This window comes from Eleutherodactylus coqui, chromosome 4 (genome assembly GCF_035609145.1).
Source record: "Eleutherodactylus coqui strain aEleCoq1 chromosome 4, aEleCoq1.hap1, whole genome shotgun sequence".
In the NCBI taxonomy this organism is placed as follows: Eukaryota; Metazoa; Chordata; class Amphibia; order Anura; family Eleutherodactylidae; genus Eleutherodactylus; species Eleutherodactylus coqui.
The window spans coordinates 147,007,273-147,151,451 of NC_089840.1; the positions used below are offsets into that span (position 1 = coordinate 147,007,273).

Sequence of the window (144,179 nt, forward strand, 5' to 3'; positions counted from 1 at the left end):
TTTTCCTAATGGCTATGAGACACATCATCCCCAGAAGATGGAAATCAGTAACTCCCCCATCACGATTGATGTGGCTGGAAACGATGGATAACTTAAAACAGATGGAGGAACTCTGTGCCAAAGACGAAATGAGATGCGCTAAATTCTACAACACATGGGCAGTTTGGCTACAGTTTCGGGGCTCATCTAGGTTTGACGCATGGCTAAGCGGCGGATCCGCTGCTCTTTAAAATACCCACAGAACACCCACCAATGTAGACGACGAATCCTAATGCATGGACGAGTCCAACCACACGCGTTCTTAGACTGGACAGACCCCTTCCCCTCTCCCCCCCTCCCTCTTTTTTTTCACACTCCTCTACTATCCTTGCCCCTTCTCCTTAACTCTCTAACTCCTAAAACGCTCCCCCCCCCCTCTTTCTCTACCAGGGTTCTCTTTACTCTGGTCCACAACACTGGTATTCTTATAGCCCCCCTTTAACTCCCCCAGAAAAGTGATATGTAGCAATATAAAACAGGGGATCCCGGGCTATTCTGTTTTTCAATGTTTTACTCGTTATAGATAAAAAACAGCTGAGGACTCTGGGTGGCGGGGGACCTGGCGAGGAAAAGGAAGGGTGGCTAGGTTCTAACTGCTGCATAACTAATTTTGCAATGATATTTTATTGTATTGTCCGAACAGCAAATAATATACTTTTGAACCATAAAAAAAGGGGGCACTCTGGGGCGTGACCGGCGCATGGAGGAGTGAGACGCTGCTCAGAAAGCTCCCGCGGCGCTCACCTACTCAGAGGACCCGGGCACCGGCAGATCCAAGCGGAACCCTCTGAAAACACTCCCTGAGAGAGATGGGGAGGCGCGGGACCGAAAGGTCAGAAGCTACAGCGGAGGAAAGTAGCGGCGGCACCATAGAGCGCTTCCTCCACACTCCGCGCTCAGCTCCCGGCGGAATCAAGATGGCGCCGGAGCGCCACGTGCAGGACACCCCAGTGGCTCCCACACAAGCAGCGCGCACCGCTACAGAGACCGGAGGCTTCACAGAAGCAGAGGGATCCCCACCACAGAGACCCTCCACCCCCTATCACAGCGGCAGCAGCAACAGCAGCAGCCCAAAGGACCCCCCCAGCGCCCATGGCAGGGCAACAGTGAGTACTCAGGGCAGCAGCCCTACAGCACAGCAGCCTCACACAGCCCCTCTCCCCACTACACAGCAGGGACAGACATGCTGGGGGTAGTAGTCCTCCCTGGGACATTCAACAATCTCCCACAGATTATATAATGGAGTCCTCCAAGAAAGCAAGGAGGATGCTGCCAACAATGTCCCCACATGATACAGGGGAAGACACCTGGAAAACCCACATTATGGCTATACCCACAAGAGACGATTTAAGTGCTCTGTTTGCCAAGTTTGAAGCCTCTAACAAACAAGCCCTGGAGTCCATACATGCCGAGGTACATCAGATTGGCCATAGGCTGCATCAGGTTGAGGAAGTTCAGAGTGAAACGGCAGCAATTTTGGAATCACATAAACAAGCGATACAGGCCCAAGCGGATCAGATCGCTAATCTTACTATGCACATAGACAACTTAGAAAACAGAAATAGGAGAAATAATCTGCGTATTAGAGGCCTCCCTGAGGAAGTCGAAGGGGACCAACTTGAACCGTGGGCACAATCGCTCTTTATGCGCATATTGGACAGACCACCCGATCGCCCTGTCGAAATTGACAGAATCCACAGAGCGCTGGGCCCTAGAGCAGCTGACCCTAACCGTCCCAGGGACATTATATGCAGGATCCATTACTTTCGCGACAAAGATGCAATAATGCGCAAAGCAAGAGATCTACCAGACCTCCTGACCCACGGCGGTAAAACCATCATCATACTGCAGGACCTGGCCCGCCACACACTACAGCTACGAAAAGCCTTACATCCCCTCCTGTCAGCCCTCAAAGATCAAGAAATCCAATATCGCTGGGGATTCCCGTTCTCGCTGTCAGCCAGGAAAAACGGCAAATCTGCCGTTTTCCGCTCGCTGGGGGACCTGCCCAAATTCCTAGGCACATTTGAACTGCCTCAAATAGCACTCCCGGATTGGCCTGTTCCCCCCAGCCTGCTTGCGCAATCCACCAGAGAGCAGTGGCAGACAGTCCAACCAAGGAGACAACGGGAGAGCGGCAGGGGAAGAGACCATGCCACTTAAAGAATGACTCTCAGGTCCTAATGGACCAACGGCACTCACCCCACGAGATGCGAGCCTTGGAGAGCAGGACTATTGATGGACGCCTGCGCGTGTTGTTTCGCGGGGTCCTGCACAGGGGCTTGCGGTTCTTTACCACTAACGCACGCGGGAGGTTCGGACCCGATAGTGCCTGCCGCCTTAAAGTTTTCTGCCCGGGGTTTACCTTTACTATTACTGTTACCTTCACCGGAGACCTCAGTGAGGTCACCTAGCTATATGTCATTAAAGGGGGGCGCGGCGGGAGGGAGCTCCTGTACCCTTGATGCGCTTCCACTCTCCCCACTGGGTGACAAGCCGCCCGACTAAGGGCGACACCTGGCGATTCGCCAGAATCTCAGATTCACCACGACACGGTTGTTTCATACCGTTTACTACTCTTAATTCCCCTCCACATTTCCGCTCTCCTTCTTACCCCTCAACTATATCCTACTCCCCAATCCTTGTCCACCCGGTCCCTGAAAAACCTCGCACAGCGATCACATGATGATGGCCAACCTCACATTCGGCACCTACAACGTGAGGGGCCTAAACAAGCCGGCCAAAAGAAGACAGATACTAGACTACCTCCACAGGCAACACGTAATGATCGCCCTATTCCAAGAGACCCACTTTCAAATAGGAAGTACCCCTAGCTGCAAGCACCGCCATTACGCAACCTGGTATCACAGCCCACACCCACAGAAAAAAGCCGGAGGCACATCTATTGCCATCCACAAGCAACTCCCTCACAAACTTCTCTCATCGGAGGCCGACCCCGAGGGACGATATCTGTTTGTGAAGATTCAACTGCGCTCGGAAGTGGTTACCATGGCTAACGCTTATTTCCCTAATCAGACACAGGTCCGCTTCGGGATCCGGATGCTGGGGGCCCTAGCCGCCTTCGCAGATGGCTCCGCCATAATCCTGGGGGGAGATTTTAACCTGGGATTGAATCCAGATCTCGACTCAACGGGGGGTAAGTCCAAAATTGCACACACAGCAACACGCAGGCTTATAAGAGAGCTGACAAGTTTAAGGTTAGTAGACATGTGGCGGGTACTCCACCCTAGAGATAGGGACTACAGCTACCACTCTCCAGTACACAAAAGCTATCACAGAATAGACTACCTATTTATCTCACACAGACTCCTAGACAGAAACCCTAAATGCTCCATTGGACCTTTCTTATGGTCGGACCACGCTCCGGTTTGGGGATCCTTAGATGGGGGTCAAAAAAACAGGCTAAACAAAAACTGGAGGCTAAACGACAATTTGCTAGGCGATAGGGCATGTTTACAAGAGATCCAGCTAGCAATAGAACATTTCAAAGCCAACCACATGACAGATGAAACCCCGGCCCCAATCAAATGGGAAGCGCTCAAATGCGTACTAAGGGGCATCTTCATCTCTCACGGGTCACGACTAAAAAAGGAGAGAGACAGGGCCTTAGAGGGATTAGTCGCTAAACTGGGCACCCTAGAGTCATCTAACAAAACATCACCCTCCGACCAGAGAGCAGCAGAAATCTCAGAGGTTCGCGGTCAGATCCTACAGCTCTTAGACCAAACCTCACTTTGCCAGAGAGACAGGGCAAAAGGGTACTTCTATGAGTACGGGAACAAATGCAGCAGAGGGTTAGCTAGGGCCCTCAACCCAAGGGCACCACTAACATATGTCTTCTCCATTCAGACACGAAAAGGAGTACAGGTTCATACCAATAGGGAGATCCTAGACAGTTTCCACTCCTACTATCACGACCTCTATAATCTGCAGAGAGAAAGGACAGAGACACCGGAAGAAACAGACTTAGCGCAGGGTGCCTATCTAAAAGAAAACAGCCCTAAAAGTATCCCTGTAGCTGAGCGGAATGCCCTGGAAGAGGACTTCTCCCTGTCAGAGATATCCGATACAATTCGGGCTCTCAAGATCGGTAAAAGCCCTGGACCGGAAGCTTCACCCCATGCTTCTTTAAAGTGTGCGGCGAGGAACTGGCCCCTTTAATGCTAGACGCCTTCAACGACTTATCACGCGAACATCCATTCCCCCCCCCAGGCTCTCGGGGCCAATATAACAGTCATACCAAAACCTGGAAAGGACCCCTCGGCGTGTGGCAGCTACAGGCCCATTTCACTACTGAATGTCGACACCAAAATCTACGCCAGCATGCTAGCGGCCCGCATGAGACCCCTTATACCATCATTAATAGACAGAGACCAGGTCGGATTCGTCCCGGGGAGGGAGGCAGGGGACAACACGATTAGAACACTGGCCATAGTGTCAAGGGCGCAACGTTCAAAGGACCCGCTTTGCCTGCTATCTGTGGATGCCGAAAAGGCATTCAACAGGGTGAACTGGAGGTTTCTTGAGGCTGTCCTGCAGACGATAGGCCTAGGCCCGCGCTTCTTAAGCAAAATAATGGCCCTGTACAATGGCCCGGTGGCCAGAGTGCGGGTTAATGGAGAACTGTCTGAGCCAATTAAGATCAACAATGGCACCAGACAAGGGTGTCCCCTGTCTCCCTTCCTCTACATATTGGTAATGGAAACCCTAGCGAACGCACTGCGAGCTAACAAAAATATTTGGGGGGTTCAGACGGGCCAGACGGAGCATAAAGTCGCCTTATATGCAGACGACCTACTAATATACGTCACTAACCCCAGAGTGGCCCTCCCGTGCATAATGAAAGAGTTTGAGTCTTTTAGCAGGGGGTCAAACTTTAAAGTCAATCTCAGCAAATCAGAAATACTAAACGTAACACTGCCCGAGAAAGACATAGAGGCAATGCAGACAAAGTTCCCGTTTGTTTGGAAAAGGGATGGATTCAGGTACCTGGGGACGGTCAGCACAACGGACCCTGAGAAACTTTTTGAAAAAAACTACACCCCGCTAATTACAGCCCTTGAGAAGGACTTAACCAGATGGAAAACCCTCCCACTATCATGGTTCGGGAGAATAAACACAATTAAAAGGAACTCCCTACCCAGGTTCCTATACATCTTCGAAACAGTCCCTATAAAACTAACGGGAACATTCCTTGCAAGAATTAGATGTCTAGTCATGAGATTCATCTGGGGCAACCATAGACCCAGGAGGAACTGGAGCGCCCTCACTAGCCCCAAAACGAGTGGAGGAATGGGAGTCCCCAACTTCGCACTTTACCACAAGGCCTCCCTGACCAAATGCATACTAGACCTATTTCACAGCAGGGACCGAAAAAGATGGGTGGAAGCAGAACAGGACTCCACACAACACAGGGGACAGGGTTACATTTTGATCCCAGGAAGGGACAGATTCAGGGACATGGGGCTTTCCCCCTTTATAGAAAAACCTGCTCAGCGCCTGGGTCGGTCCTGCCGTAAGGTCGGGACCGATCACATCCCCAGGCCCACTCACTCCCTTACTGGGCAACCCGGACGCGCCAGACCTCCCAAAAGGTACCCCACTACTAACAGGGACAGTGGAATCAGTCCCCAGAATTAGGGATATTATGATAGGTGTGAGGCTGAAGACCCTACAGGAGATACTAGACGGAAGGGATCCCCCGACCAGAGCGTGGTACCAATACCTACAGTTGTGCCATTACATCAGATCTACGGGTAGCTTACAACAACTAGGAGGGGCACTCACAGCTTTTGAAAAGATCTGTATTTCTAACCCAGACCCCCCAATTACCATCTCATCAATGTACAAGCTACTACTAGAGAGGGACACGGCCGATAGGAACAGACCTCTGGAGATGACCTGGGAAAGGGAGCTAGGAATAGAAATAACAGCAGAGGCCTGGGAGAAGGCATATACCCTGACTCACAAATCAAATGTCTCCAGCAAGCTTCAGGAGCTTAACTACAAGATCCTGACCAGATGGTACAGGACCCCAGTGGGATTGGCGAGAGCCTACCCCCAGTATCCGGATCTCTGCTGGGGTGTCTTAAAGAACAGGGAACCTTTGTCCACCTCTGGTGGTCTTGCCCCCAGATACAACCATTGTGGAGAGAGGTTGAGGACTTATACATAGCTACCTGCAAGAGCGCGGTTGACTTTTCCCCTGAGAGATGGCCTTATTATCGATAATACCGGGACCATTGTCAAATATCAAAAACTCTCTCCTACGCTTTTTCCTAATGGCAACAAGACAAATTATCCCCAGAAAATGGAAATCTGTGTCCCCCCCCCAACACGTCTGATGTGGCTGGAAGCCATGGATAACCTGAAACAGATGGAGGAGTTGTGCGCCAAAGATGAGATGAGGCATTCTAAATTTTATAACACCTGGGCAGTTTGGCTACAGTTTCGGGCTTCACCCGAACTAGAAGCATGGTTGCGTGATGGCTCTGCTGCACTTTAATCAGTTAAGATAGCCACAACGTGAAAGTTAAAATAACGAGACACGCCGGCATAAATGAAACGAAGAACAAGACGATTTCAGATTATGGACAAGACGGACCTACTCTATGCTTTTCTAATCCTTAACACCCTACCCTATTTTACCCTTCTTCCCCCTATCTGACAACTTTTTCCTCCTCCCCTCATATCCGCCCCCCCTCCCCAAAATCCCTCCATCCTCTCCCTCTCCTTTCCATTCTCTTAGGCCATCAAGGCCTTCCACACATATCAAAACTTACCTATAATTTCATTGACTCGATTTTGCTTTATCAAGCTTTAATTCTCCCGCAAAGAAAAGAGTTGTTCAGTGTTTAAGACGCGGGGAATGCAAATGTTATACTTTGAATTGTTATGTTACACTTGTATTATTTGTTTCTTAAAATTCCGCACGGGATATCAGGGAAAAGCCAAAATCGTCAGGCGACGTGACAGTGACTCGTCCCTGACAGATATGTAAACTGTATTGTTGCTGTACTGTATCTCCCAATGCGGGCAATAAAATACTTTTGAATCATAAAAAGGGGCACTCTAATAATTATATATAGATATATCAGGAGTCAGTACAGAAATCTCGCCCATCATCTATTATACTCAGGACTGTAACAAGGGGGCGATCTAATAACTATGTATAGATATATCAGGGGTCAGTAGAGAAATTCTCCCATTATCTATTTATACTCAGGAGTTTAACAAGGGGGTACTCTAATAATCATGTATGGATATGTCAGGGGACAATACAGAGATCTATCCCATCATCTGTTTATAAACACGACTGTAACAAGGAAGTGTTGTAATAACTATGTATAGTTATTAGGGGTCAGTACAGAGATCTCTCCCATTATCTATTCGTACCCAGGACTGTAACAAGGGGGTACTCAAATAACTATGTAAAAACATATCAGCAGACAATACAAAGATCTCTCCCATCATCTATTTATACCCAGGACTGTGACTAGAGTAAAGAAGGTTTCTACACTGACATAGAAAGGGGTTCTTTACTGTAAGAGCAGTGAGACTGTGGAACTCTGTGCCTGAGGAAATAGCGATGGCGAATACATTAAGAGTATAAGAGGGGCCTGGACGCCTTTCTTCAGTATGACAATATTACATGTTATATCACTGAGGGTCAGTGATCCTGGGAATATTTCGATTTCCAGATTGGAGACAGGAAGGAATTTTTTTCCCCCTAAATGGGGAATATTGGCTTCTACTTCATTGGGTTTTTTTTGCTTTCCTCTAGATCAACATTGGGTGGTAATAAGCAGCACTTTATGGATATGTCTTTTCTCAGCCTTACACACTATGTTACTATCGTTTACTAAAAACGCATCACCCGTTACAACTTTCAATGTTTGACACCATAGATATCATTTGTCATCGGCAGCGCCACTAATTCTGCTTTTTCTTTCACATAACGTTGGTTGAACTTATTTGCAGCCCCATGCGGATAGATTATGTTTATGTTCATATATCTTTTTTTGCTACTGCCTCAGGGCTCCCCTAGGTCTTGTATCATGTGACTAGTACAGAGGCTGAGAGAGCCACAGGTAAGAGCAAATGATCGCCGAGTCCTGCTGTGTTAGGGTGCCTACCCATTTCCCGTTACGTTTTTACTGCGAAATTTGCAGCGTTTCTTTTCTTTAGGTGTCTATGGGACTTGTTAATGTTAAAATCGCAATTTACTGCAAAATCGCGATTTCGCCGCGTCGCGATTTTAACATTAACTTGTCCCATAGACACCTGGAGAAAAAACCGCTGCGAATTTCGCAGTGAAAAAAAACTGTAGTGGATAGGCACCCTAAGTGTGTACCTAGAGGAGAGAACTGGAGGGTAAGAGCTGCCCCCTATGGGTGGAGCCTACACAAATATTCATATAACAGAAATATATATCACACATACATATACTGGCGAAGGGATACAATATATACAGGGGGTTGAAGGGGCGACATATACTGGGGGTAGAGGAAAATCCTGGTAGGAAGGATATATACAGAGGAGAGATACAGACTGATTATTATATAACATGGGTAAGAAGAGAAAGCGGTGTCAAGGGATTTACATATTTAGGGGGGACCTATAGTGTGAGATGAGATATACACTGTTCCAGGCAAAATAAATTGTTCACAGCTATTCAATTAATTGTATGGATCTCAGAATCCCATTAAAAACATACAGTCTGTCCCGCAGGAAATAGTACATTATAGAATATTAAATGGTGACATGCGCCGTACATACACAGTGCATTCCGGGTGTCTCATTATCGAGTTTTTGCATCCATAAGTGTTACTTCAGTGTGTTGGGGTAGACCTCTGAGGGCAAGGGACTTTTTATTATTATTCATTTTGATTTCCTTGATTTTTGTCTGATACCTTCACGGCTCCTCGGGGGTTTTCCCTGCATCTGCTCTCCCACCCGGATGTCCTTTAGAGAGAATGTCCCCAATGATTTCCTTGTCTGTTACCTTCCTGGACCCAAGGAGTGGCAGCTGACCCTTGCAGTGTCCGAGGAGCGGGCCCTCAGCCTAGGAGACAGCGGGGTAGATTTTGGGCCTTGTCACAAGGCTCTACCACCTTCCACCCTGAGGGTAGCAAAGGACCTGTCCAAGTAACTCAAGGCAGGCCGTCAAAAGGGTAACCCACTGTGCAGTTTACCTTGGCAAACTGTTGTCACGGGTGACGCCACCGTTCCTTCATCTGCGGTGAATCCGGATGATGAAAGAACTGGTCCACGCTCACATAGCAGATTTAAATAGCAAATCCGGGAATGGTCGGCAGTGCTCCTTTACTTGCGAAACTTATTTATATTCCAAGTGTAATACAATTCACATCAGAAGGACAATTGGTGTAGAAATCACAAAGTGGTGTGACAGGGAGTAAATCACAGGTCCACCGGAAAATCTTCAGTCCCAGTTATCTGTAGGGCTCCGTGCCCGGCACAAACACCTTTTCTACTCTCCAGCTCTCTACTGGCCTGCCCTCACATTTAGCATACACTCCACACTGCGATGGTGGTTCACTCTCTCTTTCTGTCAGTTCCTCAGTGGGTTAGCACCACTGGCATCTCCTGGGTGTAACGGACCCAGGGATGGCTGGGGTTGTCTCTCAGCTTCCTCCATTTCAGCCCACGCAGACTGAAGGAGTCTGTGTGAGTGGCTAGCACTGGAACCAGAGACCTCACACTCAGGCCTCACAACCACATATATATCGCATGGCTACATGGCAGACAACAAAATATATTTCTCAGACATTCTCACATACCAGACAGTTAACTCATTCAGTGCTGTGGAGGTGCAATACACATCATATTCATGCAAAATGAATGACACTAACAAAACATAGGCACGAGACAAATGCACTCATACATCATTGAGGGGCCCTGATATTCTGGGTCACCCCACCCTTCCATAGGGTGAGCTACAAACGCCAGATGAGTCCATTTTTGCATTATATTCACGTTTTACGTTTTCTCCAAGACGCTGTCCATAAACATCTTGTATCTCGGTCAGAGAAAAAATGCAATTCTAAATTTGTGCTTTTTTAAAAGCTAAAAGTCACCTTGCAAAAAATGAACCCTTGCACAACCCTATCGACAGAAAAATAAAAAAGTTATGGGGGTCAAAGGATGGCGACAAAATAATTTTTAAAGGTATTTTATTTTTCAAGCAGTACTACATTTAAAAAAATCTATACATATTTGTCATCGCCGTAATCATATTGACCCACATAATAAAGATAAAATGTCATTTTTACTGCATCATGAATGTCGTAAGAGCAGAACCCCAAAATGGCACAATTGTGTTTTTTTCCATTTCCCTCCACTTAGAAATTTTTCAAACACATTATACGGTATTACAAATGGTATCATTGCAAAATACAACTTGTCCCACAAAGAGAAAGCCCTCATGCAGCTATTTTGCCAGAAAAATAAAAGATTTACAATTTTTTGAAAGTGGGGAGAAAAAAAATGAAAAACGGCTGCAGTCCCACAAAAAACAAGCCCTCATATTACTAAAAAATAAAAAAAGTTAAGCTATGTTCAAACAAGACAGACTTGTAGCAGGCTTTCTGTGCAAACTCTCCGCATAGCAAGTTCACAGCATTTACAGTAACAGACGTGAATGAGACTTTAAAAATCTCATCCATATACTGCAGAAAAATATCGACTGTGGAAAGTGACCAGCAAAATGGATTTTGGATGTGCAACCTAATAATTATAGCACCGGATTCCTGATGCAGATTCCACCTCTTCAAATGAGGAAGTGAGTTTTGCACCAAAATCCACATTAAAATCTGCATCAAACTCCACAACAAATGGGGCAGTTTGTTTGTTTGGAGCCTTATGGTTCTTAGAAGGCGTGAAGAAATAAGCTGGCTGCAATATCATATGGTCAAAACAGAAACAAATAAATTCCCTATGGCTGGTTTCACATGAGTGTATTACCTGTGCCTGAAATAAGTTTGTGTAAAACTCGCATAAAATACAGTAAATATCCTGTATCCTTTTAAATAGTTTGTGAAAGTTCTCTCCAGCGTTCTAACTAGTGTTTTTTTTTGTTATGATGGGGAAGTGCCAATAAAAAAACTTTCAAATATGCAAATGGAAAGATAGAACAATACCATTATAGCCACTTATTGGAAGGCAGCTTTCCTGCAAGTCAATGTCAGACTTTTTAAAGAAGCCTTATAACAATGACTTGGAAATGTGAGCCAAAGCCAGAATAACCATACACAGACAGCTGTTTCATGGTAATTGCCTCTCATCAGTGTGCAGCAGGTTTCTGGCTTGGGTAGCAAGAGGCCTATAGATGTTGGTCAGGAAGGGTATTGTTTCTCCTTAACGGAAGCACCTAGAAGCTGTGTGAGGAGACTTATAAGGAATGAAAACTTTTGCACATAGCACCATCTAACTTGAGGCCGGCCCCGATTCTGCATCATTTGCTTTGGATGACAAACCGCACTCTCTTTCTCGTTCACGTTACCTTTTTATATTGTATTTCTGGGTGTGGAGGATCAGCTGACCAAAATCAGAGAAGCCCTAAATGACCTCTACTAATGAGGCAGATGTGCAGCCCTTCATACAGCTTCCCAAATGCTGACTATACTAGCCTACCTGTAGAAAGAATCCACCAATTCCCAAAGAAAAGAATAAAAATGGATTTCAAAAGCTATCCTTGGCAATGCAGTCTAAAGACTAACAACACTTTGTTGGGTATTTGTAAGCCTGCAATGTTTTTTTTCCTCTATTGTCTGATAGAGTATTACAGAGCAAACAGCCGCATACAGACGTCTAGATAGTGCAAGCAGTTCCCAGCAGGAAGACCCATTTTCATATTTAGATGTATTCATTCATTTATACATGCGCATACATATTCCGTACAGAAACCGTCATCACTTGCGTTGGGCCTGCTCCCAATGGGGCTCACAATCTAAATAATCAAACAACCTAAAATTGTAGTTAAATGTTTTCAGGTGAAGCTTGATATGTTGCAGAAACGTGTCTAGATTTACAGACTGTAAAAGCAAATTTTGATTTTACTTTCGTGCACTGTAAATTATAAATGCACATAATTACATTCTGCCTTTTTGTAGTTCCCAAGTCAACACAGAAGACCTCTTGTGGCCCAAGAAGAGCCTTTTCATTTTAACTCCAAAGCCCTTGTAGCTGCTGTGCATTAAAAGCAGTCACTGTGGGACCAATTCGACCCTCAACAAGCTGGTGCTCAACAGACGTCTGCAGGAACGTATCTACTATAAATTAATACTAAGCTATAGTGACCTTCCAAGAGCAGAAAAAGGATAGTTGGTATGTGTAAACTTGTTTTTTGGTATCATTCACTTTTCATGGCAACGTTTTGGGTTTTTTTTTTCTATCTCCATGTAGTAAAGGAAATCCAGACGAGACAGATTATTGCAGAACCATTTCAAAAGAGACCTCAATAAGAAGTCCCAAAGCGCACCTTGTACAGATTCTGGCTCTTCTACACTCAGAAGGTAATTCTGCTGAATTGGAAGCACCCCAAGACGCCAACTAGAGCTGTCTGGAAACAGGTAGATAATAGTGTGGCACCATTGTACAAGCAGACGTATGTAGCCAGGGTCAGCCCTGCAAATTTTGAAAAGAATCTGGGGCTGCTGGACAAATTATTTTGCAACAGGGGTGGAGGTTTCTGCCTAACTGGTATAAGTTGAACTAATGAATAGGTGTGCCCACTTGATAGATTCCCATTTCCTTGATCTTCTTTCTATGTCACGCTGAGGGGATTTGTTGCATTTTTCCCTTGTTAGGTCTAGACTCCTCTCTCTTTGACACCATTGGCACTCCTCAATGTAATCGTGGGGGAAGGGAGAGAGAGGAGGGGTTGCCATGGCAACCTGACACCATACACTAGTGTCCAGGCCTGCCATGGCCTAGTATCGCTATTGTGAGCAATAATACATTGCAGAACATAAAGTACTGCAGTGTATTATCATATCGATCAGAGATTTTATAGTTCAAACCACCTACTGGGACATAAGAACATTAAAAAAAATTAAAATGGTTTAAAATAAAAAAACCTTTTATTTGCTCACTTTCCTGCTCGTATAAAAATAATCTAAAAAAAACACATTCCGAATCAATGCATTCATAACAATCTGTATAATAAATTGAACACAGTATTTATCCTGCACGGCAAAAAACATTAAGAAAAAAAAAACTAAAAATGGAGGCAAAATGTTTATTTCCAGGTTGTCAACAGATCTCAGTGTTGCAAGCTGCGCATTTAGATCCAGAATATGGGCTTCCAAAATGCATATATCTTGTACAGAAGTATGCTCCTTCGAATGGCTGTTTAACCCTTTGCAATCCAATTTTGGATTCAAGGTTTCCTAGCGGGTTTTCTCTTTCTGCCATTAAACAATGGCGCCATCTGCTGGCTAGAGCCAGTATTGCTTTATGGGACATGCTGGAGAGGCCCCCCCCCCCCCCCCCCCCAACAACGGAGCGGCCAGTAATATACAGTAAGATTACCCTGCCGGATGTCTTCCGACATCGAAGCTGTACAGCCTTCAATCAAAATGTCTTCAGATATCAGACAGTGGATTGGAAAGGGTTAAGGACTGCATAGATTTGTGCTGAATTTTCCATATACATGCTTATATTTGACCAGAACCTACGTCAGATTTTCACATAAATCCTAAAAGTAAATAAATAGAGCCAAATCTGACAAATGAGTCAAAAATATCAGAATTGGTCATTTATTTCAGTAAAATTATCCAATAATCACGTCTGCAAGTTGCAAAAGTAGGTGAGCCTTTGGGATTAATGCATAAATTGAAGGTGAAATTGACAGACGTTTTCAGTCAATGGGATGACAACCAGGTGAGAGTGGGCGACCTGCTTTATTAAGAAACGGAAATAAACGGATTCATTTTTCCCTCTATTGATTTCATATGTTTAAAAAAACAAACAAACAAAAACTAAGCAAATGAGAACCGCACAAAAGGGAGTGTATTTATTAAAATAATTTAATTTGATAACAGAAGATTCAGAGACCATAAAAACATAATAAATATTAAGTACCAGTGACAGACAGAAGAGCATCTGAGCAGGACATGCACCTGAGTTTATAAAGAAAGACACCCGACAACAAGTCTTTGAATTTAACATCACAATAAAAGAGCATAAAACATAAGAAAAGGACACACTGAACACATAGAAGTGCAAATCATTACATGTTAGTTTCATACAATGGGGCAATCTACAGTATTTACTAATACTGTCTAATAGTCTTCAAATGTGTTGGATTTATCACAGTGACTGCTTGTTGATAGACTGTCTAGTAGTCCAACGTATACCTCATATGATGGTAGCATAACTGTATATATATGTGGTGTCTCCATGGTTAAGGAGTGTCATCCAGTAAGGTCTTTCATCTGGTTTTACTGCAGGAAAGAGCTGTGAAGAGTCATCATACCTTGGAGAGGAGTGGTACAGTATGCGTCACCTCAAGTCCAATGGACAAGTTTCAAAAGGGAAAAGCAGATGGACATCTGTCCAGAGAAATGGAGCTTCCTGCCATCATCTAATAGGGAAGAGGGAATATAGGAAGATGGACTGTTGAATATTCTCCATTCTGTTCTAAACCAGAGATTCACGATGAACGAATGGCAAGTTCTGAAACCTGAGTCAGGTGACTGGCATCCACAAGTGTTGGACATTAGAAATGTGTAGATATGTCAAGGGACTAGCCAGCACTGCAATATGTTCCATTGTTCATCCCAGGCTCTCGAAAGAAGACTTTAAAGAAATACTGTCCCTCACCTTTGAGCCCCATAAAACTATGTTATAGCTCCCCCATTTCAGCATTGTACCCCCAAGAAATCAGCATGTGCACACAGTGTGACTCCGCAGGAGGTTGTGTGCGTGAACTGCTCCATAGAGATCAAGGAGGCACAGGCGCACAGAGCATTCTAAGGCTGGGTTCTCACACGCCGGAAATCTTGCGGTTTGGCTGCAGAGAAAAACCGCGAGATTTCCGCCGGGAAAGCGATGCTGCAAAACCCGCGGCACTTAGCTACGGGTTTTGAAGCGGCTTGGCTGCACACTTTTCTGCTGCGGCCGGCGCTCCCATAGAGGAGAACATGGCCGCAACAGAGAAAAGAAAAATGAACATGCATTGCCGAGACATATTCGCCGTCTTGTGTGGATGAGATTTCTGAGAAATCTCGTCCACATGGCTGGCTAAACCTGAGATTAGCGGCCGCAGGCGGATTCGCCGTGGCAACACCGCCCTGCGTGAACCCAACTTAAAAGGAGTCATGCTGTGCGCACGCATATTTCTCAGGGGCACAGTGCTGGAATGGAGGATATGGCCTGGACTTCCCCTGTAGCTTGTGGGACTCAAAGATGATGACAAATGCCCTTTAAAACTTTGTTGTACATTTAAATTCTTTGTGTTTTCTCCCTTTATTTTAGAGCTGTTTGGCTTCCATTGTACCTTTTATAAGCATCTTTTTGCATTAAAGCTTACAATTTTGATAGGTGTAGTCCTTGTGGCTTAGCACCTGTAGCCTTTAATAGTATTAACCCTTTGACACCAAGAAAGTACTGTGTATGCAGGTCTCCTGGTGGCAGTGAGCATCTGAGGGTATGCACTGTGTGACGGTGTGATCTGTGCTTAATTTCTAACTTGAGTGGAAGGTGAGTGAAATAGATTAACCCCTTGCAATCTGACCTACAGCTGGTGCTGGGAAAGTGCATACCATATAACCACATATTGGTTGGCTCAGTTTAGAACAAAAATTGCGCCAACATTAGAAGCAATTTTTGGAGCATAATGTCGGATTTAAGCCATGCATCCATTTCACAAAGCCACACCACTGTGTTGGAAAAATCATAAAAAGTGTCTAAAAAACACATAATAAAATGTGAATTTTCAGTAGTAAATCCGCCCCTGTACACATACATTCACACAATTAGCAGAGATGTGTGCTTTTCCTGCTCAAATTTGCATAGATGCCATATATTATATACTGCAATATATAAAAAAAAGTTAAATACATACATTCTATGCATTGAGAACATACATAGACACAATCAAATATTTTATCAAATCAGTAAGACTCAAAGAATACCCACTATTTGAAAGGTATTAAATCGTACATAATCTGTCATGTGTCTGTTCAGAATAATCTGTCATGTGACTGCACATGAGGAACAGCACTATTTCTGACCATTCTATAACTTACATTCTGCATTAGCAGTTTTGCCCATTGACCTGAGCTGGTGGGTGGAGACTAGCTGCAACAATGTCTCCCATACATTGCACACACAGAGGAGATACTGCTCCCCACCATCATTTCTGACAAACAGAGAAGCTGCATCAGTAGCAACATGGAGGAGCTGTAAAGGTCCATTTAGACGCAACGATTATCACTCAAAATTCGTTTAGGCGATCAAAAGTGAGCGATGGTTTTGCCTTTAAAGACGACCGTTTAAACGTAATGATCATCGTTGGAAAATGGACGATAAACAATAATTGAGGAATACGTTGTTTGAAAGGCGTGTGCATTAGGGAAGGTAAAAAAATGAGGTAAAAATTGTTACACGACTGAACGATTTGCATTTAAACCAAACGATAAATGAACTACCAAACGATGGATTTTAAGTGAAGTGAAAGACAACGATGAATGAATTATTAACGAAAAGTGCACGATGGGAGGGCGTTTACACGTAACGATTATCGCTCACTTTAGAAACTTTTAACGAATTTTGAGCGATAATTGTTGCGTCTAAATGAGGCTTTAGTCAACAAAACACAAAATGAAATAAAACAATGGTATCTGTGCTAATGTAAAGTGAGCGATAAATCCCTGATGGTGCCGACACATCAATGGCATCTACCAAGCCATTACATGTGAGCATCAATTAGTGTACACTAAAATCAGACCTATGAAACAGAATGGGTCCAAAGGTAACAGACAGGCCCAATAACATCAATACCCAGATCATATAATACTTGTAAAAGTACAGTGACAGCTTCCTCAAATAAATCCATCAAAAACAATGTAATGTAAATTGAATCACGCTTACATTGAATACATTGCTTGCAAGATAATAGCGGGAGTAGTGCAAAGCACAGGAGTGATAGTCAGGCGGCAGCCCGTGCGACAGCTGTCAGGGACCTTAATGCATAGTTTTTCACAAACATCACAAATTCTACAAAGAGTAAATCCTATAGTCTAGTGCCTTCCATTGTTATCTGTGCACACAATTTCCTTAAAGTGCTACAAAGATTTATTAATGACAGATTTATATGGAGGGCGATTGAGGCATTACTTACAGTAGGGAAACACATTAGTAATAGGTTAAAAAAAAACTTTTTGGGACACCCACTTTCTAAGCATTATATGGAAAAACATGAGGAATGTTTGAAAAGGACTCAAGCGTTTGCAATAAAAAAGTACAAGAAGAACGTGGGCAAGTGACATCACAAAGATGCGGATTCCAGGTGGATTTATAATTTGGACACATTAGTAGTCCTCAAAGGATTAAATTGGGAATTGAGTTATTTGCTTTTAATATAATTAATCATGGACAAAAAGAATATTCTAGGGACCTAATGAAGAATGCTATTTGTTTTACGTCTCTTTTTTACTTCTATTTCTATTAATAAGAGGAACATATGTATGATGGATGGCTGAATTTGCATCTTGCCTAAGGCAATATATTAACAGGGCAGATATAAGTAATGGAATGTCTGGTAGGAAGTGTTAACTGGGATGTGGAAGAGATCTATTATCATTTCTGGTGGGATACATGAGGAGGTCAGGGTCCCAGAAGTGTGTTCATTCCAAAAAGTGTAGTATATTTTTGGTTACTGGTGGCTTCTGTAGCTGCTGGGTGACGTCACCAGATGACCCACGTGGAGCTGGTAAATGAGAGTACACTACTGGCCAAAGCGTTTCTCAGTATTTGGCCCCCCACTCTCTAAGCTCTACGTTTACATCTCTGCTGCGCAGCATTCTCGTGGAGGTGCAGTCAACACATTGCCAGGCCATATACCGCACTACTCCTACTACTATCTTGCTAGCAATGCTATACAATGTAAGTGTAATTCAAGTTCCATAACATCATTTTTGATTGATCTACATTTACAAGCATTATACAATCTGGGTATTGATGTTATTGGAGCAGACTGTTGCACTTGGACCCATTCTATTTCATAGACAATAAAACATGCAGCAGTCTTTGTGCTTCTATGCTTTGTTCTCACTTGGCCAACCATTTCCATAGACTTCTATGGCCAGCATGTAATCCGATCTATCGATGAGCTGTTAGGGCCCTTTTACACGGGACGATAAATCATTCAGATTCCCACATCCAGCGGGAATCGGAACGATTGGCATTCGGTGTAAATGCTGTGACTGAACGATGAACGAGAATGCAATTGCTTCTGGTTCTTCATTCAATTTCAGCAGGCAAAGAACTTAAGGACAGATCAGCCGTGTAAACAGGTAGTATCACTTATGAACAACTGCCCATTTACTGCGCATGGGAGCGAAGGGCTAAAACGATCCCTGGCTGCTTCGCCTCCATTCACTGAGCTCTGCTCATCCTGTGTAAGAGCACAGGAATGATTGGTAGGACGATGTGTTGGGTATCTGCGCCTCACAGGTCATCCCGTGTAATTGGGTCCTTAGTCTGTCTTGTCAGCCAAGATGGATTTAATCAGTTTGTCGGAGTTTTGTGAACAGTTTAGGGGAAAAGAGGAGCCGGATACATGTAGAAAGAAACATTCTCATTTATATTTGCCTGTCCTATTGATTTATACAGTTTGCTGGAAGCTCAGTGACAATTTAAATAGAACCAACATAATTAAGGGCGCTGCTCACAAATGTACAAGACACCTAAACTGGTGCTGTCATTAGCCACGCTGGTACTTTTCACGGCAAAAGCACGATCAGTAGTGATATTCTTGCCAACAAAAATACTTAAGCCATGAGAAGCCCCGTCAGTGACCCCACAGAATCAGTGGATAATTAATTTACAACCTTATAAATGGACGTCAAGATGCCAGTGTGAACAAATGTAATTGCATATGGAATCCATTATTTAGGGGTAGCGCACGTCTTCTAGTTCAATGTAATGTGGATTTTTGGCATTCTATTATATTTAAGCAAACTAGACTTCTATGTAGAATCACACAGACATCTTCAATGAGGAAAAACGTATATAAAAATAAAATCACAATTTTCTATAGGAGTTCCTAAAACTGCTTCTTTAAATTAAAAATAACAACATTTTTTGCTGAGTGTTGTACGGTACATCACTGAGCCTGCTGCTATACATGAATGTTCTGAAAACAGAGAGGCCCAAAATAAATAATTCCTGCTGTTTGGTGTCATATATACAAAGACCAAGGTTCTCGTCTTACCCCGGCTAAACGTCTGGTAAACAATTTAATGAGAAGTTGGAATTTCAGGTCGGCTGAGTTAAAAGAGAAGTTACAAAGGTTTCTGTAATAGAAAAACACCCCGGAAAACCCTGAGTTCCATGTCCTCCCATACAGACTATACCCCTAGAAAACTAGGTTCAAGTGCAGCAAAGTTTTGAGAACAGTGAGTAAAAACGTGACAAAAGAAGACCCGGCCGCCAAAGGCGGATACTGTCAGAGCTGATACTGGCATGGATATCACACAACTGACAAAAGCAGTCCAAAACCGAAAAACATGGAGAGAGCTCACCTTTATCGTCGCCGAGGGTCGTGAACGACTAAACGGCTAACAACAACAAAAAACGTGACAGATTATATAAACTTGACAACTTCTTTCACAATCTCAATTTTGTACATAAAGTTCTATACAAGATGCAGTTAAATACATAATTATTAGACCTTTTTTGTGATCATCTATCAGTTATTACAGTCTATATGAGGACAGAAGTAAATGTAGCTTTAGCGGTAAGTGCAGTACAGGCTCATACCCTGCTTTGGAAGCAATTGTACCCGTATTTAAGATCCGTAATATTAAGTGCTTTTAAGTGATGAAAGACTCATAGGATGAAATCAAAAGTTCGCTCAGCTGTTTAAGGAGAAGGAACGCTCTTGAAGAATGTTAGTGCTGGAGCTACTAGAGAAGCCAGACCTCAGACGGTGCGGAGATCTTACCGTAATGTAACAGACACGCATTACTGTTTAGTTTGTACTAGAAAGCACCAACTAAATCCTCAAGGACTGCGCAGGCATCCTCAGAGAGCCGAGGCTTCAAACTCAAGGATACAACAAAGAACACAACACAAATCTCACACAGCAGCACTTAACATGAAGTACTCTACGAGTGTTCATACATCAACTCCAAATGCATATACAGTCATATGAAAAACTAAGTTCACCCTCTTTGAATTCAATGGTTTTGTCTATCAGGACATAAAAAACATCTGGTCCTCAGAAGGTCGTAGAATTAGGTAAATACAACCTCAGATGAACAACACCACCATGTCATCTAACAAAAACTAGGCCAACATGCAGAAGCAATGTTTGAAAAATTAAGTACACCCCATGAATTAATAGCTTGTAGAATCACCTTTATCAGCAATAACTAGAAGTAATAGTTTTCTGTATGACCATCAGTCTCTCACATCACTCTGGAGTAATTTCGGCCAAATCTTCTTTACAACGTTGCTTCAGTTCATTGAGGTATGTGGGTATTTATTTATGCACAGCTCTCTTAAAGGAGGTGTCCAAGTTAAGGAACCCCCTGACAATGGGTCGACCCCCCCCCAAGGAATAAAATAAAAAAAATCAGCAGTTACTCACCTCCCTCCGATCCCCCGCTGTGTTTACAGGCAGCTGCGACGTCCCGTAAACCTGCTGTTACAGTCAATGACAAGGCTCAGCCATGTTCGCTGTCACTGGCTGCTGCACCTTGTTTGTTGACTGGCTCAGTATGCAAATTGAGGAAACAGGGAGACTGGAGCCAGCAGCGGGGAGCGAACAAGGGAATGGAGAGAGGTAACTGCTGATTTTTTATTTTAATACAAGGATCCATTGACAGGGGGTTCCTTAAGTCAGACAATCTCTTTAAGGTCCCACCACAGCTTCTAAATTGTGTTGAGGTCCAAACTTTGACTGGGCCATTGCAACACGTTGATTACTTTCTTTTTCAGCCATTCTAAGGTAGATTTGCTGGTGTTCTTGGGATCATTATCCTGTTGCATGAGCCAATTTCGGCCAAGTTTTGGCTTTTGGATAAATTGCCTCACATTTGACTCTAGAATACATTAGTATACAGAGGAGAGCACGGTCAACTCAATGATTGCAAGGTGCCCAGGTCCTGTGGCAACAAAGCAATCTCAAATAATCACCCCTCCAACACCAGGCTTGACAGTTTTCTATGAGTTGTTTGTGCTGATATGCAGTGCTTGGTTTTCACCAAATGTGGCGCTAGGCAAACATCTCCACTCTTGATCTTGTCAGTCTAAGGCCACATTCACAGAGGGCGACAGTGATATCACTGCAATGTACACGTGATTTTGTTGTGTCAGTGATGCTTTTTTCTTGGAAATTGTGCGATTTTGTAGCGAGAAGGTTAATAGGACTTTGTAATGTTAAAATTGCATTGCATGAAAATCGCAAGTTCGTGCTATCCAATGCGATAAACAAGAAGGTTCCATAGAGAAACATGGGCTACAAAACTGCGATATCACTGCGATTTTCTCGCGGCGATGCCGTGTCGCCCGTGTGAATGAGGCCTAAAGGACATTATTCCAGAAGTCTTGCGGTTTGTTCTAATATAGCTTTGCAAACTTTAGTCATGATGCCATGTTCGTTTTAGAAAAAGGAGACTTTTTCCTTCAGAACAAGCCATACCTGTTCAGTCTTTTTATAATTGTACTGTCATGAACTTGAAAATTTCACATGTTGAGGCCTTTACATCGGCGATGTAGCTCTTGGGTTTTTTTTGTACTTTTCTCACTTTTCTCTGAGCATGCCATGGTCTGACCTTGGGGTGAATTTGCTGCGACATCCACCTCTTGGAAGATTGTAAACTGTCCTGAATGTTTTCCACTTGTGAATAATCTCTCTTACAGTAGAATGATGGACTCCAAATGATTTGGAAAATACCTTATAACAACAGCTTTACTAAGATCTTTGCTGATGTCTTTTCTGGTTGACATTGTGTTAACACAAGCCTGAATGCTCCAAACCAGCAAACTGCCCAAACCTTTTTTTTCTACAGGTGGTTACACTTGATTAACATTTGAAAATCAGCACCTAGCTGCTACTTACTATAAAATTCCTATGGAAGCTGTAAGGGTGTATTTAATTTTATTAAACAATGCTTCTGCATTTTAGTCTAGCTTTCGCTAACTAAATAATGACAGTGCAAGTTGTCATGTGGTGGTGTTCATCCCAGGTTCTATTTACACGATTTTAATACATTCTAAGGTACTGTTTAACTCCAGTCGTCCGGGCACCCCAACAGGTCATATTTTCAGGTTTTTTTTTTAGTATTACACAGGTGATGGAATTATTGTTGGTGCCTTAGACATTGCCATTGTTCTTACTATAGGATATCCTGAAACATGACTTGTTGGGGTGCCTTGAGGACTGGAGTTGGGAAAAATTGTTCTAAGCACCCAATTTTTTTATTGTGTCATGACATGTAAAACCATAAAATACAAAATCAGTGTACTTCATTTTTCTCATGTTTGTAGCTGTAAACTTTGGTGCAAGCCTTATTTGTGCAAAAATGTGTAACTTTTCAAAATTTTCACAGCTAATGCCAGTTTTAAGAGGGAAGTGGCTTGTTAGGAGGGGGTGTGGCCACCCTGACCTGACAGTTTGCCAGAAACTGATGAAACTTATACCAGAAATCTATTCCAGCTTATATCTGGTGCAGATTTCTTCTTAGGTGCATGGATGGCCCGAGATGCACCTAATGTATAAAGAAGCCTGTGCATCCAGTACCCAAGGAATTATAGAAGACCGGCGTTTGAAAGGTCAGTCTTGCTAAACTCCCCCTGCAATTCTCATGACCACACAGGCAGTATAAGGTGAAGGTACAATTTAGACTTGATCACAGTAATGTAATTTAAAAACAAGTAAACCAGTGCAAGTAAAACCCCGTAAAGCAATAAGATTAGTGTATCTTATGGGCCATCTTAATTTACCCTGCTGTCACAAGGGAAATATATGATGGTTGAACTCTATCTGTAATTCACATTTGACCCTTCTTCCTTGGTAGATAAATATCCAGTACTTGATTCATAATTACCAGTGCAGGATATAAAGGTAGGGCAATGCAAATATACCATAGAGGTCCCTTAATCTGTGCTTGAAACCAGTCAGAACACATTCCTAGGAGAACGGTGGATGTAGAAATAAGGTAAACTAGAAGACCACATGTGGCATGATACATCTTGAGTCGTGAAACTGCAGTGACTCGTGCCAGACGTGGAAAAAGCAATGCAAAGCCACAAATAGCCTGACAGCATGTAGCTACTAAGGTGAGCACCCCTAGCATGCCATGCCAGGAAGTGAGATGGGCATGCTCACTGCGGTTCTTGCTGCATATAATAGAGGCAATACCTATTCCAGCAAAAACTGGTACACAGAGTTGTATAAGCCAGTGCAAGCGGGTCTTGGACTTGTGGGAAAGCGGGCAGAATGGGGAGGTTTCTGGAGACAATAGAAGAACAGCTTCTGTCATACATAAGCAATACTGCAAAGAAAAGAAGGACACTATTTCAGAAGATATAAGGCTAAACATACTTTAAATGGTTAACTCATAATTTGATATAAAAACAAAAAAAATATTATTAAAATTTTTCATTTGGTGGACTGGAAAATTTCCCATTCTTAAAGGGGTTGAAGAATTGCCCTCTTCGGAAAATGAGGCCAGCTGGTTAAATGCACAACACCATTACAGAGAGCATTGCATACAATGTGCATATAACAAAAGAGTTTTTGTTAAACAGAAACTTTTTGAGGAAAGTGAAAGTGCTTGTAACTTATTGGCTTCTGTCATTGGAACTCAGGAGGTCTTGTCCCATGTAATGGTGTTTTAGGATACGTTCACACATAATGAAACACTGCGGAATTTCCACAGCAATACCACATAAAAAAGAACCATTGGCTACAGCAGTCCCCCTCAGCTCTCAGTACATCACGCCCCGTCATATGTCATCCAGCAGCCTCTAGTGAGTCTGTCAGGCTTCCTTAAACAGTTCTCACTGTAAGTTGGAAGGAAATGGGAATTAGATCTAAGGCGTATGTCTGCGATTTAACCCCTTGAGTGGCGTGTTTCTTACCACCCTGTCGTGCCCACCAGGGCAGGTTATTTAATGGGCCAATCATTTAATTTCAACTAATTTTGCAGTCGTGTTCCAAGAGCCATAACTTTTTCATTTTTGCATTTTGCCATATGAGGGCTTGTTTTTTGCAGGACAAGTTGTACTTTTTGATGGCATCATTTTTGGGTGTATATAATGTATTGCATAACTTTAATGTAAAACAATTTGTAGAGAGATTGGGGGAAAAAAAAGAAATTCTGCCATTTGTTTTTTGGATTTCATTTTACGGCGTTCAGCGCACAGAATAAATAATGTGATAACATTATTCTCTGAGTCAACACGATTTCGGCGATACCAAGTTTATACAGTTTTTTTATGTTTTGCTATTTTTGTGCATTTAAAACATTTTTTTTCTTAAAGGTTTGCTTTTGTGTCGCCACATTCCAAGAGCCGTATTATTTTATTTTTTCATTGCCAGAGCTCTAGAAGCCCTTGTTTTTTGGGATGAACTCTAGTCTTCATTTATCTAATTTTTAGGAACATGTAAAATTTTGATCACTTTTTATTCCATTTTGTCTAGTGGCAAGATTAACAAAATCTGTAATTCTGGCATGTTTTTTATTTTCATTTTTCACCGCATTCTCTGAGCAGTATAAATAATACATTAAAGTAATTCTACAGGCGAATATGATTATGCCAATACCAAATTTTAATAGCTTTTTTCTTTTTTGCAACTTTTTCTCAGTTTAAAAAAAAAAAAAAAAGGGAAAAGTTTAAATCACCCTCCTTTTGCCATATCTATAATAAAAAAATCTACCGTATATACCGGCGTATAAGACGACTTTTGAACCCCGAAAAATCTGCTCTGCAGTCGGGGGTCATCTTATGCGCCGGTAATACAAAAAAAAAAAAGTGTAAAAAAAAAAAATCATTACTCACCTCCCCCGGCGTTCTGTCGCGCTCCGGCAGGATGTCGCTCGCTCCTCGTCCCCGGCGCAGCATTGCTTTCTGAATGCGGGGCTTGAAATCCCCGCTTCCAGAAAGCTAATACACACGCCGTCAGCCGGTACAGCTATTCAATGACAGCATTGAATGGCTGTGATTGGCTGAAGGCGCACGTTGCTTCAGCCAATCACACCCATTCAATGATGTCATTGAATAGTGTGATTGGTTGAAGCCACGTGCGCCTTCAGCCAATCACAGCCATTCTGTAACTGGCTGACGGCGTGTGTATTAGCTTTCTGGAGGCGGGGATTTCAAGCCCCGCATTCAGAAAGCAATGCTGCGCTGGGGACGACGAGCGAGCGACATCCTGCCGGAGCGCGACAGAACGCCGGGGGAGGTGAGTACAGATTTTTTTTTTCTCCACTGTAATACCGGCGTATAAGGTGACAGTTGGGGGGTCGTCTTATACGCCCCGTCGCCTTATACGCCGGTATATACGGTAAATGATAAAAGAAAGATACATATTTGGTATTACCGCGTCTGTAAAAGTCCGATCTATCAAAGTTGTGCATTATTTACCCCGCACGGTGAACATAGTCCAAAAAGAAAAAATAAAGAACGCCAGAAATGCACTTTTTTTTAGTTACCCTGTCTCCCAGAAAAAAATGCAATTAAAAGCGATCAAAAAGTCGTATGTATCCCGAATTAGTACTAATGTAAAGTACAGTACATCCCGCAAAAAATGAGCCCTTCCTCAAGTACGTCGACGGAAAAATAAAAAGTTAATGTGCGCAGAAGATGCAGCAGAAAATAATTTAAAAAAATTTAATGTCTTTGAAAAAAAAATACAAGTACTACAGCAAAAAAAAAAAAAAAACTATACAAGTTTGGTATCGTAGGAATCATACTGACCCATAAAATAAAGTTATCAAAAAAAAGGGTCCGCGTCATTAAGGGGTTAAATCTACTATCTTCCTTCTCTGGGTCATTACCATGCCAGGGATAGCACATGTGCAATTTTGTTTTTAATTTTTTACGAAGTAAAGGGAGAAACTAATTTATTTTTAAATTTTTGTCCCTTTAGGGGACTTCCAACGAGACCCATCAGGACCCCCTGATCACATTCCGGGGGTCGAATGGTGAGAGCCCTTTACATGCTGCAGTCGCAAGTTTTTCTCCATTCTCTGCCGTGTAAGAGCTGGTGCCCGGCTATCCTCTGACAGGGAGCCCCCTCCCTCTGTCAGCCCTTTACATGCTGTGGTCGCATAGACCGCGGCATGTAAAGAGTTAACACAGCTGAGATCAGAGGTTTTCTCCATTCTCTGCTGTGTAAGAGCTGGTGCCTGGCTATCCTCTAACAGCCAAGCACCAGCTCTCCTTGCCACAGAGACCATCCGCTGGCTTTTGACAACCCGATAGTCTCCATGGCAACCTGTAAACAGAGCAGTGCAGGACTTTGAAAATAGAGTCGGGAGGTTGCCGGCAGATCGGTAATATCTTCCTGCTTCTATTTTCAAAGTCCTGCACTGCTCTGTGTGGGTCTGTGCAGGCAGAGCACAATGCCACAGCTTATGGCAATGTGCTCTGCAGGTCCAATAGTGAAACATAGCCCGGAAATCTTCTGCGCTATATTGCTATGGGCAGTGGAGCTCGTCCCAGAAAATTTTCAGGCGTGCCGCTCAAGGGGTTAAGGGGATAATCTTGGAAATGATTCTCGCGCTGTCCTTATGCGAGGCTCAGCAATTCTCTCAATTGCATTTTATATAGAGTATATAGAACTCCCCTGTGCCTGTGTAAAATAAGTGTAAGAGCTGATCCTAAGGCTGGGTTCACACTGGGCGGATTTGCCACGGAAATTCCGTCCGGAATTTCGCCGCCGCAAATCCGCCTGCGGCCGTCAATCCTGTACTTAGCCAGCCATGTGGACGAGATTTCTAAGAAATCTCGTCTACACAGGACAGCAAATCCGCCGTGGCAAAGCCGGAGCTGTGGCGCGGAGTCGCCAGCCGCAGCATGTGCTTTTTTTTTTTCCTTCCGCTGCGGCCGTGCTCTCCTCTACGGGAGCTCCGGTTGCAGTTGAAGAACATGTGGCCAAGCCGCGTCAAAACCCGTGGCTAGGTGCCGCGGGTTTTGAAGCAGCAGATTCCTGGCGGAAATCTCACGTTTTTCCCTGTGGCCAAACCGTGGGATTTCCGCCCGGAATCCGCCCAGTGTGAACCCAGCCTAATACCTTAGACATGGCAGACTGGAGGCCTACCTAATGCCCCTGGTGTGGGAATGTTCAGCACTGACAGCAGTCCCGGGCACTATAAAGAGGGGAAATACTACAGGTATTCTTGGGCTACTACATTCAAATATGGATGGTTTTATGACCCTGGAGGTACACAGGATATTATATCAGGCAAGAAAGCCTATCGCAGCCCATTGGATACAACCTAACCATCCAAGTGTACAGGAATGTGTTTCTAGAATGAATGCTGTAATTAGACTACTGAGGCTGGTTTCACACAACCGGATTTGAATTGTGGAATCCACAATCATCTCCCACGCAGACGATCCGCGGTATTCCGCATTCATTCAAAAAATAGAACATGTGCATGTCCGCTCACATGAGTGGACAGCGATTGCGATTTCGACTCGCAGAAATTCAATCACAGCATGTTCTATTTCCTTGCGGATTCCGCACGGTCGGACGTCCGACCCACGGCCTGTCAGCCACAGCCATCTGCAATACAGATTAGACAGGTACGCACAGACGCCGGCTGGGGGCAAGGCTGTATTCCACTGTGGGCTCCCGCATGCGGAATCCGACCCGTCCGTGTGACACTGGCCTAAGGGGGATGCATGTGTAGACAAATTGTATTCTCACATTTGAATCCACATGTGGGCAATGGATAGACACCTCGGGGCTTCCTAGTAGAGCTGAGAAACATAGTTTACTTGTGCTGAGTATTAGACTTCGTTCACATGCAATAGAAATGGTGGCACCAAAATTCGCATTATTTCTGTGTCAAAGGTCACATTGGTGCAGCCTATTACGCAGATGTTGGTGCAGATCTGCAGCACACTTTCACCCTTGTATTGAAATGGTGCAATTTGCTGTGGATCATTATGGACAGTTGCTCTCCTGACATGTAACTTGGTGTTGTGTGCGGAGTGCTGACTGTACATCTAACACTACGGTCTCTTCTTGTGTATCTTAAAACCAAGTTGAAAATATTAATAAAAAGTATCCAAATTAAAAAAGGAGAAATTGAAAAACACAACACTCCTTGTTCACATAGCTGATTAGAGCATATGGACATCATAAAGTGGGGTCCTCTCAAATGGTAACCCCCTCCATGACCCAACACATCCTAGTAGACTTTATTACAAATGGACCAGCAAAATCAGTGGTTGCTGAGGATGCTGGGAAGCAGGACCCTGGGACAATTAGCTGATCGCTCTGGGTGCCACATTGTGAATGTGGTTGAGTCTAATGGCACAACCACTTTGAAGGACATCTGTCAACATCCCAGCAGGTATTAAAAAAGTAGCCTGGCAGGAATGGTGACACGGAGTACAGGCTGTACATACTCCCCCTAGGAACCCTTAAATCTGCCGCACATAGTATTTAAATGATCCAGGACAAGGACAAGTCACTGCTGGACAGTCCCCTGAGTCTCTTGCAGGGAGCCATCAGCTGCTTCCCTGGCTCTTGGCTGACGGCTTAATCACTGCAAACTAGGCAGCATGGGGGAGGCTGGGACCGTAATGGACCACCAGATGACAGAATAATCTAAGAGATAACTGGAAGAAACGAGGACGTCATAGTGTCTCACTGCTCGAGGGAGCTTGGCTCTCAGACTGAGAGGTATTTAGGGAATTGGAGACGAATAAATAGACAAGTATAGGAATAGGCAGTATTCTTCTATACTTACAGCAGCCGCCATGAACACAGGATGCCAGGAGAAGAGACCTGCGCAAAGGAATAAAGACAGAAGATTACCGGATGCTTATTTTTGTATTTTCATAAAAAAGAAACATTTAGCAAGAAGAATAAAATAATTAGGCCACTCTCACACATGCGCTAATCGCAGTACAATGCTCCCATTGAATTCAATGGGGTCTTGTAGACCTGCACTCGAATGCGTCTTTTTCTAACACTGCAATTTTCGAGTGCTGTCTGCTCTATTTTGACGCGTTTTTGTGTTTTTTTAATTTATTTTTTTACAATATTTATTGAGTTTTCAATTAAGCTTACATACAAGGGTACAGCAGTGTGGAAAAATTTCCAGCCTTAATGTAACAGGGTGATTACAAACCTTGTATCTTCCAGATGGGTGTATACCAAGGTAATAGCAAACAATTTTGTTGTTATTTTATATCACAACTATCAATGCAGGTTTCCGGAATAATAATATTCAAAAAGTAACAATGCCCTGGCCAAGGCCAAATAGTGTGTTGGGAGGGGGGGGGGGGGGGGGGAGTGGTATGGTGGGAGGGGGGTATTCTCTCTCTCTCAGGACTGTCGCCCGTAGGGGCAAAGGCATCAAGAGATTGGTGTTCAGGTTAGTAGTTTCATCTCCACCGTAGGGAGGGCATAATTTATCCATGGGGTCCATATATTAATTAAGAAATATGTCATTTTTATCTTCTGCTATCGAAGTTAGCTTTTCATTTATCGGGTACCAATTCATGCGGCGTTTAACTTAGGAAGAGTCTAGGGAAGCTTTACGCCAGGAAAGAAATCAATTTTCTGGAGTTTGGGGGTATATCCTTGATCTTTTTGTTCAACAGGGCCTCCCAGGGATTTTTGCGCAGGTTATGATATGTTACAGAATAAATTAGAGAGTATGTTCTAATCCAAAGTCTTTTGACCCTGGGGCAGGACCACCATATATGGAGCATGTCTCCAGGGGAAGAACAGCCTCTGAAGCAATCTTTAGAGTAACCAGGCACCGCAGGTGCAATTCGTGTTGGGACCAAGTACTAACGAAGTAGGATTTTGTATGAGGTTTCCAGCATTAATATGTTACAGACCCCTTGATTGGTGGAACTCCAAATCTGAGACCACTCCTCCTCACTCAGAACATCCCCCAAGTCTCGCTCCCACTTGGATACATATGGTAATTGTGTGCGGTAAGTGGTGTTGACAAGATTTGAATATATTTGAGAGATGATGCCTTTCGCCTGCGGGTGTTTAAGGCAGAAAGATTCGAAGGGGGTAAGGGTGAGTGGAGATTCTGCATTTTTCAATCAGGAGGACAGCCAGTTTTTTAACTGTAAATAACGGAATAATTCCGAGGGTGGAATATCCTTATTTTTCTGTAGGGTAGGGAATGTAATCACTCCTTCGCGAGAGAGTAAATGGTGAACCTTAGTGATGCCTCTTTGTGTCCAGTTTTGAAAGGCCGAAGGGGAGTCATTACCCGGCGAAAAGAGCGGATTACGTAAGAGTGACAGTAGGGGCAGATGAGGGGAGAGCAAATTCCCTGAGTACTTTATGGAGTCCCAAACTCTTAGAGAGTGTTTTAAGATTGGATTAGATATGGCAGGCCTATAAGTCAGGAGATCCATAATAGTGCGTCTACTGTAAAGGGATGAATTTCCATGGCCTCTATCGAGAGCCAGAGAGGGGTATTTGTCGTGGAGTGTAGGGAGGCCAATTGGGCCACCTGACAGTATTTTGTAAGTTGTGGGAGTCCCAAGCCTCCTTTTCGTCTATGTCTGTACAAGGTGGAACGTGCCATTCTGGGGATTGAGTTATTCCAGATAAAGCGAAGGGTCATCTGCTGAAGTGTTTTCAGGAAATGCCCAGGAACCTGAACTGGGAGAGCTCTGAAAAAAATAGAGAAGTTTGGGAAGGAACGACATCTTCAAGGAGCTCACTCTCCCAATGCACGATATGTGGTATCGGTCCCAACATTAGACGAAATTTACGGAGGAGTGGTATATAATTTTGTGTGTATAGCTTATCATAGGAATTTGTCAAGCTCACCCCCAGATAGCCTAGAGACCCCGTCAACCATTGAAATTGGAAATTCAATTGCAGTAAGAACAGTGTGTGTGAGGGTAGGGTCAGATTGAAAGCTTTTGGTTTCGTTGATTTTTAAACCGGAGATTGACCCGAACCTGGACAGTTGCGCTATGAGATTTGGAATTGTAATGTGGGGGGATGATATTATAGCGAGTATATCATCTGCGAACAGGCTAATTTTGTGGTGGTCCCCAGCAATCTCAATTCCATTAATGGCAGGATTATTACGGAATTTTATAGCTAAAGGCTCTAATGCTAAAATAAAGAGGAGCGGGGAAAGTGGGCAGCCCTGCCTTGTGCCCCGCTGGATTGTAAAGTTGTCAGAACAAAAACCCTTGTAACAAACGAAGGCCTTTGGGGAGTTATATAGGATGCGTAACCAAGTTAGGAACTCAGCGGGAAACTTCCAATGTTCTAGTACCGAAAACAGGTATGACCAGCTTAAGGTATCAAAGGCTTTATAGACGTCCAGGGAGAGCAACATTGCAGGGATGCCCCTGGCCTGACAGATGTGTGTGAGGTGTGTTATCCGACGAATGCTGTCTGGGGCTTGGCGGCCAGGGACGAAGCCCACTTGGTCCCTTCCAATTATAAATGGTAATGCCGTATTTAATCGTGAGGCTAAAATTTTAGTGAGGAGTTTCATATCAATATTGATTAGGGAGATTGGCTGGTAACTTTGTTTGTCCAGAGGATCTCTCTCGGGCTTGGGAATCATGGTAATGGCTACCATAAGTGATGTTTGTCCGGCATGTTGACCGTCCGGCATCGCGTTAAAGTAATTAGCAAGATGGGTTTGAAGTAATGGGGAAAATTTTTTAGTAAGAAGCGGAGAAGCCGTCTGGCCCTGGACGTTTATTTACTTTAAGTGTTTTTATTGCTTCTTTGACCTCGTCTGGAGTGATTTTGGCAGCCAAAAGTTCCAGTAGCGTTTCTGGAAGTATTGGGAGTGTGGTCTCTTGAAGGTATGTGTCCTGAAGGTCCGTTGGCGTGTTTTGTGGTTGAGAGTATAGTTTGGCTAGGAACTGTCTGAATTCAGCTGTTATAGTCTGTGGGTTTGCAGTGACAGTGCTATGTTGTGTGCGGAGCCTAAAGAAGGGGTTCACTATGGGGTGAGTACGGAGTCTGCGGGCTAGTGGCGTTGTTGGTTTTTTGTTTAGTATGTAATACCGTTGACGGGACCAACGTAATTTTCTCTCGACCAAATCTGTGATGCACAGATTTAGCTGTCTTAGCTTGCAAAAGAGTCCTCATATTATCTCGAGAAGAGCATTTTTTGGCGGTTTCCTCTAATTGTAGAACTTTCTGTTTGAGATCTAGTTGTCTTTGTAAACGTACCTTTTTCTTCCGAGAGGATATTTGGATCAGGATACCGCAAAGTACCACTTTGTGTGCTTCCCAAAGGGAAATAGAGGATGATGCAAAAGGGCTATTGATGGTAAAGAATTCCTCAAGTTTAGGTGTTAATGTGGCCATTATCTTGGGAAGCGCTAATAAAGAATCGTTAATAGTCCAGAAGGTATTAGTGGGTTTTGACATTAGGGAGTTGCAAGTTATGGTAACTGGACTGTGGTCGGGCCAGGGAACAGAGAGGATTTTAGATTGTGAAATTTGGGGTAGAAATGAAGCCGGTACTAGAATATGGTCTATTCTCCTGTATAGGGAATGAGGGGCGGAGAAATGTGTGAAGTCTTTGACTGTGGGGTTGACTTCCCTCCAGGAATCGACAAGATGGTGTTGTAAAAGAAGCCTTTTAAGGTTATGTGAAATGGAATGTTGTGGTTGTATATGGGGCATTGGAAGGGAAATGGCATTCCTGTCCAGGCTCGGGTCAAAGATGCAATTGGAATCTCCGCATAGGATGACTGTACCACTCTTATTAGCTTCTACAATTTCGAATAGCTTTGTAAGGAAGTTAATTTGTCTTGAATTTGGAGCATAATATGCTGCGATGGTAATCGGGACGTCCTGAATAACCCCCGTCAGGATAAGAAAGCATGCGTTTTTGTGCTTTTTAAACGCACTTCATCCCCCTTTACAATGATGGGGTGCTTTAAAATCACTGTCAAACACGGTGCTTTACCGACGCCATGTGTGAGAGTGTCCTTATATTTCTGTAACCTTCACCTATCCGAGCTGTAAACGGTTTAAGAAGCCTCCATGAGTGGCCCAGGTGACCTTCCATCAGTCTAACAGGTCCAGTGGCCAAAAGTCGCCAACGCACGTTCTGTGAAGCCCAGCAATACAGTCATCACCTGGAACTCTTTTGTGCTAGTTAATCTGTTTGTGCTTTGTCACTAAAGGGATTATCCAGGTAGTTCCGGGATACAGCAGGGAATTGGAGCGGAAGCCGCTGCTCCGACCGCTGTGTAGTGGCTGGCACTCGTAATTGCAGGCGCAACTCCCACTGATTTCAGCGAGAGCTGCATCTGCAATTACAAGTGCCAGCCACTACACAGCAGTCGGTGCTATGGCTTCCGCTCCGACCCCGATGTAACCTGGAACTGACAGCCGGCGCTGCTTGGAAAACCCCTTTAACATTAACCCTTAAGGATGGAACACTTTCTGGCCTTAAACAGATCTGTCAGCTCTCTAGACCTTTCTGTTTTAGTAATAACATGCAATCCCCATCACATAGAACTTACTCATTTACATTTTATTTTAGACGTGTGACAAACACTAAGACAGCCCAATATCATTTCATTTTCCTTCCTCACATTCTGTCACCATATATTGTTATGTCTACTTAGCGGTTTGGGGTCTTGTATTTTATGGGGTTCATATAGGATGTTACTTTAGTTCGCTCATCATTCACTTTAAATGCCAAAATAACTTGATTGTTCACATTAAATGTGCTGAATTGGTAACGTGAATTTTCATTTACATGAATCATTAAAGTAAACCCGCACTTTCAGATGACTTTTCAGAGTCAATGTCTGGCCATTATAAGCTGGTGGGTGGAGACTAGCTGCTATGTCGTCTCATAAGTTGCACAGAGAGAAAACAGATTCTGCTCTCCAACTCTCTACAGCATACACATAGAAATAACATCAGCATGGAAGACAGTATAGCAGGAATGAGCATTGCAGATGTGATTTCAGCAGCTGTAAGTCACTTACCAGTTAGCTGCTCCAGCACTTATGTAGGCTCTACTTTCGTGTCCCTTCCCCTTCTTCACTCCATAGATATCTACGGGCATAATACCCTCCTCTCCTTCCCATTATCCATCTCAATCTGGAGAAAAGTGTATTATTAACCCTTCAACACCAAAAGATACAAGTTTGCACCCCGGCTGCCTGGTAACTAAGGCAACAGGACATAAACTTACGTCCTGTACATAGTACGGCTCAGAAACGGCAGCCGGCAGTGACTGACTGACTGCCTGCCTCCCACTGCAACAAAGAGGATCAGTGTGAACATATGGCCCACTATACATCATATTGTATCCAAACTAGAGGACACCGAACAGGGTACTGGAGCCTCCGTGCCCACCTGTATCACATCTTGTATCCAAGCAAGAGGCAGTACAACAGGGCCTCCTGCCCGTACCACAACTTGTATCCAAGCTAGGGGTGTCCCAATAGGGTACTAGATCCTTCATGCCTACCCATATCACATGTTGTATTCAAGCTAGAGGCAGTACACAACAGTGTACTACAGACTCCATGCCCACCCGTATCACATCTTGCATCCAAGCTAGAGGGGGCTGAACAGGGTACTAGAGCCTCCATGCTTGCCCGTATCACGTCTTGTATCCATGCTAGAGGCGGTTTAACAGGGAACTAGAGCCTCCATACCCACTGGTATCACATCTTGTATCCTAGCTATAGACTGCCCAACAGAGTACTAGAGCCTCCAAGCCCGCCAGTTTCAAATCTTGCATGGAAGCAAGAGGTGGTGCAACAGGGTACTAGAGCCTCCATGCCTGCATCACATCTTGTATCCAAGCTAGAGGTGGTACAACAGGGTACTAGAGCCTCCATGCCTGCCTGTATCACATCTTGTATCCAAGCTAGAGGTGGCTATTAAGGTTGTGCATCTGGGACCTGTGGTTCTACAAGTTTCCGTGTGCACACCTTCACAGGTAGGAGTAATTGAGCTGGCTGGGTATGGTATTCTCCACCAACCAATCCCCCTTGTCTGCTGCAGATAAATACCAGCAAACTCTTGTGAGAGATTGCTGGTCATTTTAATGTTTTACTGTTGTACCCTGTGTTGAACCCTCTCAGAGCTGGTGTTTGCATGCTTGTCTGTAGTGTCTCCTTGTATTCTGGGGTGTGTGCACTGTGTAGTGTGTAGTATGGTGACCACACAGGTGCAGGCGGCCCGCAGGTTTCTCCCTATCCCTGGGCAGGTGCGGCATCCAGACGTCTGTGTCCTATGTGTGTGTCAGATGGGTGATGCCTGACACTGTTCCCTAAGTCAGCACGGTGGATGACTTTCTATTTTCCTGGTGTGAGGACACTTGGACTGACTATGGTTTACCATCTGTATGCATGTGAGCTCTGGGTGGGGTTTCTGTTGTATGCACAACCATGTTTGTTGGTGTGAACAGCGACGTGTGTTATATCTGTGCAGGTGGCAAGACGTGCTTTACGTGCAGTCCTGTTCTGTGTGGTTTTTGTTACTCTGTATGTTGGTGTGAACAGCGACGCATGTTATGTCTGTGCAGGTGGCCAAACATGTGCTTTATGTGCAGTCCTGTTCTGTGTTCAGTGTGTGTGAACAGTGTCATGTCCTGTGTGTGATAAGTGCATCTTTCCAGGCTCCTAGTCAGGGATAGTTAGGTCCCAGATGAAGACAGTGGGGCCGACCTTATCAGGATGATTACCCCGCTTTTAGGCAAGGAAGCCCCACTTTCCCTGATTAGTAAAGGACAGGGGTTCTTCCATCTTGCCTGGAGAGGTGTAGTTTGTAAATGCAAATACTATAAACAGTGTTTGCGGTTTTAAAAGGACACAATCTTGTGTCCGTGGTGCTTTAGTGCACCGAGCGGACGTAACAGCGGCCCAACATTTGTCAATCAGTGTATTATGCTTACCAAATTGATATTTGTACTCACTTGTTCCAGGCCGAGCAAGAATCACTAAGAAAATGGTGAAACCAAGTGCAAGGAAGTGTGCGACAAAGCCGCTGAATCTCCGCAGACATTTGTAGAGCCAGTAATCAGGGACCCTTGGAGACTCAGCCCCCGGTAGGGTGTACAGGGCGGATGTTTCAGGCATTCCCTAAGAAACATTTAGACATTCCTGAATTAGATAGTAAACTCATGTGAAAAGGAACGTTATAAATTATACCAAAAAGCGAACCTAAACACTCCTGCTGGTCAGCCCCATGCAGTAAGATAAACTACGCTCGCACCTTGTATATGGTGTTATACGATGTTTTTGCGCTGAATCTTTTCACAAGAACGACCGTCCGCTCATGGAGAAGCTTAGCTTTATAAGATACTGGCAAACTGCAAAAAACACGCAGTGATAAGAATTCTGCGGATTTGTCACCCTGCCAGCACCATTTAGGAGATGCTTCATACGGCACGGTCACCCGCTGAGTTCTCACAAACTATCCAGAAAAGGTTTGCTGCGGTGCAGACGACGAGCGCCTCTCTGCATCTCTCTGTACACAAATAACTCGCATTGTGCCGCCTCAACAAGTACGGTGACGTTTTACTTGCAAGTATTTCTATGTGCTGCACTGGTTGCGCCGCAGTCGCTGTATATTAGTACGCCATTCTAAGCACCGTGGTAAAATGCTCCTATTAATTTCAATGGGGTCCTGCACTCGAATACGGTGTTACTAACACCGCAATTTCTGAGCGCTGTCCGTTTTATTTCTGCGTATTCCAAAGCTTTTTAACGCACCTCATCACCCATCACAACAATGGGGTGTGTTAAAAATCGCTATCAAATGCTGTGACATGCTTTCAAAAACACAGCCCAAAATTGAGGTACAGATGCTGCGATTTCGAGCGAAGGAGCCCTAATACACTGACTTAACCTGCAAAACTGCACAACCACTTATCATTTGGATGGCTCATACTTGATTAGTGGGGTCTGCCGTGGGGGTCCCTGCTGACTTGAGTGGGCGCTGCGGTCTCTCCTCCAGCCGATGACATTGTGTTCATGGTAATATCCTTGCAGTTTTGCTGGTAAGATTGCTGTATTATTTGCAAATGTGTGCGTTCAATTACTATCAATATGTACCCTACGCCCACCGCGTGCCGGCATTGTTTCCAGCGACATGCAGTCGCCACTACACGTCCTTTACCGAAGACGTTAATATTACGGGCATTTCCAGAGTTAAACTAGTTCTTATTAGAACATGCGAATGAGTAACAGCTAATAATAATACAGTCTTATTCTGCTTCATCAAGATAATATATTATCTTAGAAGACTCCTTAAGGATCGGTGACCCGACACCCGCAGGACACTAAAGGTCCCCGCTGGGCTTCTCATCTCACAATAGAGGCGATTATTGATATGGATTCTGTGCGCCACGTTCCATCTCATATCACACATACATCGCTTCTGTCCAGATGCCCTGTACAGTGTTGGACTACTGTGGATCTGAGCGCAGCGCTGCGGAGCTCCATGGTGGGGTCGAATACGGCTACTTAGCTCAGGCAAAGCTGCAACAAACAGGGAGATAAGTGGCTGCCAGGCACGTATGACGCAGCTCAACAAGGAGACAAAGGATAAAAAACATCCATCCTGTTAAGTCCTGCTTTCTACAAAGGCAACCGGCAGCGGATATGAAATCTGCTAACAAGAGATCACTGACCGCAGGAAGTTACATTTAATGTATATAGGCAGCTTAAGGACTACTTGGGGGGTATCACACCAACAGATTTTAATTGTGGAATCAGCCATCACCGTCCACGCGGAGTTTCCATGGTAAAACGCAGGCATTGAGAGGCATGTAGTTTTGATTTTACCTTCATACTTGTGGATATGAATTGCGTATTCTGCAAGAGGAGGAAAAATCGCAGCATGCTCTATTTTGTCGCAGACGGTCTCCATTGAACTCAATGCAGGTGCCCGACCCGCAGCCCATATGCAATTAACACTGCGGATGGGTCACGGATACCCGCATCATTGTTAAGTGGTGGTGTGCGAAATACAAACAAAAACAGACCTGTACTGCGCATGATCGCCTGCGAACCTCCGTGGTCTTAAGCAACAGAGGTTAAGTGTTGTACGCAGGGTCACCGGACGGAAACCGCTGCAGGATCCCACATGTGGAATTCGAACCAGTCGTGTGAGCCCAGCCTTACAAAGGTCCTTTATATAAGTGATTACGAGATCCATTTGCATATTATAGGTCAACTTTATCACATCACCACAAATAGAGTTTAATTTCTTAACGAGTAAACCGTTCTCCCTGATGATTAACGGGAGTCTCTTTCTATATACTGAGGGTTCTGATTGGTTTATGCCAGGCCTGCACAACGTCTGGCGTATACTCGTATACTGTTAATAAGGCACTCAGAGAGAGTCAGTGTATATTCACTCTGCAACTTTGCCGACTTCATAGCCCATAGGCAAGTGCACAACTTTTAAAGGGGTTGTCCCGCGCCGAAACGGGTTTTTTTTTTCCAATAGCACCCCCGTTCGGCGCGAGACAAACCCGATGCAGGGATAAAAAAAAAACAAAAAAAAACGGGTAGTACTTACCCGAATCCCCGCGCTCCGGTGACTTCTTACTTACCTTGTGAAGATGGTCGCCAGGAGCCTCACCCTCGGTGGACCACAGGTCTTCTGTGCGGTCCATTGCCGATTCCAGCCTCCTGATTGGCTGGAATCGGCACACGTGACGGGGCGGAGCTACGAGGAGCCGCTCTCTGGCACGAGCGGCCCCATTCAGAAGGGAGAAGACTGGACTGCGCAAGCGCGTCTAATCGGGCGATTAGACGCTGAAGATTAGACGGCACCATGGAGACGAGGACGCTAGCAACGGAACAGGTAAGTGAATAACTTCTGTATGGCTCATAATTAATGCACAATGTACATTACAAAGTGCATTAATATGGCCATACAGAAGTGTATAACCCCACTTTGTTTCGCGGGACAACCCCTTTAAGGCACTCTTCCCCCAGGGTGCCTGAGCAACAGCTCCTGGTTATTTTGCACTTGTATCTTGCCTGATTCTTAGTTTTGACTCTTGCTTGTGTATCCAACCTTTCTGAACTCTGCTTGTTTCGACCTGAGCCTGTTTCCTGACTACTATTTGGCTGTGTGAAGCCTGCTCTGACCTTCTGCAAGTTCTCTGCAGTGAAGGCCACATCCCTCTAGAAATATCTTTAAAGGGTGAAGACCAGGGACCCCCACTTTGTTTCGCGGGACAACCCCTTTAACAATGTTTGGAACCTCTTATGTGTGGTGTTTGTTTTTTTTCAGTATCCATTCTTCCTAGTCTATCTGCATTTTTCTTCTACTACTACTTACACAAGATGGAATTGGTCCTTAGTGGCTCTTATAGGCTTTATTATACACTGCCTACTTTCTACATATGGGAATCAGTACATGTCCATTCTGTAATTCTGCCATTTTTAAGTCTATAGGCATACGCACTATTTTTAGAATAATAGGGACTGAATTTTTCTAAGTCCTTTGTTATGTGTGGTGTTTGTCTTATTCAGCACCCATTTTTTCTAGTCCACCTGCATTTTTCTTTTAAGTCCACAAGATGGAATTGGCCTTTATTGACTTTTATAGGTTCCATTATATATTTTAAGTTTATTGCACTTATAGTAAGGTATGCCTACTTTCTAAATGTGGGAATTAGCACATGTCGACTCTGTAATTTTGCCATTTGGAAGTCTATAGGCATGTGCGCCATCTTTAGAACATTTGAGACTGATTTTTTCTAAGTCCCTTTTTATGTGTGGTGTAAGTCTTTTTAGCACCTATCTTTCTAAGGCTGCCTGTCCACAGGCGATGATCCATGGGTGATAAATCGCCCGCGGTTCATGCCCTGTAAAGCTTTCCATAGCATTGCTATGGAAAGCGCAGCGCCGGCATCCACGAGAGGAGAATCATAGCGATTCTCCGTGGTGAGTCTATCTGTTAGCTAGGCTCATGGAGGAGACCTGCCAGCTCTCCCCCCTCATCCCCCGCGGCGGAATATCGCATTGCTTCACAATGATAGGCCCAATTGCTTCTGTTGTCTGGATAGGTTGTCCTGTCATTTGGTCCGCCCCTCTACTATACAAGTTCTGTCTGTGAGAGCCCGACTCACTATAGCTAACAACTTGTCTCCCTGATGATGTGCTTAGACAGCTAAACATATTGGAGCTTTACTTTTAGGAGTTATACAGCTAGTTTTTAGATATCAGTCTCTGTACTAAGAATATAGGATTGGCCATCCTTCATAGATGACTTCATTTACCAAACTATTAGATTATATAGCAGCAGTCTTGATCCTGCCATGTTTATGGACTGACCTTTGTAAACTGGGTTTTTAAATATAGGCGCTTGTCCGTCTATGTTATAATGAAGGTTTATATTTTATTCAGAACACCAAAGGGTTAATTTTGCTTATAGCAATTCAAATTCAGTATTTTTAAACCCGGATTATTTCTAGGCTTCGGTACTATTAATGACAACCTGGAGCTGTCATGGGGGGCCGGGATGTGATCGGCGCTATCCAATGTTAGTGGCGATCGCATGAAGTAAACAAAAAGTTTAAATAGTTAAAGTTTTAGCTCCCCTCAAGGATCAGATCCATGAGAGCAGCTGAGAGTACTCACTTCCGTCCTCCGCGATGTCCCACAGCGTTCTGGTCCAGAAAGGACCTGACGCTGCCTTCTGAGCATGCGCGCCAGACGAATAACATCAATGGTATCCAAGGAGGCGGCAGCATCAACGGTGTAGAGATTATAAAAAAAAGGGTTTTATTGCTCCATAAAATGGCGACGTTTCGACTTAATCTAAGTCTTTTTCAAGTCGACTTAGATTAAGTCGAAACGTCGCCATTTTATGGAGCAATAAAACCCTTTTTTTTATAATCTCTACACCGTTGATGCTGCCGCCTCCTTGGATACCATTGCATTTATTTGGGGTTTGGTTCATGACCCCACAGGTGGCTTGGCATATACAGACTGGAACCTCTGCACTGAAGTGCATGTGTTAGGTGTGCTGCGGGACTTTCCCCTTTTTGTACTGAGACGAATAACATCATGCGCAGAAGCCTAGGAAATTTAAAATCCCCTGGCTACTGAAGGTAGCTGGGAGGCTGCAGATGTCACCGGGGACCAGGAGAGCTTCAGTTCTATTGTCCATTATGTCCCGCGGCGATCTGGACTTGCAGCAGGCTTCTGCACATGTGCCGAAAGTTTGAGGGCCCGGCAAATTTAAAGTCTCCCTGCACCAGGCTGTCAAAGATAGCAGAGTGCAGGCAGATGTCACCGGGGACCGCTGTATGCCATTGGATAACGGCAATCATGTAAAGATAAAAAGGGTAAAAAAAAAAAAAGTTTAAAAAGTTAAAGTTTCACCTCACCTTATGGATCACAGCCATGAGGGGAGATGAAATTACATACCTAAGATCCCAGATTTGGCCCTCGATCTTTATCCATAGAACTTTCCGTCTTCGGCAAAATAGCAGACACATGCGCAAAAGTAAAGGCTTGCCCGGGAAGGTTAAAATCTCCCTGCTTCTAACTACCAATGGTAGCCGAGAGCCTGGTCTTGTCACGGGGATCCCGCAGTATGCGGTTCCTGGTCTCGTGATCACCGTTGTCCAATGGATAATGGTGATCACGTAAAAGTTTTCAAAAAAAGTTTAATCTCCCCTCACTAATGCGCTCGGTGAGAGGAGATGAAACTCCTTACCGGAGGCCTCCGCATTTGAACCCCCGACACAATCCACCTCTATAGACCTTCCCCAGCTTCTGCACATGCGCTAAAGGTAGCCGAGGGCCCGAAGCAGTGACCGGTGGCCTCATTGAGCGGTCTACGGTCATGTGATCAAAAGGTAGATCTACCTTAGGCTGGTCTCATATGAGCAGATAGGAATTGCGGATTCCGCATGCATTTGATCCGCAGTAATATTTGGATGAATCAGATGCATTGGATTACACAATTCCGCTCACATTAGCCGGTCGAAATTATGTAATCCACTCACAGAAAACAGAACACAGCATGTTCTATTAAGCGCAGATATCCGCAACATAGGGCCCATTGTGCTCTATGGTCGTGAATATTCCTGCAGCCCACACACAATTACATTGTAAACGGGCTGCGGGTACCCGCATCATGGCTAAGCGACGGTGCGGGAAATATAAACAAAAAAGGTGTACAGTGCATGACCGCCCGTGTGAGTGCGCAGTTATGTGCAGTACATTACGCAGCCGTACGCAGGGTCACGGCCGGCTCACAGCTGGGATCCGCTGCGGGCCTCCGCAAGCGGTTTCCACATACAGCCGTGTGAACGCGGCGTTATTCAGACCGCTACCAGTAATACGTAATTTACAAGAAGCCCAGGAAATGCGCGCCTTCCTGCAGTTCCAGGAGCATCTTGTTGAGTGTGAGAGCGCCGCAACTTAACAAGCATATAAAGCCTCACAGAGCGCCACTTTTTACACCCCATCCCCGCCACTGAGGTCAAGAAATACCCCCAAAAAGCATGGAGGAGGGATACCTGATTTTATTGCCCCATGTGCCCATCCCAACCAGGCCTCCATAATTACCCCTTACTTCGGAAATGCCACAAAGTTTTACATTGTTACTTTTTATCTAAGATTTAGGGAATGCCAAAAAGGGGGATATGGGGGGATTTTTACGGAGTGAATTTCTTTCTGCACCAGTGTGCAATGGGGCCTGGAATTTATTCAGTTGTGCCCTGAAATCCAGCGGGTGTTTCCTCCATTACAGGTGTAGCCATGTGTCCTGTAAGTAGATTAGCGCCACAATGGGTATGTTTCTGAAAACAGGACAAACAGGGACATCCATTTTGGGGTGAAAGTCTTCATTCATATGTGTGCTATACAAAAACAACCTCTTTTAAAGTGACACAATTGCCAAAAAAATGAAAATCCTATTTTTTTCCTTCTGCATTGCTTAGCTTCATTAAAAACCTGTGGGGTGAAGATACGCAGTACACCCCTGGATGAATTTGTTAAGGGGTCTAGTTTTAAAAATGGGGTCATTTGTGGGGGTTCTGTGTTGTTTTGGACGCTCAAAAGCTCTACAAGTGGGCAAGGGGGCGTAAAACGCCTTCAAGCAAAATGTCTGTTCTGAAAGCCACCAGCTGCTCCTTTCGGTTTGGGCCCCGTTGTGCATACAGATATAATATTAGGGCCACAATGGGTATGTTTCAGAACACAGGACAAACAGGGTATCCATTTTGGGTTGCAAGTCTTCATTCATCTGTGTGCTGTACAAAAAAAACAGTTTTTAAAATGACACAATTGCCAAAAAAATGTTTTGGAAAAATCTTCTCCTCCAAGGCCCCCTTTCCACGGTGAGGCAGAATATCGCTAGCGATATTTCGCCGCCGGGGAGAGAACTGACAGTTCTCTGCAGTGAGCCTGACAGATAAGTTCACCGCGGAGAATTGCAGCATGACGCGATTTGAGTCCTGCTAGCAGAGAATAGCTATGATTCTCCACTCATTAAAAGGGGGCTGCGTTTTCCATAGCAACGCTTGGAAAAGCGTGCACTGCGTTACTCGCGGCCAGATTATCGCTGCGAATAACGCAATGCAAGATCGTCCCTGGACAGGAGCCCTAAATTGCATTAACTCCTGAAAAAGAACTGTGGGATCAAAATCCTCATGACCCCCCTCAGTAAATACATTAAGGGGTGTAGTTTTTAAAATGGCGTCATTTGTGGGGGTATCTATCATTCTGACACCTATGGGCCTTTGCAATCTTGGCTTGGTGTAGGAAAACAAAGTATTTCTCAAAATGCTGATAATTAATGTTAACCCTTTCCAATCCACTGTCTGACGTCTAAAGACATTCTGATTGAAGGCTATACAACTCTGATGTCGGAAGACATCCAGCAGGGTATTCTTACTGTAGATTTCAGGCTGCTCTGTTGTCGGGGGTCTCTCCAGCATGTCCCATACTGCAGTACTGGCTCTAGCCAGCAGATGGCGCCATTGTATATTAGCAGAAAGAGAAAGCCCCTTAGGAAACCCTGAATCCAAAATTGGATTGCAAAAGGTTAAATTTGTACGTCTCCTAAATGGTTAAAAAAAAAAACACTAAAGTTTTTCAAATGTGCGTCCAGAATAAAGTAAAAAGATAGAAATATATCTCATCAAAAATTTGTACAGTATGTTTGCACATATTTGACATATTGCAATTAAAAATATGAAAAAAATTATTATTATAATTCTTTCAAAATTTCCCCAATTTTGGCGCTTTTAATAAATATACACAAATTCTATCGGTCTATTTTTACCACCTAAATGAAGTACAATATGTGGCGAAAAAACAATGTCAGAATCAGTTGGATATGCAAAACATTAACAGAGTTATTCTATGTTAAAGTGGCATGTCTGGCTTGGTCATTAAGGCACAAACAGGCTTGGTCACCAAGGGGTTAAAGGGCTTCTCCAGTTCTAAACTATAGTAGTAGATGGGTGGGGAATCTACTATCCAAGACCCTCGCTGATCAGCTGTTCGCTGGGCCAGTGTGTTCATGCACTGAGGTGATTTCTGCAGGAAGCAGATAGCTCCATTCTCACTGCAGTGGCCAGGCTTGGTATTACAGTCATTCTCATCAATGTGAACTCTGCCTGTAATACCAAGTGTTGCCACTGCAGTGAGAACAGAGCCACTTGCTTCCTGCAGAAATCAGCTGAGTGCCCCAACAAACTTGCCCAGCGAACAGCTGACTGGAAAGGGTCCCGGGCAGCAGATAGTATACTAATATTATATACGAATATATACTTATTCTTAAGCTAGACCATCAATAGTTTACAACTGGACAACCTCTTTAAGGGTAAGAAGACATACATTGACACAAAAACCTTACTAAATGGTGCTGTTTTCTCTGTTAGCTTTTATGTGGAAATGCTGCAAATTTGTATTTCAAGCCCCCTCGAAAATACTGAAAAATTAGGATAGGTCTTATTTTTGGGGAAAATAAGACCTATTCCAAAATCGTGACAAAGCTGCGGTATCGCCGCGAGAAAACGCAGCGATATCACACAAAAAACGCTGGAACACAGCTTTTCTCCAGGCGATATTGCTGTTGCCCGTGTGAAAGAGGCCTTACTGTAACACTGGACTCTCCGTACCCACTGCAGAATCCTCAGCTACGTGTAGATGTACCCCTTATAAACGATCTATCTGCACTCTCGACTCGTGGCCTCCAGCTTCTATGTGGCCACAGAACTCCCTTGTATATTCTAACATTGTTACGTTATATCGCATACAGCCATTTAGTTGGTTTTATCAGCCCAATCTGTACAAAACTCGTCCCTTAAATCCATCTTTAGCCAGCTACCATTACCGCACAACTGAAGAGGGCGCCGCAGCTACGCTGTTGTCTCTAATGCCGGCGCAGCTTTCTATACAACAGATTAGTAAATGTTTGTTTTACATTTTACTCGTTTTTAACCCTACTTTGTCCTCTTGTGCCCCCTGCTCTGGTGTTCTTCCTCTCCACTGGTCTCAGCCGCTGTGGCGCAGGCAGCATGGTGTGAAGGAGAAGCCATTCTACGCTGCAGACAGCTTCTCCCCTCACAGCCCCCGCCAGACGCCATGCAGGGTCTCCACTTACCCTGGGTGCCTTATTAATGGCTGACAGCTGATACTCATCAGTTCTGCTGGAATATCGGGGAGACTCCCGGAAGAAGGGGAGCGCTCCGGCTGTGTTCTGCATGCTGCGGTTACTGGCGTGTAGTAATTGCAGGGTGTACAGCAGTAGGCGTACCGGCGGACCATCTGCCATCACAAGAACGGAAGTTTCTGGCGTGTCCTATATAAAATGGGCGGGTGGCAACAAGAAAATAAAGCTCTGAGACTTTATGTTCCCGTCTTCAGAATCTCTGATTTCCTTTCTCAAAAGTCACCGAGGAGCGCGAAGCCTTCTGATCGCCTGCAGAGACCAGTTTATAAGGGCTCATTCACAGGGCAGATCTGCACTCCATATTACAGGTGTATTTTTACGTGCGGAATAGGAAGAGCTGAATCCTCACGGGTCTGCACGCTTCACATGCGGATTTTACGTGCGAGAAATACAAAAACGAAGCAAGTCCTATTTTAGTTAGTATTACAGGCTAAAGTCAATGGGATGGTAAACGGGCGAGCTCCACGTGTATTCACCGCATGTTCACGCATCACGGGAAAAAACCCCGCGAGAAGCTCCCGTTCCTCGCAGTTCTGGTGGGTGCAGGCGCTGCGTGCCATAGACTGTACTGCGTCCGCCGGTGTGAACGAGCCCCGAACTACTGCTTAGAGGGGTTTACTCATTAAAACAGAACTGCGGCCCCCACCGGCCCCAAAGTGACAATGGTAGTACAGTCGCCTCTGCTGGCACTGGCAGGCACTTCCTGGCAGCTGGGCGGAAGTATGTGACCGCTGTCAACACTCAGAAGCCGTAGTGCCATTGGCAGCGCTCATATCCTGGCTGCCATCACGCCAGCAGTCCGAGACGCTACGGTCTCTGATTGGCTGTAGTGGTCACATCTGTCTACCTGGCAGTCACCTATAGAGGAGTATGCGCCCCTGATGTTACCTCAGGCAGGGCACAGCTGAGGGGGGGGGGGGGGGGGGGTATGACAAGCCCCCCTACCATGCACTATGGAGGCGAGGGGCCGAGCTGTGCCCCCACCCGGGACCAGGAAGCGCCATCAACGGACATTATATAGCCCAGCTGACCAGTGTCCCGCCCGCCAACACACAGCGCCCCACTGCTACCTGGCTGCTCTCGCCGCTCCATGTAGCTTCGCCGGTGCTCTTCCGCCTCAATCCCGGCAGTCACAGCGCCACCTGGCGGCCCCTGAGCTGCACTCGTCTGGCTGCCCTAGGATGAGACCCAGCAGCTCACAGCGGCTCTGGGGCGGTGACTCCTCTGTCCGACCACCAGATCCCCCGCCGCCGCTGCTCATGGGAAATCTTCAGAAACCTTTAACCTGTTCCAACCTTTTGGCAGTCAGTGCCACCCGTGGGACTCTCTGTCCCTGTAGGCTCCCTATTAAGCGCTTACCCCCAGCCCCCTAACAACCCGCCTAGGTAGGAAGCTCAGAGCTAGAGAGAAGAAACCCCATCATAGTGTAAATAAGTAATGACTACACGTGTATCCTGCATATTCACTGCGTATTTACTGGACCCCACTGACTATTTGGCAATTCTGGTCTGATATATGGACCGAAACAGGACGTGCCGTAAGCAGTACACAGGTACGGGATCTATGTACGCCTGCGCAGGGCCTCCACATACAGTGACGGCTTGCTATCCCTTATTAAGAAGTGTCAGAGGACGCCCCCCACTGGCCGTCAGAGAGTCAATCACTATACGCAGCGCCCCATACTGACTCTTGTGCTGGTAGTAAGGAGAGCGACCCCCTCCAGCCGATACATCTGCGGTGACCGGATGCAATGACCCCCCAGCCGACATTATTGGACATGGCCATAATCTCATGGTGAGGGTGCGGGCAGACGAGCGTAGGCGTATTTACGTTCGCATGAGCGCAACGTATAATCGCCCGAGCGATCGTTTTTCACCGATCACGACCAGAGCTAGAAAGCGTATTTTCGTTTGTTCCTACTTTGCAAACGGTCTTTTCGGTGATCGAATATGCGTTGGCGCGTATTTCGGTCGCATATGTTCCGTTTTTTTTTTAATTGCCGTTTTTATGCGCCGTAAAATCGCCCATGTGAACGCATACATTCGAAACCATTGCCTCAGATGGTCACGTATATACGTTTGGTCGCAAAAACGCGCCGTTTATGCGCTCGTCTGCCCGCACCCTAATGCTGTTTTATTAGGGTCGGTGTACCTCTAAGGTTTTCATGTATGACGCAGGACCCGTATATATGTATTCCAGTAAAGAGAGTCCCACCAGCAGCACAAAGACAATCCCTATAGGGGCAGGACTCCGTCCATGATGCAGCAGCCCCCGGGGCCAAGAGCAAGTCCCTCACAGCACATAGAATAAAGATGAAGTGGCAGCATGGATTGGTGCAAAGTCCAACTTGGATTTATTCTCCCATAATCACATAAAGATAGCGACGTTTCGACCTACTGATAGGTCTTTGTCAAGCTCGTATATATGTATTGACACAATTGTATATTAACCTCCTATGTAGATAATATCAGAAGTACTATATGCAGCCATTATTGGATAGTGGCATAAATGGCTGAATGCTATATAACGTAACAATGTTAGAATATACAAGGGAGTTCTGTGGCCATATAGAAGCTGGAGGCCACGAGTCGAGAGTGCAGATAGATCGTTTAGGCTGGGTTCACAAGGGGCGTATTCCCGTCGGAAATCTCACGGTTTGGCTGCAGCAAAAACCGCGAGATTTCCGCCGGGAGAACCGCCGCGGCAGCTTTGAAGCGGCCCGGCCACTCGCTCTTCCCCTGCGGCCGGCGCTCCCATAGAGGAGAGCGCGACCACAGCGGGAAGAAAAAATAAATAGACATGCTGCATATTTGAAAGCCGCAGCCGCGGTTCCTGCCTGACTTACCGCAGCAGATTGGCCGTCCCGTGTGGACGAGATTTCTGAGAAATCTCGTCCACTTGGCAGGCTAATACCGAGATTAGCGGCCGCAGGCGGATTTGCCGCGGCAAAATTCCGTGCGCAATTTCCCCGGCAAATCCGCCCTGTGTGAACCCAGCCTTACAGCGCTCAAAGGTGACTTATTCGTATAATTTACAGTAGGGGGCAGCAGAACCTTTATAAAAAGTAAAGAGAGGAGTGATAAGGCAATTTATCTCTTATAAAAGATGTTCTGCAGCACCATTTTCTGTATACTCAAACTGCTATAAAGTCTCTTTGCGAAGTGATAGGTGAAGCTACATATCAATCTATCTTCCTATCCAGGTTTGCTTGCAGCTGGGCTATTTATCACACAGTAGTAACCTATCCATCTATTAAAAGAATAACCTTGTTTTTACCATTACATAGTAACAGGGTATGTCACTCTGAAAAAAGACAATGTTCATTCAGTTCACTCTGTTTCCATCACCCCCCACCCCCACCCTGTTGATCCAGAGGAAGGCCAATTTACCTCATCTTGGGGGGAAAATTCCTTCCAGACTCCTTAGTAGCAGTCAGAATATTCCCTGGATCAACATTAATGAAAAGTTCCTTCCTGACTCAAAGGCCAGCAGTTAGAAGATCCCTGGATCATCAGCCTCCCTGGGTATTCCAGTCCTCCCATTCCGTTTACTAATTTAGTTACCCTTCTTTGAACCCCCTCAAGCACTGTAACATCTTTCCTGAGCAGCGGTGTCCAGAACTGTACATAGTATTCCATGTGAGGCCTGACAAGTGGGAGAATAATGTTCTCATCCCTCGCCCCTATGGCTCTTTTAATGCACCCGAAGACTTTATTTACTTTTGCAGCAGCTGACTGGCATTGATTGCTCCAGTTAAAGGCCCATTTAGACCCAACGATTCTAGCTCAAAATTCGTTCAAAGCCATTTTTGAGCGAGAATCGTTAGGTCTAAACGCACAGACATTGTGCAGTTTTCGTCAACGATGAGTTTTATCAGGACTGTGCAGTGATACTATTGTTTCAGCTGGTACCCAGCTCGTTAAACACAGCAGAAGTATGCAGAAGACAAGCGGTCCAGCTGTGTTCTGTATACCCCGCTCGGAGCGCTCTGCTGTATACCAGCTGAGTGCTCCATGAACACAGCAGCTGTATACAGAAGACAGCGCTCCAGCTGTGTTCTACATACCCAGCTCAGAGCACTCAGCTGTATACCAGCTGAGCGCTCCGTGAACACAGCGGGAGTATGCAGAAGACAGCTCTCCAGCTGTCTTCTGTATACCCCACTCGGAAAACTCAGTGGGATACCAGCTGAGTGCTCTAAGAAGACAACAGCTGTATGCAGAAGATAGTGGTCCCGCTTCTCTTCTGCATACAGCATGAGCCTTCATTTATACACTTATGCAAAGTGAACGCTCAAAACTGTCAATGAAAATGCCTTTTGAGCGATCATCTTGCCGTGTAAAAGCACATAACGATTATCGCTCAAAAGAAGTCTTTTGAGCGATAATCGTTGTGTCTAAATGGGCCTTTAGTCTATAGTCAACTAGTACCCCCAGGTCTTTTTCCATCTCACTTTTCCCTAGCTGTACCCCATTTAGTGTATATTGGTGACATCTGTTTCTCCTGCCCATGTGCATAACCTTACATTTATCAACATTGAACTTCATTTGCCATTTTTCTACCCAAGCCCCCAGTTTATCTGGGTCCGTTTGTAGCCATAGATTCTCCTCCGTTGTATTAAGTACCTTGTATAATTTTGTATCGTCTGTAAACATGGATATTTTACTGTGCAGCCCCTCTATCAGGTCATTTATAAATATATTGAACAGAATGGGGTCTAATACTGAACCCTGTGGCACCTCACTACCGACTGTGGCCTAAATAGAGTACAAACCATTTATTACCACCCTCTGCTTTCCATCTCTGGGCCAGTTCTTTACCCATATACACACGTTGCCCAGTCAGAGCTGCCTCATTTATATCAATCTGTTATGAGGTACGGTGTCAAATGCTTAAAAAAAAAATCCAGATATACGAGATCATTAGACTCTCCCAAGTCCAGCCTAGAGCTTACTTCATTGTAGAAGCTGATCAGATTGGTCTGACATGATCGACCCCTCATTAACCCATGCTGATGAGGGGTTATACCGTTGTTTTCCTCGAGGTATTCCAGGATGGCATCTGAAACCCCCCGAATATTTTTCCAATTATTGAAGCAAGACTTACCGGCCTGTAGTTACCAGGCTCTCTTCTGGAGCCCTTTTTGTATATTGGAACCGCATTGGCAATATGCCAATCCAGTGGTACAACCCCGGTCTCAATAGAGTCCTCAAATTGACCTGAAGTGGAAGGAGGAGCTGCCAGAAATGGAGTAATCACGGTGGGGTTATCATTATAAACGTCTGTGTGCTTGAGGAAAAAGTCTGAACATAAAGAGAAAGTGGACATTGTTTTATTTAATAAATAGCACCAGAAGAGGTAACAACTTCTAGACGAATTAATGACTTTGGAAAACAAAGATGGAAATAACTATTGCGTTGGAGTGGATGGTTTTTGGTTCAAGATGACATCAGACCTTCATCAAATGCCGAAGAATAAGAAGTAAATACATGACAGAGTCTCTTGAGAAGTCCACTCTAATGAACAGGTAGAGAGTCACAGTTACAGAAGGACTTCCTGATCTAGATGAGCAGTGAGCGATCACTGAAGATCTTCTGTCTGCCCACGCTCCGCAGAATCCTCTCTACTGGCTGCGGGTTTGCTCCATTCAGTTTCCTTGAACACAAACCATGCATTGGCTGACCAGATCAGAAAGTTCAAGAATCCAAAGAGCTGTTGGTGAAAGAGAGGAAAAGTGAAAGTCTAATAGGAGTACATGTAAAGCTGTTGTAAAGATGGCGCCAACTGTGTTTCATTTCACTGTCCGTCAGTACCATGCAAACACGTTTACAGTACACGCTACTTTTTTTTTCAGTGACCAACTATACATAAAGAAAAGGTGCTGTACACCCGCCTGATGATTGTCATTCTTTAGGCATCCCTGGGGTGTACAGGGGTCTATAGACAGTGCGTACGCTATACATGCACAATAAACGTGGTGCTAAGCCCTAAACCATCATAGACCTCCAGGGACACTTGTTACGGCTGGTTGAAATATATCAAGGCAAAATTATTTCAACTACTTCTGATACCATGCCATAAATCTATGGTGCTTGAAATTACAACACAGGCTTATTTCCATGGGCATATGCGTAAAATTCTGCAGATCTCCCGCAGCATTTTACACAGAGACCGCATATGGTGTGAGTATGCACTGCACATGCCCGGGAATCTGACGTCACAGACATGTGCAGTGTGATTTTTAATTTTTTCTAATTCCCCACTCTGTTCAGAGCAGGGATGCATATTAAAACGCTATCTTTCCTAATGCCTGCATGCGGGCTGCGTATCATACGCAGAGATATAGTGCATGGTGTGATTTATTTCTCTTGCGCATGTAAACGCAGTGCCCACACGCTGGTCTGTATAGAAGAATGAAAGTCCATTGACTTTCATTGCCTCCATTCACTGCGTATCATGCATGTGTGCAACGTACACAGAATACGCGATGAAAAAACAACCATGGACATTAGCCCTATGCTAGTAAGATCAGCTACATTTGATCTGTTGATGCTTCATTCAATTATGTGGACTCCTTCTATCGCTCTGAAACCTGACTATTTAGGGTAATGGTTTTGTAGTGACTGCGCAAGACCTAAGTAAGGTCGTCCAGGCTGCCTTTGTGTTAATAAGTATACCTTAACCGTGCAAGAAAACAATGTCAGCAATAGCAATCTGTGGCTGTCAAAATGCAGAGACAAAAAGGGAAAATATCTGCTGTTGTCCTTAAGGAATGTATGCATGGTATATTCTTTAGGATTTTCTAGTGCTGATCTACCACATAATCCACAGCATACATATGAGGCTGAGCCTTGGATGTCTTCCACGGATGAACATTCAGATGCTGAAGATCCACCTGCTGCATTCAGTGGGGCTATTCCACATGAGCATATCCCAGTGTAGATTCCGGGCAGAATCTGCATCATGAGATGACACGTCACTTCATTATTTTTCAACCCCGTTGTAGTGGTTCAGGCACTAGGGTCGAGCCTCAGGTGTAGCAGCCGCAGGTCTGGAGAGAAGTCAGGGAAGAGCCAGAAGTCATCTCAGTTCGCAGTACAGATGAAGGAGGCGGGTAGGATAGTCAGAAGGGAAGCCAGGGGTCAGCAACGAGAGTTCTCAGTTGAATAGCAGAGGAGCAGGTAGAAGTGGAGCTTGATCAAGGCTTGGAGCACAATAATCACGCTCTGGTGCAGTAGCAGGCTTTTATAGGAAGTCCCAATTAATGTCAGGGAAGGGCTTAGACAGGGAGACCGGAAGTGGATTTAACAGGAGCAAGGATAATGCTAGCTAGCATCAGCAGAATAGCTTGTCTAGCAAGCTGAATAGGGAAGAGAAACCGCCTGGGGCACAAGAGATCACAGGTTCAAGTCCTGACACCCATAGTCTATATGATGTGGATTCCCTTGCAAATGAATGGGGCGTGGATTTGATACAGAATGTGTGTGAAATCACCATTGATTCTGCATTAAATCCACATCATTTACAAGGCCGTGAGATGTGAAAGAAAGATTTTTGATACATCTTCTGCAGTAGAAACCATCCATCTTTGGGTTAGAAGCTGGGAGCCAGGGATAATTGAGATCCTTTATTTTATATACACATTTCAGTGTTATTCCCAAGATTAGTGGACACAGACTGCATTGTCGACATATGTGTCCATAAGATGGAAGAAAAAATTAGACATGTAAAAAATTAGTCCTGATTTCGGGCAGTATCTTGAAACATTGCGGTTAATTATAATAATAATAATAATAAGGTATTCTGTTGTGTACATTTTAGGTCTAGTAAGGGCAACAGTATAACCTCTTGAGCATATAACACGTATTTTTAATTGCGTCCTCTTACCACAGATATATTGGCAAGGCCATAGTATGGTGTAACACCGGCACTGCAAGATGCGGTCTCCAGTTGGCACACGGCCATTGATGAAAGGATGCTAGATGGATGAGTAGCTAATTTCACATCCATGAGACCCTTTCCCCACGCTGAAGAAGCCACGAGCCACAAGAAGGCAAAGACGCCTGTCACACAGAAATCCTGCAAAATGACATTAACATAATGAGGGCCATTATACTTGATTGACAGAGCAGTTCTGGTGTAAATAGACTTTACATAACACTGAAATGCAAGATATATTATACATAAGAAAAATAAAAGAGTCAGTGCCAACATAAAGAGGTCAGACATTTCTTCAGATCCATTGCTTACAATGTCCGCCCATAGACTTTAAGCATACAGGCAGTCCACAAGTAACTGCAACTAACTCCCTCTCCAGTTGCATCAGAGCTCCATGATTTCGCTGTCACCAGACAGCTGACATCACAGAGCTGTGCAAAGCACAGCAGGTGAACTTCCTTAAAGGGGTTGTCTCGTGAAAGCAAGTGGGGTTAAGCACTTCTGTATGGCCATATTAATGCACATCGTGCATTAAATATGAGCCATACAGAAGTTATTCACTTACCTTCCCTGCGCTGGCGTCCCCGTCTCCATGGCTCCGTCTAACTTCAGGAGGCTGGAATTGGCACACGTGACGGGGCGGAGCTACGCGATGACGCGTAGAAGGGGGTGGAGCCAGCACGCCGCTGCTGCCGGGCAGACCCGAAGGCAGAAGACCCTTCTGCGCAAGCGCGTCTAATCGGGCGATTAGACGCTGAAGTTAGACGGAGCCATGGAGAGGGGGACGCCAGCGCAGGGAAGGTAAGTGAATAACTTCTGTATGGCTTATATTTAATGCACAATGTATATTACAAAGTGCATTAATATGGCCATACAGAAGTGCTTAACCCCACTTGCTTTCGTGAGACAACCCCTTTAAGCGTGCTGTGACAGTTAGCGATCACATGCCTTGAGACCATGCTGATTGGTCTCTGGGCGATCAATGTGAAAGCCAGTCACACTGAGCACAGGGAGGTTCACCTGGCCCCTCTGCATCGTGGCTCCGTGTATTGGACCCCTCAGAGTCTTAGTTTCGTGAACCTGGTCTCATCCCAAGGGAGATGAGTCTACAGAGGTTTTCCTGAAGACCAATTGGTGTGGTCATCGATCATGTGATCTCTGCAATATCCAGTCATGCCGATCACAAAAGAGTTGATCTGTAAATTAAATGATATAATGAAATATAACATAGATTATGTAAAAAACTCGAAAATATAAAAGTGGAAAGTGCACGAATGGTGACTATGGTTGCAACACAGGTTGCGTGAGCAAAGAACGCAGTGAAGCCCTGTGACGTCACAACATAATGCAAGTCAGTTTGGTTGGATTGTAACCGGACCGCATTGTCTAGCATTATTTTTCAATGTCAGGGCTGCACTGCGATCTTCCCTTGTACGACCTGTGCGTCAGGCAAATCGCCATGTAGCAATAGCCGTATACCTCAATGACAAACTATGGGATAAGTGAGCTGCTATGAAGTTTATTATACTTTTTTTTTACCTATGCTTATCGATCCTCACACCTTGTGGAATTTTCCACTGCAGATTTTGGTGTGGTTCCACGCCAATATTCACGTGTTACATAAAGCTTTTGAAGCAGATTTTAAATCCCCTCCCATTTGAAGAGGTGAAATCAAATTTATATACTGCAGATTTTTTCTGAAATATCATGAAAACTTCAGCAAAATCTGCTCTCCTTCCCTTCAGAGCCTGCCATGTGCCCAAACAGCAGTGTACGGTCACATATGGGGCATTTCTCTGCTCAGAATAAACAGGGTAGCAAATTGTGAGGTGCTTTTTTCCCTATTGTTCATGAACATGAAAAGTTTTGAGCTAAACCTTTGTATTATTTGAAAAACTCTAAATTTCACTTTAATGGTCCAATGTTAACAAATTTCACAAAACACCTGTGCACTCAAAATGGTCACGCCACCTCCAGGGTGCACACTGGGGCCATATTTGGACTGCAGAACCAGGTTAATAAATACTGAGTTTTGTTTCTCTGTTAACTCCTGCTGTGCTACGAGAAAAAAAATGGTTTAAAACTAAAAATCTGGTAAAAAAATGACATTTTTAAATTTCACCTCCACTTTGCTTTAATTTTTGTGAAACACCGAAAGGGTTAACAAACTTCCTAAATGACACTATGAATACTTTCAGGGGGTGCCATTTTTAAAATGGGATGATTCATGGGAGGTTTGTAATACCCTCTTTGTAAAAGAAAATCAAGCACCTAGTAGTCGTTTTAGTGCAAAACTCGGCATGCAGTTCCATCTCAGGCAGATATCTAAATGATGAGAGTTGTGACGTGATTAGATGGACGGTCTTGTCACCTGAGACACTAAAATGGTTCCCTCCATGGCCTATAAAAGGCTCTCAGAGGCTCCTTGTATGCAGTGACCTCTTCTTCCTCTTTTGTAGAGCTTGTTGACCACTAGACGCCTCTACGACGCAGAGAAGAGATTTCAACCCGTTACCAGAGTCTGAGAGGGGCGCATTATTGGGATGTGAGAAGCTGGATGGTCATACCGATGAATTGTCCCCCACCGGCCGTTCTGTCCAGACTGTTAGGAGGTGTTGGGACCAGTGGGTGCGTGAGGGCACACAAGGTGACCGGGCTCAGTATGCCCCCGACAGACCACCAGTAGAGAGGACCTTATGATTCCGACAAGAACAAACAGCTCCAACTGTTTCGTTGTCTGCTATCCAGAGACAGAAGGAGTCATTGTTACACCCCTGTGTGTGTTGGAACCATTTACAGGCGCTTGGCTGAAGGACATTTTGTCTCATGGCGCCCATTATGTTTACAGCCTCTGACACCCACCGTTGCCTCCGTTTGCAGTGGTGTCATGAATGATGAACTGGACTGCTAAGAATTGTCTTCAGTGATGAATCCAGGTTTAGTTTGGGCACTCAATCCTGCCTTTACTGCTGAGCGGCACACTACCCCCACTGCTGGTGTGATAGTCTGGGGGGGCCATCGCATATGACAATCAGTCACCCCTACATCACAGGTACTAGAGCCTCCATGCCCACCTATATCACATCTTGTATCCAAGCTAGTGGTGGCCCAATAGGGTACTAGAGCTTCTATACCTGCCCGTATCACATCTTCTATCCAAGCCAGAGGTAGTCCAACAGGGTACTAGAGCCTCCATGCCTGCCTGTATCACATATTGTATCCAAGCTAGAGGCAGCCCAACAGGGTGCTAGAGCCTCCATGCCATCCGTATCACATCTTGTATTCAAGCTGGAGGCAACACAACAGGGTATTAGAGCCTCCTTGCCCACCCATATCACATCTTGTATTTAAGCTAGAGATGGTACAACAGAGTACTAGGGCCTCCATGTCTACCTGTATCACATCTTGTATCAAAGCTAGTGGTGGCCCAGCAGGTTACTAGAGCTTCTATGTCTGCCAGTATCGCATCTTCTATCCAAGCTAGATGTGGTTCATCAGGGTACTAGAGCCTCCATGCCCCACGTATCACATCTTGTATCCAAACTAGAGGTTGTAAAACAGGGTACTAGATCCTCCATGTCTACCTGTATCAGATCTTGTATTCAAGCTAGAGGTAGCCCAACAGGGTACTAGAGCCTCCATGCCACCCGTATCACATCTTGTTTCCAAACTAGAGGAAGTACAACAGGGTACTAGAGCTTCCATGCCTATCTGATTCACATTTTGTGTTTTAGCTGCAGACAGCATAACAGGATACTAGAGCCTCCATGCCCACCTGTATCAGAGATTGTACCCAAGCGAGAGGCGGTACAAGAGGGTACTGGAGCCTCCATGCCTGCCTGTATTACATCTTGTATCCAAGATAAAGGTGATACAACAGGGTACTATAGCCTCCATGCTCGGTTGTATCACATCTTGTGTCCAAGCTGGAGGCGGTACAACAGGCTATTAGAACCTCCATACCCCCCGTATCACATCTTGTATCCAAGCTAGAGGTGGTACAACAAGGTACTAGAGCCTTCATTCCCGCCTGATTCACATCTCCTATCCAAGCTAAAGGCAGCACAACAGGATACTAGAGCCTCCATGCGTGCCTGTATCACATCTTGTATCCAAGCTAGAGGCGGTACAACAGGGTACTAGAGCCTTCATGCCTACCCTCACACATATTGTAGCCAAGCTAGAGGCGGTATAACTGGGTACTAGAGCCTCCATGCCCGCCCATATCACGTCTTGTATCCAAGCTAGAGGTGGTACAACAGGGTACTAGAGCCTCCATGCCCGCCTGTATTACATCTTGTATCAAAACTATAGGCAGCGCAACAGGGTACTAGAGCCTCCATGCCCAGCTGCATCACATCTTGTATCCAAGCTAGAGGCAGTACAACAGAGTATAATAGCCTTCCTGCCTGCCCATAACACATCCTGTATCCAAGCTAAAGGCAATAACCAGTAGGTTACTAGAGCTTCTATGTCTGCCCATATCACATCTTCCATCCAAGCTAGATATGGTTTAACAGGGTAAATAAAAATAAATCTTGGTATTTGTATAGCACCAACTTATTACGCAGCGCTTTCAGGTAATTATTACTTATTACCCCCCACCGAGCTGGGTTCTCATTTTACCGACCTCGGAAGGATGGAAGGCCGGTACAACCTTGAGCCAGCTACCTGAATCATGCGGGGATCAAACTTGCAACTTTCAGGTCGTAGGCAAGAGCTAACACTCTGCGCCACACGAAGCTCATGTAGGGTACTAGAGCCTTCATACCTGCCTGTATCACATCTTGTATCCAGACTAGAAGTGGTACAACAGAGTACTAGAGCCTCCATATCTGCCCATATTAGATCTTGTATCAAAGCTAGAGGTAGCCCAACAGGGTACTAGAGCCTCCATGAGACCCGTATCACATCTTGTATCCAAGCTAGAGGCAGTACAACAGGGTACTAGAGCTTCCATGCCTGTCTGATTCACATCTTGTGTTCAAGCTAGAGACAGCACAACAGGGTATTCTATAGGGTACTATAGCCTCCATGCCCACCCGTATCACAGATTGTACGAAAGCTAGAGGTGGTACAACAGGGTACTAGAGCCTCCATGCCCCCTGTATCACATCTTATATTGAAGCTATTGGTGGCCCAACAGGGTACTAGAGCTGCTATGCCTGCCTGGATCACATCTTCTATCCAAGCTAGAGGTGGTCCAGTAGGGTACTAAAGCCTCCATACCTGCCCGTATCACATATTGTATCCAAGCTAGAGCTGGTACAACAGTGTACTAGAGCCTCCATGCCTGCCCTTATCAGATCTTGTATCTCAGCTAGAGGTAGCCCAACAGGGTACTAGAGTTTCCACAATAAGGCCTCATGTCCACGGCTAAAATAACATTTAAAATCCAGAGCGGATCACCCGCACGCGTGATCCGCGCCCCATAGGGATACATTGGACACCCACAGGTAATTAAATACCTCCGGATGTCATTTTCCCCTGAGGCGCGGATTGTGTGTGTGGGAAAACACCCGCAGCATTCTCCATTTTAGTGCAGGTCTCCCACAGGCTTCTATTGAAGCCTATGGAAGCCGTCCGGATCCGTGGCACAACCGCAGCCGAATTTCTGCTCTCCGGCGCGGGAGTGCAGGAGTTCAAAAAAAATATAGAGTGCACGGTGCATGCGCACAGCACGCTGCCGGCGTGCCGAGCACATTCGCCGGGCTGAAAAAAGCAGATCCGGCCACAACGGAGGGCAGATCCGCAGCGTCCGGACAGGTAAATAATTCTTCTTTTTAGGCCTCTTGTCCGCGGGAAAGGAGGGACCTGCTGCAGGATTCTGCATGAAGAATCCGCGGCGAGCCTGATTTTCCCCGTGGACATGAGGCCTAAAAGACCCTTTTGCTCTGATATTGTAATCACTTACTTATATCAACGTTACAATCACACAGAGAAAGTTTCATTCAATTTCAACAACTCCTTCTAGGTGCTTACTTTCTTTTTTGACAATGAGTGTATAAAAGTCTCTCAAAGTCCGTTCAAAGTTGAATTGGTCCTTAAAAAATAGATTTTAGAAATGTTTTTGAAAGTCTGAAAAATTAAAATTGTTGCTAAATTTATAAGGTTCTAAAACCTCTTAAACATCCCGATTAAAAGGATGTGTGTAAAATGATGCCAACATGTAATAAACATGCAGTGAATGTTATTTATTTAGTATTCTCTGTGGGATGACTATCTGGCTTACAAGCGGAAAATAATAATTTTTGAAAAATGCTAATTTTTCAAAATGTCCTCTAAATTTTATACTATTTAATAAATTAACAGAAAAATATAGACAAAAAGTGACCACTAATATAAAGTACAATATGTCATAAAAAAAATAAACTCAGAATCAGGTGGATCAGTAAAAGAACTCCCAAGTTATTACCACATAAAATGACATGTCAGATTTGATAAAAGGGGCTGTTCGGAAGGCCAAAACTGGCTGCATGGAGAAGGGATTATATGTAGTTTTCCAGACAAACACAAATAGACTTTGTTAGTCGTTAACAGCACCCTTCGCAGGTAAGTCATCATGTGAAGGAGGAAGCAGGCATGGCTGAGTCTGGATAGTTGGGACAATGGAAAGGAATTCATTATGAATGGATATTGAAAAGTTTTTAACATCATGTTTTAGAGCCAGAGAGCTTCAGATGTGTTTGCCTTGAAAACCCTTTTAACTTCACTGTCTGACGCACTTCTGAACTGGGAAGATCTTTAGACCAGGTGATCTACAGTCATCTGATGGCAGAAAAGCTATTGGTCCCACTTAATTGCAGAAACTCTGCTAAGTTGTCAGGGATCTGCCAATCAAAAATAAAGACAACTGTTTCCAACAGGACTATAAATGCATCTCTGGTCTCGAACCTTCCTCTGTGCCTCCTACTGAATTGTATTTAGTTTCCTAGCAATTTTTTCAACTACAGCCACTTACCACAATTGGTACTCTCCGTATCTGAGTGTATCGTTCATGGAAGAGCAAGTAAATTACCAATGCAAACATGGAATACAGGAAAGCAAACACTGACAAAGTGACAAAGAATTCAGCTGGTGCAGAGAAATCCCCTGAGAGGTGCAAAATACGACTTTCACTGTCGCCACAGATCGGCATCTCATAGCGCTGTCGGTACAGCCTAAAAGACATACAGGGATACAATCAGATACATGATGGCAGGAGTATCAACACATATGATTTACATTTTTACTATATGCATGCAATCAAGTAACCAAATTATAAACTAACAATGAATATAAATGCCGACATAATATTAAATGGCTCAACTACACAAATGAAGCGGTATAATGAAACATCTAGTTGTCAGGTTTTATATTGGGTACATTTAAATATGTGATGTTAGAAAGTTCTTTGAGAGAGGTTAGTATTCTTTTAGACTGCAACTACTGTACTACTCTAGCTGAGAAAGCGCAACTGAGACTTTTTGGATGGCATGAGATCAATCTTAGAGAACATTTTGTTATTACAGTGAACAACATTTTTTCTGAATAGGTCTAAAATTCTATGCTGATTAATTTTTTTAAGTGGTTTGCTGAGAGAAAAAAAAAATGACTTAAGACAGGGCTGTCATAAAATGACAAAAGAAACATTACTCCCCTGATATCCCGACTGTTCTTTGGTCTCAACAGTCTTTGTTAGCGGTCCTGCAGTTATGACCTGCCGACTACCTACACATGATTGCTGCAGCCAATCAGCGGTGATGCATCAGTCACGTACAGCCTCAAAGGTAATGCAGTGGTCAAGTGCAGGTATTTGAAACAAATGAGCACTTATTGAAATATTCAAAAAAGAATTGTGAATTGGCATGGCCTGATTCAGTGTGCGTGCCTGTGTGTTGCTTCTTCTATTAATGTGGCTCAGTTCTTAGCACTGTTGCCTTTCACTGCTGGGGTTCTAGGTTCAAATCCCATCAAGAATAACATCTGCATGGACTTTGAAAAGCTCCATCCAGATATTGCTCTTGTACAGGTTTGAATCTAGAACTCTAGCACTGCACATCAGCAGTGCCACCACATCTGTCCATTCTGCTCCAGAGGGGAAAAACAACAAGAATAAACTAGTAAAACATAAAAACTCCCTCCCGTTGTTATTCTCGGACAGATTTGAACCTAGAGCTCCAGTAATGCAAGGCAACAGTGCTAACAATTGAGCCACCCTACTTCTTCTTACTTTTTCCTTCTCCAGAGGAAGAGAACAAGAATAATAAACGCAAAGAGAACATACAAACCCTATGCAGATGTTCTCCATAATCAGCCGTGAACCTAAAAACCTAGCACTTCAAGGCAACAGTGTTAGTTAATGAGCCACCAAGTTTCTTCCAGGTCCTACTTCTTCTCTGGAGGAGGAGAAGGAGAAAAATAAACAGAAGGGGATATTCTTATTCTCCTTCATCTCCTTCTTGCCTTTCTCTTTCCCTCTACTTCTTCCCTTTCTTCTTCTCCTTCTCCTCTGAAGGAGGAAAAAGTGAAAGAAGGAAAAGAAAGAATGAGAGGAAGAAAGAACAAGCAGTGCTGGAGATTTATCTGACCAACAGCAACAACTGGATGGGATATTTGTGTTCTGTCTGTGTTTATGTTGTTGCTCTCCTCCTCTGGAGCAAAACAGACAAGTGTTGTAGCTCAGTTGTTAGTGTAGTGTCCCAGAACGTCATCCTGGACCCCTCCATTATTGTCATACACGTCTGTCTTATGTGGATGCACTGTGCAAAGCTGCCATGTCTATTTTCTGTATGTGTGTTGCACAGCTGCAGCATCTGAAGGGTTAACTCCCTTAAAGGGGTGGTCTCGCGAAACCAAGTGGGGTTATACACTTCCGTATGGCCATATTAATGCACTTTGTAATGTACATTGTGCATTAAATATGAGCCATACAGAAGTTATTCCACTTACCTGCTCCGTTGCTAGCGTCCTCGTCTCCATGGTTCCGTCTAAATTCGCTGGCAGCTTGCTTTTTTAGACGCGCTTGCGCAGTCCGGTCTTCTCCATTCAGCACGAGCCGCTTCAGTGTGCTCCCCGCTACAGCTCTTCTGCGCATGCGCAGACGAGCTGTCACTGCTCGGGAGCGCGCTGAAGCGGCCATTCTGCACCATCCTCTGTTAGAGGAAGGTGCAGAAACTGGAGCTGCCCAGCGGAGAAGACCAGCCCAGCCCAGCCCAGCAGCCCCGAGAAGCCTCCCAGGTAAGTGATGGGTCGGGGGGGGCTGCCGCTGCGCCGGGCTGCGCCGGGGGGGCTGCCGCTGCGCCGGGGGAGCTAGCGCTAGGCCGGGGGGGCTGTCGCTGCGATGGGGGGGGGCTGTCGCTAGGCCGGGGGGGGCTGTCGCTGCGCCGGGGGAGCTAGCGCTAGGCCGGGGGGGCTGTCGCTGCGATGGGGGGGGCTGTCGCTAGGCCGGGGGGGCTGTCGCTGCGCCGGGGGAGCTAGCGCTAGGCCGGGGGGGCTGTCGCTGCGATGGGGGGGGCTGTCGCTAGGCCGGGGGGGCTGTCGCTGCGCCGGGGGAGCTAGCGCTAGGCCGGGGGGGCTGTCGCTGCGCCGGGGGAGCTAGCGCTAGGCCGGGGGGGCTGTCGCTGCGCCGGGGGAGCTAGCGCTAGGCCGGGGGGGCTGTCGCTAGGCCGGGGGGGCTGTCGCTGCGCCGGGGGAGCTAGCGCTAGGCCGGGGGGGCTGTCGCTAGGCCGGGGGGGCTGTCGCTGCGCCGGGGGAGCTAGCGCTGGGGAGCCGGGGGCTAGCGCCGGTTACCTGCTGTCTGGTCGGCGGCTGCGGGGCGTCTGGTCGGCGGCTGCGATGCGTCCGGTTGCCATGGAGACACAGCTGGCGGCGTCTCGGGAGCGCGCACGTCGGGCTGCAGCGAGCGACTGGGAAAGAGCCGGCGGCCATCTTGAGGAAACTTTTATAACTTGCTGAAACGCTGGAACGGTAAGTACGAACCAGCTAGAAATGTCATTTACAGGGGGGCTTAGTAATGTGTGTTTAATGGGGGGGACTGGGCAAAAAAAAAAATTAACTGCTTCCTCGAGACATCTCCTTTAACATCATTGCCTGTGAGCTCTGCTGCATGTTGAATGTATCTATCTTACGGCGTCATGTGACGTGGTGTGGATGAATCTATAAGTATGAGTGATTGGGTTCCAGAGAAGAGATCAGAGATCCATCTTGTCTGCTGAGGAGCACCCATATTCTGAGGGTTTGTTACCAAAGAGGCAAATGAGGGCACAATTATTCCTTGTGTTGCTGAAGATGGAGGAAAAGGAAAGACCGCCTAACCATATGTGAAGCGCATGAGAGTGAGTAAGCCTAAATGTTTCTTCTCCAAAAGTCCTATTCCAAAAGAGCCATTGTAAGTAACCACCACTTCTAGTGACTATATGTTTTCCGACAACAAGATCAGTGCAGAAATCTACAAAACCTCTAAAGATAATCTTAAAGGGGTTCTGACATGAATAATTTTTTTATGCTTTAGCAGCCATTGTTCCCTGGTCTGCCTAATGAACCCAGGGAACCCATGGGTTAATGGCTGCTAAAGCATAAAAATCTTATACTTACCTTGTCTCCTGTTGTTGTTGACATCGGGGGGTCATCTCCCGGCAGCATATTAGCACTTTCTGCTTAGGTTAAGCAGCCTGACTAGAGCCATCTGATTGGTGCACGCTGTGCAGTCACGTGGTGCCGAAGAGCCAATCAGGTGGCTCTAATCAGCAGCGCTGCTTAACCTAAGCAGAAAGTGCTAGTATGCCTCCCGGCAGGCAGTCTTCTTCCTCCAGCAGCCGCGCCGCTCCGGGATCGCGCGCATGCGCAGTGGAGAGGTGCCCTCTGACAGGAGTCAGGACGGGCTGCGTCTCCACTGCGCATGCGCAGCACTCCGGAGTTCAGCCGGACGGACGGGCCGCCCACAGCAAGCACTGCTTGTGACGTGCTTGTTGTGAGCGGTCCGTCCGTTGACCTCGGAAGTGCCTGACGGACGGACCAGAGCAGGAAGCGGTCTTTTTGACCGCTCCTGCTCTGCTTTAAAGGCACAGAAGAAGATGCCGGCTGGAGGGGACATGCCTGGCGATCGGGCTAGGCCAGGCAAGGTGAGTACAATTTTTTTTTTTCATGTCAGAACCCCTTTAAGTCTGTTTATGATTTCTATGCGACCGTCTGAAGTCTGAATCACCGTATAGTGGTACACCTTTAACTGACATCCTACGTTACAACAGTTGGCCTCACGAACAGGCTATTACAATTGTTGGCGTCCCTCAGTGTCCGTTACATTAGCATTGCAGTTTTGCAGCACTGGAGTTCTAGGTTTATATCTGACCGAGGACAACATCTGGATATAGTTTTTCAAAGTCCACATAGATGTTGTCTTTGATGAGATTTGATCCCAGGACCTCAGCAAAGAAAGGCAACTGTGCTAACAACTAAGCCACATTGATAAAAGAAACACACAAACTTACTTGTAAAATTATTTTCTGGTGATTTTGATCACAACAAGCAACACTAATTGAAATATCATCACTGCAGGAACAGGACGATTGTCAGGAACTTAACACAGGACAATTGTTGGGAACTTAAAGGGGTTCTGACATGAAGAGGGGTAAAAAATTACTCACCTTGCCTGGCAGGGCCGATCATCAATGATGTCCTCTGCATCTTTTATCTTTTCTTGCAGCTTCTTAAAGCAGAGCTGGAGCGGTCAAAATGACCGCTTCCGGCTCTGCTCCGTCCATGAGCCACTTCCTTGGTCAGCGGACGGGCCCCACATCACAAGCAGTGCTTGCTGTGGGCGGCCCGTCCGTCCTGGGTCAGCGTCAAAGGCTTCTTTCTTCTGCGCATGCGCGCGATCCCGGTTTGGGGGGGGGGGCCGTCCTGACTGATGTCAGAGTGCTCCTTTGCTCTGCACCTGCGTGCGATGCCGGAGGGGAGGGCGGCCCGTCCTGACTGACGTCAGGGGAATCCCAACAGCTCAGCAGAAATCAGCTGAGGAGAGGCACTGCCGTCAGTCTGCAGCTGCTTATATACAGATCATGGGGCTGATTTAGGGTGCATACACACTAACGTATATCGGCTCGGTTTTCACGCCGAGCCGATATACGTCCTCCTTGTGTGCAAGGGGGGGGGGGGGGATGGAAGAGCCCAGGAGCAGGAACTGAGCTCCCGCCCCCTCTCTGCCTCCTCTCTTTTTTTTGCGGGTTGCCGTATTTACGCGCCGTAAAATCGCCCATGTGAACGAATACATTCGAAACCATTGCCTCAGATGGTCACGTATATACGTTTGGTCGCAAAAACGCGCCGTTTATGCGCTCGTGTGAACGCACCCTTAGACTGAGGCAGCTGCACAATGCTGATGGTCATTCAGATGACCGTATATCGGCTGGGTTTTCACGCCCAGCCGATATACGGTGCCCTCGTCTGCAGGGGGAGGAGGATGGAAGAGCCAGGAGCAGGAACTGAGCTCCCGCCCCCTCTCCACCCCTTGCCATTATTTACAATGGGAGGGGCGGGGTGGGGGCTGAGCTACGTCCCGAACTTAGCTCCGCCCCCACCCAGCCTCTTCCATTGCAAATAGTGGCGAGGGGTGGGAGCTCAGTTCCTGCTTCTGGCTCTTCCATCCCTGCCCCCTCTATCTTTCTCTACACTTGTCAAAACCAAGCAGAGGGCCACGGGCTGTGGATTTTAAAAGGGTAAAGTACAGTTATATTCACAGATACTGAGGTGAACGGCCACAGAAGTAATTATTAGCCTGGGTTCACACTGGTCGCATTCAGGGCGGAGATCTCGCGGTTTGGCCGCAGTGAAAAACCTCGAGATTTCTGCCCCGAATCCGCTGCTTCAAAACCCACGGCACTTAGCCGCGGGTTTTGAAGCGGCCTGGCCGCACACTCTTCCACTGCGGCCAGCACTCCCATAGCAGAGAGCGTGGCCGCAGCGGAAGAAGTAAAAAATTCACATGCTGCAGCCAGCGAATCCATGCCGCAGCGCCGGCCTCTGCCGGCTTTGCCGCTGCGGATTCGCCGTCCCGCATGGTTGGCTAATCCCGGGATCAAAAGCTGCAAGCGGATTTGCCGCGGCAAAATTCAGGATGGAATTTCCGCGGTAAATCCGCCCAGTGTGAACCCAGCCTTAGTGTTGCTGTCGTCATCAATACGGCATTCCTGCAAATACACTAGAGAGCAGAACTGCGCCCTCAATTTTACTGACAGGTGTGGGGGGGGGGGGGGGGTAAATGGCATGCTACGACGGAGTCATCGTGCATTGGAGGGGGTTTCTGAAGAATTTTTTAGGGGTTTATGGTGCTTTTTCACGGGACGACCTGTCGGACGCAGTTGCTTGACAGCTCGCCCCAGCGATGCCCGCTCCTTTGTAAAGTCACAGGGAAGGCAGATCGGCAATTGTTCTGGTCCGCCTTAGAGATAGAGATTAGAGATAGAGATTAAGAGATGGAGATTATCGCTAATCTCCGTCGCTAGAAATTAGAGATAGAGATTAGAGAGAGAGAGAGAGAGATTAGAGAAAGAGAGATTACAGAGATGAGAGAAATTACAGAGAGAGAGAGAGAGAGAGAGATTACAGAGAGAGAGAGATTACAGAGAGAGAGATTAGAGATAGATGCAGGGGACAGCACTGCTATGCCTGCAGTTAGGCCGCCTGCAGACGGGCGGAAATTCCGCGGCGGTATTTCAGCGGAATTTCCACCCTTGGAAGCTGCCATAGGATTGCGTTAGCAAACGCAATTCTAGGCAGACGGCTGCGGTTTGTCTGCGCAAAATTTCGCGCAGCAAAAACAAACGGCACCTTGCAGAGCCCCGCGCAGAAACGTCACTTGCCGGCTCTGCTCTGCGCATGCGCCGACGGCCCAGCAGCCGGCACATGAAAGATTGGGAGCTGCGGGGCGCGGGTGAGTACGCTCTGCTCTTTGCAGGCACGGGTCCCGTGGCGAGAACTCTGGCTGCCAGATCCGACCCAGCCGTCTGCAGGCGGTCTTACACTGTGTCTGCTAACAGCAATAGAACTGTCCCCAGCTTCACATTGTTAGCTGCCGCCCACAAGCATCACATGACTATTTGTGGGCAGGCAGGCTGGCTGTTCTCTCTACGGCAACCCTGGAAGGAGGAAGCTGTGTTCAAGCTCAAAGCCTGCTGGGAGATGACCCCCAGCTGCACAACAACAACAACACATGCTGGTAACAAAGGTAAATATTAGATTTTTAAGCAAAAGCAAGCCAAAAATCGTGGGTTCCTTGTGTCCATTAGGCAGACCAGGGAACAATGGATGTTAAAACATAAAAACCTTATTCGTGTCAGAACCCCTTTAAGTGCCTAACAGTCGTCCCAGCGATTATCATCGTTCAGTGAACGGAGGCAGAGTGGGCTGGGGATTGCTTCCGCCCGCCTCCATTAGTAGATGAACGACTGTCTGTTTACACGGAACGATCATCGTTTGGTTTTTATGCCTGCACAAACTGAACAAAAAAAGATAAGTGAACGAATTATCATTTGTCATTCAGTCGCTGGCAGAATTTACACTAAACGATTATCATTCAGAGTTGCTCAATCTAGCAAGAATCTTAACCATAATCTTTCAGTTTTAAAAGGGCCCTAACCAATTCAGGCAGGAGCATATTTCAATGGTACTGGAGTGGTGAGGGATAAACCCGGTAACTCATGTTTCTTTTGTTACTTCATCACAACCCCTGCCTTTAGCCTTACAATTATACAGGTTGTAATCTAGGATCAGTGCAAATTAAACCCTTAGTAACCACCCTATCGTGTTTTTACGTCCTGCCGTTGCGATCTCTCTCCATACATCACGGGTGTCAGCTATTTCTTACAGCTAACTCCGACGGGCAACAGCCCCGACATGTGGCGCGGCTGATCGGGGCTGTTAACCCTTTAAATGCCGCTGTCAAATCTGACAGTGGCATTTAATTCCCCAAACGATCTTCAGGGGTCCCGTACGCGCCCCCTGCGTTGAGCTTGGGAGAGCCGTACAGGTGTCATGGCAGCCGGGGTCCTTCTGAAAGGCCCCAGGGCTGTCATGGCAGAATGCCTATTAAGCAATCCCCGTGGGATGGTTTGATAGACTGCCTTTTAGAATGCAGTATGATATAGCATTACATCATACTGCAGAAGCGATCAAAGCATCGCTAGTTGTGGTCCCCCCTGGGGACTAAAAGAAAATGTAAAACTAAAAACAATAAAGTTTTATTAATTATTTAAAAAAATAAAAAAGTTATAATAGTTAAAAAAAAACCTTTTTGCCATAATTACAATTAAAAAAATCTAAATAATAAAAAAATACATATTTGGTATCGCTGCATCTGTAAAAGTCCGCTGTATCAAAGTAATGCATTAAAAGGGTGGAGGAAAAAACGAAAATGGCAAAAAGCTAAAAAGTGTGGTCACTAAGGGGTTACGTAATACATTTTATGTACACACTAATTCAACAATATATGAAAAATATCAGCCATAATATGGTGACTCTTCATCTTCTGTTTACTAGTTTGTTGTTAGGGCAGTTTCTGTGCATCTTCACCAAGCTGATCCATTAGAGTAGATCAACTAATCTCATTGCTGCAGCCCTGACTCAGTAGGAAGAGGAGTTCCTACTGGCTATATTAGAATTTTGTTTCTAGCCTAACTTTGTTTCCTGTCAGCATAGTTTGCTTCTGTGTTTTTTTAGTTTACTTCTTGTTTCTAACCTTCTAGCTTTGCTTCTTTTCTGTTTGTCAGTCCCATGGAAATTAATGGAGCAGTGCTATTGTATTCGTTTCTATGGGGCAGGGAGAAATAGCTGAGCACAACACTAAAGGCCCATTTACACAGAGCGATGATTGCTCAAAATTGGCTCTAAAGCCATCTTTTGCGCGATAATCGTTGCGTCTGAACGCACGACCATCATGCACTTTTCGTGCACTGCTCCTTGATCTTTCAATTCAAGCCAACCTAAAAGTCATCATGTGGTCTTATCAGGACCACACGCTGAGTTCTCCATGGGTAGTGCTGATAGCATTGTTTCAGCTACTTAACCTGTAGGAGAACAATGGAGCTAAATGCAGATAAGAGCCCTCCAGCTATAAACTGCATTCAGATAAAGGCTTCATTTGCATGCTAATAAGCTACTAAGTAGCTGAGCAGCTACTTAATAGATTATGCAAAATGATCGCTCAAACCTGTCACTCGAACTGTCGTTTGAGCGATCAACGCTCCATGTAAATGGGCCTTTAGCCTTGTGTCTGCGTCATTGAGATGAATGCAGCCAATGCGCATGTACGACCAGCGGGGCCATTCCACACTACACTACAGAAATAGGATCCTGCATCTTCAACTGTGAAATTGGAAGGGAGGGGGGGCACAGGTCCTGCATTCTCGGGATTAGTCTGCTCCCAGTGGTTGAACACCCACAGCCTATTAGTTTTCACCTATCAAGTGGATGGTTGAAAACGTGAAAAACATCCTTTAACCGGAATACCCCTTTAAATGACACACACGCATCCAGCCATTTACATGATGTAAAAGACAATGTGATTTATTAGACTAGACCACCTTCTTACATTGCTTCATGGTACAGTTTTCATGCTCACATGAGCTTCTGGCGGTACACAGGGGTAAGCATGGGGATTCTGACCTTTCAGAGGCTATGCAGCCACATACACAACAAAGGGAGGTGCTGTGTGTTCTGACACCTTTCTATCATAGCCAGCATTAACTTTGTCAGTAATTTGTGCTGTAGTAGCACTGCTATGGGTCTAGACCAAAAGGACTAGCCTTTGCTTGCTACAAACATCAATGAACCTTGGACACCCATTAACTAGTTGCTGGTTCACCAGTTGTCTCCGTTTCTCTTCTTTAGGTAGATAACCACTGCATACCAGAAATGCCCCACAAGACCCGTCGTGTTGGAGATGCTCTCAGCCAATCGTTTAGCCATCGCATTTTGGCCCTCATCAATGCTGCTCAGATTCTGCCACTTGACCAATTTTCCAGCTTCCAACACATCTACTTCAAAAACTAACTGCTCAGCTGATCCATAATGTGCCCGTCCCATGATAAGTGCCCATGTCAGGAGGAAATCAATTTCAAGAATAGTATGTTCACATTTAAGAGAAATTCTGCAGCATTGGTGTGGATTTAGACCAGGAATCAGCTGTGTATTTTAGCTGATATTAGCAGCTACAGCGCTTTCCTTAACTCACAATACATTGAACCCCGTCACACCTCACCCGGCAGCCTCCAATAAGCTCCAGACCACTGGTCCAGTGATGCCACTTCCAAATCACCTGACCAGAGGCTCAGCGCTCACTACAGGCTGCTGGGTGACGGGGTGCGATCTGCTGCGAGGTGAGGGGAGCGCTGAAGCTGCTAAAATGAGCTGCGGACATGCAGCTGACTCCTGGTCAAAATCCACACATATGGTGTGGATTTTGACATATTTTTATGCACGGAGAACCTCTTTAACTTCACCTATTAGTGCCTTTATATGGCTGATAAGTGTGTAGCGTATATACATGAAAACAGTGAAGTGGACATACCCTTTAATGATGGGACAAATTAGGCAGAAAAAACTTTAGGTATTCTATTATGGCTCAGAGCCAAGTGAAGATTGCAAGGCCTTACCTGAAAGGGTAGGAAAATGGCACAGAAATGAGATCTGTATCTGTTTGTGTCTCCGAAACCTTACACATCACAACCGCTGCTGTCTCTCCAGTGAAAGAACCACAAGTTCCAAAAGCAAAGATAGCAAACAGCTGGCAGACAGAAGAAAGAAGGTGGACAAGAGGTTTAATAACCAGTAGCTTAAGAATGAAGCACTTAATAAAGCATGCATGCACTTCCAGATGACTTTCCAGAATAAGCTGCCATGTGTACAGAAAGAATATTACTACTTCCGGCCATTAACAGGGTTAAAATAAATAAAAATTGAATACTTACCTATCCCAGCCAGCTGCTCTCCCGCTATAGCCCTGGTGCCCGCCGAGCGGAACCCACAAGTGGCGGGTGGTCATGTGCTATTCATAGTAGATTCATTGTTGATGTCTGTGAGTGGCTGAGCAGTCACATTCTCAATGAACAGCCACTGCTTCTTCCAGGTTCCATGCGGCAGGCACCGGGCAGATACAGAGCGGCCGGGATAGACGAGTATTCAATTTTTATTGATTTTAAGCTCTTTTAACTTTTTTTTTAAAGGGATCGACCTGTTACTGCACAACCCCTTTAATAGGATCTCCTGTGTGAAAATAATAAACACAGGTATACTTACCCCTCCGTGGTCGGCTGGATTCAGCGCCACAGCTCATTGCAGTTCCAGGGGTTTGTGGTTTGTGGTGACAGATGGTGTCACAGTAAATCACGTGACCGCTGCAGCGAATGAGAGGCTGCAGCATTACATTCTTGGGCTCCTGGCATCATTGGTGCTCAGCATGTGAGAGCCAGTGCCAGGAGAATCGGCGGTGACATAATCATAGGAACCACCAGGACTGCAGAAAGCTGCAGCGCTGGATCCCTGCGGCTGCAAAAGAGTAAGTATATCTCTGTTTATTATTTCCACACAGGGGGTCTTATTGAAAAGGGGTTTCCAGTAATCGGAGAATCACTTTAAGTCCCCAAAACCCTTTTAAATGGCTTGTACCCTGCATCTTTCACCAGATACCTCCTTGCATACTATATTACTAATTCTCAATTGTCTCTGAACTGATTGAAGGAGACTAGCTGTTATGCTGCCTTCTATACACTGCACATGGAAAAAGCAGCCAATTCTGTTCCTTAACTCTCTGCATCACACACAAAGAAATAACATCAACATGAAGAACACAGTAGCAGAAATTCACTAGCCAGTTAGCTATTGCAGTGTCTGTGAGTCTTTGCTTCTATCTCCTTTATCACCCCCTCTCCTCATGGTACTTTTACACGGGCGGAGCAGTCGGACAAACGATACCCAGCAGCTCGTCCCAGTGATGCTCGCTCTGTACTGTTACACATGAGCGAGAATCATTGGCGTCGCTCACAGTGCTGCAGCCATTGAGGTGGGGCATCCCAGAGAGCGCTCTCCCCCTGCCTGCCTCCATTCACAGTAAGCAGACAGTCGTTCAGAAGTGACCAACTGCTGTTTACAGTGAATGACAGGTTGTTCCATTTTCTGCATACAGAAACTGAACAATTCTAGTTTAGTCGTTCAGTCGCTGCATGTGTTTACACGGGATGGTTATTGTTCAGATTCCCATGGGAGTATATGACTCTAAACGATAATTGTACTGTGTAAAAAGGCCATTAGACTATAGGCAGTATGAGTCATCACCACTCCTCCATTGGGCTGATTCCATGAGCATAATTTCACTATTAAAATGGCCTGACAAAGTGAGGGAGGTCCCTCTGTCATCAGAATGGCTCACCTGTGATGATCACAGGCAGCCAGTCATTCGTTATGGAAGTCAGGGTCTATGTGAAGACTCCCAGGGCTGCTATGGCTGTTTAACCATTAAGCCCTGCCTGTGGCAAGGTTTAATAGAGAATTCCTGCTCAAATACAATATACTGCAATCCTGATGTATTGTAGTACATTGTATAAGTGATCAAACAATTGAAAGTTCAAGTCCCCTTAGAGGACTAAAAGTAAAAATAAGTAAAATAATGATTTTTTTAAATTATCTCCTAAAATAAAAAATATTAAACACTTTAAGGGCTCATGTCCACGGGCAAAATATGATTTAAGATAGGGATGCATTGACCACCCGCGGGTAGATAAATACCCGCGGATCGTCAATAAAAGGGATTTTAAAAAAAATGGAGCATGGAAAAATCCGGACCATGCTCCATTTTCGTGCGGGTCTCCCGCGGGGACGGCTCCCGCGGGCTTCTATTGAAGCCTATGGAAGCCGTCCGGATCCGCGGGAGACCTAAAATAGGAATTTAAAGTATTTACCATCCGGCGCGGGCGGGGAAGGTCAGCTGTTCCTCACGGCCGCATCTTCCTTGCTTCGGCTCGGCGGATGTGCCCGGCGCATGCGCGCGGCACGTCGGCGACGTGCCGGCGACGTGCCGCCGGCGTCAGGAATTCATCCGCCGGCCGAAAATGAAGATCCGGCCGTGAGGAACAGCTGATCTTCTCCGCCCGCGCCGGATGGTAAATACTTTTAAATTCTTATTTTCGGCGCTCATGTCCGCGGGGCAGGAGGGACCCGCTGCAGATTCTACATGTAGAATCTGCAGCGGATCTGATTTTCCCCGTGGACATGAGGCCTAAAGAAAACACATTTTGTCATCTTTAGCATAAAAAAACAAAACAAAAAATTAAACACACAGTGCTGCGCAAAAGTTTTAGGCAGGTATGGAAAAAATGAGGCAAAATAAGAATGCTTTCAATAATAGAAGTGTTACAGGGCCACTGTGCACAAATACGCTCATGTGAATCCGTTCTCAATGCTTCTATATTTGAAAGCATTCTTACTTTGCAGAATTTTTTCCAGACTTCCCTAAAACGTTTGCACAGTACTGTATTGGTATCAATGGGTCCATAAAAGTCCAAGGTCAAAACCGTAATTAAAAAATATACAACGCCAGAATTGCTCTTTTTTGGTCACTCTGTCTCTAGGAAAAAATGTTATAATAAGCCATCAAAGAGTTGTATGTACCCCAAAATGGTGCCACCCGATACTACAGGTCATTCTGCAAAAAATAAGCCTTCACACAACCCCATCAACTGAAAAATAAAAAACGTTGTGGTGGTCATAAGATAGCAGCAGAAAGTCATTAAAATAAAAGATATATTTTTGAAAGTAGTACAACTAAAAAAACCTACATAAATTTGGTGCTTCTATAGTCGTCTTGACCCACAGAAGAAAATTAACATGTCATTTTTTTCCACATCATGCCCCAAAAAGGGGCAAAATTGCAGATTTTTTCCATTTCCTCCCTTACCTTGAAATCTTTAAAAGTTTTTCAGTTCATTATATGGGACAATAAGTGGTACCATTAAAAAATACAACACAAAAACAAGCCCTCACACAGCTATATCGATGGGAAAACAAAAAAGTTATAATTTTTTAAAGGCAAGGAGGAGAAAAGAAAATGGCCGTGCCCTCAAGAGGTTTAAGGGATTGTGCCAAAATAGAAAGTTATCCCCTATCCAAAGGTTAGGGGGTTAACTTTCTGTTCAGTGGTAGTTCAAACAGTGGGACCCCCACAGATCATGAGAATGGGAGACCTGTAAGAATGCAGTTATACATGCACGATGCCTTTCCATTCATTTCAATAGGAGAGCTGATAATAGTCAAGTTCAAGTGCTCGGCAGTCTCTTGCATTCCCACTGGAATGAATGGAGCGTCAATGTGATGCATACCACCACTCCATTCTGGGAGGACCTCTCATTGATAAGGAGCTCATTGATTCAATTTCCCTCGATGTAAAAGAAACGTAAATAATATGAGCCACATTATGGGTGCAATTCTACAAATGTATGCCTATCTATCCAAATAGTGATTGTTCTCAGCAAGAGAAACCAAGTACGGTAACGTTGTAGATATGATACCTTTTAATAACTAACAAAAATACATGATGTTATAGCGAGCTTTCAAACCTACTCAGGGTCCTTCTTCAGGCTTACAAGAGATAATAAAAATGTCTTTCTTGTCATGTACAATGATGACTACCATTCATCCACATTTCAACTACCGTCATTAAAAATACCTTTTACTCCAACCAATACGAGTAGATAAATAGAAAAGCCCCACGCTCAATAGGACCGAGGCGTCTGTCACTGGCACCACGTGATGCCCTCTGACGTGATTGAAGAGGAGGGACATTCCCGCTAATCACGTGACCTGGTTTGGAACGCTAATGTGAGCACATTTTAATGTAAAAATATGTATTTGTATCTTTTGTTTTTTATGCTTGAAAAAGGCACGATGTAGTGCCAGAATGTGCGGCAATAAATACTTTATGGAAATAACCCCTGCCGCTTTCCACATGCTGCGGACATTATTACTCCAAGTCCTATTGAGCGCGGGGCTTTTCTATTTCTCTACCCGTATTGATGGTGAGCTTCTGTTTATCCAGCTAGCTTATTTACCCTAGACGTCTCTCCAAACCTTCGTTGGATGGTGGACAAAGTGATTTCTATACGCAAACTTGGATGCAGAGTGCCAATGGGATTCCCCTTGCCAGGGTTAACCCATTGTGCACCAGGTGAGTAAACCTTCACCCATTTGTGTTCCTGATTGAACATAGCTCTTATTCACAAGGCGCATTCTTACATTTATTTTTCTGCCTTTTACTCTAACCAACAACATACAACTACATTGTGGACAATCACTCCAATCAGGCGGATCACAGAACCGTTACTATAAGGCCGCCTGCAGACGGGCGGGTCGGATCCGGCGGCGAGGATTCTCGCCGTGGGACCCGACCCGAGCGGCTGCAGGGACCAGCGCGTACTCACCCGTGCCTGCCGGCTCCGGCTGTTTGATGTGCCGCGCAGCCGGCGGCGGGTGAGTGACATTTCTGTGCGAGCCCCGCACAGAAATAGAGCATGCAGCGATTTGTTTGCCGCGCGATATTTCGCGCCGCCAAATCGCGGCCGTCTGCATAGGATTGCGTTTGTTAACGCAATCCTATGCAGGCTTCCAGCGGCGGAAATTCCGCAGGAAATCCCACCGTGGAATTTCCGCTCGTGTGCAGGCGGCCTAAAACTCACAAGACTTGGATGATTATATCAGAACGCAGTTATTTCCTAAGCCGGTAACATGTGAAATCCCTAGTTTCTACTCTCGGAGACCCCTACTTCCACTCCTACATAAAGGAGCTTGGTTCGAGGAATGCACTTTATTGCAGCACACTATATTTTGGCCTACATTTCTTACTTCTTTGTCCCCCTTTGAGTATCTTTGTGCAGGTTGAAATTAGTTTACTGTCCCATCAGTGCTGCCGTCTCCTGGACTATCCCAGGCAGCTTTCATGGAACACTGCCATAGTGTAGGAATAGATCTTCTCTAGCCTATTTATACATCAGATAAAGCCCCCTCAGTAGATGACCCCGAGCAATTAGAATTGCCTAGTACTTGCCATTGTCATTTCTGTCAACTAGAGATACTTAAGTACTAAGAACTGAAAGTATAATGCAGACATATGACAAATTATTTTCACATACATTGCAAAGCAGAAAAAAATGAGGAATAAGTTTTCCACACATATATTTAGGATATGCAAAGAAGTGATGGAATAGTCCTCCGCAGCGCCACCTATTGAAATGGTAGCTATGCTGTAAGTCGATTTCCAACTTTTTAATAGGGCTTGCAATGTGATTAGGGATGTGTGGGCAACACAATAATATCCATCAGAACATGAGTTAGGGTAGAAGAGCAGCATTGATGCAGCCGCACCTGGATGGGCATGTGGCCCCTGTGGTTTTACGGTGATAAGTTCCTGCATGAGTTTGCTAGAAAGCATCTGTTTCACTTGCAAATAACTATTCTCCAGTGAGATCACTTGGGCATGTAACAATCAGATTTTTTTACAATAAAATTTTTAGTAATTTTCAAACATTTAAGAAAGAGAATGAACAGAAAGTGAAAAATAATAAGATGACAGCGAAGGTCCGCAAAACCCGTTCAACTCCACAAACATTTCTCTGAAGCCCTTACATAAAGGAAACGGTTTGAGCGGGCTTGTAGAGAAAATCAGCAGTCTAATCGAACCAGCACATAGCATGTAGCGCAACATAACCAGTAATTACAGGTGAGAAGTGTGAAGAAGCAGGGTGAAAAAAATGAAAGAAAAAAGATGGCTTGGAAAGAGGGAAAAAAGGTGTTGGGGGAGCCGAGCACTTTGTTGGAGAGGATGAGCAGTAATGGATCAGACCTGGGCAGCAGCTGGATGGACATGTTCGGTTGAGTGTGTGAAATTATACAAGTGGCGCCAGGTCTTTTCCAATATACCCGTTTTCTCCTTCCAAAGGTGGTCAGCTGATCCATTATCATAATTTTGTTGAGCCTGGCAAACCACCAGGAAATAGTAGGCAGGGAGGAAGTCTTCTACAGGGGAAAATGCAGGCTTGGTTGCATTGAGAAGATGTCAGTAGTGCGTGCTTATATATTCACAGAGGAATCCTGCTGTGATGAAGAAGTTAGAGCACCGCCTCATGTAACAAGGACCAGTCGGTGAGCTTTGATATAATCAGATGCATCTCTTCCCAGAAGGGAGACAGGAGGCGGAAGGCCAGAACATGTGTAGATGTGTGCCATGCTCTTCCACGCAGTCAGAGAGGGGAGACTGTTGGGAACATTTTGTTTAGGACTATGGGGACCGTGTACCAATTGGGGAGCAGTTTATAGTTAGTGTTCCGGTATCTGGAGAATACAGAGGCCTTGTGGGTCAGCGTAAGGAGTAGAATGATGAGACCTTCTTACTGGGTCCTGAGCAGACATGAAAAATTCAAAAACAGTAAGGAGCAACTGGTACCAGTGTAGGGCGGAAGGGAGGCTAAAAAGTGGGTTAGCTGAATCTGTTATCAGGTGTCCAAGGGGGAAGGTATGGCAGATTTGTAAGTTTACTTCCAGAAACCCAGAGTGCGATCCAAAAAGTGTTGTACCTGGAATCCGTCTCCTCGGATCCATTTTCCAAAACATCCATCAGAAAACCCCGGGGGAAAAACAGCATCCCCAGGATATAAAACAAGGGGGATGGCATTGAAGAAAACCATAGCAATCAATTTAAAAACCACACTGGCTGACTGTCGATGAGATTTTCGGTTTCATCACAGCCACATCAGAGTTGTTCCATGTGTCTCTAGTCTTACCGCAGTTTATAATGACGCCTTCATTATCACCGGAGGGTGCTGCTACATATGCAGGTTTTGTTTAGGTTTCCTGGATATCAGGTGTGGATAAAATAGGATGAAAGAGACGGATACCATGTTTCCTTATTTTTGAATGATTATCGTCTAGTGTGAATGCTGCCACTGACGGAACGACGAAGGAAAAGTTGTTCATTTCTCGTTCGTCATTCAGTTTCTGCATGTAGAAAACTGAACGACGGATCAGCTGTATAAACAGGCAGCATCACTTATGAACAACTGCCTGTTTACTGTGGAAGGATCCCCAGCCGCTCTACCTCTATTCATTAGCGATGCTCGCTGCTGTGTAAAAGCCCAGGAACAATCATCGCTGCGATGATCAATCGGCATCTAACGCCCAACAGATTGTCCCGTGTTAAAGTTATGTTATGACCCCGATTCCTATGGATCAGCTATGAACACGTGTGGTATGCTGACATACAAAACACAGCATCAATTAATTAGCATTGGATTTTTTTAATTATCACACGATTGTAACCTCATCACCGATAGTCCAGCTTTGTGAGTTTTTTCTACCAGTTCAAGTCCAATTGGCAAGTTTTCTGCATGGATCGAAATTTTCACATGGGATATGTTTAAGAGAAGGATGAGATATGGGGTTTTATATTAAAATGAGTTAGAGAAATATGTTAAAGAAAATGGGCGCAGATATCCATGAGAACACCTTAAAAATATGTAACTCTATGTGATGCAGAACTTGTTATAGCTTCTGAGATCATTATCTACTAAATAACATGATTTTCATATCACAGGGGAAACATATGTGTACAACCTAGAATATAGGGTTGAAATCTGACCGCTCTCTGGCACAAGTTGAGGGCTGAGTGATGCCAAGCATGTGGGGTATGGAGATGGTGGAAAGGTTACTGACTGGGAGAGATTCCTGAACTGCAGTGAAATGTGAGAGCAGCTATTTATGATTGGCATACAGAGCCGTCCAAGCGGGGGGCTGGGAGCCGAAATTTACAATACTGGGTGAAAGAAATGCTAATGCAGGTATAGTAGAAAAACTGTAATAGCGAGTGATTGGTATCAGACCATGCCCTTCATAAAGGGTCCGGATTCAGTCCTGAAGCAACCCCCCTTATCATGGCAGAAATATCTGTGCACTTTGTAGAGTAGTTGACACCATTGGAGTGCAGAAACAGCTGAGACTGTCACAGGTTGCCAAAGTAAAGAATCGTTTTGTGCAGACATTAAAGCCTATGATTCAGCTGTACAAATTGTGCAAATGTAATCTAACTAGCATTAACGGAGGCGGGAAAAATGAAATTTCGATTGAAGATATCTCATGGTATACCCCAGGGTTGCCAACCGTCCTTAAATTTCTGGAAAGTCCGTGAAAATAGGTCACTTTATTCCAATGTCCAAAGAAATTGACTTTTTATGAAGCCGGAGATGCTTGTGCAGCTTAGAGTAAATGGTACTAATGTCTCCATCAGTATCCTGGGCTGTACACATTCATTAATGTTATCCAATGTCTCCAGAAAAATGTTGGCTGTCCGTGAGTTTTGGATGAATTGTCCAGAAAAACTCAGGCTAGCACACTGGTACAACCCCAAGAATGGGAAATACAGGCATACAGTGTAGCAGGAGCTGTACTAAGAACATTCTGCGGCCAACCATACAAGTAGAGGCTGTCAATTGTGTCTTTACTTGAATGGTTTTTATTTCAATATATGTGAACTCATTGCTAGATATTACATAACCACAAAGCTAAACTTTAATGCATCATTCCCCTGTACTGTATGAATGAGAACAGGATAGGAAACAAGCTTTTCTTACCCATTCCAGTAATTTAATGAATCCAAGCGGTTCTTCCAGTCGCTTCCAGTGCAGACCTGTTAGCGGATTCTAGTGAATTAGGGATGAGATGTCATTATCTACATCATTCACATTAACTTAAGACTATATCATTCATACTGTCCACCCACTTGTGCTACCTTGAAGGGGAAGACCGCGTGGCCCCCTTCTCTGTCCATCGTTGAGGATGACACTCCTGTAGACATGTTCCCGATTCACTGTTTTGCAAGGCAGATGAATGGAATCCAAATAAAAGTGTTTCCGGGTCCCAGATGAGGGTTGTGTGGCTGATCCTCAGACTCTTTACAGCTGGGTGCTTTCCTACAGTACGAGTTTACTTTTAGCCCTCTCTAAATTTGTAACCTTGTCTAAGCTTGTCTTTTGGATTCAGATGTGCTTTGGCTTTTGTAGTTCTATAAATCCCTTTTTTGCATTTCCACTTTGGTATTCTTCTTCCACTTTTGTGTTCTGTAATTTAACGGTAACACTTGTTGCATTCAGAGATCTAATATTTCCGCTAATACATATTTTTACATCTAATATCTGATTGAGTGTGCACCCTTTATATGTTTGACTAGATGTGGACTTTCCACAGAAGGTTGTATACAACTATAGGTAAAGTATTCCTTTGTCCCTGTACTTCTGTTCCTTGTCTATCCTTCTGCCCCCTCCCTACCCGCTCTCCAACACTCACCTACTTGCTCCCTCTTTCTGTGCACTGACAAAAAAAATCCTAGTTTAGAGTGGAGCAGTGTGAATGCAAAGGACACTTGATCCCCCATGCACACCCCATCCCAAAAGAGGACATGAGTAGTCATCAGTCCAGCTGGTGGGAGGTGACACTGAGGGCTACTTTACTTGGAACAGCGGGCACTGGCATGCTGCATGATCTTAAGGTTTAGGAAGCAATGACATTACTGTAAGCTAACTTTACGATGGAAAACTTGAAGATCTCTCACACGAGTTGATATAATGTACAACGTGATCCCGAACCAAGTGTGCTGGGGTGAAAAGACAACATTTAATTAGTTTAAAAAATACTCTAAAGCTGATGTTTCCCATTGTAATTGCAATTAGCAAATCTTTCAGACGCCTCAAGAAATAATTTATACAAGTGCTGAATTTGTTGCCTAGTAACAGACCACAAAGCAAAAAGTTACCACAGTGCAATTCGTGTAGTATGTTGTGGATTGTGTTGCTCTAACCAAAGCGCCAGGGACTTCTAATTCCCACTACTAGCACTTATTCTATTAAGCGCTAGACAACAACGCAGAGCATAGGACTACTAACCTATTACCTTGAGCAATCCCAAAACAATGACCATTGAGCCTAAATGCATTATAGTAGTAAGTAGATGTAGGTAAGTATTCCTGTACCTGCAGGTTAGGTGTGCAAAAGTGGAATTACTGAAGGTCCTCTGGCGGCTACCTAGTGCAGGCACTCTGCAGGTAACAAGTATTTTACTCATGTTTTACAGCAGTCAAGAGAAACTTTTGTACGCTTAAGCATTTCTATAAAAAAAACAACTATCTAATGATGTAACAAAGTATCAGTAATTGTTTAAAAAAGTTGTTAAAATGAGCGAAAGTGAATAATAATCTTTCAGTTTAAATGTGAGTTTAAACGACCCAAACGACAAAAAAGAATCGTTCAATTCATTGTTTTCGTTCTTCGTTCACTTTCAGCAGGACTAAAAATCATCGGCGTCTTGTTTAAACACTCCCCTCTCAGTGTATACATAGGAATGTGAAACACTGGACAAGAAGTGAACAAGAATTACACGATTCTTAAAGATGATCTGCCTGTCTAAACAGGCTACAGAAGTGTGAACGAGTTAGCGGTGACGTCACTCACTTGTTCTAGCGAGAATTGGCTCATCTAGAAGGGGTATAACACTATCCTGTTGTCACAGCGTAATTGGTGGCTGAGCTTTTAAGAGGGTTTTCCAGCTCTGAACTATTGAACCATCCTCAGGACCCCCGCCAATCAACTAATGATGACCTCAAGGCCATACAGGGTCAGAGTCGGAGTCCTATTTTGGAATAAGAGTCAGTAGAAACATACTGACTCAAACTTATGAAAAAAAAAAGAGTATATTTATATATATATATATATATATATATATATATATATATATATATATATTTAAATAAATGCAGAATTTGTTGCATATTTCCTTTTACACGAAGTTAGGAAAGTTTTGGAATGTCCTATAAATATGTTCTATTCATCTAAGCCCCTATTTATCAGTAACATTGATAACTAGAATGTGGGATGTAGAATGGAGCTCGATTATTGTATCATTATGGTGATAAATAGCCAGATGTTACCATTATAACACAATAAATTTATATCTCTTAAAAAACATGAGTCATGTATAAAAGAGTTGGGAGTCGGAGTTTCGGAAAATTGAAGAGTCGGAGGTTTGCCTAATGATTAGAGATGAGCGGGCGTACTTGCTAAGGCAAATTATTTGAGCGAGTATTGCTTTTTGCGAGTACCTGCCTGCTCGTTTCACAAGATTCGGGTGTCGGCGGGGGAGAGCGTGGAGGAACGGGGGGAGGGGGGGAGATCTCTCCCCTCCGCTCCCTCCCGCAACTCACCGCTCACCCCCGTCGGCACCCGAATCTTTTGAGACGAGCGGGCAGGTACTCGCCTTAGCGAGTATGCTCGCTCATCTCTACTTATGACTCCTTAGCCCTAGATGACTTATCCTGATATCATCAATAGTTTAGAGCTGTAAAAACCTTCAATGGACCCCAGAATCTGCTGATCTATACTTGGAATGGCTCTACAGGTTAGCTAAAGATAATATCAGGTGAGGTATAGAGAGAGGGAGAAGTAGGAGAACATTGCTAAAGAAAAGGTTTCCCTAACTACAATTTATCTCCTGAAAATGTTCGTTTTTGGCACAAAATATACAAGTCATTATTGGTGATATTTACAGTCAGGATCTACATCGATATCCAGAATGAAGAAGGATCCTGCTTTAAAGGGAGCCTGTCAGCAGGTTAGACCATGCTAAACTGCTAACAGCACTAGGTGGGAGCCATGCATAGGTGGTTATACATACATGTATGCAGGCATGACAACTAACGCGCAGACTGCAAGTGCTTTTACTCCAATTTCCTCTGTTGTAACGACGCACATATGTGCGTCGTCTGATCCAATCATGTTCAACCCCTTTAAACCCCTTATATGCTGCATTCAATACTGACCACAGCATCTAATTGGCTTTACAGAGAGAGGGAACTTCTTCTGTAAGCCCACGAGTTGCCATGGCAGTCAGGGGCCTAATAATGGCCTCCAGGTCTGCCATGCATGAGAGCTTATTAGTCTACAGCCTAACAATGGTTTCCAAACTTGCCATGTACCAAAGCCTATTAGCGTTTTGCCTGTCAGCGTAAAAGAAGCATTGCAGTATATTATAGAAACGATTAGTATATTATATCGAACAATCTCATGTTCAGGTTTTAGGAAAATAAAATTAAATCCAAAGTGAAAAAGTGACAAAAAAAGTTACCCTTAGACAATGTTCCGTTACTAAAGATTTAAAAGAACAGAAAACATACATAACTGGTCCTGCCACATCCTTAAAGGGAACCTGTCACTGGATTCTTGCTGCCTGAACCCGGTACAGATTTGCACAGTTTCCCCATGTACGTGTTATTCTGAAGCTCTCTCCTGACTTGTTCATAGGGAGAAATCTGTCAGTCAGCATGCTATGGGTGGAGAGAGGCTGGCGTGACACACCTCTTTGACTCAAGGGCTCTCAAAATAAACAGACAAACTTCAAAGTGTGTTTATTCTGAGACACCGGAGAGTTTCGGAATAATACGTACATAGAGGAACTGTGCAAATCCATCCTGGGTTCACGCTGCCTGTGGTTCGGTCAGCATGAGCCCAGTGACAGGTTCCCTTTAATGATCTTGCTGACAATATCGACAATATCACACGGTTATTGGCTGCAATTTAGCTGTAAGAGGTTTTTGCTGTGTGATGATGCAGCTTAAGGCCTTATTCACACCACTGTATATATGTGACTATTTAGCTGCGTCCAAAAATTTTCTTGGCCGAGATATACTGGAAGCTCCCATAGGAGTGAAAAAGAAGGGAGTTGGAGGTGTAAGTTTGTGTAGCTGGGATCTGTGGTTTTATGAGGTTCCAGCAGCACAGTGCCACAGGTGAGGGATAATTGAGCTAGCTGGGTGTGAAGTTTTTCCAGCCAGCCAATCCCCACCGATCTGCTGCACATATATACCAGCTCCTCTACTAGAGGTTTCTTATCAGTTACTCATTCTGTCCTATTCCCACTCAGAGCTTGGTGTAATGCATTCAAGTCTGTAGTGTTTCTCTCACCTTCCCTGAGGAAGACAGCATAGACACCTGTATTTTTGTCTGCATCTTATGCGGACCCCTTCTCCCTTTCCCTTTGACAGGTACGGCCTCCAGACGTGTGATGTCTTGTCAGGTGGGTGATGCCTGACACTGTTCCCTGTATGTCAGTTTGATGTCTGACTCTTTTCCCTTGGTGCGAGGGACACTTGCGCTAACTATTGTTTAACATCTGTATGCATGAGAGTTCTGAGTGGGATTTCTGTTCTGCGTTATGGGTGTGAACAGTGACATGTTCTGTGTGTCTGTGCAGGTGTCCGGAAATGAGGTGAACAGGCATGTTTCTGTGTGATATGCATTCCCTTTGTGCTGGTGTAAACTGTGTCTTGTTCTGTGTGTCTGTGCAAGTGGCCAGACATGTGGTGTATGAACAGTCCTGTTCCATGTGGTATGCATTACCTGCTGTGCTGCTGTGAATTGTGTTCTGTCTGTTTGGATCATTTACCATCAAGGACACACCAAGATTTTTAGATTCCAGCGTGGAGCCGTCCCTATTGGGACGATTGCCCTGCATGCAGGCAGGTTTCATGTGGAAGTTGTCTTGTGAGAATAGGGACCCACAACGAGGACCCTTGTTGGTGGGCTCATGGGCTTAAGTATCTTGGCCAAAATATGAACCAATATCTTGTACCATATCTATTCCATCAGTTTATGAGTGCAGGTATGTTAGGTGAGTGTTTTGGGTGTTTGTCAGTCGTTGTGTAAGTCTGCCCCTGAGTCCCATTTGTAGCTCACTAGTTCACCTAATAGCTAGACCTAACAAAACGCATGCGCCTGTATAGGCAGTCTATGTATGAAGAGAGATCACGCAGTGATCTCTCTACATAAACCGTGAGCGCCATCTGTTTCTTACAGCCGAAACCCAGCGGCAACAGCTCCGATCAGATGTGCGGCTGATCAGAGCCATTACTCTTTAAATGCCGCTGTCAAATCTGACAGCATTTAAATCCACCGAATGATGTTTGTGGTTACCTTGCGTCCCCCCACGATGAAATGGCAGCTGGGGGCCTTCTGAAAGGCCCCAGTGCTGTCATGGCAGAATGCCCATCATAGGCATAGCGTGATAGACTGCCTGCCCAATAGCAGTATGATGTAATGCTATGGCATTACTGTTACCATGCAGCGGTTGCTGGTCCTCCTGGGGCGGCGGTGTGCAGGGTCCCGCGGTCGGGGCGTGTCTCCCCGGCTTGTTGTTCGGCTGCCGGGGGTGTAGGTGCCCAGCCGGGGCGCGTACCTGTGAGTGCAGCTGCCGTGCTCAAGCTCCCTTTTATTATGTTCGGTTGGGAGTTGGCTGTCTCCCTCTCTCCGTCCCCGGGGAGGCTTTTGTTTAAAGGTCGGGCAGAGACTTGTAATCACTGCCAGTTATTGGTTTCCCTCAGTGCGCTAGCTAGTCTGCCTCTGTTGGTCTCCAGCTTCTGTCAGCTTGTCTGCTATACCTTGCTATTATCCGCCAAGTTTTTCCATATGCCTCAGTTCTGCTTAGTATTGTTCGTGTTGGTTATTTACATCTGCTTTTTCTGTCAGTATTCTACCCTTTCCATCCAGGTACGCCAGCGTCCCTTTTTCAGTCCCTAGTTAGAGTAGGGACGGCCGTCCAGTTGCCCGTCTGGGGTTAGCCAGGAGTGACGGCAAGCAGGCAGGAACAGGGGTTGTGGGTGAGATCTAGGGCACCCAGGCTGGCGTATCATGTGTAGTATACTGTAACAATTACATCATACTGCAGGAGGGATCAAAGCATAACAAGTTGTTGTCCCCTTTGGGGACTAAAAAAAGTGAAAATAAGAAGAATAAAATAAACATCTACCAGGTTGCTCTGCATATCTGGTGGAATGAAGCTCGAGCTACACCCAAGAAGTTGAGATAGAGCGACAGCCATGAACTTTAATTTCCAGAGATGGAAAACCTTGCATTATAAACACTCTGAAATTGCATTCTTGATCCATTTAGCAAGAAAGGCTTTGGAGGCCCTCTTTCCTCTGACACAGCTAATGAATTACAAGGATAGAAAGTCAGGTTTCCTAAAGTTTTGGGTCTTTTTCAGATAGGTCTAGACCGCCATCTTGACATCAACATGCACCTTGGTTTGAGAAAGTTGAAAAAAACTTGGGAGAAAGAGTTCTTGATTCAATTATCAGCTGAAGCTATTTTGGCGGGAATGTTAGGTACTATTTGAAGGATGAAAATCTTGATTCACTGTGCGACATGGTTCTCCTGGCTGAGGTAATTGCCATAAGGAAACTGAGTTTTCAAGGTTACAAATTTTAAGTCCACCTCAGCTAATCCTACAATACAGCCGGCAGATCCCAAGAAGAGGCCACTTCTTACATAGGAGGACAAAGATTCTTGAAGCCTTAAAAAAATCTTATCACCAGCATATTATTAGAGAATTTTCCCTAAAAAAAAAATTACGTAATAGGCTAGAAGTGGACCTTAAGTGTGTCATTTAAGCCCTTTACTGTAACCCTCTTGGAGGAATCTGAGCATGTCACGAACAGCAAGAGAGACAATTGAGTGCTAAGCACAGTGGGATGAAAAGCCATTAGAAATATGATTATAGATAATAGTTGTAAAAGGCCTTCTAGATAAAACTATGATAAGCCACATTTGCCAATTAACTTTCACAAATGTACCTTTCTCACTGAAGAGTCAAGTGAGGAAATATTTTCCAGAAGACTCCTCCCAAAAACTCCTAAGTGAGAGAAAACCAAGTCCTGGATGCCAAAATGGAAGGATTGCAATTGTTCAGCTGTGATCCTATAGCACTTTGTTAAGCACTCTGGGTCAGAGGAAAGGCGAAAAACACCTTGATTTTTATGTCTTTCCAACTGATTGACAGACCGTCCAGATGTTAGATGATCCTCCTTTCAAATAAAACAGAACCTGGTACTCTTGTTCTCCTTTGCTGCCATGATATCCACTTCCAGGCAAAATGAACCTCCTGATGATCTGAAGGACAACTTCTGGATGAAGCTGCTGCTGACCCAATCCATTTTGACATTTGATGTTACTGGGATGCGAACATCTGTTATCCTGAAAGGCCTTTTCTGCTCAAGTTATGATTAGTGTAGGTGACATTCTTGGTTGAGCTGGGGAGATCTGCTTCCACTCTGCTTGTAACACTGATGCATGATTTTCTGTCTGGATGAGAACCCTCTGGCAATAGGGAAGATGAAGAAAATAAAGGAGGGCCATGTGAGTAGCACACAGTTGGAAAATGCAGCGATTGTTCTTTGGATCACCTGTGCTGGAGCCTCTGGTTTTCTAAGTGGGCACCACATCCCACCTTGTACACAACTGTAAGGATAATCTGAGATGCACTAGATAATAACCTCACCTTGTAGATATTGTTTGCAACTATTCAAGACCCACTTTGACCTATTCTGAAATGGTAATGAACCTCTCAAGGAGGAGAGGAGTTATGTTCCATTGATGAAGAACAATGTTCTAAAGAAATTTGAAATAGGCTCTGACCCATGGAAATGCATCCAGGGAATATGTCATAAGGCCTAGCACCGTCATTGCTGCTTGCAATTTCACTCAAGAGAAGAATAATAGATACTGGACTTCCATATACATTTTCTGAGATCTCCCTTCTAACAGGGCTAGACACATTGACCATGATTTCATGACAAATCCCAGAAATCTGTAAGCTTTGGATGGGGTAAAATGTGTTTTTTTTTCCGTATTCTAGACCAACTAAAGAGGGAATTTATAGTTAAACTGAGATACTACGGAGGGCGCTTTATAAAGATAGTCATCCAGGAATTATAAGGGCTTTGACAAACACCACTTGAAGTCTGAGAAAGGCAGCAAGGATGACAATCACTTTTGTAAAGACTATGGGTGTGGAAGACAGGTAGAATGGGAAGCACATAAACTGATAATAGGCTACTGAGTTGTCCCAAGCAACAGCCACCCTGAGGAATCTTTGTGAGAACAAAGTGTGGGCACATGGAGGTACCCATTTACAGTGACGAGATAGTCATTCTGTTCGAGAATGGCAGCCACCCACCTGTTTGTTTCCATTCTTTTTTTTAGCATAAACTAAATTTGTTCAGAAAAGTGAGGTTGATGACCAGACGCCAACTGCCTTCTTTTTCAAACACCAGAAACAACCTTAAGTATTCTCCACAACCTTACTGATGGTATGGGACTCTCTCGGGAGCACCCTTTTGACAAAATCTTTTATTAACTGGAGGACATGTAGATTCCTTCTGTTGTTACAGAATTAAACCCAGGAAATATAAAACTTGGATTTTATATTTATACCTTGAGAGCTAGATCAAGTGTCTATTTCCAAGGTTTTCCACACAAAGTCAGGGTGTGACTGGTGCACTGCGGAAATTCAGGGCATATAGGGCAGATTTATGAAATTGTCTAAAAGAAAAACTGTATTTGCCCATAAACAATCACAGTGCAGCTTTCATTTTACCAGAGCAGAATGCAAACTGAAAGCTGTGCTGCGATTGGTTGTTATGGGCAACTGAGACAGTTCTTAGATAGTTTCATAAATCTCCCCTATGGAGCCGGAGTATGTTTTCACATGTTTAAAATCAGCCCTTCTGTCTATCACGTCCTTAAAAAGTAAGGACTCTCCCAACAGAACATTAATCTCTTAGACAGATGGGCCCCAGCTGAGACCACTTTAGAAGGTGCCTCCCACTCTTCTGAGTTTTTGAGGCCAAGTTTACACACAGATACATAAAGGCAGCAACCAGCACTTACAGACCATAAAGGTCTTCTTTCTTCTCAATGCAAACACGCAAAAAGTGAGTTTATACTAGGCTTGAATCTTGAGCATACATCCAGTTTATCAGACTTGACTTAGACCAGTCAGTTTACATGATTTCCTCAAGCAAGGCATGATCTGGTAAAACTGCAGGCTGTTTCTTAGGAAATAGTAGAAAGTTTCCTTTTTAAGAAAATACTCTTTAGAAAGCTCCACTTTGACATTCCTTTTGAACGCTTTGATGAAGGAGGCTATTTTCTCTGTAGGCAATGAATAGTAGTCTTGAAGCCTTATAATAGTTTGGAAGGCTTGTGGCCGAACAATCGCATTAAGAACTTTCTCCCTTCAGATACAATCTGTACCTTAGAATCGGAGGATGAAGATGTAGGAGACAGACGTGCGGCAAACTTGTGCTTCTTGGTCTATTTATGGAAAGACTTGACTCCCTGGTATGTCTCTGGCCATTGAGATTTGAAGCAAAGAATTCTTAAGCTTCTGCACGGAACCCATAAACCTTAGGAAGAGAAGTGCCAGATCTGGCAGGGACTGGACAAACTACACAAACATTCTACATTTGCTTTTCTTTTTCTCTTGCCTAACTTCCTCTGGTGGGTGGACATTTAGTGAGAACCATATCAGCATAAAGGGGAGAAGTCTTTAAACAAATAACTTGGCAACAAGAAAGTCTACTGTCAGGCAGACAGCTTTAAACTTACTGACCAGATCTAACAATATTGAAGATCCTACACATGTACGTTGGAGTGCTTCGGAATCCATGTAGAAACTGGGGAATCTGGAAGTGGCACTGCTACACGTAGAGGAGAAATGGCTGAGCGCAGAGGGAGGAGGACTAAGGTACCAGAAGAGCCAATCAGCTAATACACTCCATGGAATCCACTGGGAGACTCTTAGACTTGAACACTTCTACCTAGAAGGACAGAAGAAAAAAAACAGGTTTGTTCATCGTATCCTGGCAAAAGCAGTCTATACGGAAATTAGCTAATTGGACAAGTATCAAAAAAGAGACTCTGTCAACTGGTTGAAAACATTAATAATACTAGTGCTGCATAACTTGATCAATGTAACCAAGTATGTTTCTTATAATTTTCGTTTGCTTTCACATTGGCGTCGGAGCCTCTGACCAGAGGTTCCGTCACAGATGTGGCTGAAAATACCGTAAGAAAAAGCGCTGCATACAAAAGTGAGGCAGCTGGGCGGAAAACGGAAGGACCCCATTATAGTCAATGGGGTCCGTCTGAGCTATTTGGTTCCATTCAGACACAGAGCTGTTTGGAAGCTGGGATTTCCCTATCTTGCTCTCCGAACAGAGCAGGAAAGCAGAATCCTCAACGCAGATGTGAAACCACCCTTAAGACGGCTTCACACGACCAGATATTTACTGCGGAATCCACGGTCGTTGTCTGCATGAAGGATCCACAACAAATAGTATGCTTTGAAAGGTATGCAAAATAATTTTTTCCTTCACACTCGCTGAAACGAATTGCGTATTTCACGAGCGTAGGAAAAGAATCGCAGCATGATGTATTGTGCTGTGGACTCCACGTGGACAGCCTCCATTGAAGTATGACCTGCAACCCATCCACAATGTCATTGCCTAGTGATGGCATAGTACAGAAAAAGCAGTTACGCACTGTCACCGGCTAGGGTCATAGCCGGATTCCGCTGCGGGACCCCCATGCGGAATCTGGCTGACGTGTGCAGCCAGCCTTGATAATAATAATGATTTTTATTTATATAGCACCAACATATTCCACAGCGTTTTACAAATTGGGTGAAAACATACACAAAATACGTCATAACATTTAGAGATAATGGCCAAAAGTTCACTTCTTTCAACTTACTGCACACCTCAGCTGCTGGAGAACATCACAATATACATCTCAGATGCTGCAGAACCTCATAATGCAAACATGAATGTGATACAGGCAATACAATTTAATTCCCAGATTCCAGGTGCCTCATCATAAGCCATGTCCAGCACATACACAGATGAAGCCGAGGCCACATCGCTGCACTGCATATGTACTAGCGGGGGCTTGTGATGACGTGCTCGGCCTACGTTATGTCACTTCTCCCAGAATGTAGAAGGACAACAATGTGAAGCTATCACCGTCCAGGATAATAGGCTGGGGGCGGCTTGACAACCTAAACCGCCAACACAGCTTCCCTTTAACCCCTTAACGACTGCCCCATCGGGAAACTACATCCTCAGAAAGTGGGCTTTAATCCTAGAGGACGTAGTTTATGCATCCGCTTTGGATTGATGCCCACCTGCCTGAGGACGTGACAGCTCCATGCTGTCGGTGCCCCCAGGTAGCCGACAGCATGAAGCTGTCATCCTAGGATGCGGGCAGTCCCCCCCGGCATTGTGATCGGCGCTATCCAACGGATAGCGCCAATCGCAAAAAAGTAAACAAAAATGTGTAAAAAAGTAAAGATTCAGCTGCCCTGATGGATCGGATCCATCAGAGCAGCTGAAAATACTCACGCGGCTTGTCCCCGGTGTCCCCCGGAGATCGGGTCCTCCCGGACCCGCCGGCGGTCTTCTGCGCATGCGCGCCAGACGATGATGTCAGGCGCATGCGCAGAATCCCGGGGGCCCCCGGCAAATTTGAAATCTCCTGGCTCCGGGCTCCTGAAGGTAGCGGCGATCGCGAAAAACTTAAAAAAAAGTTTAAAAAAAAGTCAGTTTCACCTCCCCTCATGGATCGGATCCATGAGGGGAGGTGAAAATACTCACCTAAGTCCTCCCCGATGTCCCGGGACCTGAATGCCCGTCTGCGCATGCGCGCCCGATGATTGACATCGGGCTCGTGCGCAGACGGGCTCGAGCTCCGGGAAATTTAAAATCCCTCTGCTCTTGGCTGCCATGTGTAGCCCGGAGCAGAGAGATTATACCGGGGACATGATCACTGTCATCCAATGGATGACAGTGATCATGTAAATTAAAAAAAAGTGTACAAAGTGAAAAAAAAAAAGTGTAAAAGTAAAAAAAAAAGTTTTTAAAAAGTTTTAAAAAGTTTTAAAAAAGTTAAAAAAGCTTGCGTTTCATTTCCCCCCACGGATCATATCCGTGAGGGAGGATGAAATGACGTACCTAAGGCCCACGGATTTATCTGCGGACCTTACCCCAGCTTCTGCACACGCGCCCGTTGCCAAAATGGCGGACGCATGCGCAAAAGCCGTGGATTGCCAGGATAATTTAAAATCTCCCTGCTCCTGGCTACAAAACTTAGCCGAGAGCCTGGAGATTTCATGGGGGGGGGGGCCACGGTGAGCGGTTCCTTGTCACGTGTTCGCCGTTATCCAATGGATAATGGCGATCACGTAAAAGTAAAAAAAAGGTGAAGCTTCATCTCCCCTCACCGATGCAATCAGTGATAGGAGATAAAACTTTTACCGGAGGCCTCCGTATTTGCACCCCGACGCGATCTTCTCCCGTGAACTTTCCCGGATCCTGCGCATGCGACCGCCGGCAAAACAACGGACACATGCGCAGGAGTCGGGGAGTACAGGAAATTTAAAATGTCCTTGCTCCCAGCGACCAACGGTCGCCAAGAGCCTGGAGCAGTGACGGGTAGCCTTGTTGAGTGGTCCCCGGTCACGTGATAAAAAGGTAGCGATCTACCTTAGGCTGGTCTCACATGACCGGATAGGAATTATGGATTCCGCATGCGTCTGATCCGCGGTAATACACAGATGAAGCGCATTGGATTACACAATTCTGCTCATATTAGCGGGTCGGAATTGTGTAATCCACTCGCAGAAAAGAGAACGCAGCAAGTTCTATTTTACCGCGGATATCTGCAACATAGAGCCCATTGTGCTCCATTGTTGCGGATATACCCGCTGCCCATACGCAACTACATTGTAAATGGGCTGCGGGTACCCGCGTCATCGCTAAGCGACGGTGCAGGAAATACAAACAAAAAAAAAGTACTGCGAATGACCGCCTGTGTGAGTAGGCAGTTATGCGCAGTACATTACGCGGCCGTACGCAGGGTCACGGCTGGCTCACAGCTGGGATCCGCTGTGGGCCTCCGCAAGCGGATTCCACCTACGGCTGCGTGAGCCCGGCGTTATTCAGACCGCTACCTGTAATACGCAATTTAAAGAAGCCCCGGGAACGCTCGCCTTCATGCAGTTCCAGGAGCACCTTGTTGAGCGTCTTCTGTGCGAGACCGCCGCACCTCATCAAGCTTATGGAGCCTCACAGAGCGCCACTTTTTACACCCCATACCCACCACTGAGGTCACGAAATACCCCCAAAAAAGCATGAGGAGAGGGGAGGAGATACCCGGTTTTATTGCCCCATGTACCAATCCCAACCAGCCTCCGTAATTACCTCTGTCTTCAGAAATACCACACAGTTCACATTATTACTTTTATCTAAGATTTGGGGAACGCCGAAAAGGGCGCGGAGGGCTAGGGGTGTGTGTGTGGGGGGGGGGGGGAATATTTTTAGGGAGTCCATTTTTTATTCCGTACAAATGAACAATGGGGCCTGGGATTTATTCAGTTGTGCCCTGCAATCCAACGGGTGTTCCCTCCATTATGGGCCTAACCATGTGTCCTATAAGTAGATTAGGGCCACAATGGGTATGTTTTTGAACACGGGACAAACGGGGGGATCCATTTTGGGGTGAAAGTCTTCATTCCTAAGTACACTGTACAAGAAAAACAGTTTTTAAATTGACAAAATTGCCAAAAAAATGAAAATCGTATTTTTTTCCCTTCTGCTTTGCTTAGATTTATTCAAATACTATGGGGTCAAAATATGCAGTACACCCCTAGATGAATTTGTTAAGGGGTCTAGTTTTTAAAATGGGGTCATTTGAGGGGGTTCTTTATCGTTTTGGACGCTCAATGGCTCTATAAGTGGGCAATTGGGCCTGGAATTTATTCCGTTGTACCCTGAAATCAAACGGGTACTCCTTCCATTATAGGCCTAGCCATGTGTCCTTTAAGTAGATTAGGGCCACAAGGGGTATGTATCTGAACACAGGACAAACAGGGGTATCCATTTTGGGGTGAAAGTCTTCATTCCTATGTACATTGTACAAAAAAAACTGTTTTTAAATTGACACAACTGCCAAAAAAATGAAAATTGTAATTTTTTTCCTACTGCTTTGCTTAGATTTATTCAAAAATTTTAGGGTAAAAATACACAGTACACCCCTAGATGAATTCGTTAAGGGGTCTAGTTTTCAAAATGGGGTCATTTGTGGGGTTTCTCTGTCGTTTTGGCCGCTCAACGGCTCTACAAGTGGGGCCTAAATCACTTTCATGCTAAATTTCTGTTCTGAAAGCCACCGACTACTTCTTTTATTTTGGGCCCCGTTGTGCATCCAGACAAAAGATTAGGGCCACAATGGGTATGTCTCTGAACACGGGACAAACAGGGGTATCCATTTTGGGGTGCAAGTCTTCATTCATGTGTGTGCTGTAAAAAGCAGTTTTTAAAACAACAGAATTGCTAAAAAAACGAAAGTCACATTTTTTTCCTTTTGCTTTGCTTGAATTCATTCAAAAACTGTGGGGTCAAAATGGGCAGTACACCCCTAGATAAATTCGTTAAGGGGTCTAGTTTTCAAAATGGGGTCATTTGTGGGGTTTCTCTGTCGTTTTGGCCGCTCAACGGCTCTACAAGTGGGGCCTAAATCACTTTCATGCTAAATTTCTGTTCTGAAAGCCACCGACTATTTCTTTTATTTTGGGCCCCGTTGTGCATCCAGACAAAAGATTAGGGCCACAATGGGTATGTCTCTGAACACGGGACAAACAGGGGTATCCATTTTGGGGTGCAAGTCTTCATTCATGTGTGTGCTGTAAAAAGCAGTTTTTAAAACAACAGAATTGCTAAAAAAACGAAAGTCACATTTTTTTCCTTTTGCTTTGCTTGAATTCATTCAAAAACTGTGGGGTCAAAATGGGCAGTACACCCCTAGATAAATTCGTTAAGGGGTCTAGTTTTCAAAATGGGGTCATTTGTGGGGGTTCTCTATGGTTTTGGCCGCTCAAGAACTCTACAAATGTGCAATGGGACCTAAAAGGCCTTCAAGAAAAATTTATGTTCTGAAAGCCACCGACTACTCCTTTCATTTTGGGTCCCGTTGTGCATCCAGACATAAGATTAGGGCCACAATGGGTATGTTTCTAAACATGGGAGAAAAGGGGGTATCCATTTTGGGGTGTAAATCCTCATTTTCATGGGCACTATAGGAAAAAAATATGTCTTTAAAATGACATATTTGCAAAAATATGAAATTTTATTTTTTCTCCTCTAAATTGAATTAATTCCTGAAAAAAACTGGTAGGGTCAAAATACTCATGACCCCCCCTCAGTGAATACATTAAGGGGTGTAGTTTTTAAAATGGGGTCATTTGGGGAGGTATCTATTATTCTGACACTCATGAGCCTTTGCAAACTTGGCTTGGTGCAGGAAAACAAAGTGTTCCTCAAAATGCTGAAAAGTAATGTTAAATTTGTACGTCCTATAAATGGTTAAAAAAAACACAAACGTTTTTCAAGTGTGCATTCAGAATAAAGTAAAAAGATGGAAATATATATTTTATCAAAAATTTGTACAGTATGTTTGGACATATTTGAGATATTACAGCTGAAAATGTTAAAAAAATGAAAATTTTTTCAAAATTTTTCCAATATTGGTACTTTTAATAAATATACACAAATTATATCGGTCTCTTTTTACAACCAAAATGAAGTACAACATGTGGCGAAAGAACAATGTCAGAATCACTTGGATATGTAAAGCCTTTACGGAGTTATGCTACGTTGAACGACGCATGTCAGATTTCCAAAATTTGGCTCCGTCACTAAGGCGTAAACAGGCTTCGTCACTAAGGGGTTAATTACACGCTCTGCTGTTACTCTCTGAATACTGGTGCAGAAGACTCCCACCTTTTCGCCCCCCAACTATATATATATATATATATATATATATATATATATATATATATATACAGAGCATATCCACTGTATAAACGAAGTTGTATCACACTGCAGGCTTAAATACAGCGCCTCAACTCTGGTAGTAAAACCCTAAATAATGCAGTCACCAAATAATGGTCACATGCCAGCTGTACAGTCAGTGACTACGCTCACATCGGTAGGAGAAATCTATTTCCTCCCGCTGTTTTTCACTTGGAAAAATGCAACCTTCAGGTTGCCATTAAGGCATGTGATATGCGGTAACGTGCAGGCAATCAATTACATTGGCTTATGCAGTTTTGATCACATTACTGTATACAAATTGCATAATACGCAAGCGAAAAAAAGCATGCAGCATGTTCTATTTTATATACACGAGATACAGCCTTTTGTGCTCTATGGGCACGTATATACATGTGCCCATACGCAAAGCAACGGGAGATGTAAACAAAGAAAAGTATACTGCACATGACAGCGTGCGTGAGATATTCTGTAATCTGCAGAACAATTTCGCTGCCATACGCGGCTGTATGCAGGGTCACAGACAGCTCCAGAGCGGTAAAACACTGTGTGTGTCCAACAGCATTTTAACGCGTACGGCCACATGAGCCCGGCCTTCAGTGAATGATTTTCTGCAAATGTAATTCACATCAATAGAAAGAAAATAAAATCTCCTTTTTTGCAACTTGCTTTTAAAACTATTGCATAAGATACAGTTTTATAGTATAATCACAAGTACTGATAGTATTATGCAATTAAGGCCGGCTGCACACGACCGGATTTGCATTGCAGAATCTGGAGCGGGCATCAACCTCTGGATTCCGCAGCAAATACCGCCCATAGTATGCTATGGAAAAGCGCATTTTCCTGCACACGAGTGGAAATCAATTGCAATTTTCCGCTCGCGGAGGAAAAAACGCTGCTCTATTTTTGTGCGGGTTCTACACAGAAAGCTTCCATTGAAGTCAATGGAAACCATCCGACCCGTGGCCTGTCCGCAATGACAATGCGGAAAGGTCGCAGGTACCCGCAAAATCGCTTAGCGATGGTACAGGAAAAGCAGGGATTAAAATAAAAACAACTGTACTGTGCATGTCCAAAGGAGAGCCGTGCGGACCATCCACAGTACAGGAAGAGAAAGAAAGAAGCATGTACGCACGGACGCCGGCCGGGCACAGTGTCAGATTCCGCTGCAGGCTCACGCAACCAGAATTCAACCCGTTCATGTGCAGCCGGCCTTAACCGGTGTTAAAAGACCTTTGGGTGTATTTATTAAGACTGGCATTTCATAAGCCAGTTCTAAAAGTGATTGTTTTTATTGTCCACTGTCCATATTCACGTTAAAACCCCCACAGTAGCAAAACCCTATTTGTTATGGAACAGGTTTAAAAACCATAATATAAGAAATGTCCCATGTATTAATGGTTCATGTATTGTCTTTTTCTGGTCATCGTGCTTGGATATATATATTTTTGTAAGCTAGAAAAAAATAAAAAGCCACACAACGACTCCAGGTTTCATATAATTCTCTTGACTTCTTGACATTATTCCCCAAGGTTATTAAAGTTCACATAAAAGGCTCATGAAAGTGGCCAAGAGCAGAACAGACTGCTACAACCAGTTTGTGGGGGGGATGTGAAATGAACTAATGTATGTAAACGTCATAAACGAACTTGTTTGTGATTCGCAACAAACCACTGGAGAAATATGCTGGACTTCTATTACTTACGGTAGCTGGACGATTATTATCACTACTTTGCATTTCTCTATATAAACTATGCAAATAAAGAAACACTTCAGAAGAGCATGGAGACATCACCTGAGTGTTTCTCACTGTGCTCTTCTCCAATGCATCATGTATACAAGTAGGCATACCTGACTGATAAGGCTATGATACTCATTAACTATCACCTATATAAAGTGGTATTAGACAGTCATCCAAAGTACATGGGTCAGATTTCTGAAACTGTCTACAAGAAAAACTATCATTGTTGCCAATAACAACCAATCACAGAGCAGCTTACATTTCATATTTAGCTCTTGAAGAAGCTGCGCTATGATTTGTTGCTAAGAGATTTTCCTTAGACTATGATCTGCAGCACATTTCACCCTGTCATTGGAAGGAGTGAGTTCTGCTGTGAGAGTCAGAGTCCATGTCCCAATTTGCACCATGGTGCTGGCTATGGCACATTTGTTTTTGTACCTTTGGTGTGAATTTTCCACTGCAGAAAATCAGCAGTAATTCTGATACATGTAAAGTACCTTTATGGGCCATTGCACAGGACGATCATCACTCAAAATTCCTACAAAGGAACGAATCTGAGCGATAATCGTGCAGTGTAAATGCACAAAAGTCACTCACTTTTCATTCACAGGTTTTCAGGCTGCATTCACACGAACGTATATCGGCTCGGTTTTCACGCCGAGCCGATATACGTTGTCTCTCTCTGCAGGAGGGGGAGGATGGAAGAGCAAGGAGCAGGAACTGAGCTCCCACCCCCTCTCTGCCTCCTCTGCACTATTTGCAATGAGAGGAGGCGGAATGGGGCGGGGCTAAGTTCCGAGAATTAGCCCCGCCCCTGTCCTGCCTCTCCCCATTGCAAATAGTGCAGAGGGGCGGAGAGGAGGCAGAGAGGGGGCGGGAGCTCAGTTCCTGCTCCTGGCTCTTTCATCCCCCCCCCCCTGCACACGAGGACAACGTATATCGGCCGGCGTGTAAACTGAGCCGATATACGTTTGTCTGAATGCAGCCTTAAAGGGGTTGTCCCGCGAAGCAAGTGGGGGTATACACTTCTGTATGGCCATATTAATGCACTTTGTAATGTACATTGTGCATTAAATATGAGCCATACAGAAGTTATTCACTTACCTGCTCCGTTGCTAGCGTCCCCGTCTCCATGGTGCCGTCTAATTTCAGTGTCTCATCGCCCGATTAGACGCGCTTGCGCAGTCCGGTCTTCTTTCTTCTGAATGGGGCCGCTCGTGCCGGAGAGCGGCTCCTCGTAGCTCCGCCCCGTCACGTGTGCCGATTCCAGCCAATCAGGAGGCTGGAATCGGCAATGGACCGCACAGAAGACCTGCGGTCCACCGAGGGTGAAGATCCCGGCAGCCATCTTAGCAAGGTAAGTACGAAGTCGCAGCAGCGCCGGGATTCGGGTAAGTACCGGACGTTTTTTTGGGGTGTTTGTCTCGCGCCTAACGGGGGGGGGGCTATTGAAAAAAAAAAAAAACGTTTCGGCGCGGGACAACCCCTTTAAGCTGACTTCTCAGTCAGCTTAAAAACTATCACTGGATTGTCGCTGAGTGGAAAGGCTCCCCGCTCAGTGCTTCAAATAGAAGGTGAAGTGCTGATCGAGAACCCAGCAAGAAGCCCATGATCCAGCGGATGTCTGTCAGTGTAAACGCTCTGCATGAGCTCTGACGACCTTAGTGGTGACGTTAGTGCTCGGGCTGTCGTTTACTTGACTGCCGGACAATGTTAATGGGACAGTTTCAGAAATGTGTTCCATGGCGTATTGATAGCGATAAATAGGAGACGCTGACAGAAGAATAATACTGAGCACATTTTCTAATTATTCAAATACAGTTGCTGTCATAAAAACGGTCGTAAAGCCCCATCTACACGCAACGATTTGTTTGAACGAACGAACTGAACAAATTTTTTGCATAGAAATGCTGAGCATTTAAATGTACAGATAATCATGTGAAATCCTCTCCATTTCCCTCATTAGCTAAAGTAAACACTGTATATGTTGTTTGCTCAGGTGGGCGTGTGTTTATACAAGGAATTTCAAGGAGGAGACTTTTAATTAGTGTGCAGCATAAATGATGGAGAATGAGCTGATTGCTTATCGCTCAGCGTAAATAGCGGCTGTGTTAAGGCAATGGGGAGGGGCAGGGGAGTGAGAGAAATCTCCTGCAGCCTCCCCGCTGTGAGCCAGCGTCCTAACTCCTGTGCAGGTGCATGGGAGCAAGTATGTGCGGGGACGAGTGTCAGGCATCGTTTGCCTGTCTAAATGGGCCTTTACACGTAACGATTGCAGCTCACTTTTGCTCATTTGAACGAATTTTGAGCAATAATCGTAGCATGTAAATAGGTTTTTAGTTTGTTCGCTTTTCTCTTCATTTAAATGGCATTCATTCAGTCTTTGAAAGTCAGAACTTGAGAGGAGGGGTGATTGTTTGCCTTGCATAAACACAATGACTACTTGTTTACTCATGCCAGCAGAAGACAATGGCTTATCTTCATACTAATTAAAATCTTCCAGACCAGAAATACCTTGTATAAACACACACCCACCTGAGCAAAAAACATATATTGTGTTTACATAGCTAATGAGGGAAATGAGAGCATTTCACATAATTATCTGTACATTTAAGTGCTCTGCATTTCTATGCAAAAAAGGTGCTCAGTCATTCGTTCAAACGCTAAACCTTGCGTGTAAATAGGGCTTTACCGTCCCACCTGTGTACAGTGTTCAAAATGTCATATATATATATACATATTATCCAATGTGGATTCTTTTGCTTCTAAAACCACGGCAGAATTCCTCTCCCAAGTGCAGATTTCTGCCACGGCTATGCAAATATAGGCCCATGAATCCACACCTAGCAGGTGGCAAATCCGCACGCGAAATATGTGATGTGAAATCCGCATTAACCCTTTCCAATGCAATGTCGGGCCTGCCTCGACATCATCATTACCCTCCACAGCTCCGATGTCGGGACAGGCACAAAAATTAGGGACAATCCAAGCAAAATGAAGACTCTGAACAACTATGCAGTAAGTTGACAGTCTAAATCCACAGCATAAAACCTAACTCCAGCCATCACTGGGATTTTTTTTCTTTAAAATCAGATAATTTTTTTGAAGTTATATTTTGAATACAACTACCTCTTAAATTTCACAGATTTATACATGCATAAGCATAATATACATAGAACATAGCATTATCCCACCCCAACAATACAACTGAACATGAACAGTAATCGTTCAGTTATAAACAATTTCTTTGATTATTGCTCATCTCATGCAGCCATAAAAGTCATGGTTTGCTTATTCCATAATCGTTCAGTTTAATCCCTTTAGGACACAACCCTTTTTTTTCCATTTTCAGTTTTTTTCTCCTACCCCTTTAAAAAAATCATAACTCCTTTATTTATCCATCGACGTAGCTGTATGAGGGCTTGTTTTTTGCGGGATGAGTTGCATTTTTCAATGGTGCTATTTATTGTACCATATAATGTACTGAAAAACTTTTTAAAAAATTCTGAGTGGAGTGAAATTTAAAAAACCTAAATTCCACCATCTTTGGGTGCGTCTTGCTTCTACGGTGTACACACTGCAACAAAAATGACCTGATAACTTTATTCTATGGGTCAGTATGATTACTATACCAAATTTACATACCGTATATACTCGAGTATTAGCCGACCCGAGTATAAGCCGAGTCAATAAGTTTTACCACAAAAAACTGGTAAAACTTATTGAGTCGAGTATAAGCCTAGCTATACTCGAGTATATACTAGGTAAAGAAAAAATGCAATACTCCCCTCCCAGCTGGCGTCTGTGTCTCTGGCGCGATGGTTTCCCTGGCGTTGTGGCAAGCTGCTTGAGAATTCTCCCCACTGTCATCTCTCCCCACTGTCATCTCTTTGCTCGTCTTTGAATTCCCCCGCCGTCAGCACTGTGTAGGTAAGCGCTGTGATTGGATCAAGAGCCAGCCAATCACAGCCGGCACTCGATAAACCAATCACAGCCATTCAGTGATGTCATCGGCTGTGATTGGATCGAGCACTGGCCAATCACAGCCGGCGCTCGATCCAATCACAGCGCTTACCTACACAGCGTTGACGGCGGGGGAATTCAAAGCTGAGTAGGGAGATGACAGCGGGGAGAATTCTCAAGCAGCTTGTTGCACCACCAGGAAGACCATCACGCTGGGGAGACAGACGCCGGCTGGGAGGCGAGTATTGCGGGTTTTTGTTGCTCTTTTTTTTACCTCACTTGGGTATAAGCTGAGGGGGGCTTTTTCAGCATTAAAAAATGTGCTGAAAAACTAGGCTTGTACTCGAGTATATACAGTAGTTTTTTTGTCTGCTGTACTTTTATTTTTCTCCAAAGATAATTTTTTTAAAATTATTTTCTGCTACCATCTTCTGACTGCCATAACTTTTTTTATTTTTCTGTCAACATAGTTGTGCGAGAAGTGTAAATAGTGAATCCATCTAGTTGCAAAATCTGCTTAACTTTGTCAGAAACTTTACTCATTAAAATAATAGTTGGATTTTATCCCTTTTTCCTCCTTTCTCTCTCTCAAAACACTGTTATAGGGGGCTACAACCTGTCGTTTTAGGTACTAATCTGCCATTCAACGCCCCCCATTTCTCCTTCCGACCTTTAACTGTAAGACACCAGAAAATATATCCGCACATTTGGAACTGCCGACCCTGCAGACCGTTCTTCCCTTGAAGGGTCTCCAATTTAAGGGCCAATATCCACGGGCGGATTTGAATTGCGGAATCCGCACGGATAATCCGTAGTTCAAGCTGTCCATAGGGAAACATGGGCGTCTGCAACTGAATTAAAGCATGTGGATTTGATTTGCAGACTTTTGGGTGCGGAAATCAAATCGCAGCATGCTCCATTTCAGTGTGGTTCCTGCATGGACGTCTTCTATTGAAGTCAATGGAAGCCATCTGATCCGCGGCCCGCGACTCTACTGTGCATGCGCGGCGGCACGCCAGCTGGCACTTCTGCACATATCCGCAGTACAGAAAAAATTAGACCTGGATGGCTAAGTAGGGTCCTTGGCCGCAGGCAGGGTCGGATTCCGCTGTGGGTTCCTGCATGCAGGATCTGACCCGCCTCTGGGCATGAGCCCTAATTCTAGCAGATTTCTTACTACATATTAAACTCCTAAATATCACGTGGAGTCTAAGAAGGTATCATGATGGAAGCCAAACCGGAGAGCTAAGAAGTATATAAAGTAATTGTGGCATCAGGGATATTAGTACTTTACTATGAGGGCTGTGCTGCAGGAGCGTGCTGTAACATCTGTAATATGGTTGTGTCGCCATAAGGGCCGGCTCACACGCTGCGTGTATAACAAAGTGTTTTACCACTGTGAGCCGGCGGTCAGCTGGCTATCGCTGCGTTGGGCAGCAATCTTGCACCGAGCAGGACAGCATATTTCACGCACTCTGCCATGAGCAGTCTGACCTTTTTTTAAAAAATTTCTCGCTGTCTCTGTGAGCCCGGCCTAAAATTGTGAGCGTATGCCATTAGTATTTGCTGCTGTTGGGTTATTTTCTTCAGGGCAGACACAAATCCGTATTTGTCCAAAAGAAAATAACAATTAATTCAAATAGAGGCAAAAAGGGACAAAAGAAGCACATTTAGTGTTTTTAAATCATACTATCAAGAACACGGCCATGTAAACAGATACGGGCAGGGGGCCACGGAACGTAGCCGGCACCATAGTCTTATGGAAGCTAATAGAAGAAAATCCTTGTTGCCCCTAGCAACCAATCATAGCGCAGCTCTTGTTTTACCTCAGCAGTACAACAGCACTGATTGGATGTGAGGGGCAAGAATGATTTTCTTCTATTAGCTTCCATTAGTGGGGGTCGTCCTCTTCTGTGGCCCCCTGTAGATGGACATGAGCCCCGTGAGATCTGCCTTGTTCTGCTGTTATATGTGCAATACAAGGGAAATAAGCCAGTCCCGGTATTGCGCTCAGTACATTTTTTGTGGGATGACCACTAGTAACAGTTTCGCGCTCGGTCTGGTTTTTGCAACATGACTCCCAGGAACAGTTTTGCGCTTTGTGCAGTTTCTAGTGGATGACTGTCGGTAACGGTTTCGTGCTCAGTCTGGTTTTTGCTGGATGACTGTTGGTAACAGTTTTGCGCTCGGTCCAGTTTTTGCTGGTTGGCTTCTGGTAACGGTATCGCGCGCAGTCCAGTTTCTGCTGAAAGACTCCTGGTAACAGTTTCATGCTCAGTACGGTTTTTGCTGGTTGGCTCCCGGTAACAGCGCTGCGCTCGGTCTGGTTTCTGCTGGATGATTTCTGCTGGATGTCTCCCAGTAACGGTTTCACTCTCGGTCCGGTTTTTGCTGGATGGCTCCCAGTAACGGTATCGCGCTCGGTTTGGTTTTTGCTGGATGATTCCTGAAATTGCACTCGGTCCGATTTTTGCTGGAAGATCTCCCGGTTTCTGTATCACACATGGTCCGGTTTTGCTGGATAGCTCACAATAATGGTGACACGCTGGGTCCATGTTTCTCCTGGTAACAGCATCGCGCTTCGTCCGGTTTCTGCTGGATGGCTCCTGGTAACGGTATTGCTTTGGTCCTTTTTTTCCTGGATGGCACCTAGTAACAGTATTGCTTCGGTCTAGGTTCTGTTTGAACTCCCGGTAATGGTGACATACTCAGTCCGGTTTTTGCTGGATGACTCCAGTTAATGGTGACGCGCTCGGTCGGGTTTCCACCTGGATGACTCCTGGTAACTGTTTTTCTTGGTCCGGTTTCTGCTGGATGGCTCCCGGTAACTGTTTTCCTTGGTCCGGTTTCTGCTGGATGGCTCCCGGTAACTGTTTTTCTTGGTCCGGTTTCTGCTGGATGGCTCCCGGTAACTGTTTTCCTTGGCCCGGTTTCTGTTGGATGGCTCCCGGTAACTGTTTTCCTTGGTCCGGTTTCTGTTGGATAGCTCCCGGTAACTATTTTTCTTGGTCCGGTTTCTGCTGGATGGCTCCCGGTAACTGTTTTCCTTGGTCCGATTTCTGTTGGATGGCTCCCGGTAACTGTTTTCCTTGGTCCGATTTCTGTTGGATGGCTCCTGGTAACTGTTTTTCTTGGTCCGGTTTCTGCTGGATGTCTCCCGGTAACTGTTTTCCTTGGTCCGATTTCTGCTGGATGGCTCCCGGTAACTGTTTTTCTTGGTCTGGTTTCTGCTGGATGGCTCCTGGTAACTGGTTTTCTTGGTCCGGTTTCTGCTGGATGGCTCCCTGTAACTGTTTTTCTTGGTCCGATTTCTGCTGGATGGCTCCCGGTAACTGTTTTTCTTGGTTCGGTTTCTGCTGGATGACTCCTGGTAACTGTTTTTCTTGGTCCGGTTTCTGCTGGATGGCTCCCGGTAACTGTTTTTCTTGGTCCGGTTTCTGCTGGATGTCTCCCGGTAACTGTTTTCCTTGGTCCGATTTCTGCTGGATGGCTCCCGGTAACTGTTTTTCTTGGTCTGGTTTCTGCTGGATGGCTCCTGGTAACTGGTTTTCTTGGTCCGGTTTCTGCTGGATGACTCCTGGTAACTGTTTTTCTTGGTCCGGTTTCTGCTGGATGGCTCCCGGTAACTGTTTTTCTTGGTCCGGTTTCTGCTGGATGTCTCCCGGTAACTGTTTTCCTTGGTCCGATTTCTGCTGGATGGCTCCCGGTAACTGTTTTTCTTGGTCTGGTTTCTGCTGGATGGCTCCTGGTAACTGGTTTTCTTGGTCCGGTTTCTGCTGGATGGCTCCCTGTAACTGTTTTTCTTGGTCCGGTTTCTGCTGGATGGCTCCCGGTAACTGTTTTTCTTGGTTCGGTTTCTGCTGGATGGCCCCAGGTAACTGTTTTCCTTGGTCTGGTTTCTGCTGGATGGCTCCCGGTAACTGTTTTTCTTGGTCCGGTTTCTGCTGGATGACTCCTGGTAACTGTTTTTCTTGGTCCGGTTTCTGCTGGATGGCTCCCGGTAACTGTTTTCCTTGGTCTGGTTTCTGCTGGATGGCTCCCGGTAACTGTTTTCCTTGGTCTGGTTTCTGCTGGATGTCTCCCGGTAACTGTTTTTCTTGGTTCGGTTTCTGCTGGATGACTCCTGGTAACTGTTTTTCTTGGTCCGGTTTCTGCTGGATGGCTCCCGGTAACTGTTTTTCTTGGTCCGGTTTCTGCTGGATGTCTCCCGGTAACTGTTTTCCTTGGTCCGATTTCTGCTGGATGGCTCCCGGTAACTGTTTTTCTTGGTCTGGTTTCTGCTGGATGGCTCCTGGTAACTGGTTTTCTTGGTCCGGTTTCTGCTGGATGGCTCCCGGTAACTGTTTTTCTTGGTCCGGTTTCTGCTGGATGTCTCCCGGTAACTGTTTTCCTTGGTCCGATTTCTGCTGGATGGCTCCCGGTAACTGTTTTTCTTGGTCTGGTTTCTGCTGGATGGCTCCCTGTAACTGTTTTTCTTGGTCCGGTTTCTGCTGGATGGCTCCCGGTAACTGTTTTTCTTGGTTCGGTTTCTGCTGGATGGCCCCAGGTAACTGTTTTCCTTGGTCTGGTTTCTGCTGGATGGCTCCCGGTAACTGTTTTTCTTGGTCCAGTTTCTGCTGGATGACTCCTGGTAACTGTTTTTCTTGGTCCGGTTTCTGCTGGATGGCTCCCGGTAACTGTTTTCCTTGGTCTGGTTTCTGCTGGATGGCTCCCGGTAACTGTTTTCCTTGGTCTGGTTTCTGCTGGATGTCTCCCGGTAACGGTATCGCGTTATTCGGGTTCTCCATGTCATGTCCGCTATTCTACTGTAAATGATACGGCTACATCATATTTATTGGTGTTTTGGCAGAGGGCGCCACACAGACGGCCCTGTTAGCCAATCACGGGGAATGTACATCCAAACAACCAATCAGGTTGTGAATGGTGTGCATTAGGGGAGTAACATAGATATATGCGCCCGGTTACCTCAGCTCCTTCCTTTACAGTGCGCACTAACGGCCTCTCCGGTCCCAGCGGCCCCTACGGCTTATGAGCTTTTAACATTTATGTTTGCTATATAACATTCCACTATTTCCTGGTGGGACGGGGTGAAAACACGGGGCTTCCCGCCACACCGGCCCCACACTGCTAATACCGGGTATCGTCGGGAATTACAGACACCAGCGGCCGCCGATGATCGCTTACAAACTACACTTCCCATGATGCCTTGTAAACACCTCACTGCCGGGTAGGTGACGTTTCAGTCACGTGGTGAGGCTCTCCACCAATCAGGGGCGGCGGCGGTGTGGCGTGCGCGGTTTGCCGGTAGTAGTAGGCCGGTGAGTTAGCAGCCGAAGTGCCAGAGCTCCATCACCATGTTCCTCACACGGTCCGAGTATGACAGGTAGGTGGCCCCGGAGAGAAAGCGGCTGTGTGCTGTACCTGCTGAGTCACCTTTGACCTACAGTACTAGGGGATGGAAAGAGTGTCGGCGGGCTCCTTACTGCAGCACGCTCCATTGTAATGCATGGCGGCGTTAGGCTCGTCTACTGCCACGAACATGTACGAGCAGCTGAAGCTAGAACCCCTAATATCGTGTGCCCCGTAACTAGACCTCCCCCCAACCCAGTGAAATTGCAAACTGTGAAAAGCAGGTGATGGCGTCCTGTATAAATGCTGTCGATAAGTCGGGGCTCGGAGCTTCACTTTCATTTTCTGCATTGCTGCAGGCTGCTCTCATACACGGGCTTTTTACTGGCATTTAGTGCAGCGCTACAAGGAGGAGATGGGCGCCGCCGCTGGGCACAGGAGCTCCCCGGGTAAATGGGCGCCGCCGCTTAGCACAGGAGCTCCCCGGGTAAATGGGCGCCGCCGCTGGGCACAGGAGCTCCCCGGGGAGACGGGCGCCGCTGCTGGGCGCAAGAGCAGATGTCGGGATAAGTTCAGAGTTTGCAGTTTCTTTTTGCCCAGGGAGAGATTCCTGAATGGAGAGTCTGAAGGAAAAATCTTTCACCTCTAAACGTCCATTTAGACACAACGATTATCGCTCAAAAGCTGTCTTTTGAGTGATAATCGTAGCGTCTAAACGCGTGGTGTACGGTTCGTGCACTGTTTGTTCATCGCTCATTTCTAGCTAGCTAGAAATTAGCGATAAGCCTTATCAGTGCTGCACGCAGATAGTATTCTTTCAGCCGGTATCCCGTTGGCAGTTCTGAGCGGGACACCAGCTGAAAGCGTGGAGAACAATGCCGCTGTTTGCATATACAAAAAAGCTGCTTTGTTCTCGGAGCCATTGCAGCGGTATCCCGCTCCGTCTGCATTAACTCCTTAATAGCTAAATAGCAACCTAATAGTTATGCAAAGAGCGCTCAAACTGTCGTTGAGCGAATTTTGAGCGATCATCATTCGTGTAAATGAGCCTTAAGTCTGTAGACAAGGCCACATTTACACATACGAAAGAGAAAAAAGGAAAGCACCATATCCCCAACCGTATCTCAGAGGATGGAAGGTCGGGCACGCTTGACCAGGCGCAGCAAAGATGCAACAGAAGGAGGTCCGGCTCATCCAATAGGAAAGCTTTATAAAAACACTAAACTTTAATTTGATATGCTTCTGAAAAAAGAAACGAGGTCCTGTAGACTGAAAATGATCATAACCCGAGGACATGCTCTAAACCCCAGTGTGTTTCCAGCACCAGCCAGTGCCGGTAGTCATACGGCACGTTGGTAGGTTTAGAGCGTTTTTTCTTAAGTTATCATTTTTCGTCTCCATCAACCTAATTATTATTTTTAAGCATGTCAAATTAAAGTTGTGCTTCTTTCCCTCTGGCTGACCCGGGCCTCCTTTTGTCTTTTTACAATAACCCTGTTTGCTCCACATTGAGTCTCTGCCTTGGGGTTCTGTTTACATAGCTGAGACCGGTCTCCAAGTGGAACCATTGACTTTAACCCCTTAAGGACATGGCTTATTATGGTGTTGGGCACACAACGATTTTCAGGGGATTTTCATCTCCACTTTTCAAAAGCCGTATCTTTTAATTTTTTTTCAGACATCACTGTATAAGGGTTTGTTTTTTGCGGCACGAGCTGTAGTTTTTATTTGTACCATTTTGGGGTACATATGGCTTTTTTGATCACTCTTATTGCACTTTTTGGGAGGTAAAACAAATAAAATAAGCATTTTTCCTCCATTTTATTATGGGTTTTTTGCTGCACATGGTTAATATTGTGCTTAAATTATAGTACTGGTCTTTACGGACACGATGACACCAAATATGTAGGTTTTTTTTTTTAATACAAATGGGGGGAAATGAGCAAAAATGTTGTTTTTGTTTTGTTTTTTACATGTTGTGGTTTTTTTTTTAAACAATTCTTTAGTTTTTTTACAGTTTATGTCCCTGAAGGCGACCGAAGCCATAGCAGCAGTGATCGCTATGATAAGACATTGCAGAACTTATGTCCTGCAATGCCTTATCTCTTGTAATAGCGATCATAGACAATGGCAAAGTAGGACCCCTGTAGCTGGCGTCCTGTAGCCGTGGCAACCAGTCGGCCCTACGCGATTACATCTCTAGGGTCCGATGACGACACAGAGGGAGCGCCCTTAGGGCTTCCACACACTTTCGTTTTTTCAACGCAAATGTCAATGGGACTTGTTAATAAAACTTGTGATGTGTTTTTAACATTAGAAAGTCCCATTGACATTCGCGTTTTAAAAAAAACGGAAGTGTGTGGGAGCCCTTTCTCTGTGGACCCTTTACATGCTATGATCTACATTGATCATGGAATGCAGGGGGTTAACAGCAGGGATCTCTGACCTCATGTAACCCCGGTTCCTACTGCCGGATGGCGCAGGCTCCGCTTCTGATCCTGCGCCATTCACATGATGTAAAGTTACGTCATGTTGCGTTAAGTACCCTACAGCCATGATGTAACCTTAGTCTTGTGGCGTTAAGGGGTTAATTAGACATAGTATATTACGTTTTCCAAAACAGACAGATGACAAGTTAAGGCCCATTTAGGCACGATTATCGCTCAATTGAGCGATAATTGTTATTTACATCGCAAGATGATCGCTCAAACGTTGAGCGATCACCTTGCGCTCCGGAGGATGCAAAGAACAAGTGCGGGGCCGCTTGTTCTCTGCATCCAGCTGCATCGGCTGTCATACAGCCGAGCGCTCCCAGTGGAGGATGCAGAAGACAAGTGGGGTGTCCCCGCTGGCCTTCTGCATCCAGCTGTTCCTCGCTCCGAGCCCCCGGCCATTATACAGCCGAGCGCTCTGAGCGGAGGATGCAGAATACAAGCTGTTATACAGCCGAGCGCTCTGTGCGGGGTGAACAGCTGCGTCATTCATACCCCGCCTGTCATCAGGGAGCGGGATATAGCTGAAACAATAATATCAGCTGTATCCCGCTGTGAATCCCTGATAAGGCTCATCATTGTCTTTCAGCACGCTGAAAGATCAACAATCAGAGACGGCATAACGAAAACTGCACGATGTCAGTGTGGTTACACACAACGATTATCGCTCAAAAGATGGCTTTGCGCGATTTTTGAGCGATAATCGTTGTCTAAATGGGCCTTAGTGCCCCATTTACACGAGACTGTTGGCTAAACACCTGCATGAGCGGGTGACGTCACCGCTAGGGTCGTCAGCGCTCGTGCAGAGTGTTAAGACTGACAGACCTCAGCTCTGGGTTGCGGGCTTCTCGCTCAGCGCTTCACCTTCTATGGCAGGGGTCCCCAACTCCAGTCCTCAGGGACCCCAACAGGTCATGTTTTCAGGATATCCTATAGTAAGAACACCTGTGGTAATGTCTGAGGTACTGACCATAAATACATCACCTGTACAACACTGAGGAAATCCTGAAAACTTGACCTGTTGGGGGTCCCTGAGGACTGGAGTTGGGGGAACACTGGTCTATGGGGAGCGTTTACACGGACCAACAAGCCCGCGATCCAGCGATGGGTTTTATGCTGACTGAAAGTCAACGAAGAGGAATAGTGAATGATGTTTTTGCAAGAATTTTGAGCGATAATCGTCCCGTGTAAATGGTCCTTAATTAAAACAAAGGTTACATTTTGTAGCTTTTGTCTACTTTTGCCTAATAAAGTCAGATTTTTCGTTTTAATATTTTCTGTTATTTCACTTGGAGCCTCGGTACAGAAAGGCTCAGCGGAGCCCTCAACCCCCTGATCCAGCCTGGCTTGTATGGAAAATGCCCTCCATCTCCTCCCCCGCTGTAGCCCTGTAGGGTAACCTCTGTCTGCTCTCTCCTCCAGGGGCGTGAACACCTTCTCTCCAGAAGGCAGACTCTTTCAAGTAGAATATGCGATTGAAGCTATAAAGGTAATGCTCCTGTATAATATCTTCTTTGTGGCGTTTTGTTTATTTCATATGTTTGGATTATTGTATAGCAGATTCCACAACCCAGGGTCATGGGAGATACAGCCAGGACAATGGGCAGTAATGTCAGGAGGAAACCAAGATGGGTGAAGAATCTCCTCCTGGAATAGGAGGCTGCAGCCCTACTTAGTGTGTGATGGCGGTCGGGGCACTTGGGATACTCTTAAAGTGCTGAATCATCTTTCAGCAGAAAGTGAAAGTATTTGCACAAGTCGTCTGTGGAGGTTTTATCTTCCTTTTGCCGTGGGGTGGGGAGAGGAGTATTGGTAATAAAATTACTACCAAAATGAGGATGAATGAAGTGTTTACACCTTGAGCCCATGCTGTGCGGCTGATGTTAGTGCAGGACACAAGTAGTTTTCATGTTAGGCAACCTCCTAAGAGGCTTCAAATGTATAAAGATAACAAACTATACGTCCCATGGCTCTGGCGCGGACGGTTCCCAGTCATGTACGCCATGAGAGATGACTTGCAGCTATTAATGTGGACAGCGGTTGGACTGTCCTGGTTATGGGCTCCTGCCCATGGCTGAATATTCACTGTGGAATCTGTGCTGGGCATCTGCACTGTGGATTCGCAGCAAATGGCAATCATGGCATGTTATGGGAAATTAATTCTTCCTGCACACTTGCAGAAACTAATTGCAGTTTCCACGGGCAGAGGAAAAATCGCTCCATTTTTTTCCCCCCCGCGGATTCTGCATAGACAGCTTCCGTTAAAGTCAATGGAAGCCGTCCGATCCGCGGCCCTTCTGCAGTCATGCAGCCACTCTGCGCGGCTTGTTTTTCAGACATATTCCCAGAGAGTTTAGGGAAAAACACATGATAATAAAATCGCATATGAATTGTGTGACAAAAAAGAGAAGAAAAACACAAATGTCACAATGTGAATTATGCTGCAGCCGCGTCTCCTGTTAGGCCCAGCAGTTTCTTCCTGCAGTTGACAATCTAACAATCATGTATTCGCTGTGACCAGTAGATTAGTTCCGCCTCCTCTTACCTGTGATATCAGGGCCAGCACAGCCTCCCTGTTGCTGACAAACTGAGGGTGCCTTCACACCTGCGACCGCGATATCACTTTTTTTTTTTTTTTTTTTAATTTAACGCTAATGTCCATAGAACTTTCTAATGATAAAAACTCATTGCACTGGACAAACTTGCGATTTTCTTTTTTTTGTGCGATATGCACGAGAACGTGTAGTAACTTGTCCATGTCACATCTGTAGAAAAAAAACAGTTTTTAACATTAGAAAGTCCCATTGACATTGGCGTTAAAACAATGCTGCGATATTGCGATGGCAAGTTTTAAGGCACCCTGAGTTAATCATGCTATTACCTGTCTGTAATGCAGGACCGCTACAAGGAGATGGGTTAGCTTGAATAAGAGGAACTTATGAGCTCCGTTCTTGACAATGCCGTCCTGTGTTCTACTTGTGCGATGTATGCGGTCCTTGATCAGCCGATCGAGGGTGCATACTATTGCGCACAATGCGAGCATGTTGCACATTTGGAAGCCCAAATCTTAGATCTAAATAAGCGACTGGCAACACTGAGAGCCATTGACAATGTGGAAAGGAATTTGCTGCTCACTGATCAGGCACTCGCTGGGGTAGATGCCGGTGGTGGATGGTTGTACGGGAGAGCAGGATGAACAGGCAGTTAGCTGAGTGACAGGAGGAGGGATAGAGGGAAGAGAACCAGGGAGGGTAGTCCTTAACTGGCACAACCCAACCAGTTTGCAAAGTTGGGAGATGAGGGGGGATGCCATTACAGGATCAGCATTGCTGCAGCATGACATGTCCTCTGACCGTCAGGAAGATGACTGCTCCAGTAGGAAGGGAAAGGGGAGCGCAGCACAGGGCAGGATAGACTAGACAGGTCCTAGTGGTGGAGGACTCTATTATAAAGGCGACAGACGGGGCAATCTGCCACAAAGACTGATATTGTCGAACAGTGTGTTGTCTTTCTGGTGCTCAAGTTCAACACATGGTGGATCAGGTTGACAGATTACTGGGAGGCGCTGGTGAGGATCCAGCAGTCATGGTGCACATTGGCACCAATGACAAAGTTAGAGGTCGATGGAGGATCCTCAAACGATTTCAGGCACATAGGTTGTAAGCTTTGGAGCGAGAACCTTCAAGGTAGTTTTCTCAGAAATACTACCTGTACCGCAAGGCAGGAGGGGTTTGGCTTCCTGGAGAACTGGGATGACTTTGCTGTCTACAGTCTCTACTGTAGGGACGGGCTGCATCTCAATGGGGAGAGGGCAGCTGTTCTGTGGGAGAAGATGGTTAGAAGGTTGGAGGAGTGTTTTTAAACTAGGGATCGGCAACAAGAGCAATAGGGGGTAAGACAATGTAGACAGGGACCTGGGACCAAGTAAAGGGAATGGGGTTCGAGCAGAGGGTCGGGTTAGTACAGTTAAAACTGTCAGAACAACTAATAGGACCATAAGTAGCATAATGAATTTAAAGCATAACAACCATATAAATTGTATGGCAATGAATGCAAGTCTAATCAGTAAAGTGGGTGAGCTCGAAGAGAGAATGTCTGATGAAAATTACGATATAGTATAAATAACAAAAACATGGCTTGATGAGAAGTGCGATTGGGCGGTGAATTTACCTTGGAATCTCTGTGGGTAGAAATACAGGGAGGGAAAAATAACATCCTAATTGGGGTTTTCTATAGGCCACCAAAAATAACAGAAGAAACTGACAACAAGTAGAAAAGGTGTCAAGCCGGAATTAAGTAATTATTATGGGTGGAATTTAAATATGCAGCTATAATATGGGAAGATGAAACCTGCGAATCTCACGAGGGCAATACATTTGGTAACGTTAATTGGGACAACGTCCTCATAAATAACAATAACCTCCTAATTACCTCATGTGAGCAATTCATGCCCTTTAAAAATAAAAGTAAATGAACTACAAGTAGAAGGAAACCAATGTGACTCGATAAGACTGTAAGGGGGTGGGGGGGGGGGTGGTCTTTAACAGAAAAAAACGCATTTAAATTATTAAAATAAGAAGGCATTGAAGAAGTGTTAAAAACATACATGGGGGAAAAAACAAATTATGTAGGGAAAAGATCAAAACTACGAAGGAGGAGGCAGAGAGACTGATCGCCAGAGAGAGCAAGAATAACTCTTAAAGGGGTTGTCTCACGAAAGCAAGTGGGGTTATACACTTCTGTATGGCCATATTAATGCACTTTGTAATGTACATCGTGCATTAAATATGAGCCATACAGAAGTTATTCACTTACCTGCTCCGTTGCTAGCGTCCCCGTCTCCATGGCTCCGTCTAATTTCGGGGTGGTCTTGCTTTTTTAGACGCGCTTGCGCAGAAGGGTCTTCTCCCTTCTGGATGGTCCGGGCAAGAGCGGCGTTCTGGCTCCACCCCCTTCTACGCATCATCACGTAGCTCCGCCCCATCACGTGTGCCGATTCCAGCCAATCAGGAGGCTGGAATCGGCAATGGAACGCACAGAGCCCATGGTGCACCATGGGAGAAGACCCACGGTGCACCATGGGAGAAAACCGCAGTGCATCCCTGGGAAAGGACCGGCGGCCATCTTGGGAGAAGAATTTTATAAGGTCATCTTTCATCACATCGGTGAGTAGCAAGCGGTTTAAAAACCGCTTTAAAATGCTATTTTATGCCAGGGGGGTGACAGGGGGATTGGGGTAATGTAAAATTTTGATGTTTGCCGCGAGACAACCCCTTTAACTATTTTTTAATTGTATAAACTGTAAAAGGATTTGCACTGAGAGCACTGGCCCTTTAACAAATAATGCAGGAGAAATCATAGAAGATGAAGATGATGATGGGGGTGGGGGGGATCTGTTTATACCCAGGACTGTGATGGTAACAAGGGGGCATCCACTACGTCTAGAAGAAAGTAGGTTTCATTGCTAACACAGAAGGGGGGTTCTTTACTGTAAGAGCAGTGAGACTGTGGAACTCTCTGCCTGAGGATGTGTTGATGGCAAAATCCATAGAGGAGTTTGAGAGGGGACTAGATGTCTTTTTAGAACGCTATGATATTATAGTATATAGACCTCAAATCAGCGGGGTTGTTGATCCGAGTCTTGGAGTCAGGTAGGAACTCAAAGGTTGATCCAGGGATTATTCTGACTGCCATTATGGAGTTGGGAAGGAATTTTTCCCCTAAATGGGCTAAATTGGCTTCTGCTTCATTGTTTTGTTTTTTTTGTTTTTTTACCTAACTTTGGATCAACAAGGGGTGGAAACAGGCTGAACTAGATGGAGATTGTCTCCTTTCAGCCTAACCTACTATGTTTCTACTCAGAAGTCCAATGTTCTGGAGCCGGCACTATTTTACCATAAGGCCAAAGGCGCACGAGAACGTGTAGTAACTTGTCCATGTCGCATCTTTAGAAAATGAATAGTTTTTTTATCTGCGTGGAGTTCTTATATGGCCTCTCTCCATTCTTTTACTTCCCTACGTCATCTGTTTTTCACTATGTTGGCAACCGTTTCATGAGATGCGGACAACATACGAGCGTGGTTTGTCTCTTTGCCTTTGCATCCCCATTGACTGGAATGGGCGAGTCTCATCTGCAAATCGGATCACAATATATATATTTTTTTCACGTGATCTGTTTGTCCATGTATGTGAAAGAACTGCTGCGCGATTTGGTACATTGACTACTAATGTTTCCATTTGCTGTCCACTTCTAGCCTGTTGTCAGTCTGTGTGCTGTCAGTCCACAAGACGCTCTTGCTCCTTTTGGCGTCTTCTGTTTTTCAGTCTGTCATTGTAAATGTGCTCTGTATTCCGCAGCTTGGCTCCACAGCCATCGGTATCCAGACGTCGGAGGGAGTATGCCTTGCTGTCGAGAAGAGAATCACCTCTCCTCTGATGGAGCCCAACAGCATTGAGAAGATTGTTGAAATAGATGCTCATATAGGTAAGTGTTATATACAGTAATACCTGCAGTTAACCCTTTAAATGCCACGATCAATATTAATGACGACATATAAAGAGTTTAGAGGGAACGTCACCAGTCCACCGCTATGTAATCGTGGGGGGCCGATTAAACAAAAAGTAAAAAGAAATTGAAAACCCATGTTTAGTATCATCACATCCGTAATGACCTGTTCAGTAAACGCTAATAACAAATGCTAGAAAGAAAAAAAAAACACAAGCCAAATGCTTTTTTGTTAATTTTGCTTTGCAATAAGTGACCCAACAATTCATATGGACCCCAAAATGGTCCCAAAACTGCATCTTGTCACTCTGTGTAAACAAGCCCTCAGAGCTCTGTTCATGCAAAAAAAAAATAATTTTTGATTAAAAAAGCAGTTTTTAATTTTTCGAAATTTGAAAACCCTAAAAAAAAAGTATAATTTATTTATTTGTGGTATTGTCGTAACCCTACCAACCCGCAGAAAAATATTATCATGTCACTTATGCTGCATGAAGGCCAGACTCACGAGCGTATTTGAAGTGCGCATTACGCACATAATATGCGGTATATTGCGGCAATTCAAATACATTGATTTTTTTTTTTTTTTTTTTGCGTTTTTTTCCATTGCATATAATGCGTAAGTAAAAAAAAAACACACACACAATAGAGCCCTATAAGTGCGACACTTATACGCAACGTCACTAAGCGGCAGAATGAGAAATCAAAATTAAAAAAAAATGAAACCAGGAAGTCTGTGCGTGACGGAGTGTGAGAAGAAAGCTATAGCTTTTGATAAATGGAGATGAAAAAACTCCAGAAATCGTGACGTCAAAACAGGTGGCGTCACTAGGGGGTTAAATATGCTATATACTTTCTCTAGGCGCTGTATAGAATACGTAGGCATGCAGAGCGACAACTACTATTTGGGCAGAATATAAAGAATCAAGAAAAGGCCTTTATTGGAAAAGACCTGTTTTTACAAATGCAACAAGATATACAAAACTAAATTTTAGGACTTTACTGAAAAAGTCCAAGGCTAAAGACGACCTGAGAGCGGGGGGTGGCGCCCTGCTGACAGGTGGAGGCTCTGTGGTCTCCGGAGTCAGGACAGTCAGAGAAGGTTGACCGCAGGGGTTCTGTCAGCGGTGACTGTAGTAGTGCTCCTTGGAGGAGGGGGAATGTTACATTCTGGGACGTTGGAAGAAGGTGCTGTGGGTTGATGATACAAAGGGTGGAATCCTATCTTTTGGGGTAGAAGAAAAAATGGTGTGTGGGAGGAGGTGCGGGCCGTTGCTGGCAGAAGTACTGTATACTTTGCCAGTTCGCCTTTTGGCTGGACATAGAACATCTAATAAACGTGAAATATTCCTCATTTCATACTTTGACCTCCCGTTTTTGGCATTCTTTAGATTAGATTAGCTTGGGCTTCTACTACACAGGGACTCATGTCACACACTGTCTGTAACATATACAATGCCTAGCTAAGACGGGGTTACTACAGATCATCTTCCCCAGCACTCAGAACTCACATTTACTGACACTCGGATACATAGATTTGTTATCAATGGAAACGGAAACTTGTAAAGTGTCTACCGTAAGACATCCTTGTTTCTGTGGCCAGTAAGGACGTCTTGCTGTTAGTTTTTGCTAAATGAGGCTCAGTTTTATTCTGCCGTAGTAATCACTAGGGGTATATGAGACAAAATGGCTGCCAACAAAGACTGGAGAGCGTTTTGTGTATTAGATTTTCTCGTTTACCAGTCTGTTAATATGCAACGTCATTTTCCAACAAAGTTTGGTGAAGCTCCGCCCAGTAGATGCACAATTTGTAAGCTCATTGGGTGGATCCCCAATTTTAAGGAAAAAGCTTGCATCTGTAAGCGACAATCGTCCGTCTGTCGACCGGTAAACGCACAAACACTGGTGAGTATCCGTGCTAGTTTCACAGTCCTCAGAAATCTACGCACAGAGCGAGCGAAGAATTGGATGTCCTGTCGCCGACCCTGTGGTAGATTATGCACAAATGTTTTTGATATCCCCACCGTGGCAACGTTTTTTCTGCGAGAGTATGGAGACTCCACTGGAAAGCAATGGTTTTATGGAGTCTTCAGTGTTTAATGATGAAGCCACCTTCCGTAATGTCAGAATTTGGGGAAGGGGAAACCCACCCGTCTATGTGCAGTGTATGAGCAACTCCCCCCAAGGTGAATGTGTTTTGCGCTACAACCCGCAGGAAAGTATCCAGCCCCTTTTTTTTGCATGAGGAAACAATCCCGGGGATTTCGTACCTGGATGCACTACAGATATGGCTTCTGCCGGAACAGGAAATCCCAGCAGGACTCCCTCTATTATCACAATGAATTGAGCGGTGAAAACCGAACATATGGATTGGTCATGCAGGTGGTGACTATAGTGACCACCTTCCTTGGCCTCTACATTCCCCAGACATTACATCTTGTGATTAGTCTACATGCCCCCCCATACCGCCCACCATGATCTGCGGCATCCCAGAAGCCGTTGCATTTGTCATCGTGATCCGCTACAATGTGGATGGCAGAAACTACAGGCTCCATGTGTGTCTGGTGACAAAGGGGGTCACACACCTCTGAGGTGGGAAAACCTTTTTGATGTTGTGTAACAAAACCTTTTGAGTTTGTTTCTGTATCTGAGAGTCATTAAATGGAAACTATAAGGGTTCCACATCGGAGAGATGATTTGTAGTATCACTCTATGTAATTTCAGAAGCAAATTACTATATTTCATACCTGACCTGTAACCTATAGGAGAAATACAGTGTGACTACGTGTATTCTAAAGAGTGAACATCTCCTAAGGCGAGTGCGATATCTCCGCAGATTCAAAGCGTTTTTGTGTTTAAAATTGCCTCGCATCACTTCAGGGAAGTAGTGGAGTGTTTTGTCCATTGTTTTCAATAGGAAATCTTGTATCGCACTTGTATGCAGCTAGCGTGTAGTGCGATGCTTTGCTGGCCCCATTGAAAACAGACAATGTGATACAAGGGCCCGCTCAAAGATAGGACATACCATGTTTTTTTTTTTTTCCTCTGCATCGTGATGCTGAAAAGTCGCTCGTGTATTAGCCCGTTCAAAAGAATGGGGTTCATATACGTGCATCTTGAAATGCACAAATCTTGCCCGATTTTTCTCGGCCTTGTGAAACCCACCTAACACACTGTGCCATCCTGCAACGATCCCTATTCCCTACATATCTTGCTGGCATTTCTTTCGAACCTTCTGCCCACACTAGAATTATTTATTTTCTCTACAGGTTGTGCCATGAGTGGGTTGATTGCAGATGCGAAGACATTAATTGATAAAGCCCGCGTTGAGACACAGGTAAGTACCTATCTGATCCCTCATCCCAGAGCCGCCTCTTCTGTATGGTTTGTCTTGTTTCTGCAACGGTCCATTTGTGGCTCTTGTAGAATCACTGGTTCACATACAACGAGACGATGACGGTGGAGAGCGTCACGCAGGCGGTGTCTAACCTAGCATTGCAGTTTGGGGAAGAAGACGCTGATCCTGGAGCGATGGTAAGTGCTGCATGCTGCCTGGCTGTAACATGCTGGATTTGGACATTTTTGTGTAAATTGCTATTTTTGTTTCCATTTTTGTATTAAATAATTCGTTAGAATTCTGGATTAGAAATACCTGGGATTATATGATTAGTCCCATGTGTGTGGCTGGAATTATGGTACTGCGGCATCAGGCTAATTCACCATCAGCACGTATCTGCATCATTTGCAGAATAGTTTGTGACCCTATGAGTAACAATATAGCTACACTGATTGGTGTATCAAGACTCTAAGCTGCTGCTCCCAAATCTGAGCACATGTCCTGATTTTCAACATTGTTAAAGTTCATGCTGTCCTTACAATGGGACAGTCCTCTCCAGATTTATGATTCCATCTGGGGATGTCTGGGATGTCTAACTGGGCTAAAAGTGACATTAAGCTTCCCCTGAAATACATATCTTGACCACCTGGTTCCTGAAGAGTTGCAGGTCAAAATGAAATGCATTGAACCTGTTCTAAAAATCGTTTTTTGTTTTTTTTTAACAATATGGCTTTCTCCCGCCTGGGAGAGATTTCAAACCAAGTTGTAACTTCATTTTTGCATCAGGTTATGAATTTTCCTTAAGCTCCTGACACATATCTATTAACATCTTAATCAGATTAGCTCAGATAGTTCTATTCAAAGGGCCTGATCCTTATGGTAAATACTGCTTCACGGTCCACTCACAGACAGTCAGAATGAATTAGGAGAACCTCTCTATTTCCATAAGGTCACTCAAACTGAGAGCATGGGTTGTGGATTTTAAGGAGAGACCACTGGCTGATCCTTGAGTAGAGTGATGACTATATACTCTACGTATCCACAGGGGTAATTTCAAAGATTGAGGAATCTTACATGAAAGGTTTCCTCTAGAAAAGAAAGACCTTTCTGAAAATCCTCTCTTACACGTTGGGACATGAACCCATTGACACGCCACGTTTGTCTGTTTTGTTTGTGTTTGGCCCAGAATTTTAATGAATTGTCTAATAAAGAATTGATTTTAGGGTACTTCTGTGAATAAGGCTAATTTAGTATTTAAGTTCCCTCTGTCTCAGTGAATCTATCTTTGTTTCAGAGTCGACCATTTGGCGTTGCTTTACTGTTTGGTGGAGCCGATGAGAAGGGGCCGCAGCTGTAAGTTGTCTACATGGGGTATATTACTATCTCTGATCGGATTGATGTATATACACCAGTATTGTAGAAGTGGAATAGTTTATAGCCCTTTTAAAAAAAATAAAATGTTAGGAATTTTTAGGCATTAAAGTAATTCCCAAATCATTAGAAGTGAAGATTGAGAGCCCTGAGCCTAACCTTGTGGCCAACGAGGCTCCCGGGATGAGAGTCCAGTACAAGATTATCCATCTTGTGCAACAAAATTGTGTTTTAGACTTGTCAGTGAAGACTGATTCAAGATCAGTATCTAGGAGTCTCATGGTTTAGGCGTTGATCGAATTGTTTTGTATGTACCTGTGACGTGTCCTCTTCACCTCCTGCAGTTTTCACATGGACCCTTCAGGGACCTTCGTACAATGTGACGCTCGGGCTATTGGCTCTGCTTCTGAAGGGGCACAGAGCTCTTTACAAGAAGTCTACCATAAGGTGAGTGTGAAGCTTGGTAACTCCGACGCACTGCAGGATGTCAGTCGTTTGTTATTATAAGCCTATAGACCTGCGTGGTGTATAGAAGTCCATCTATCCGGAAAGGTATGTGCTCACAACAGTTACAGAAGCTGGAAAGTACAAGTTTACATTAGCTCAGATGCACTACAGATCTGTAAAGTTAGAGACGTGTAATGGCTTCAATATAGTCAATTCTATCATAGATGTTAGAAAAAGGAACAGTTCCTTGTAATCTTGTCATGTATCATAAAAACAATGGGATGCGCTCTTAAGTTCTTGTCAGACATGAAATGTAAATCATGCTTATTCATGGTATAAAATACACTTTTTTTAATATGCTTCGTGTTTCAAAACAATGCTTGCTGTGAATGGAAGTGTAAGGGACTTTTCTCATGGGGTGGAATTGTCTGCAGGATGAAGCGCAAATGTGGATTTTTGTGGTGTTCTTAACTGCAGAATTCATTTGAATTTTTTTTATAGACATTTTAGGCTGCTCTCACACAGCTTGGTTTTTACCGTGGCGTTTGAAACGCCACGCTAAGCGCTGTACAACGCTTCTATTTATTTCAAAGGTGCTTCGTAGAGCAGCTCTCAAATGTAGTGTTTCTAATGCAATTTTTTGAGTACGGTCAGGTCTATTTTTATGCATTTTTAGCAACTTTTATGTACCTAATTACCCATCACAATGGTGGGGTGCATTAAAAAGTGCTGTCAAACGCATTAGTGTGCGTTCAAAAACACAGGGTGCGACATCATGGTAAAATGCTGCGTTTTGTATATGCATGTGTGAGTGGCGTCATTGTGGAAGTACAACAACCATTCCACAAGACGTCCCTAATTCCACAGCTGGAAGCTTTTTCGCTCCAGAATTTAAAGGGGTTGTCCCGCGAAAGCAAGTGGGTCTATACACTTCTGTATGGCCATATTAATGCACTTTGTAATGTACATTGTGCATTAATTATGAGCCATACAGAAGTTATAAGAAATTTTTCACTTACCTGTTCCGTTGCTAGCGTCCTCGTTTCCATGGAGCTGTCTAATTTTCAGCGTCTAATCTCCAGATTAGACGCGCTTGCGCAGTCCGGGTCTTCTTCTTTTCTGAATGGGGCCGCTCGTGCCGGAGAGCGACTCCGTGTAGCTCCGCCCCGTCACGTGCCGATTCCAGCCAATCAGGAGGCTGGAATCGGCAATGGACCGCACAGAAGCCCTGCGGTCCACCGAGGGAGAAGATCCCGGCAGCCATCTTCAACCGGTAAGTAAGAAGTCACCGGAGCGCGGGGATTCAGGTAAGCGCTGTGCGGTTTTGTTTTTTTTAAGTCCCTGCATCGGGTTTGTCTCGCGCCAAACGGGGGGGGGCTGTTGAAAAAAAAACAAAAACGTTTTGGCGCGGGACAACCCCTTTAATATTGCAATTTTGAAGTAAATACTTATTCTGACCGGTGTGAAAGGTCCCTGACTGATGAGCCACACATCTGTATCAGAGCTTCAGTTTTACGCAGTTGGATTTGACAAACATATTTTAAAAATTTGCCATAATTTGTAATACAATAATCTTAGTTCTCAATAACGAACAAGCCGCATTGTCCAAGACCGCCATGATATATATAGCTTTCTCGTTTCTTTTAAGTCAATGACCCTGAAAGAAGCCATCAAATCGTCCCTCACAATCCTGAAGCAGGTGATGGAGGAGAAACTGAATGCCACAAACATTGAGGTAGGTGGTTTTGTTTGCACAAAATAAATCTTAGCCATCAAATGACATTTAGGCCTCAGATTCAGCAGCGCCGTCAGACGTGTGTGATGGCTTCTGCATTTTACCTCCCCAGGAAGTGGACACAGATGGCTTTACTGATGTAGAAAGCTCAGCTCTAATTTCCCAGCCGGTATAGAGAGCAGAATGCTTTCTGCATGGGGAGGGGGCTCTTCTGGGTGCCAGCGGCTATATTTGGGGTATTGCAGAAGCAGAGATTCTTTGTTGACATCAATCACACTCGCTGCAGCTGCTCAGTCCATCTCCTGGTCTTCACCTCCCACCCACCACTGTCATTCTTTACCTCTTTCGCCTCTGTAGCTCGCTACGATAGAGCCTGGGAAGAAGTTCCACATGTACTGCAAGGAAGAGCTGGAAGAGGTTATCAAGGACATCTGAGCATCGTCTCCACTTATCACCACAGCTGATTGGACGACAGCTGCCGATTCCTGAGTTGATTTTCTGTGTTGGCTTTTTGTTTTTATAATCGTATCTGTATATAGATACAGGTTCCAGTTGTCTCAAATAAACCCTTTTTTCTTATTCTTTAGAGCAGTCTTGTATCATCCATATGTGATAACACACAGTGTATATGGCTGATCACGTATATGTAGCCATTAATGGTTGCTGAATAGTCAGTGAATTTATTTTATGCTCCAACAGATTATTTCGAATTATTGAACATGAAACATTTGGTGAAGCCAAGTTAACACATAATAGTTATGGTTCAGAATGAACTTGTAGAAGTTCAAATCCTAAATGACTTCTGAGAGCACCAGGTCCTGTTTAGGACTTATTTCGCATGACATTATCCATAAAACGCTGCAGGAGTCCCGCAGCATTTTACCAATCTGTGTGAGCCGGCAGAGACCACGTATGGCAGCGAGTACACTGCGCATGACTGCGTATCTCATGCACACGGTCATGCGCAGTGTGACTGTCTTATTTCTTTTTTTTTTTTCTTTAGTTTTTTTTTTTTTCTCTGCTCAGTTTAATAGCGGGGTTACGTATGACTCACCGCCCATAAGCAGTGTATTGTTTATGGGCAGTGTTTGCATACACTCCCAGACAAATGTATAGAGCTCACGTTGTGTGGTACGCTGAGAAATAGAGAATGCTGCGAATGTGAACAGATCAATGAAGGTCCATTTACTTTGATTCCATTCACCGCGTGTCACGGAGCCGTAATACATGCCAAAATCATGGTCGTGTGAATGAGGATGTATACTTGGCGTTTAAGATGCATTTTTCTTCCTCAGTGTTCCTAAACAAAGTACCTCCCCGACACAAAGAAATATTAAAGTATTCACCATAGAGTGCAGGGTAGGGAATTGGCATGTACTGCCTGAGGTATCTGTACCACAGACTAAGAACCACGGCCCTCTGACATATATAAATATAATTAAGCATAACCTCTCCCCTTTTATTTGCAAGAATGGAGAAACTCCGTCAACATCATCTACCTCCTAAGATGCCTTTTATCACAAATACGATCATTACCAATTATGTCATGGGGTGCCATGTGATGCACAGCCCCTTCCCACACAATGGCGTAATAGTACAGCACTATACGAGAAGGGGCCCAAAATCCTTTAATTTGAAACTACAACATGTTCTGCAAAAAGACAAGAGCCCATAGTGCTGCAAAAATAGAGAAGTAATTGGGGAGATGAAAAAAATAAAAAAAATTGTCATCTTAGAAGGCTGAAAAACCCTGGTCTTGAAAGGATTAACCCCTTAGTGATGGCCCAATAATGTTTTTACGCCCTGCCATTGCAGGACGTGTATGGAGGGGGATAGTGTCGCTATCTCCCTCCATACAGCGCAGGCGTCAGCTATTTATTACAGCTGACACCCGCGGGCAATAGCTGCACGACCGTGCGGCCGATCGCAGCTATTAACACTTTTTAAATGCTGCAGTCAAATCTGACAGCGGCATTCAAATCCCTCGAACTATGTTCGGGGGTCCTGTACACCCCCCTTCCCCGCGGTGGAGCCGTGCAGGTGTCATGGCAGCCGGGGGCCTTCTTATAGTAAATGCCACTAACACAGAGACATAAATTGTGGGACTTACATTATCCAATAAGCCAATCATACCGTTCCGCATATGTCGATCCTCCCCTCACCCGCGGTCGGGATGTAATGGCCGGCGCCATGATGGAAGAGGAACTTCCAGGTGGTACGTGTGACGCTCGACGTCAGAAAAAACGCTCGTGTCACGCACCACCCGGAAGTTCCTTTTTCATCATGGCGCCGTCCCTGTAGAATGTGCTGACATTCTTACGTCGAGCGTCACATACACCATCCGGAAGTTCCTCTTCCATCATGGCTCCGGCCATTACATCCCGACCCCGGGTGAGGGGAGGATCGACATATGCGGAACGGTATGATTGGCTTATTGGATAATGTAAGTCCCACAACTTATGTTTATGTCTGTGTTAGTGGCATTTACTATACTTGAAAAAGTCGCGTCTTTATCGCGACGAAACGCGTTGTATACTACATTAAAGGGTCCTATTGGGATCATTTCCATTACTTTTTGGACTAGTTCTGTGGAGCGCCGAGCCTTTCTTTATTTTTGCATCTTGCTTAGTTTTACACATTAGTCGAGCCCTTTTCTAGGGATACGACCGGCTGAGGCTTGCTCCCCCTGTGCGTACAGGGTTCAGTTTTATCATTGGATTTGTTGGATTTCCATCCTTTGGATTGATTGGACGTCTACTGGGACATGGAGGTGTTGTGTGGGGGCCCCTTTTCTTTGTGAGGCTTTCCTACCCACACCGGCTGAGTTCCCTGTATTTATTTACATTTTGCAGTGTATTGGAGTTTTTTCTCTTTTGGGAGGAGCACTGTCCTGATTTTATCTTTGTATACTCTCAATGGGCAGCTAAAACATGATTTGATCAGCCCCTTACCAATTTTAACTATTGATTAGGTCACCTATAGGTTGGAATTGCACATGTAGTTTTTTTTAGCCAATTACAGAAGTCAATACAAAAGAGATGTATCAGTTTTCCTTTTTGTCTGCTCCTGTACATGTGATTCCAGCCACAAAGTACTTTCCCCCCCCCCCCCTTAAGTAGTATAACTCTTGGGCCTCATATCCACTAGAAAAATACAATCTGTGCAGATTTCTGCAGCAGATTCCGTGCGGATTTGCTTTTAAATGTTTTTTTTTTATTTTTTTCATGTGGATATCCTCACCTATTGATAGCAATGCGGCCGATCCGTGCGAAATCCGCACTAAAATGGAGCATGCTTCCTTTTTGTTTTTCTGCGTGTGAAAAACACAAATCAATTAGAATGTCATCTGCGGGTGCAAAATTCAATTTAATTGACTGCGGATGGGCCAATGATTTCCTATGGGCAAAATTGAATGTGCGGAATCCTCAATTCAATTTTGCTAGTGGACATGAGGCCTTAAAATGTGCAGCCTGTCCGTCTTTTATGCTGCGGATTGTCAGCGTGAATTTCACGCTTTTCAAGTGTGACATTTGCACCAAAATACCAGTCAATGATTGCATACAGATTTTCACTGCACAGTGTTCACATAGCCCTATAATGAAAATTCCCAAGTCTTAAAATGTCAAACACTATATCTAAAATCTGTAAATACTCCCATATATTTGTCTGATCTAGCATTTTATATAGCTGAAGAAAGTTAAGTTCATTGTGGATTTTGGGGAAAATTAACACTGTATCGCTTCGGCAAGACCGTAGTGTCATCACTATTACAGTAGGTGTGTTCCCTACCTGGTCTAACATTATGTACAGAACTAGTATGTAATGTAGAACAATATGGAATATCATACCTTAGCAAGAAGTATGAACAGCACAATTAGGTGCAATAACAGTGTACATCCGCATGGCTGTCACTTTATTTTTCATTGTCATAAAAAACAGGCGACGTTTCGATTGCACAGTCGCAGTCTTTGCTTGGACTGTTTGGGGGACTGGATCCAACCCCGTTTTTTTTTGAACCTACACACGTTTTTGCCAATATTGGCATACCCTGCCTGAAATTATGTGCTGCTGTGGAACCCTTTTCTACATGGAATGTCATACCTGGTGTATGTTCACACATGGCATCCTGTGCACCAGTTGTTTGTTTTTTTTCTTCTAAACCGTCACATAATGCAGTTATTTGCAGTTTGAAAATCTGTGATGTAAAGAGATTACCAGAAGCTTCAGCTCCTAACTGTACAACTTCTGTACTGAGCCAAAGGCTTTAGGTAGACGCACATGCAGCTGTGAACAGATATTTTTTGTTAAATTTTTAGTACAGGATACTATTTGACATAAATAACTGTTACACGATACAGTATTACTGCCTAGTATACAGAACAACATGTATATGAGGTTGAGCTTGCACTGTCGGTACTGCTGAACGTCTTCAAGGGATATTTACTTAAGAAAAATTTAAAAAAATGAAATCTGTCATTTGCAGAAGAAAAATGGCCAGCACTACTTGTTCTCCCCGACGCAGCAAGGTGTTTTGTGCTGCAGCGGTTGTGTGCCGTTCTGTTGCCAGCAGTAGTTGTAGTCACATACAGGCTCATTGTAAATAAGGACTGAAGACTGCTGGAGCTTCAGTGCTGGATGATCGGGGAAAACCTTTTTCTTTGTCAGCCCCTCTTCCACAACTATTCTACAGAATACATTCTGCTTCCTATAATTCTTGTGGTTACAGTAGCAGCTTTTTAAAATTATTTTTATTTAAAAGCCTCATATTGAAAATCTACAGTTGTGGCCAAAAGTTTTAAGACCGAGACAAATATCGGTTTTCACAAAGTTTGCTGCTTCAGTGTTTTTTAAATCTTTTATACACCCCCAACACAGAACAATCAGCTTTTTATGCTATGCTGATAGAGCAACTACAACCATATATGGATGACCAAATAATTCTAGGGGAGACTTTAATAGCGTACAGGATGACTCACTGGACAGAACAGGGCCAACGACTCAATTAACCTCAACTACGCATGCATTATTAACACTGATAGACCAACTCCACTTATGTGATCCATGGCGAATCTCGAACCCCACTAGCAGGGAATACACATGCTGTTCCAACGCCCATCATTCTTTCTCACGTATAGACTTTTTCCTGATTTCAAACAACATATTCGACCACCACCACAAATCCACAATACATCCAATATCTCTCAGTGACCATGCACCAATTACAACAAAACTACAAGTAGTTACCTCCCGCAAAATGTCATGGCTGTGGCGTTTCCCCTCATTCTTAAAAGAGTTGGAAGACTTCAGGGAACATCTAAAACTACATTGGAACAACTATGTAGACGATAATAGAGAACATAAAACCAACATAGCGCTGTTTTGGCAAGCCTCAAAGGCAGTTATGAGGGGCCACATCATAGGCTACGTCTCCCACAGAAGGAAAAAATTCCAAACACAGTTTGAGACCTTACATGACTCTCTTTTGACAGCACAAAAGGCGCACATAGATCTCCAAGACGAAAACTCGTATCAAATACTCCTTACAGCAAAACACCTACTAAATACATTTGTGCACACACACGCACACTGGCAAACCCAATTAACAAAAAATATATTCTACAGATGGGGCAACAAGACAGGGAGGCTATTAGCCAACTTGACCAAAGACAACCACATAAACCAATACTAACCTTAAAACACGCCAACGGAAAAGAACTCACAACAAAACAAGAAGAGATAACCCAGATACTGTATGAATACTTTGAAGATTTATATAGAGCAGACCCCGCCAACATACAAGACATAACCTACTAGAAACCATAAGCCTGCCAAGACTCTCCGAGGAACAGAGGGCGCTATTAGATGCTGACATAACGGAGGAGGAGGTCCGGGGAGTAATTACGATAGCGGCAGGAGGCAAAACACCAGGGCCAGACGGCTTTTCGACAGAATACTATAAGATGCTATCAGTAGATATAGTGCCAATACTGACACAACTTTACAATGCAATATACACAGACCCACGATCCTATAGACCCATAGCACTCTTAAACTGCGATTACAAATTCTTGTCCAAAATCCTAGCAGATAGGCTACAACAAATCTTACCGTCCATACTTGATCCTTCACAAAAGGGAAGCGCCCTAAAAAACATTAGAGCCGTCATAGCGGTGACGATCGCAGCACAAAACCCTGAAAGCCCGACAATGATGCTTTTATGTCTGGACGCTGAAAAAGCTTTCGATAAAATGGCTTGGCTATTCTTGAACATACTGCTGGGAAAGTGAGGGTTTGGACAGATTTTCAGGAACTACATCAATACTACACAAACAAATGCTACTACGACTCACAGTTAACGGTCTCAACACGCCAAAGATTGACTTATTCAGAGGGGCCCGACAGGGATGCCCCCTCTCACCGTTACTGTTCAACCTGTCAATAGACCCACTACTCAGATTTCTAACACACACAACTCAGTTCGCAGGGACCTGCTACGGAGAGGTTAAAATAAAGGTAGAGGCATTTGCAGATGATATCTTAATAATAGTCAACAACCCCAGGGACACATTAACACCCTTATTGCAGGAAATTGAAAAAATTGGAAAACTCACGGGTTACACCTTAAATCTTGACGAGACAGAAGCCCTACTACTCAGAGGACCAGCTAAACCCCAGTGGGCAACCCAGTACCCATTTAAGTGGGAAAAAAGTTCAATACAGTATCTGGGGATCCAAATTCCAAGAAGTCCCTCGGCACTATACAACACAAATATAGAACCACATATCAAACAATTGGAAACAACACTGAACACATGGAAAAACTTTATGGTCTCCTTTTTGGGGAGAATCAGCCTTCTAAAAATAATAGAATTTCCCCGCCTGTTATACATCCTACATACACTACCTATAGTCCTAAAACAAAAAGATGTAAAAAAAATAAACTACCTATACAGAAAGTTCATATGGGGGGGGGGGGGGGAGGGAGACCACGCATAGCTCTAAAAACCCTACACAAAGACAACGGCGGAGTCAATCTGCCCAACATACGAGATTATAACCTAGCAGCACAGGCACGAATCATATATGACTGGATCCATTCCAAATCATATTTCACAAATGAGCCACTCGAACAGACAATGGCAGGCAAAATACAACTGCAGAACATTCTCCATTGCCCATACAAAGAATTACCAGAGAAGATTAAACACAACCCCCTGATACCAGCAGCTTGGAAAACATGGAATAAACTGAGACAAGACAGTCAGACTTCACCCTGCATATCCACATATTTGACATTAATAAATAATCCTAATTTCCAAGACGGTAACCCCCACAGCATCTTTTTTGAATGGAGGGCCCAAGGAATAGACTCAATAGACAAAATTATACATAAAGGAGAAAAGCGGATCCTAACATATGAAGAAATGAAACAAAAATAGCCTGAACTTCCGATCCCACTATTCTCATACTTACAGGCTAGACATTACATCCACGGACTCATACCGCAGATTCAAGAACCAGACTGGAAACAGACAGGTAACAGTTGGATGACTAGAACCTCGGGACCGCGGGGAATGATTTCCAAATTATACAGGGCAATAAAAAATATGAGAGAACAAGACGACGTCGACCCAGGGGTTGGGAGGTGGTCAGTGGGCAATCCAGACTTCACATCTACAGTGATTATGGAATCCTTATCATCGGCTCATAAATATCTGCCGTCTGCCAGATTCCTAGAGATGAGACTGCAGATTGTCCACAGATCTTATCTCACCCCAGTTAGGGGGGATATAACATGGGAATCTATACCACATCAAATTGTTTCAAATGCCAGACACCAAACGCGATACAAACTTTCTGGACACAAATACATGAATACACAATAACAAACTTGACAAATTTCTGCCCACAGGAACCAATATGGGCAATACTAGGATACCTAGATCCCAAGACATACCACTGCTCAAGGGGAGTCAGAAAGCTATTACATTTTATAGCGGCAGCAGGACTAAAAGCCTCCTGCAAACATGGACGCAACCAAAAAGCCCCCCATTCAGACTATTCTTAGATAAACTAGCATTCCTATTTCAAATGGACTGGGCTGAGACATTATTATTCAAAGAAAAAATGGTACAAGCATTTTTTGAAACTTGGGGAAGTTTCATTCAACTGCTGCCACATAGAGTGAAAGAAAAACTGAAAAGCTGCTTCCAATACACATATTGGTTTCAGGAACAGACAGCGTTAGGTGACACGCTGGTCTAGGGTGGTATACCAGTCGTGCCGTGGTCGTGTGGGGCCTCCCAAAAGTAAGAGTCTATTTGAAGATCTCCAATATCATGGTCAAAGAACCAACGCACCAGCTGTTAAGACAGGTCAAAAGTACGGTTTAAAGTATTTGCCCCCCGCCCCCCTCTTTTCCTTTTTTTTTTCTCTCTCTCTTCCCACCATAGTTTATAATTAATACTGCTCATTCCCACCATTACTCATACAGTATTCATACTATAGTAAATTATATGCCCCCTCCTCCCCCCCTTTTTTTTCCTCTTAGTTTATTGTACTCCCCTCTTTCCCTCCCACGTTTTTGTTACCCTGATTCCACAAATGTTGTTTATTTTCTTTAATTTTGAGAAAATTGTTATGATAAAATGCAAGTCGGGAATATTCATGTAACTGTGATGGAAAAGCTACATAGTCGCTGTTGTACCCATTGAATTTCCCGAGTTGATTAATAAAAACATATAAAAAAGAAAAAAAAAAAATAGACATGAGGGTGGTGTGGCTATGAGGGCAGCTGAGGGCTGCGCAGGGGCTCTCTTGTGTGCGCTGCGGACGCAGGTTCGTGCAGGGGGGTGTAACCCAGGAGAAGAGGCAGCGGTGTGTGGTTGGAGATAGTGTGGTGCTTAGCCAAGGTGTGCCTTGTTAATGAGGGTTTGTCCAAAGTAAAACTTGTTAGGGGGGGGGGCCACTCTTGCCGCTATTGTGGCTTAATAGTGAGACCTGGGAACCTGAAATGCAGCCCTGCATGTTGCCCCTTGTCTGACCTATCCGTTTCTGTGTCGTTTCCATCACTTTCGTAGGTTTGGCAGATTTGCACAAATGAAAACCTTAGCGAGCATCGGCGATATACAAAAATGCTCGAGTCGCCCATTGACTTCAATGGGGTTCGTTACTCGAAACAAACTCTCGAGCATCGTGGAAAGCTCGACTCGAGCAATGAGCACCCAAGCATTTTGGTGCTCGCTCATCTCTAGTTCTGAGCATGAATTTGTAGTGGAGAAAGTCCGCGGACGTTTGCAACTTCCTCCACAGCCGTTCAGCACTTCTAGAGCACCGCTGGATGAAACGTGTTTGAGGCGTGAGCCAGGGTTGCCGCATTCTACATCAGGTGGCTTGGGTCATGGGGGGCACCGCTTCATCCAGGGCATGTTTGAGAGTGGTGTTGTAGTGAGTGGCAGCCAGGTTGGGGCAGCAGAGGAGAGAGGGGACAGAGAGGACTATAGGGACTCAGCAAAGTCCTGTGTGTGTGTATGGCCTTAAGGTTCCTGTAGGTACGGTATGTAGGTGGGTCTGGAGAGTTGTTAGGGAGCGTGACAGAGAAAGAGAGGAGGTTATGGTCCGAGAGAGGAAGAGGAGAGTTAGTGAAGTTGGAAGCAGAGCAGAGACGGAGGAAGAGCAGATCAAGAGTGTTGCCATCCCTGTGAGTGGGAGAGGCTGTGAGTTGAGAGAAACCAAAGGAGGAGGTGATTGATAGAAGCTGAGAGGCAGATGGAGAGATGGGGTCATTAGTGGAGACGTTAAAATCACCGTAGATGAGGGTTGAAATTTCGCAGGATAGGAAGTGGGGGAGCCAGGCAGCAAAGTGGTCAAAAACAGGTGAGGAGCACCTGGGGGGCAGTAGATAACTGCTACTCGCATAGACAGCTGGCGGAAAAGCCGTAGCGTATGTACCTCAAATGATGGAAAAGTCAGTGAAGGTACAGGGGGGATGACCTGGTAGGTACATTTTGGGGAGAGAAGAGGAGCACCTGGGGGGCAGTAGGTAACTGCTACTCGCATGGACAGCGGTCGGAAAAGCCGTAGCGTATGAACATTTTGGGGAGAGAAGAGCATCTACTCCTCCACCACGCCTGTCATCCGGTCTTGGGGTATGTGAGAACTGCAGGCCATTGTAAGGCAGTGCAGCAGGGATGGCCGTGTCAGACTGCTGTACCCACGTTTCTGTGAGAGATAGCAGATTAAAAGATTTAGCAGTAAAAAAAAGTCGTGGATGGTGGGGAGTTTATTACACGCTGACTGCCAGTTCCAGAGTGCACAATTAAAAAAAGTCAGGGGAGAGAATGCAAGCCTGTTTGCGTCTTAATGACCAGGCCAAATTTTGGAAATCTGACATGTCACTTTAACATAGAGTAACTCCGTAAAGGTTCTACATATCCAAGTGATACTAAAAATAGATCGATAGAATTTGTGTATATTTATTAAAAGTGCCAAAATTGGGAAAATGTTGAAAAAACTATAATTTTTTAACATTTTCAACTGCAATATCTCAAATATGTGCAACTATACTGTACGTGGCCTTAATACTATGTCTGTATGCCTTGGATGAAGCAGCAGCCCGTGACTCGAGCCGTCAAACGCAGACCACGGCAACCTTGGCTCATGTCCCAAACGTGCTTCATCCGGCGGTGCTCTAGGTGCGCCGAGCGGCTGTGGAGAAAGTCAAAGCTACCAGCAGATTTCCTCCACTTCAAATTCATGCTTAAAACTTCACCATGCCAAACAAGTTTATTTCACCTCCCTTGTCTCCTCACTATCCCACAACCCCAAACAACTCTTTGAGACCTTTCACTCCCTCCTCAGCCCCAAAGAACAGGCCCCTGCGACAGACCTGACTGCTGGAGAACTAGCTGCCTATTTCAAAGAAAAAAATCGACAACATTCGAAAAGAAATCTCTGAAAACTGCATGGTTAGACCCGATCTCAATTTCATCAGCACTGCATCCAGCACCTACTCACTATCTACGTTAGAACCAACGACAGACTAAGAAGTCTCCAGGCTCCTTTCCGCTGCCCGCCCCACCACCTGCGCTAGCGACCCTCTCACCTCCTCCGGTCCCTTTCCCCAGCTCTTATTACTCACCTCACCACAATCTGAAACCTCTCCCTAACCTCTGGCACTTTCCCCTCCTCATTTAAACACTCCATCATATCCCCTCTGCTTAAAAAACCAACCCTGGACCCAAATGATGCTGCCAACTAACTACCCGTCTCAAACCTCCCCTTCATCTCCAAATTACTAGAACGCCTGGTCTACTCCCGCCTTAAACGCTTTCTCTCTGACAACTCACTCCTCGACCCCCTCCAGCCTGGTTTCCGCTCTCTACACTCGACCGAAACTGCCCTTAGAAAAGTTACAAATGACCTGATGACTGCAAAGTCGAGAGGTGACTACTCCCTACTAATCCTCCTTGACCTGTCTGCTGCATTTTACACTGTCGACCATAACCTCCTCCTCACTATGCTCCGCTCTATTGGTCTAAAGGTCTCTCCTGGTTCTCTTCCTACCTCTCTGACCGCTCTTTCAGTGTTTCCTTTGCTGGTTCTATCTCCGATCCACTTCCTCTCGCTGTTGGGGTACCCCAGGGCTCGGTCCTTGGTCTCCTTCTCTTCTCTATCTATGCTGCCCCAATTGGACAAACCATCCACAAATTTGGCCTCCAATACCATCTCTACGCTGACGACACCCAACTATACACCTCCTCTCGTGAGATCTCTGGACCATTCCTCCAAAATATCACCGACTGTCTGTCCGCTGTCTCTAACACTATGTCCTCCTTTTTTCTCAAACTTAACCTCTCTAAAACTGACCTCCTTGTCTTTCCACCTTCCAACCGACCTCCTCTCAACATCTCCATTCCAGTGTCTGGCACCATCATCATGCCCGATGCCTTGGGGTCACACTGGACTCTGACCTCTCCTTTACCCCCCATATCCAATATCTGGCCCAAACATGCCACATGCACCTCAGAAATATTGCTAAAATATGTCTGTTCCTAACCATGAACACGCTAAAGACACTCGTGGTCGCCCTCATCCACTCCCGGCTTGACTACTGCAACTCGCTACTCATCGGCCTCCCCCGCATCAGACTCGCTACACTCCAATCCATACTAAATGCAGCAGCTAGGCTCATTTTTCTATCCAGTCATTACTCAGACGCCTCTGCACTATGCCAGTCGCTGCATTGGCTGCCCATCCACTGCAGAACTAAATTTGAACTCCTCTACCTCACTAACAAAGCTCTGCATAGCGCTGGCCAGCATACATCGCCTCCCTCCTGTCAGTACACCACCCAGCCCGCTCACTCCGATCCGCTAACACACTCAGACTAAACACCCCTCTAATACAAACCTCACATGCTCACCTCCTGGACTTCACCAGAGCAGCACCCATCTTGTGGAACGCTCTACCCCAAGGCATCCGGACAATTCCCGATGCACAAAATTTCAGACGTGCCTTAAAAACGCACCTCTTCAGGGAAGCATACCAAATCTCCTGACATTAGTCCCCTGCCCGTTTGCCTTCTAATAATTGATCTGCACATGAAATCCCCTATTGCTTGTGTTCCCCATGCCTTGCTCCTCCCCCCAACCTTTGCACCTCCTGTACCACCCCCAACCCATTTGTGTCTAACCCAATGTACCTCACATTGTAATTGTTGTATTGTTCAGCATTTATCCATGCCTGAAAGCACTGCGAAATAAGTTGGCGCTATACAAATAAAGATTATTATTATTATATTATGCACAATGGGGTTCAAATAGAAAGGAGCATTAAACTTCAACGGTCTTTCAACTTTTATGTGATCGCCATTATCCATTGGATAATGACGATCATGTGACCAGGGACCACTCACCGTGGCCCTCGGTCAGTGCTCCAGGCTCTCGGCTACTTTTAGTAGCAAGGAGCAAGGAGACTTTAAATTTCTCGGGCCCTCCTCAGCTTCTGCGTTTGCGTCAGCTATTTTCACAATGGGCGCATGCGCCAAAGTTGGGAAAAGGTCACATGGCCAGGGACCGTGTACCACCGCCACCTGTGAAATCTACAGGCTCTTGGCTACGTTTGGTAGCCAGGAGCAGGCAGATTTTGAATTACCCTGGCAATATGCGGCTTTTGCACATGCGTCCACCATTTTGGCGGCAGATGCATGCGCAGAAGCCGTGGTGTGGTCTGCAGATAAATCCTGGGGCCTTGGGTACGTTATTTCAACTCCCCTCACGGATATGATCCATGAGGGGGGATGAAACATAAACTTTTCTCTTTTTTTTAAACTTTTTTTTACTTTACATGATTGCTGTTATCCATTGGCTAGCAGCGATCATGTGACCAGGAACCACATACAACGGCTCCTGGTGATATCTCTCTGCTAATGGCCACACATGTTAGCCAGGAGCTAGAGAGATCTTAAATTTATGGGGCTGCGTGCCCTTCTGAGCATGCACCCAACATGTGATGTCTGGCGTGCATGCGCAGAAGGCGTCTTCGGGGCCAGGAGGCCAGAATGCCACAGGACATCGTGAAGGATGGGGGTGAGTACTTTTAAATCCATCAGGGCAGCTGAATCTTTAACTTTTATTTACTTTTAATGGAGTTTCATATGCTGGCATTCGGCCCAGGATGACAGCTCAAAATGGTCTGCTACCTCCGGGATCCGGCAGCATGGAGCTGTCCCGGCCACAGCTTGCAGGGTTTTAATCCCCGCAGGGTGTATGTTTTTACGTCCCTGGGGACTAAAGCCCAGCAAGCCAAGACACAAAAAGGCAATGTGATGGTCATTAAAGGGGTTGTCCCGCGAAAGCAAGTGGGGTTATACACTTCTGTATGGCCATATTAATGCACTTTGTAATGTACATCGTGCATTAAATATGAGCCATACAGAAGTTATTCACTTACCTGTTCCGTTGCTAGCGTCCTTGTCTCCATGGTGCCGTCTAATTTCAGCGTCTAATCGCCCGATTAGACGCGCTTGCGCAGTCCGGTCTTCTCCCTGGTGAATGGGGCCGCTCGTGCCGGAGAGCTGGTCCTTGTAGCTCCGCCCCGTCACGTGTGCCGATTCCAGCCAATCAGGAGGCTGGAATCGGCAATGGACCGCACAGAGCCCACGGTGCACCATGGGAGAAGACCCGCGGTGCATCGTGGGTGAAGATCCCGGCGGCCATCTTGCTAAGGTAAGGAAGAAGTCGCCGCAGTGCGGGGATTCGGGTAAGTACTAAACGGGTTTTTTTTTAACACATGCATTGGGTTTGTCTCGCGCCGAACGGGGGGCCTATTGAAAAAAAAAAAAAAAACGTTTCGGCGCAGGACAACCCCTTTAAGGTAAATTATCAAATGTAAACAAGCAATCATTGTGTCTTCCACCGACTAGCCAATAACCGCAGGGAGGTGTGCACTCCAGCGAATCCTTCTGTGTAAAATCTCATAGTCATTTGTACGCTTTAACAACTATTTTGTGAATATTCAGACAATAGTTTTCCTATGTAAGGGCCCTTTTACATGTGACGACCTGTCAGGTGCAGATGCCGACAGCTCGTCCCAGTGATAACGGTTACTGTGCTGTTACACAGGAAGGAGCATCTCTAGTGAAGGGATGCAGAGCGGCCGCGGATCGTTCCAGTCCTCCCGCCTCCACGTGCAGTAAGCAGATGTACAGCAGCCTGTTTACACAGACAGTTTTATGCATGCAGAAACTGAAAGATCAATGAGAAACGAATGGCAGCATATACACTCAATGATAATCTTTCAGATTCCGACTGGATACAGAAATCCAAACGATTTATCGGCCGGTGTGAAAGGGCCCTGAAACCGCCCAACGGTTCTCCTGCTTTTTTTTAGCCTTCACGTTCTTATCAGCTAATTTATGACCACAACATCTTTGATAAGGGCTGAAAACTAAGTCAATCCAGTCTCACTGACGGATCTCCTACGGAGACGAGACTGCGGTGTCTATAAACAGTGATATAAAGAAACTGCAGAAGAAAAACGGTGCAAACTTTTAAAATAATCCTTACTGCAAAAATGGTTGTCATCCTAAAATACGTTCATTCAAGTGCAAAAAAAAGTTGACACCCGAAGGTATTAATAGCCTTGCATTTAGGTCGTGCAGGTTTTAAAATGGGATAATTTATGGCAGTTTCTAATATGCCCTCAAAGTCTCTTTAAACTTATTTGGTCCCTAAAAACACATGTAGCAAATGTTCTTCAAAATGTGAAAAATTGCTACTAAACATATAAACATACTTGGCTTCCATACATTGTTGTGCTCCAGTTTGCCCTATGAGGGGATAGGACAGATATTAGCTTTGTTAATAAATTTTTTTAGATTTTTATTGCAAAAGTGCCAAGTGCCTGCTTATTGAGTCCAACTCTTCCAGCCACTGCACAGACTTTTCTCTTAGATGTCATGTTTCAGACGTTTCCATTGCTCCTTCTAGTGGCCAGTTTATAATACTACATGCTGTAGCTCCCTCTAGTGGCCAGTTTATAATACTACATAGTCAGAAACACTATCTTTTCTCCTTAAGGAGAGCACCTAGACGGTGAGTGAGGAGACTCAAAAGGCCGTTCATGCTCCTCTGGGTAATATGCAAATAAGGAAGATGGAATAATACCTCCACAGTGCCACCTATTGGAAGGTAGCATCCCTTAACACCAAAGTTAGGCTCTTTATACAAGCCTTTATACACCCCCATCCCAGGCCTCTCACTAGCAAAGCCAGACTCCTATTGTACACTGATGAAGGGCAAATACCCTGAAACAGCTGTCTGTGCATGGAGTCTAGCTTTGCTTTCAATTCCCAGTCATTGTTACAAGGCTTGTATAAAGAGTCTAACTTTGGCTTGAAGGAATGCTGCCTTCCAATAGGTGGCACTCTGGGGGAATTTTTCCATCTCCCTTATCTGCATACTACATGGTGGAACTCCCTCTAGTGGCCGCTACTTGCTAGAGCTTCTTCTAGTGGCCACTGTATGATAGTACATGCTGGAGCTCCTAGTGGCTAGTTTATGATACTACATGCTGGAACTCCCTCTAGTAGCCACTATATGATGCTAGAGCTCCTTATAGTGGCCAGTGTATGATACTACATGCTGGAACTTCCTCTAGTAGTCACTAAATGATACTACTTGCTAGAACTCCCTCTAGTGGCCATTGCATGATACTATACACCAGCACAACTCCCAGTGCCCAGCACACTACTACATGCCAAAGATCCCTCTATTAGCTAATATGTGATACCGCCTCCAATTTTGAAGACTTCCTTACTGTTTCCAATAGTTTAACTGTTCTTAGTCATGGCTGTGGCTGCATTTAATTCAATGGGGCAGACAGAGTTAACTGAGTACAAAGTGCTCGGCTATTTCAGTCAGTCCAACTAAAACTAATGGAGTGGCAGCGCACATGGGCTGTGCCGCTCCATTCATTTCAATGGTGCTGATGAAAATAGCTGGGCATAGCGCTCGTCAGTCTGCCCCATGGAAATTAATGGAGCTGCGGCCCATTCACCGCTACATTATGGAAATAAGGAGATGTGATCCTGCACTGTGATATGGGAGGGACACTGGTGCCCCGTTCTCGGCATTGGTGGGGGTCCCAGCGGTCAGACCCCCATCTATCACTTTTCACCCATCCACAAAAAAAATGAATTGCATATCTGTACATATGATTTTCACTCGTGAAAATTGTGGGTCAATTCAATAGGAAAAGTCGCACTGGCATGGAAATCACAGCTGCATCGTGCGAGTGCGATTTAAAAAAAATATATATTTTAACTTTTTTGCTCCCATAGAAAAGAGAGATCACCCGTGGAAATCCACCGATTGTAATTGATTGGTTATTACATCCACGAGTTCTGTACATCTCATAATCACAAAGCATTTGCACCTTTTTCATGCCCATGTAAATATGGCATTACGGAGTTTACATTATCCAGAACGCAGCGGCCATCAGATGCTGAATGTGAGATCTCTGAGTTTAGTGCATGGAAAGGAAAACTCAGTCCATAAAAAAAAGCTTCAATCTCCAACAGAACTACCAAAATTTTTTTTAAAAGATGTGATGCATTTTACCAATCTGTTCTTGTTCCGATGCCTCCTGGGGGCACAACATGCCACCTGCGATGCCATTCTGAGCAGCCCCTACCAACTGATCAGAGACTTGTTTCTCTACAGCTGGTGGCTGCTGTTAGGGTTCATTCACACAAACACGTGTGCAGCTTATTGCTCACACAATACATAGTGAATAGAACCCATTGATTTCAATGGATTTGTTCAAATGAGTGTATTTTTCGTGTGCATTTAGTTTGTGCAAAAAATATGCAGCATGCTCTAATTTCATATTGTGCACAAACATAGCACATAAACTAATTTAACTTAATTGGCCATTGATCTCAGTGGGGCATGTGCAACGACCGAGCTGAGTGCGCCAAAGTGAGGGAGACCAAGGGGTTTGCAGAAGGGTTGTCACAGCTGGCTCTGTGGTCCCTCCCGATAGTGTCTTCAAGGGTGCTCTGCTTGGGGGTTGTGCAGTGGCCCAAAGAACATACCGTGATACGCTTAACAGGAAGGCCTGTTTTGTCACGGGTGCCGCCAGTACTCCGACTGGGACCCTCGGGATGGAATGCCGATGAAATAATTGAGACAAGTCCGGTAGCTTGTGGTAGTAATCTGGGAGTACGCAGATTTACTAAGCTGAAGTTTGTAACAGTTGAAAATACAGAATCTCCAATGCGGTACTTGGTAATGGTACAAGTAGATACAGCAGTATACAGTGAACTGAATACGATGAAGAATACAGCAATATTGACTTGAATAGAAAACAGACTTCAACGCTCTCTCCTTTCCTCTCTGTAACTGATTTGCAGGGCAATTTCCCCACTGGTTGCTCTAGCTGAAGAGATTAGTGAATTTATCAAAGTGTAGATGAAGCAGGGTGTAAGGTGGTCACTAGACTAATCCTGGTTTTGACTTCACCGGGAAGTATTAGACTCACTGTTTTAGTTGAAGACCGGCCTTGGAAAGATCCTCCTCCTCTCTGCTGGGGAGCACCAAGGGAGCGGAATGAGACCTCACTCAACCTTGGGAGGAACATGCGATAACTGCTCTTTCACTTGTACAAGTACCTCCTTCTCCGACACGACCTCTCTCCTCCAACGCCTGACTATAACCCCCTCTAACTGCTCACTGCCTCCTCCTTATATCGTCTCTTCTCCTCCCTGCACTTTTTTTTACTCCTCCCACTCTGCATTGGGACTTGTGTTGCTGTTTTCCCACCCTTGTACTCTGCACCAGTGAATTGGAAGCTGATTGTCAGCCAATAGGGCACCAGCTGACATCAGGGCAAAGCTCTAGGCTTAGGGGAGAAACAGAGTCTCTCCTACGGATGGCACTTTCTATGTCCAAGGACGGCACATAGACAGGTGTGACAGGAAAGGTGTTGTTATGAGTGTTCTGTAGGACCCGCTGGGCCACTACGCATGCTGCATCATATCATCCTGGTTACTAGCGGAGATCAGTGATGGAGGTTCTGTACATAACCTTCGACACTGATGGCAACAAGCCCATGCCGTGCTTTTTGTATGCTTACCACCACAACCAGCATGATGTTGTATGCCGCCTATAGTGCTATTTCTTGTAACGATATTATCACTATGTAAGCTATACAATTATCATACGGCATGGGCCCCTTCCTTACTCCTCAATTATCAGCACATTCTAGAGGGTTCTAGTTTTACTTACAGTGCACCTCTGGTCCTGGAGAAACAACGATGGCCGACCTGCTTCTCTGACTACCTGGTGCGCACTATGTATCACTTATGGTCTCACACTGCGTTACAGTTAGTTCTGGGTTTCTGTCGCTCTGCTCAAATTTTGATGCTTTTTTTCCCCATTAAAAAAACTGAAGGCTTCCAGTCTGCTTTCCGTCTGCTTCCATTCTGTTTTGCTTCAGTTTTTTTTTGTTTTTTTTTAAAACTTTGTCTTTATTGAACAAGTCATGACAAACCCTTGGCATTACAGTGAATTTGTTGGGTATCTTCTTTTTGCATAGATGTGCTGTCATAGCCTGCCTTTTTTATATTATTTATGTTAAACATAACAAACAAAACATTAAAACAGGTATTTTACATACATTAATTCAAACTCTTGACCCATTATGACTACAGATGTTTTTTGGTCTACTGACCTGTACCTTGAAGATCTTCAAAATCGTGGAGTCCCCACATGGGTACGTGCTTCAGTTTTTTTGACTGGAAGAAGGACACAGACTGCCAGTGCAGGAAAGGGGAATCCCCCTAGGTGAACGCTCCATCTCTGGGTGGAACGGAACAGCGCCGGACGAATCCTACTGACTATCATGTGGTCCGCCTGCTTTCTCCCCAGCTGCCCAGATTCTGAATGGAAGAAAAAGTACTGCATGCCACACATTTTCTGTGACGGGACCTTCAGTCGGATGTAAAACCGCCCTAAAACACTACATGCTGATGTGACTGGCCCACACTGCCCACATGAGCAGCAAAGGTCAATCAGGTAGTCAGAAAAGCGGTGCAGCCAACTTTGTTTCTAGATTGGAAGGTGGCTTTAACCCCTTAACGCTACAGGAGGTACAGTTACGTCCTACAAGTATGGGGTATGTATGGAGGGGAATTGCAGGGCGATCCCTCTCCATACAACGCGAATCCCGGCTGTTTGTTACAGCTGACGCCCGCCCGCAACAGCTCCAAAAAGCCGCGCTGCTCATCAGAGCTGTTAACCCTTTGAATGCCACAGTCAATACATTTAAATTTCCTGACCGATGTTCTGTATCTTTTCTGCAGCATTGCCACCAAGGCTTAAAGGGGTTGTCCCGCGCCGAAACGTTTTTTTTTTTTTTTTAACCCCCCCCCCCCCCCCCCGTTCGGCGCGAGACAACTCCGATGCAGGGGTTAAAAAAACAACCCGCACAGCGCTTACCTGAATCCCGGCGGTCCGGCGTCTTCATACTTACCTGCTGAAGATGGCCGCCGGGATCCTCTGTCTCTGTGGACCGCAGGGCTTCTGTGCGGTCCATTGCCGATTCCAGCCTCCTGATTGGCTGGAATCGGCACGTGACGGGGCGGAGCTACACGGAGCCGGCATTCTACACGAGCGGCCCCATAGAAGACTGCAGAAGACCCGGACTGCGCAAGCGCGGCTAATTTGGCCATCGGAGGGCGAAAATTAGTCGGCTCCATGGGAACGAGGACGCCAGCAACGGAGCAGGTAAGTATAAAACTTTTTATAACTTCTGTATGGCTCATAATTAATGCACAATGTACATTACAAAGTGCATTAATATGGCCATACAGAA

At 44.9% G+C, this 144,179-nt stretch overlaps 4 protein-coding genes across 9 annotated transcripts; 1 reads left to right on the forward strand and 3 right to left on the reverse strand.

Moving 5' to 3' along the window:
- Positions 1-14,073: 14,073 nt before the first annotated feature.
- CYB561D1 (cytochrome b561 family member D1) lies at positions 14,074-47,273 on the reverse strand. 5 transcript variants are annotated; one of them, XM_066600271.1, is made up of 5 exons: positions 47,218-47,273; positions 36,405-36,570; positions 29,244-29,281; positions 23,675-23,764; positions 14,074-19,865 (listed from the first exon to the last, which is right to left on the reverse strand). In XM_066600271.1, the coding sequence occupies exons 2-4, from the start codon at positions 36,565-36,567 to the stop codon at positions 23,675-23,677; spliced, it is 291 nt and encodes a 96-aa protein (XP_066456368.1). In that variant the 5' UTR covers positions 36,568-36,570; positions 47,218-47,273; the 3' UTR covers positions 14,074-19,865. The 5 variants fall into 5 exon arrangements, with proteins under 5 accessions (XP_066456368.1, XP_066456367.1, XP_066456364.1 ...); XM_066600270.1 differs by having other exon boundaries at positions 23,675-23,807; XM_066600267.1 differs by having other exon boundaries at positions 14,074-23,807.
- Positions 47,274-51,463: 4,190 nt separating this feature from the next.
- On the reverse strand, positions 51,464-81,462 carry SYPL2 (synaptophysin like 2). 2 transcript variants are annotated; one of them, XM_066600272.1, is made up of 6 exons: positions 80,874-81,462; positions 80,725-80,793; positions 71,713-71,843; positions 61,047-61,245; positions 54,035-54,226; positions 51,464-51,859 (listed from the first exon to the last, which is right to left on the reverse strand). In XM_066600272.1, the coding sequence occupies exons 1-6, from the start codon at positions 80,946-80,948 to the stop codon at positions 51,728-51,730; spliced, it is 798 nt and encodes a 265-aa protein (XP_066456369.1). In that variant the 5' UTR covers positions 80,949-81,462; the 3' UTR covers positions 51,464-51,727. The 2 variants fall into 2 exon arrangements, with proteins under 2 accessions (XP_066456369.1, XP_066456370.1); XM_066600273.1 differs by having other exon boundaries at positions 80,883-81,461.
- A 24,101-nt stretch (positions 81,463-105,563) lies between these two features.
- LOC136626542 (uncharacterized) lies at positions 105,564-107,354 on the reverse strand. Its single transcript, XM_066601595.1, has one exon. The coding sequence runs from the start codon at positions 107,352-107,354 to the stop codon at positions 105,564-105,566; it is 1,791 nt and encodes a 596-aa protein (XP_066457692.1).
- A 294-nt stretch (positions 107,355-107,648) lies between these two features.
- On the forward strand, positions 107,649-124,386 carry PSMA5 (proteasome 20S subunit alpha 5). The gene is made up of 9 exons (XM_066600275.1): positions 107,649-107,950; positions 111,831-111,897; positions 116,766-116,892; positions 120,180-120,247; positions 120,337-120,444; positions 121,542-121,600; positions 121,963-122,065; positions 123,714-123,800; positions 124,158-124,386. Exons 1-9 carry the CDS (start codon positions 107,922-107,924, stop codon positions 124,233-124,235), a joined length of 726 nt encoding a protein of 241 aa, XP_066456372.1. The 5' UTR covers positions 107,649-107,921; the 3' UTR covers positions 124,236-124,386.
- The last annotated feature ends 19,793 nt before the right edge of the window (positions 124,387-144,179 follow it).

Bases quoted from the DNA above. Each gene is read 5' to 3' on its own strand.
- CYB561D1 (XM_066600267.1), bottom strand. From the start codon at position 36,567: ATGCCTGAAACATCCGCCCTGTACACCCTACCGGGGGCTGAGTCTCCA. The intron at 29,282-36,404 runs GTGAGTACAAAT...TCCTTTGCGCAG, and splicing joins TCTTGCTCGGCCTGGAACAA to GTCTCTTCTCCTGGCATCCT. The intron at 23,808-29,243 runs GTAAGTATAGAA...TTTTCTTTGCAG, and splicing joins CTGTGTTCATGGCGGCTGCT to TATTGCTTATGTATGACAGA.
- LOC136626542 (XM_066601595.1), bottom strand. From the start codon at position 107,354: ATGGAGAACCCGAATAACGCGATACCGTTACCGGGAGACATCCAGCAG.
- SYPL2 (XM_066600272.1), bottom strand. From the start codon at position 80,948: ATGTCTACAGGAGTGTCATCCTCAACGATGGACAGAGAAGGGGGCCAC. The intron at 61,246-71,712 runs GTAAGGCCTTGC...TATGTCTTTTAG, and splicing joins CCATTTTCCTACCCTTTCAG to GCTGTACCGACAGCGCTATG. The intron at 51,860-54,034 runs GTAAGAGGACGC...TTTCACCAACAG, and splicing joins GCCTTGCCAATATATCTGTG to CTCTTTGGATTCTTGAACTT.
- PSMA5 (XM_066600275.1), top strand. From the start codon at position 107,922: ATGTTCCTCACACGGTCCGAGTATGACAG. The intron at 116,893-120,179 runs GTAAGTGTTATA...TTTTCTCTACAG, and splicing joins TGAAATAGATGCTCATATAG to GTTGTGCCATGAGTGGGTTG. The intron at 120,445-121,541 runs GTAAGTGCTGCA...TCTTTGTTTCAG, and splicing joins ACGCTGATCCTGGAGCGATG to AGTCGACCATTTGGCGTTGC.